Genomic DNA, 142,485 nt, shown 5'->3' with positions numbered 1-142,485 from the left:
ATTATAGGTAAGTTCTGCTTCACATTAGGTTCAAGCTGACCACTCAAACAAGAGCATGCTTGGACTGGTCATCCAGGCAAGGGCAGGCTCTCTATTTGTGGTGAGACACCCCTGAATAGAGTGAGCCAAAGGGAAAAGGGAGGTCCAGATCCCTTAGGGATGCCTCAGAGATCTTGTAGTCCCTTATCAACACCCAACATGGATTCGATTCATTCTTCCATTCCATCTGATTCGCCCTTGGCTTGCATTCTTAAAAAGTGGTCCCATTTTGACCCACAAACTCTCAGAAAGAAGTGTATGATTTTCTTTTGTAATGGTTCAATATAAGCACCCCAATAATTTAAATTGTCCTATTAATGGGACCCTGGATTGGAATCTTATTTTACAACTAGACTCATTTTGCCATAACCCCAGAAAGGATTCAGAGGTCCCTTAGGTCTTTTTTGCTTTATCCCCAAACCCAGAATTACATTAAAAATTGTCACGTATGCTTCCAAGGAACTTCCTCTCTCCCCAATTCTAATGTCTTAGATGATCCTCCCTTTTGTCTGTTACTCTCTTCTCAGCCTGTTACTACTTCATCTACACCCTCTCCATCTGCTCCATCCCCTAGTCAATCCCTCCATATCCAGATACATTATCCCCCTCACATACTCGCACAGGAGTCACATATGCCACTAGTACAGAGTCCTCAGAAAATCCCCAAAATATTTTGCCTCTCTGTGAGGTGGCAAATGGAGATTTGCGGACGATTTGAGCTCATGTGGAACCTTCGCCAAGATGGCCGATTTGAAGCAGTTGCCATCTGAGGCACTCAGGGAGAGGAACGAAAGGAGCAAGTGAATAGAGCACCTTCAACTGAAATATCCAGGTCCTACATTGGGACTGATCAGGGAAACAATTCTACCCACAGAGAATGAAGAAAAGCAGGGTGGGGCGATGACCCACTCAAGAGCAACATGGAGCCAAGGGAACCCCCACTTCCCCAGCCAAGGGAAGTGGTGAGTGATTGTGCAACCCTGGGAAACCGTGATTCTCCCCTCATGAGTCCATGCCACCAGGGCCTTAGGTCCAACACACAGATCTGTGTAGTCTTGGCAGAGCAGCCGCTCAGGCACACACAGAGACCCAGGAGTTTTACATACTCCAGCCCCGGGATCCCCAACAAAGGTATCTGCAGCTCAGGCAAGGCAGTGAAGTGGCTTCATTGTCTCGGGTAAAACCCAGAGTCTCGTGGCAAGAAAATTTAGGACATTGACACACACAAGGAGTTTAGGAGCAGAGGTTTAACAGGCAAAAGAAAGAGAAAGGAGAACATTCCTCATCACTGGGTGGGACCTCCCAGCCAAGGCTTCCTCTCTCACTAAAGAGAGAGGAGCTTCCGAAAGGAAAGACCAGCTGGTGATGGAGTGTGTGGGATTTTATAGGCAGGCTTGAGAGGCAGTGGCTGATTTACGTGGGGCCCACGGATTGGTTTGATCGGGTGTGATGTTTCCATAGCACATGGGGAAGACTGTCCACTCCACCCTAATCTTATGCAAATGGACTCTCCCCTTGGCCAGCGCCATCTTGTCTGCTCCTTACTGTATACATGGCTGGCAAAGAGAAGGGAAGATGGAGCCACCATTTTGAACATGATTGGCACAACCACGGGCATCTATGTCTGCAGCTTGATTTTAGAGGCTGCTTTTTGTTAAGAAGAAAAATGATTTGGGGCTGCCTTTCATTAAAAGGCAAATGTTACCGACGACTTCCGTGCCCTCACTATCTGCCTAAGTAATTTCTTTTTAACTCCTGTATCATTAGGAGGTCCATACATGCCCCTAGGAAGGGCGTTGAATTCAGGGAGTCAAGCAGCACTAGTCTGTAGGACCCACTTCCACGGCACCTCACAAGGTATTTTAGCCAGCCACTGGTAACAGAGTCGAGCCTGCCCGAGTTGGGCTGGAGCTCCCTGCGGGAGGGGTGCACCACCATCTCTGCTGTTTGGTTGATTCAGCCGTTCCAGCCTGTGGGCTTTGGAGAGTCCAGATAGTCCAGATGAGGAAGGGTTTCCCTAGTGCAGCACAGCAGCTTTGTCAGAACATAGCCAGACTGCTTCTTTAAGTGGGACCCTGATCCATTCCTCATCACTGGGTGGAACCTCCCAGCCAAGGCTTCCAGCCACCCCCACCCACACGTATTCTACAGACAGAGCTCTGATTTCTCCATGGGACAGAGTGCCCAGGGGGAGGGGTGGGCTTCCACCTTGGTTGTTTGGACAAGTCAGCCCATGGGCTTTGGAGAGTCCAAACCGACAGGGGCAGAGGCGGTTCTCCAGCATGACAAGGCTGTTTTGGCAGGGTGTGGCCAGACGGCTTCTTTAAGCAAGACTACAATCCATCCCTCCTCACTGGGCAGGACCTCCCAACGGGGGCCTCCGGTCACCCCTGCATGTGTTCTGTGGCTGACAGAGTTCTAATTTCTCCCTGGGATGGAGAGCTCAGGGGGCAGGGCAGGCTGCAACCTTGGCTGTTCCAGTGTCTCAACCAGTCCAGCCTGTGGGCCTTGGAGAGCCCAGACCGATCCCCCACACGGCATAGCTGCTCTATCAAAAAGCAACCAGATTGATTCTTTTTTTTTTTTTTTTTTTTTTGAGATAGAGTCTCACTTTGCCACCAGGCTGGGGTGCAGTGGCGCAATCTCGGCTCACTGCAACCTCTGCCTCCCAGATTCAAGTGATTCTCTTGCCTCAGCCTCCTGAGTAGCTGGGATTACAGGCATGGGCCACCATGCCTGGCTAATTTTTGTATTTTTAGTAGAGACAGGGTTTCACCATGTTGGCCAGGCTGGTCTCAAAATCAAGGGATGGAGGAAACTTTACCAAGCAAATGGAAAACAGAAAAAATCAGGGGTCACAATCCTAGTTTTTGACAAAACAGACTTTAAACCAACTAACATCAAAAAAAGACAAAGAAGGGCATTACATAATGGTAAAGGGTTCAATTCAACAGGAAGAGCTAACTATCCTACATATATATGCACACAATACAGGAGCACTCAGATTCATAAAGCAAATTCTTAGAGACCTTCCAAGATACTTAGACTCCCACACAATAATAGTGGGAGACTTTCACACCCCACAGACAATTTAGACAGATCATCAAGACAATAAATTAACAAAGATATGCAGGACCTGAACTCAGCTCTGGATCAAGTGGACCTGATGGATATCTACAGAACTCTCCAGCCCAAAGCAACAGAATATACATTCTTATTGCCACATGGCACTTGCTCTAAAATTAATCACGCAATTGGAAGTAAAATACTCCTCAACAAATGCAAAAGAACTGAAATCATAACAAACAGTCTCTCAGACCACACTGCAAACAAATTAGAACTCAAGATTAAGAAACTCACTCAAAACCATACAACTATATGGAATTGAACAACCTGCTCCTGAGTGACTTTTGGGGTAAATAATGAAATTAAGGCAGAAATCAATAAGTTCTTTGAAACTAATGAGAACAAAGATACAATGTACTAGAATCTCTGGGATGCAGCTAAAGTAGTGTTAAGGGGGAAAGTTATAGCACTAAACGCCCACGTCAAAAAACTAGAAAGATCTCAAGTTAACAACCTAACATCACAACTAATAGAACTAGAGAACAAAGAGCAAACCACAAAGCTAGTAGAAGACAAAAAATAAGATCAGAGCTGAATTGAAGGAGATAGAGACATGAAAAATCCTTCAAAAAATCAACAAATCTAGGAGCTGGTTTTTTGAAAAATTAATAAAATAGACCACTAGCTAAACTAATAAGAAAAGAGAGAAGATTCAAATAAACACAATCAGAAATGATAAGGGGGCTATCACCAGTGACCCCACAGAAATACAAACAACTGTCAGAGAATATTATAAACACCTCTATGCACATAAACTAGAAAATCTGGCAGAAATGGATACATTTCTGGGCACATACACCCTCTCAAGACTGAACCAGGAAGAAATAGAATCCCTAAATAGACCAATAATAAGTTCTGGAATTTAGGTAGTAACAAATAGCCTACCAAACGAGTTCATGTCTCATTTCCAATTTCTGATTCTCACAAATTCAATCCAGATTGGTTTCATTTAGCCAGCATCCCTCTAAGTTCATTCAAGAATTTTGGGCTTTAACTATTACCTTTGACTTAACCTGGAAAAACATATTCATTGTATTAACTACTTGCTGTTCCCATGAAGAAAAATCATGTGTATGGTCTTTAGCTCGAGCTTGGGCAGAGGAAGCTCATGCTTGTAACCCTAATGATAATAGAGACAGGGCAGAATTTGTCCCTGACACAGAACTCAATTTGGCAATACCAGGCTGCCAATGCTGACCCAAACAGAGGCAGGGGCAGACAAGATTATATGATAAATTGTTTGTTGGAAGGAATGAAAAAGGCTGTAATAAAACCTGTTAATTTCTCTAAATTATAAGAAATCACTCAGGAGCCATGTGAGAACTCCACCCTTTTCCAAGCTAGGCTGGTGGAAGCCATGCATACATATACACATTTAGGCCCCAAAAGCCCTGAGGGCCAATTCATTCTAGCCGTACACTTTATAAGTCAGGCTTCCCCAGACATCAGACAAAAAATCCAAAAATTAGAGGAAGGCCCAAAAACTCCTTTTGCACTTTATTAAATACAGCCCTTAAGGTTTTCAGTAACTGGGAGAAAACATCAAAAACAAAGAAGCCTCAATTGGAGGAGGAAAAATGCCATTGCCAAGATAATCACATGGCAACAGCATTGGCACATTCTTTTTCATTAGCTAATAATCCCAAGGCTCGTCCCTATAATGCTAACAGAATGGGGGCCTGTCATCACTGCAGAAATCCAAGACACTGGAGTACAGATGTCCCAAACCACCAGGTTACAAGTCACCCCAGGGACCCTGTCCTTATTGCAGACAAGAGGGTCATTGGAAGAGCAAGAGTCCCTCTCCCCATCATGAGGTGAGGCACCTCTTCCTTCTGGGCTGTAACAGCCAAAGCCTTACCAACCTATCCAACAAGGGGGTTCTGCAGAACAAGGACAAGGGCAACAACAAGGCCAAGCACCTCTAACTCTATTCCTGGATTATGATCAACTTCTGAAAGTCATCCTCTGAACGTCATCCTCTAGATGACTTTCAGAAGTCATCCATCCAGCCCCTATCTTTTCCATCTCTATGGATGAGCCTCAGGTAAATCTGACTGTGGCTGAACAAGACATAATGCTCCTCATAGATACAGGGGCCAGTTATTCAGCTTCAAAAGTTTATTACTGCCCAAATTGCCAGTTCTCCATTTTCCTCATGGGTATTGATGGAAACCCCCAATGAGGCTATTTCACACTGTCACTCCCTTGTAAAATGGAAGGCTATTCCTTTACCCACCCACTTCTTTTTAGTCCTGCCAAGCCATCCTGTTTCATTATTAGATGGTGACTTACAAAGTTACAAGCAATTTACAGCTAAGACCTCATCTTCTAGCAGCTGTATTAACTCACACTTCACCAAAAGAGCCACTGCAGTCTATAGAACCTCATATTCTAAAACAAGTGCCATTTGAGCTTTGGAATATTTTTATTCCTGGTCATTCAATATCAGCTGCCCCTATTATCATTCAGCTTAAAAATCCCAATAAGTTCCCCAGAACCCCCCAATAGCCCTTGAAACTAGAAGAACAAAAAGGGTTACAGCCCCTAGTAACAAAATTTTCAACCCATGGATTATTGCACCCAAGCAACTCACCTTGCAACACTCCCATTTTAGCTGTAAAGAAACCAGATGTCCTCTCTCCAGTCCGTGCCTCCAAGATGACAAAGAAAAGGAACAACGGCCCCACCAAAAAGAGCCACAGCCATGTGCAGCCTATTTGCTGCATGAACTGTGCCCAATGCATGCCCAAGGACAAGGCTATTAAGAAATTTGTCATTCGAAACATAGTGGAGCCCGCAGCAGTCAGGGACATTTTTGAAGCGAGCGTCTTCAATGCCTATGTGCTTTCCAAGCAGTATATGAAGCTACATTACTGTGTGAGTTGTGCAATTCACAGCAAAGTAATCAGAAATCAATCTCATGAAGGCTTCAAGGACCCAACACTCCCGCCTTAGACCTGTGGGTGCTGCCCCATGACCCCCACCAAAGCCCATGTAAGGAGCTGAGTCCTTAAAGACTGAAGACAGACTATTCTCTGGAGAAAAATAAAATGGAAATTGTACTTTAAAAAAAATGGCTCCTACTGACTAGTACAGGACCTTAGAATTGTTAATGAAGCTGTTATTCCTATTCATCCTATTGTCCCAAACCCTTACACTCTTTTTGGACAAATTCTCTCCATCACAGCTTGGTTTACTGTACTTGATCTTAAGGATGCCTTTTTCTGCATTCCTGTACACCCAGATAGCCAATTTTTGTTTGCTTTTGAATAGCAAGACTCAGATACTCAACTAGCTCAAAGTTAACTTAGACAGTTCTGTCCCAGGGATTCAGAGATAGCCCCCACCATTTTGGATAGGCCCTAGCTAAAAACCTGTCTACCCTGCAGTTTCTCCCAGATAGCAATCTACTGCAGTATGTGGATGGACCTGCTAATCTGTAGTACTAACAAGGCTGTTTTAGACCAAAATACAATATTAGTACTAAATAAACTTGCTGATGGTGGCTACGAAGTATCTCCTTCTAAGGTACAAATATCCACACAAAGGGTTCAATTTTGGGTCTTATTTTAACCTTCAGTACAAAGAGCCCCTAAGCATTTGTAAAAATCTTATCATCTTAAACGTGACAACTCCAGGAACTAAACAACAGCTTTGGTCCTTTTTGGATATGGCCAGGTTTTACAGAATATGGATTCCTTCCTTTGGATTAATAGCAAAACCTTTATATGAATCCCTCAAGGGAACTGAGGAGCAACCTCTTTCCTAGACTAATGTTATGAAGCATGCTCTAAACACTTAAAAACAGGCTTTAATCTCAGCCCCAGTCTTAGCCCTAGCAGATCTGACTAGGCCTTTATTTTTGAATGTACACAAATGAAGGGGAATAGCTTTGGGAGTCTTAGCCCAAGATCTAGGGCCCTTTAAGTGCCCTATAGCGTATTTTTGGAAAACTTTAGACCTAGTATCCCAGAAAGGTCATTCCCTCTCATCCCAGCCTAAGAGCCTTAGCAACAGTGGCCCTCTTAATCCAAGAAGCCTCAAAAATATGTTACCTGCCTCACCTGGGCTCTCACTGCTTTGCAGCACTGCTAATAATTATTTAAGCCCTTTTCAAACTTCGGCCCTATCCCATCTTAATAATTCTCTTCATTATGGTGATTGTACTCTAGGAACAATAGCTCATACCCAAATCAGTGTCTTGAACATAACTTCCGATTCAGAATTCCATTCTAGAAGAAAAAGGGCCCAAGGACTTAAGTGTGGCCAGAATTGTGGGAACTATTGCAACTCTCACCCCTTTACTTACCATGAAATGTCAATATGGGAACTTACCACCTCCCTTGAAATAGCCTTAGCAAAAACTGGCACAAGTCTATCAGCACTAGAAAAGTCTTTACACTCACTAGCAGGAATGGGTTTAATAATAGACAAGCTCTAGATTACCCCCTAGCTGAACAAGGAGGAGTCAGTGCTGTCATCAAGAAAACCTACTACACCTACATTAATGTGTCTGGAGAAGTGGAAACTAAGGTCCAAGAAATCTTCAAACAAGCCAAATGGCCACACACACTTTCCCAAAGTAACCAAGACTGAGCCAAAACCTCTACTGATTGGTTTCCAAAAATCACTTGGCTTCTCCCATTCCTTGGACCTTTATTCCTTGTCATTCTTCTTTTGAAATTTGGTCCCTGACTTTTTAATGCTCTCATTAAGTTTATATCTTTCAGATTACAACAATTTCACCTACAGATGACTATGTAATCCCAATACCAGCCTCCTGATGGTATCTGGTCTTCCCCACCTCTTCATGAATGAGTTTTTCATGACCCTTCATTCCCTTCATGACAGAGAGCAAGAAAGGGAAAAACGCAACCTATACCTTCAATGCCCCTTTCAGTAGGGATTAGCCAGATGGACTCAACGCGCCTTTTCACTATGGCATTTTCCCTTTCTTGAAACCCCAGTAGGCAGCAGGTAGACAGGAGCTTGGGGGAATACAGAGGGTCAAAGTTTCCAAAATATTTGTCAGGGGAAAAATGAGGAAAGCAAAAGTCACCTGGTGAACATTGAGCAGGCCCCGGAGACAAAAAACTCCTTATCTGAGGAATTTAGAAGTATAATGAAAGAAGTGAAGACCATCCGGTGAGCATCAAACAGTCTATTTGGAAGCAAATTCCTTATCTAGGAAATTTAGAGGTAAATTAAACTTCCCTAGTACCTAAAGTTGTCATCTGGTTCCAGGTCTCTTTAAAAAAAAAAAAAATTGTAAGTAAATAGAAATTCTATACATCTCCAGAATGCCATGCCAAAACTCATTATGCAACCCTTGCTGACATTAGGGCACCAAAACGTCGACACATGTAATCATTTATCATGACCTACGTGGCTAATATGGTCCAAATGACCCTTAAGCTCCCAACTTAAGGTCCATATATGCTCCTAAGGAAAATCCATCTTGGTGTCCTCAGTCCTCTCTTGCTGAGGCACCCCACTGCACTCCTCTGCGGCATTCTTTCTTTATAATAAAACCTTCCTTTTTCAAACTAATACTGCTGTTGGTAAATTCTTCTTAACAACCCATAAGTCAACCACTTCCTGATGAAGGGGCTCTGACACCTCACCCAGCACAAATCTGCTGTAAAAAAATGGTTAGAGGGAGTTCTCCAAACAGAAAGGAAACGATAATAGAAGAAACTCTGGAACATAAGGAAGGAAGGAAGAGCCCAGTAAGTAAAAATATGGGTAAATACAATGGGCTTTCCTTCTCTTGAGATTTCTAAATTGTGTTTGACAGTTGAAGCAAAACTTACAACACTGTTGGATATGGCTCTAAATGTATGTAGGGGAAATATTTAAAACAATTATCAACAAAGAGAGATAAAGGAACATAAAGGGAAATGAGCTTCTATACCTCACATGAAGTGGTAAAACAAGGATACAAGTAGACTGTGATATGTTTTATATATATGTGTATATATATGTTATATATGTATAAAATATGTATATGTGTATAAAATAAAATATATATGTATAAAATAAAATACCTACAGCAGCCACTAAAAAAAGATACAGAGATACACTCAAAAGCGTTGTAAATAAATCAAAATGGAATTCTTAGTAGAATGTCCAAGAAACCCACAGTGAGACAGGAAAAAGAAAAAAAAAGAACATAAATTGGTAGAGTGGATTTCAAAACTTCATACAACTCTATGCAGTCTGTAAGAAACTCATTTCAAATATGATGACATAGGAACATTGAATGTAAAATGATGAAAAAAGATAAATCATGCAATCATTAATTAAAGGAAGGGAGTGGCTAAATTAATATCGGATAAAGTAAACTTCAGAGCAAAGAAAATGACAGAGACACAGGGGATGTTAAATAATAATAAAAGCACCAGTCTATCAAGAAGATCTAGCAATCCTAAATGTATGTGCACCAAACAGCAGAGTCACAAAATGTGTGAAGAAACTGACAGAACTGAAAAGAGAAATAGACAAATCCACAATTATTGTTGGAAGCTTCAATAACCCTCTCTCAACCATTGATAGAACCAGACAAAAATTAGCAAGAATATACAAGAACTCAACAATTTTAACCAATAGACTTTAACATTTATAGAGCCCTTCACCCAATAACAGCAGAATACACATTCTTTTCTAGTGCTCATAGAATGTACACCAACATAGACCACATCCTGAGCCACAGAACAAACCTCAACACATTTAAAGAATTAATATAGAGTACCTTCCGCAAGCACAATTGAATCAATGTTGAAATCAGTAGCACAAAGATAACAGGAGGGTGGGCATGGTGGTTCATGTCTGTAATCCCAGCACTTTGGGAGGCCAAGGTGGGTGGATCACTTGAGCTCAGGATTTCAAGACCAGCCTAGGTAACATGGCAAGACCCCATCTCTACAAAAATACAAAAATTAGCCAGGCGTGGTGGTGTACACCTATAGTCCCAGCTACTTGAAAGCTGAGGTGGGAGGATCACTTGAGCCTGGGAGGTCAAGGCTGCAGTTAGCTGTAATTCCACCACTGAACTACAGCCTGGGTAACAGAGTGAGACACTGTCTCATTTTAAAAATAAATAAATGAAAAAGATAACAGGGAAATCTACAAACATTTGGAAATTAATAACATGCTTCTTTAAAAAATCCATGTTGGTAAAAGAAAATTTTAAAAGAAAATTTAAAAAATACATTATAACTGAAAGAAAATGAAGACATAGCATATCAAGATTTGTGGGCGACTGCTAAAGTACGCTGGGAGGAACATTTATAGCACTAAATGCATATATTAGAATAGAGGAGGCCAGGCACGATGGCTCATGCTTATAATCCCAGCACTTTGGGAGGTCGAGATGGGTGGATCATGAGGTCAGGAGTTCAAGACCAGCCTGGCCAAAATGGTTAAACCCCGTCTCTACTAAAAATACAAAAAAATTAGCTGGACATGGTGGCAGGCGCCTGTAATCCCAGCAACTCCGGAGGCTGAGGCAGAGAATTGCTTGAACCTGGGAGGCAGAGGTTGCAGTGAGCGAAGATCGCGTCACTGCACTCCAGCCTGGGTGACAGAGCGAGACTCCATCCCCCTACCAAAAAAAAAAAAGAGAGAGAAAAGTGTCCAACAAATAATCTAAGCACCCCCCTCACAAACCTAGAAAAAGCAGTGCAAAATAAATCCAAAACAAGCAGAACAATGAAATAACAAAGATAAGAGCAGAAATCCATGAAATTGAAAACAGAAAAAAAAAGGAAAAATATCAATAAAACAAAGAGCTGGTTCTTTGAAAACATCAGTAAAATTGGCAAACTTCTATCTAGCAAGACTGGCAAAAAAAGAAAGAGAAAGAAATCACAAATTAATAGTATCAGGAATGAAATAAAGATATCACTACATATTCTACAGATATCAAAAGGATAATAAGAGAATATTACAAAACAACTCTACACAAATAAATTTTACAATATAAGAGACATTGGCCAACTCCTTGAAAAAGAAACTATTAGAACTCACCCATTTTGAAACAGATCTCTTGAATAGTCCCATAACTGTTAAGAAAATTGAATTTTCAATTTTAAAACACCCCAAAAAATAAATCTCCAGGCCCAGGTAGTTTCACTGGAGAAATCCAGCAAACATTTAAAGAATAATTAACATCAATTTTAAGCGATCTCTTCCAGAAAATAGAAAAGGAGGTAACACTTCCCAATTCATTTTATGAAATTAGTATTACCCTGATGATACCCAAACCAGAGGAAGACACTACAAAAAGGAAACTACAGATAAATATTCATCATAAATATAGGTGCAATAATCCTTAACAAAATATTTTCAAGTAGAACCCAGCAATATATAAAAAGAATTGTACACCATGACCAAGTGGGGCTTATTCCAGGGATAAAAACTAGTTCAATATTTGAAAAATCAATGTACTGACCAGCAAAAGAAGAAAAATCACAAGATCATATTAGTTGATGCAGAAAAAAAGCATTTGATAAAATTCAACACACGTTTATGACAAAAATGCTCAGGAAAATAGGAAGAGAGAGGGACTTCTTTAACCTGATAAAGAGTATATATAAAAAACCTACAGCTGACATTATATTTAATGGTTAAAGACTCTGTGTTTACTTCCTAAGATTAGGAACAAGGTAAGGATGTGCACTCTCACCACTGTTATTCAACTTAGTATTGGAAGTTCTAGGCAGTGCAGTAAGACAAGAGAAGAGAAGAGAAGAGAAGAAAAAGCATATATATGGGAAAGAAAGAAAGAAAGAAAACTGTCCCTATTTGCAGATGATATTATTATCTACGTAGAAAATTCCAGGGAATCTACAACATATCTCCAGAAACTAATAAGTGAGTTCAGCAAGGTTGCAGGATACAAACTAACATACAAAATTAATAGTGTTTCTATATACTAGCAATGCATATATGGACACCAAAATTTAAAATACCATACCATTTACAGTTCCTTTAAAAACAAAAACTGAAATAGGTGAAAATCTAACAAAACATGTCCACGGCTTTTATGCTGAAAACTATAAAATGCTGATTAAAGTAATCAAAGAATATTTAAATAAATGGAGAGACATTCTATGTTCATGGACTGGAAGACTCAACATGGTAAAGATGTCCATTCTCCCCGAATTGATACAGAAGTTTAACCTGATTCCTGTAAAAATCTAAACAAAAATGTTTGTAGATATCAATAAGATTATTCTAAAATTTGTATGGAAAGGCAAAGGAACTAGAATATCCAAGACACTCTTAAAAAAACAAAGCTGGAAGTCTTATACCACTTATATAGACATCAAGATGTATTTAAAGCTACAGTAATTAAGAGAATATAGTGTTGGTGCATTGGTAGACAGAAAGTCCAGAGACAGGCCCACACATATACGGATACTTGAATTTTGTTAAAGATGGTACTGCAGAGATAAGGACAATGTTTTAAGTAATGGTACTGGGTCGAATGGATATTTATATGGAAAAAATATATATAAATTTTGACTCCTATCTTACACCAAACACAAAAATCAATTCTGTATTGATTGTAGATCTAAACATGAACAGCAAAACAGTAAATCTTCAGAAAATAATAAAGGAGAATTATCTTCATAACCTTGGGTAGGCAAAGATCTCTTAAAACACAAAACCCACTAACCATTAAGGACAAAACTGATAAACTGGGTTATGTTAAAATTAGGAATTCTCTTTATCAAAAGACTGCATGTAGACACAGACAAGCAAGACACAAAGGAGAGAATATATTTGCAACACAAATAACTAAAGATGTATCTGATCATTAATTTCTGCATCTATAGGATTACATGAGGTAATATATCTAAGAGGCTGGCACAGTGCCTGGCACATAGAAAGTGTTCCATGAAGTTTCTATTGCCTCTGTCATGACTGAGTCATCCAGGCCAAGGACTGTACCTCAAATCACTCTCAGGCTGACAGATCTCTCTACAGTTTTTGACACTCCACAAAGGAGTCAGAAGAGTTTCCTCAGTTCTTCTTTTACAAACCAGTGTTGAAGACATTTCCTGAGGAACCCCTTCATCCCCCCAGCTGCAGTCCCTATGCAGACCCCCATGCTCGATTGTAAATAACATAGTTGAAGCATTACAAGGCACCAGTGGGGAGGATGAGAGTGGGTTTTCATCTCAGCTGAGTCAGCTCACGTGGTGGGAAATGCCACAAGAGTGCTGAAAGCAGGAGGGAGGAGTGGCTTGTCACGGGGAAGAAAGCCTCTCTTCTCCCAAATGCTATATCATCTATCTTCACAGCTGCCAGGATGCCCAGAAGTATGGAAGAGGGGGTTTTCAGTATGATTTCAAAAGAGTCACCTTATTCCTGCAGAGACAGGCCCAGAAAAAGCCAGGGAACATCCTGACCTGCCGAAGGATGGGTGGGCATTTGGAGTAGGCCAAGACCAGAGGACAGCCCTCAGGGGGCCACCAGAGTGGTATGAATCCCCACCCCTTAGCTGGGAGGGGCAGAACTTTTGAAGGACTTGGGTTTGCCTCTAGCTACCCACCTTCCTTTTCTTGCTCCCCAGAGAAAAGACACAGAGTCTGGAAGCCCCAGGGCACCAGTATGAAGCCAGGGGTGCTGAGAGCAAAGGCCCTGGGAAAAGCCCACCTCATCATTCTGAGGGACAGCACCCAGCACTGTCTGCAAGCCTTCCCATAGTTTACAGAGCCTGTCTACACCCCTCCCGGGATCTGATTGAGTTACAGCCCTGTCAGCTAAGAACTATCCTTACCCCCATTTGACAGGTGTCCAAGTTGAGCCTCAGAGAAATAGTGAACTACCTAAGATAGTTCTCAGACAAAGGACTCATCCTACTACCTCCATCAAGTTACCAATAATAATGACGATTATTATCCTTTTTGAGCATCTCTTGTGTGCCAGACATACAACTAAAGGCTTCACTTCCATTAGCTTGTCTTCAGAACAACCACAGAAGTAGGTGAGGATATCCCATTTTATAGACCCAGAGAAGGCAATAATAGTAAGAAATTATACTTGGGGGCAGATACTGTTTGAAACGCTTTAATATATATCAACTCACTTAATATTCTCAAACATCCTGTGAGAATAAGTGCAGTATCATCATCTCCATTTTAGAGATATGGGAACTAAGGCTCAGAGAAGTAGCAGAATAGGGACTCGAAGCAAGGATTCTTCCCACTATTTTGCATCTGTGGCAGTCCCGGTGACTTACCCAAGGTAACGTGTCTATAGGATGTTGAAATCTGATTAAAACACCTGTCCAAATGCAAGCCCAGAATCTTCCCACCCAGCTATCATGCAGAGAGAGGGGCTGGGGTCCCTCTGGGTAATGCGGGCTGTCATCTTCTCTACTTGTAAGACCCACCTCCCTGAGAATGGGTCCCCAGAACCAAGATGCATGGAAGCCGACCCCTGTGTGGTGGGGTCAGGCCAGGTGGGGCTGATGAAGCTGGGACGCAGCCCACCAACGTCCTCTGCCAGCGTTCCGCCTCCATCCGCTTCTCGCTGGCTAAAACCAGCCCCAGACTCTCCTTCTCTCCCTTGGCCCCCATTGAAAGTGTTGGATGGGAGGCAGCAGGGAAGTCAGGAGGGACAGAAGGTCCTTAGCCCTTGTCTACCCTTCCAGGAGGGGGAGACAGGCAGGGGATGTGGTAGAGGGGTGCTGGGCAGAGGTTCTGGAGTTGTGGGAACAGGGTAACCTAGCAACCACTGGGCTCAGTGTCACAAAGCAGGCAGACTTGCCCACAGAACCCACCGCCTTCCCCTCGATTTGTCCTCTTGCTCCTTCCTGCTAGGACAGCAGGGCTTCTCGTACACATGCTGTAGCGGGCACTGCCTTGGTGAGTCCAGGGACCTCTCGGGAGAGGAGATGGACCCTGGACAGCCCAGAAGGGCAGAGGTAGAAAGGGAAGTTTTGTGGCTGGATTGATGGGAGCCCTCAGACCCCTCTGCCTGGCTGGCTGGGGCCCCAGGGACAGAGAGCAGGGGCAGGGCAGGGCAGACTACACTGGGGTCCCACCTGTCCCGCTCTGGACAAGGCAGGCTTGGCCTACTAGAGTCCCTGTCAGCCTCTCTACAGCCGCTGTGGGTTATGACCCCCTGGTGGCTTATTAGATCAATTTAATGGATCATATCTAACATTTAAGAAATAAAAACCAAAAATAGGGTAAAAATATCAGTGTGCATCATATGTAGTACGGATAAATATTGCTTCAGGATATTATTGTTTTAGTTTCACACACACACACAAACCCATGTGTGAATTGGATCATGACATAAAGAATTTCTTACTGTCATCATAGCCAAACACATTTGCAAGTCTCTGTTCTAAAGAGTACTTTTTCCCATAGGCAGGAGGATTTGGGGCTTCCACATATCCTGTTCTCAAGATTGTAGCATCTCAGTACTCTAGAGCCCAGTACCTGACATCAAGGATGTCTGGAGCTTCCTTTTAAGGAAAGAAAAGATCAGCAAACTGTGAGTCAGACTGCCCGGGCTCTGGTTCCTTCTGTGTGACCTCAGCAAATCTCCCCTGCTTCCCTGATCTCAGACAACTCCAACCCATCCCACTACCTGATGAAGGCTGGCATTGGGAGATCTCTGGGGTCCCTTGCAGATTCTGTGACTCTGAGGGTTAATTCTCAGAATGCACTGATGTCCTGTCCCAACCCCATCCCTAGCACTTTGGCTAGATATATATATTCAGGTCCATAGATTTAATCATAATTCTTGGTTTTGACACCTATCATCTTTCATCTATGCCATTTAATTAGTTTATTTAATAATATAATAAACACAAGCAAATACACCACCCAAACCAAGAACAAGAACATCATCACTAACACATCTCCTTATATGCGCTTCTCCTGCACACGTCCCCTCCCCGCCTTCCCTCAGAAATAGCCACTATGTGAATTTCGTGCTTAGCATTTCCTTGTTTGATGCTGTTGTTGCTGTTTTATCGCATGTTCATGATCATTTTGCTTGCTTTTAAACTTTTATTTTTAGAAAGGATCTCAGGCTATGTGGTCCTCTGGAACTTGTGGTCCTCTGGAACACACATAAACTAAACCATTTATGAAAGAAAAATAATATGTTTTTAAACACAACATTTATACTGTTTAGTAGTTATTTTATATTATCCACACATTATATATAGTGGATGACAACAATTGTATTGTTTCAAATGCATATATCTTGTTCTACTGCAGCCGATTTAATAGTAATTAATAAAAAGTAAATTGAGTTAATAAGATTGCATAAATATAACATCCCAAAACCAAGAATTGTTAAGTTTTCTCATACTGATTATAAGATTCATCCATGTTGTTACATGTAGCTGTGGCTCATTTATTTTCATAGCAATAAAGTATCCCATTGTCTGAATGCACCACAGCTTATTTATCCATTCTCCTGCCATCAGACATTTGGGTTGCCACCAGGTTTTTGCTATTTTGAACAGTGTTTGTATGAATATTCTTATAAGTAGCCCCTGTTGTACATCTATAAGAATTTCTCTTATATCTGGGAAAGAAATTGCTGGGTGATACAGCATGCAAATGCTCAATTTTAAAAGATATTACCATTTCTCCCCCTAAAGTGCCTGTTCCCGTTTACACTTCCACCACCAGTTCGTGAGAGTTCCTGTTCTGCATCCTCAACACTAGTATTAAGTGCACTGGCCTTTAGTCTGTTAAAAAGTATACAATGGCTACAGATGTTCAATTGGCTGATTATCCACTGATGAGGTGAGGCTCCAAATGCCCACCCTGCTGACTGAGGAGGGCTTGGGGTAGGGCAGGGTAGAAGACAAAGGTGGCCTTGGGGGATCTCAACAGATTAGGAGTCCAAGAGAGGTGGTTCTTACTGGACTTCTGCTGCCGGTCAGCCAGACCCCCCAATGGGTCCTCAGGCTCAAGTTAGCCCAGGTAATGGGCTTTGCCCCTCCTGGGCAGGGAAAAGACTTGAGCGGGTGCCAGAAGCACTGAGCAAAGGAGTTCCAGGGGTTCTCAGGAGGTGACTTCCTCTGTTACTTGGGGGTAGAAGAGGACAGCTAACTGCAACTTTCAGAGAATGTTTGCTTTATTTCTTTCAGCCCCAGATCCCTTAGAGGCGAATGGAGAATGGAACAGGAAACTCAGGGGCCAAGCCAGTGGAGTCCTCAGAGGGTCCGGGGGCAGCACGCCTTGCTTAGCACATCCAGAGTTCATCTGTACTCCAAAAGGACTCCCTTCAGCCAGGGCCACCGTGAGAAGGGCATGCAGACAGCGATCAGGCAGGTGGTCCCAGCAGGCCTCCAGTGGGGACTGGCCCACCTTTGCTGATCTTGACCTTCCTCCAAGGGCAGATGCATAGCGTCCTCAGGAAGGGGAGGGGTGTGGGGTAGAGGAGAGAGGACCCAAGCTGGCTTGTCTCCAGCAAAGCAAAACAGAGCTTGAAGCTTCCCTCAGCGCCACAGCCCCAGTAGCTGCTGCGTCAGCTCTTCCTCTCCTAGGAGGGACCCCCATGGGAACAGAACTTGCTGGTCTGGTCTGGCCTAAGCTCCAGCTCTGGCCTCTGGACGCTGAGTCTGAGCCAAGACTACTCCTGAGTGCATGGGGGAGGATGACAGCCTATAGCTGGCCTCTGGGCTGTCCACAGTCTGGCTTGGGGAGAGGCCCCTGTTGAGACCATCCCCATCCCCAGGGATGTATATAAGGTGACTTTGCTCCATCCTGGGTATTTTGATGAGTAGGTGGGTCTGCAGCTTCTCTTTCTGGTTTCAGATATGGTCTCTGGGAAAAAACTGGGGTGCTGGGAGAGTCTGAGTTCCCTCAAATGGATGCTAGCTCCCTGATAAGGAAGACTAACCAGGACAGGATTGCACCAGTTGGGAAAGGACTCTGGGGGAGGCCTAGATTTTGGTGCTATGGGGGTGGTGGTGAAACCCAGGAAACCAGATTTCAGAGCTCCTCAGGAAGGGGTTCTGTAACAAGCACTGAGCTCTGAGCCCAGGTGGGCCCACTGCCGAGGAGACTCCATTAGCTTCTCCTGAAACCCCCTCCTTCAGTCCAAAGGCTGAGCTGAAACTGGAGAAGAAGTCAGGGCACAAGCCAAGGAGCCCCAGGGACAGTGGGCCACAGAAAGAACTGGTGATCCCAGGGATTGTGGATTTCGAGCGGATCCGCCGGGCATTGAGGACCCCAAAGCCCCAAACCCCTGGCACCTACTGCTTTGGACGCCTCAGTCACCACTCCTTCTTCTCCCGGCACCACCCACACCCCCAGCACGTGACCCACATCCAAGGTAGGGCCTGGCTGGTTGGGGTGGGAGCAGAGGGAGTATCACTAATTGGTCTTGAGAACTGGGAAGCAAGAATTGATGGCAGCCCGTTTCCAGGCTGGGGCCCAGAGAGGATGGGGTCCAGGATCCCAGGGCTGCCAAAGAACCCAGCCAGGACTGTGCTCAGTGGGCAGGAGAGAAGCCTCCAAGGGTGGGTGACAGGTTCCCTACAGATTCCCCTGACTGCTGGGTTCTCCCATTTTACAAATCAGAGAAAGGGATAAGTTCTGTCCTGGAGCAGTGCTGTGTTCTCTTACGTTCTTTAACTTAGGCCATGTCAGCCACTCAGCCATCCAGCCAGCCATCAAATATTTATTGAGTGTGAACTATTGGCTAGGCACTTTTTTAGGCCTTGGGGATACAACAGTGAACAAGACAGACATGGTGGCCCCCCTCCTGGAGCTGACCTCCAGTGGGGAGGGATGGGAGATGGGGAAGCTGTCAAGTGCCCAGGCTGCAGTGGGAAGATAGCTATTTTTGAAAGGTGGTCACAGAAGACATGGCCATTAACATGACATTTGAGCAAAGAACTACACAGGAACTATGCACACAGCAGGGGAAAGATGTCTCAGGCAGGTAGATCAGTAAATACAAAGTCCAGAAGGCAAGAGCGCTCCCACTCTGTTGGAGCAGCAGCAAGGAAGCAGAAGCTGGTCTGGCTGGAGTAAAGTAGGAGAGGAGAACGGAGAAGGCATCAGGGAGACAGTGGGCCCAGATCAGGTAGGCATTTGGGCCACTATTGTCACCATTAAGCCACTTTCCTGAATCAGCTGGAGCCCTTGGAAGGCTGAGAGCACAGAAGTGAGATGTTTTAACAAGGTCATCCTGGCCTCTGTCTTAAGTGTGGCTTGGACCAGGGGCTAGAAGTGGAAGACTCAGTGGCTCTATCCTGGAGATATGTGAAATGTAAAGTCAGTAGGACTCGGCGATTGATTAAAAGTGGAGTGTGAGAGGAAGAGAAGAGTCAAGGCCGACTTAGATTTTTGGCCTGAGCACCTGGGAAACTGGAGTACATTGACTGAGGCAGGGAAATGTGCAGAAGGGCTAGTGTAGGCTGGGAGGAATCAGAGGTTTGGTTTCTGATGTGGGAGATGGGTGATGCGAGATGCTTTCTAGACCTCCAGGTGGAAGTACGGGGGTGCAGTCGGATCTGGAGTTCAGGGCAGAGACACAGACGTGAGAGCCATTCGAGAGGGGATGTTTCAAGTGGTGGGCCTGGGTAGGATCCCCAAGGAGTCCATGTAGCTACAGGAGAGAAAAACCTGGGGACAGGTCCCTGGGGACCCCAGGATTAAGAGGTTGAAAAGATGAGAAGTCGGCAGAGGAGATGAGGAGAGGTAGTGAGCCAGGACAAGAGTGAGGAGTCCTGGCACCAAAAGGGAAGTGTTTCAGGGAGGAGACAGCAGACCTGCTAGGTCCTTGCCAGGCCGATCTTCAAGCCTCACTGTCCATAGTGATATAATAATCACCCAGGGTTAGCCAGAAGGGTCCTCAAGTACAAACGGCCCCCACTACCTCCAGGCTGCCCTGCACGGAGCCTTGCACAGGCTGACCAAAGCAGAAGTTTTCTGCAGAGGTTGTGGCTCAATCTCTCTCCCTGTCATGTGAGCCCAGGCCTCTCCCATCATGAACTGTGACATAATGCCCTCGCCCCAGCATTCTCATCTTTAAGCTGTCTGCCTACCCGTTTGTACTCACATCGGCAATTTGTTGCCCTGTCATAGGAAATCAGAAGATCCTCAGGACTAGGGGCCCAGGAAGCCTAAGTTCTTGTCTCACCTCTGCCCAAATCACAGTGTGGCCCTGAGCAGGCCTTTCCCCTGTCCATTCTAGGATCCCCCCGTGGGTGAGGCGGTCGCTGGTCTAGGTGGTTACAATGCCCTCCCAGCTCTGATAATCTATCAGCTGGTGGTTACTGGAAGAGGTGGAGCCGGAATCACCCTGCCTCTCAGCCTCTTCCCTGCCTCCTGGAGCTCTTAAGGTCCACCTAAGCCTCCCTTCCCACAGCCTCTAACCCTTTGCAGATCTCACCGGGAAGCCTGTCTGTGTCGTCAGGGATTTTCCAGCCCCCTTGCCTGAGTCAACTGTCTTTTCCGGCTGTCAAATGGGGATACCCACCATCTCTGTCCCCATTGGAGACCCACAGTCTAATCGGAACCCCCAGCTTTCTTCTGGTGGGTACTTGGGCCATGCCTCCCTCTACCCTGGGGCTCATGCCTCTCCCCAAGGCTGCCTCACTTGGGTGGGTGCCCAGAAGGAAAGGGCCATCGCTCTTAGGTCAGTGAGGTCTGTTGGGGGAACCCCACTTTTTCTCCCATTTCCTTGGACAGCCTAATCTCTGCATTACTCCCCACCCAGCAAGTCCTAGCCAGCAGAAATGCACCCCTGCTTGGATTTGAGGTGCTTGAGGAGTAATAACACACAGAGGGCAAGCAGATGTTGAGCCTGCAGTCATGTGACTGGCAGCTGTAGGCCAGAATGCTATAGGGAATATTTAGTAGCTTGTGTGCTCAGGCATTGGCCAACCAGAACAATCAGCCACAGTGCTGGCTTGGCGTTTCAGAGGTCTCTGCTCTGCCAAGCATTATCCTTTCCACCACTGAGGTGCTGGAAGCCAGTTTGGTGGGGACAGGGAAGAGATCCTGGAGAAGGGGCTGGGGCTGCCAGTGCAGGGCAGAGAGACTTGGAAGGCTGGCTGCTGCTCTCTTTGCCACCCTCTCCAGGGAGTAGTTTGATTTCTTAATAACAGGCCCATCTGTATCTCCTCAGCTTCAGTCTTGGCCTCAGGGACCTAAAAGAGGCAAAGCTAGATTAAACCATGTGCAACTTGGCACAGGTAACCAAATATTCTCCAGCATCCCCTAGAAATGCCACAGGCTAGGACATCAACATCAGCCCCTGCTAGAAGGAAAGCAATGCCCCACCCCCGCACCCCACCCACTGCCACAACCACCACCCATGGTGTGAATCCAGATCCTTTTCCCTCCAGGGCACCGCCTCCCCCTTTCCCTTTAAGATCCAGGCAGGGAGGCCAGGAAGGAGAGCAGACTCCTCTACCAAGGCCTGGTGGCACAGGGAGGGGAGGAGGGCCCCTGACTTCAGTTGGCAGGATCTTGTCCCCTCCTCCCAGAAGCCTGGAAGAAGGAGTTGAAGGAGCTAGCTTCCCGGGTGGCCTTCCTCACCAAGGAGGATGAACTGAAGAAGAAAGAGGTGGGTGCGGAACACAGGAGCTAGTCTGGGAAGAGGAGAAACGGATCCTTCCCTGTGTAAGGAGATCCCTCCCGAGTCAGTTCAGCCTACCAGAGGTGGGGTGGGGGGACTGATTCATACAAACATCAGGGGAAAGGTCACAGTGAGGGAGAGAGCACACCTAGGTGGAGAAATCCAAGCAGGGGTTTTAGGACAGGTGGCACTTGGGGGCCTTCGATATCTAAGTGAGATGTTCACAAGGGGACTGAGGAGTTCCCAGCAGAGGCACCTAGCACAGCAGCTCAAAAGCTGGCAAATGCAGGGCATCATCAGAAACCAGGCTATAAGTGGGCAGCAATGGGAAAGGTGAGGGGGGGCAGACTTTGCATGTGGGGAGGAGCAGCTTGTTCTTAATTGCCAAGATTTTTAGTGTCTAATCGCATAAGGAGCAGAGAATCTCGGAAGGTTTTCAAACATGATAGGGGTGACCCCATGGGTGCCATTTGATGATAAAACAGTAAAGTCACCTGAGAGGCAGCTTGAAGGTGACTGGAATTGCTCTTAGGACAGTCTGGTCCTGCCCCTTGTCTTGGGCAACCAGAGTGGACAGGCAGAGGCCCGGCTTCTCATTCCTGCTCACAACTAACTCACTGCAGCACTCAGGACAACTCAGCTAAGCTGTCTGGGTCTCTGTTTTCTTATCTTTAAAATGGGGGGAAGGATACCACCAGTCTTAATTGGAATTGCAAGAGCAGGAGGCCCCAGGCACCAGGCCTCTCTGGGACAGACCTGGGGGCAGCTGAGCTGGGAATTAAGGTAGGCGGTGGGCCCTTGGTGCAGGATGCTGTTTTCAAATCTCTGATGGGTGTGGGGAGGAGCAGCAGGGAGGACCTACCTGGGAGGGAGAACGAGAACCACCCGCGGGCATCCAGCAATCGACCCTGCATTACTGAGTTCCAGGAGGAAGAGCTTTTGCTGATTTAAGCATGATAGCTGAGAGTGGAAGGGCCAGCTGCCAGAGAGAGGGCCGGGGATGCCCAAGGAGGGGTCTAGGGCAGGTGAGGGTGGGGGGTGGCAGAGCTGGATGATACCCTGGGACCCTGGCAACGCTGTGATGCTGGGATTTGGGAGGCGAAGTGCCCTGGGATTGTGACCCGGCCTCCTGCTCCTCTCCTCCCCTCGGCCCTCTTCCTCCCCTCTTGCTGACTGCCTGGAGTCTCTGTCCACTTTTGTCCCAGCAGAAGGAGCAGAAGGAGGAGCCTCTGCGGGAGCAGGGGGCAAAGTACTCAGCAGAGACTGGGAGGCTCATCCCCGCTTCCACCCGGGCTGTCGGCCGCCGCAGATCTCACCAGGCCCAGCAGAGTCAGTCTTCCAGCAGACATGAAGGAGTCCAGGCCTTCCTCCTTCAGGATCAGGAGCTGCTGGTGAGGGCCCAGTTCTGCTCCCAGGCTCCTGGCTCTCCACATTAGGGGTCTTACAAACCGCTTTAGGGCAAGGCCCCTCCCAGGGATACTGGTGCCTAGGACTGTTAAGAACAGAAAACCCCAGCCCTGGGGAGTCAGCAGCAGGGGCTATGACCCCCTGCTGCCTCTAGGTTTCCATGTGAGTCCTTTCCCCTCCCTGGGCCCTAGTTCCGTGATCTCTCCACTGGAAGCATGAATGCATTGTTGTCGAGGGTCCCTTCCAGCTGTAGCATTTGCTGAGTTAGTGAAGGGAGCTGCAATGGTGGGTTGAAGAAGGAGGTCCTGCCCATCACAGCAGGCCGCACCCCACAGCCTGCATGGCTAGGCCCAGCCTGGTGTCCACACTCAGCGAGGGGCCTGGCTTGTTCTTCACTGAGCACAGAGCCCACCTCCTCCATGCTCAAGTTTCCCCATTGAGGCCTCATCCCGGTGGGTGAAGGCATCAGAGGTCCCCGTGAAAATGCACAGATGTCCTCCAAGAAAGGCCAGAGGTAGACCCAGCATTCTGCCACCTTCCTTGTGACCAGCACTGTCAGGCACACACTCCCTCTGAAACCTTGCCACAATGCAGCAAAGTGGATAGAGCAGACAGGGTTCGGCACCTCCATGCCACGGATGGGGAGGCCGAGGCCCTGCCAAGTGATAGTCCATGGGCCAGGTCCCCTGAGACGGAGCAGCATAGCCAGGACTAAGGTGCTTTCTCCACCATAGGGCGGCCTCACCTCACCTGGAATTAGGTTCTCGGGTCCTGTGGGGAGGGGGCACAGGGCAGGTAAGTTGGACACAGAGAATGGAGAAGGGCCCAGGGGCAGGTCAGGGTGGGTCAGCACAGCGGGTGGGCATCTAGGGACGAGGGTGGACCCCTAAGCAGGCAGAGGCCTGGGGAGAGGCCCAGCCCAGATTCCACTCTGCTGAGGATGAGGCCGACCTGCTGGGGACCGACGGGCCCCTCCAGGTCCTAGGATGACTGACCGCCAGGAGCTGAGGGGGCCTCAATTTCCTAGGACTCCAGGGCTTCCACCTTTCACCTCGGGCCCCAACTCCAGCCTGCCATAGCTACAGCCACCAGCAGCAGTCTGGCCTAGGGAGCCCCCATAGCCCATCCCAGACACAGCTGGATCTTTTCCTTATCCTAACTGACTGGAGAACGCAGGGGAAAATGAGCCCGGAAGTAGCAAAGATATCAAAGACTGAGGAGGCAGCAAGGAGCCAAGCATGCCCACAGCTCTGCAGGAGGGAGCCGGTGCTGAGCAGTTTGCAGAACCGGCCTGTGCTGCCCCTCAGGCTGCCCTCTGGGCTTCCCCCACCCCTCTTCCAACATCCCCAGACTCCGGGACTTTTAGGGTATGGCGTACCATGGGGTTCCTGAAATCCCCACACCAAGGCCCTGGGCATGTGGGATTTGGTGTGTCTCTGAGGAGCTGACTGGCCAGCTCGGACCTTGGCTTCCCAGTGAGGGGCCCTAGGGAATAACCAGCCAAGCAGGCTTCAGGGATGTGGGGTCCACAGAGCCTTTCGCTGAGGCTGTGTTCTGCCACCAACTTCCTGCTAGCATCCCCTCTCAGGGCCTCGGATTCTCCACCCGTCCAGCAGGAAGATTAAGAATCTTCCTCCCGGACTGTTGTGAGACAAAGCCCTCTGTTAAGTGCAAAGTCCAATGTGGAGGAAAAGGCACGGACCCTTGTGGGAGCAAGTTTAGCCCAGCAGGCGCCTCTGGGAGCCCACTTTGGGGGAAGGGTCCCCTTGGTGCCCTCCAAACCTACATTTGCCTGTACTCCTTGCCTGTACTCCTGGCTGGAATGTGCTGGCCTCCTGCCCACAGGTCCTGGAGCTCCTGTGTCAGATCCTGGAAACAGACTCGCTAAGCGCGATCCAGTTCTGGCTGCTCTACGCTCCGCCCAAGGGTGAGGACACAGCCCCGCAGCACTGTCTCAGTGGAGGCTGCCAAGGTCCTGCCCTTGATCTCTGGTTCTGCAGGACTCAAATGTCCCTCAGCTCCCACCCTGGAGGGGGCCTTCCACGGAGGCCTCTCCTCCACTTTTGAGCCCCAAACTAACCCTTCCCAGCTGGACAGCATCTCTGCTTCCTCCTCCCCAATTCCTCAGCAGGATTTCCTTACCCCTGCTCCTTGGAGGGGACCCCTCTTTCATGCTGACCCCAGGCCTAGGCACCTGGGAGGAAAAAATCCAAAGACTGAACTTAGCAGACACAGCCCCTCACACGTTGCATTGGGAGACCCACACACACACAGGTGCAAGTAGACGCACATAGGGCTACGCATGTGTATACACATGAACACAGGAATACACACACGGACACACTGGGACAGTGGGTAGGGGGTGCATCTGGGTAGAAGGGTGAGGAGTGATGAGAACCAGGAAGCTAATTGGAGAAGACTTCCTGGACAGGAGAGTGAAGGAGAAGGAGGAGGAGGAAGGCAGGTCCCCAGTAGACTTCCCAGTGTGGGCCCAGGGATATGGTGGGCAGGAGGGCCAGCTGGGGCCAAGAACAAGGCATACACATCCTCGTGTGGCAGGACAGGGATGTGAAAGGGCTAGGGGCTCTGCACACATGGGCCAGGAGAGAAGGGGGAGCTCTCCCGAGGGGACCTGAGGGCAGAAGTTGGGATGCTTAGAGAAAGCTGCCCTGGATGGAGGCCCTGTTTCTGGCCCCACCACAGGGACAGGAAGGGGGCTGGGGGCTGAGGACACTGCCCCCGGGCTGTGCTTTCAGAAAAAGACCTCGCTCTGGGACTCCTGCAGACAGCAGTGGCTCAGCTCCTTCCCCAGCCCCTAGTCTCCATCCCTACCGAAAAGCTCCTAAACCAGCTTCAAGAAGTGCATGAACCTCCTCAAGAGAAGCAAGAGCCACCCTGCAGGTGGGCCCCGCACCCCGCCCTGCCCTTCTGCAGCCTTCTGTCCTCCCAGGTGAGGCCAGTGGGACCTGGAGAAGGGAGCCTGGCACTGGCCAGGGCCTGGGCTGACTAAGTCTGTCCTGGAGGCAGAGGCCCAGCCCCTCCCCCAGGGACCTTCTAGTGCTACCCAAGCCACTTCAAGGCCAACACAGCCAGACCAGCCCCCGAACTGCCAGGGCTGGGGACACCCCAAGGGGGCCACCGGAGTCAATTTTAACCAGATAAGGCTGGATTAGCCACATCTAGCTCTTCAGAAGCTCTTTGGTCTATGGGAAGACATGAGTAGAGAGAAAATGCTAACACAAGGCAGTGGTTTTATACCAGTACTAAGTGCCCTGATGGCTGGAAGAGAAAGATTAATTACGAACTGGGGGAGGCCTCACAAAGCAGGTGAGTGGAGCCTGAGAGTCAGCAAGGCCACACTGAGCAGCGATAAGTTTGCCTGACACCGCTGGGTGTTCCACATTTTTCTAGTCCATCCAACAACCCACTGAGGCAGTATTAGCTCCATTTTACAGATGGGAAAACTGAGGCTCAGGAACAATAGAATGGCCTACCCAAAGTAACCTGACTGGTCAGCAGAAGGGCTGGGATTCAGTCTTGGACCCGACTGACTCCCAAGGCCAGCAGCACTCAGATTCTCCCCGGGAGCTTGTTAAAAATGCAGACCCCTAAAGATTCTAACATAGCAGGCCGGGGTGAAGCAGGGGGGCCTGTATTTTTAACAGTCACCTGAGTGTTTCCAACAGAGTTTGGGAAACACTGATAGGAGCGGTAGGATTTGACTGAGCAAATGAAAGCTTGGGAAAAGGTCATCCCGGGAAGTGGGACCAGCCTGGGTGAAGGCATGGAAGTCAGGAAGGTATACAATTGGGGAATGCCAAGTTTGAGGTGTCTGGAGCATGGGTGGGCTTGGTGAGAAGAAGCAGAGGTAGGGGTGGACCGAGGTTTCTTGAAGTCATGGGTTCTTGCATGGCCTTGGACTTGGTGTTCCCTTCCACTCTGAGAGAGCAGAGGAGGAACAGCCGCCTAGTGAGGAAGACAGGCTTCACTGTGACCTTGAGCAAACCACCTCCCAGCTGCGATCATCAGCTTCAACTATCTCTCAAAAGCCCCCTCCCAGAGTTGTAGGGAGGGAAAATAACATCAGGCTCATAAAAAGGCATGGGGAGATGTAAAGCCCAATACAAGATGGAAGAGCATCTTTCATACTTTTAATTCATTCAAGACGCAGGGTTCTTGTCTTGCCCACTCAAAGGGAAGTCCACAAGGAAACCAGTGGAGCGAGTGAGTGAGGGCTAGGGGGAGGGTTGATGCAGAGCCCATGCCCTGTTTCTCCAGAGACAGGAGGGCCTTGCTTCCCAGTGGAACTAACTGCAGACAGCAGGGCCACAGTTGTCTGGGTCTGGCCTGGGGCAACATAGGAAGGCCACCTGGGTGCTAGTCATGGACAGATGTTTTCTGGCCCTCCAGGAGGGGTGACTCTTGCCTCTCCCTGGAGCAGACAGCTGACTGCACCTGCACCACCTTCCCCACCTCCCCGTCTCCCCTGCCACCCGTGGGGTCAGGTTTCCAGCATGACCTTCCCAGCCCCTTCTTTGTGTTTGGTCACAGTCAATCCCCGAAGAAAACGAAGATATCACCTTTTACAAAAAGCGAAAAACCAGGTAAGATTCCAAGTAGTGGGTCATTCGGGGGGCTCACCAAGGCCCACTCTGGCTGGATTTCTCGGGGGATTCCAGTCAACTTGGAGATGAGTCGCTGCCCAAGGAAGCTGCTCATTTCATCTATTCATTCACTTATTCATATTCATTCATTAACAAATATTTATTGAGCACCCACAATGTGCTGAGCTCTGAGGATCATTGAGGAAGAATTCAGACAAGTTCCTGCTGTCACGGAACTTACATCCCAGCAAGGAGGAATACAGACAACAAATTAAAACACCTGGGGAGGAGTGGAGACAGATACTGTAAGGAGAATAACAGGGCTCTGTGGTCAGTAGTGAGAAGGACTGGCAGGTGGGAAGAGGGCTTCTAGAGCTGAACGGCAGGAAAGATACAGCTCTACCCAAGTCTAGGAAGAGCCAACCAGCAAAGCTCCCACCTCTTGGTGTGCTGGTGGAGAAGCAAGCAGACCATGGTGGCTGGGGCCTTCTGGGTGGGGGACAGTGGTAAGGGAGGCATGAGACAGGTGGGAGGAGCTGGCCTGCGGTAAAGGCGAGGTGTGTGCATGGGTGCAGAAGAGGGTTATGAGCAGAGTGTGCATGCCCCCTCTGGCTACTGTGTGCAGCATGGACTATGGGGGACAAGAATGGGTGAGGGAGACCAAGGAGAGGCTGCTGCAGTCATCCCGGTGCCTTAGACTAGAATGGGGGGCAGGGGTGGCAGCAGGCTGGAGGGGAGAGAAGAGGAAACACATCCTCAATGTATATTATTCTCCCTGATTAGACCGTCAGAGGTCCAGAGTGCCTGGCAGAGAGGCACAGAGTAGGCATCTCATTGATATTTGTTACTTGGATGTTGAAAGAAGAGAGGTTGGATTCCATTCGCTCCATTCCTCTCAGGTTGGATTCCCTCCTCGGTCACCAGCAGAGCTGAGAGCAGGAGCTGGGCTTGACTCAGACCTTCCCCTCAGCACTCACACATCCACCTGCAGCTCCCAGGTGGGGGCCCCACCTTTCCGGTCGTCTCCTGCCTACTGTCTCTCCTCCCACTAGAGTACATTGGAGAAGCTCAAGTCCTCCGGATGCATTCAAGCCAGAACGCAGAGGAGAAGACATCGAAGCCGAGGGCAGAGAGCTGAGGGGCCCTAACACCTGCACCTGCCTTGCTCAAGAGCAGCCCCAAGGGTTCAGGGGTGTTTCTGTCTCCACCACCTTCACAGCAGTACCTGATTCCCTACCATGAAAACTCTACTAAATAAAACCGTCTTCCCTGAGAGAGGACAGTTCTGCTTTCCTAGCAGTGGGAGGCCTGTGCTTGGTTGGGGTCACTGATGCCAAGAGAGAGATGGGCTGCACGGAACCAATCCTACTCCCCACTCCCATGGGAAAGCCCAAGTGCTACCTCCACATGGGGCTTCCCTGGTCCTTTTATGTTCTAGAGAACTGAAGGGCAGATGGCAGTTGGGGCATCTTGAGAAAGGACTCTCCCCCTCCTGGAGCTGAGATACACAGGACTCTGGGTAGGGTAGAGCAGAGGTCAGGGAACGTGCAGGCCTCCTTAGAATGATCACTGTTGCCAATTATTGAGTTTCTATTTTTGTGTGTGCTGGGCACAGAGGCAGCGACTTAGGTAAAAGCTGGTGATGAGCACAGTGTGAATTGTTCTATGTGCTTTATATGCAGTACATATCTACACACATGTAGGTGAAACAACTTGTCCAAAGTCCTACAGTTAACAAGTGGCAGAGCCTGGGTGTCTGGCTCCAGAATCCCTGCTCCTAAAACCTGCATTCTGGCCGGGCGCGGTGGCTCACGCCTGTAATCCCAGGACTTTGGGAGGCTGAGGTGGGCGGATCACCTGAGATCAGGAGTTCAACACAAGCCTGAACAACATGGCGAAACACCATCTCTACTAAAAATACAAAAATTAGCCAGGCATGGTAGTGGATGCTTGCAATCCCAGCTACTCGGGAGGCTGAGGCAAGAGAATCACTTCAACCTGAGGGGTAGAGGTTGCAGTGAGCCAAGATCATGCCAGTGCACTCTAGCTTGGGCAACAGAGCGAGACTCTGTCTCAGAATTCAAAACAAAACAAAACAAAACAAAACTGTATTATACTGCCTTACCTACCCTAGCCAAAAGCTGTGGTTACATTTCTGAAATCATAAGATCTAGAGAAGACTCTCTGGGAAGTCCAATGTCTTCCATGACATTTCTGCAAATTCCCTGGAAAATTGGGATGGGAGGAGGCATTGAGGATTTACAAGGTCATTGTCCCCTGTGGCTCTGAGCTGCTATTTTACTGGCTTAGTTAATGAAGTAAGTGGACTTAGTTCCATGGATTGTGGCTCCATTCTATGCTTGCAACACTACCCTACCTTACATTCATTCAGATAGATTCAGTCCCTCTGGGTTTTCCCAAACACTCCATTCACACAAAACTTTTCTGTACAGCAGGCTTCAATCAAGATTAGTGATGGATAGGGATTTGCTGTGAAGTGAACAGCTTCACGTTCAACATTAAGCCACCTTGTTTTTAAAGGCCCTCGCCCCTCTTCCACTGGGGTTGTCTCCCCAGCGGCAGCGCATGTAAGAATGATGCGGCCATGTTCAGGAGAGTCTCTAGGCCCTGCTCCCCAAGGTGCTCCCTGTCCTCTTGGGCATCCGAGTGATTTCTCATGGGGGTCAGGATGCCATGGCCACTTCCTGTCACTCCTAAATTTTCTTTGTCTCCAGGCCCTGGAAGTTCTCTTCTCCCTTTCCCCTGCTTCTCTCCCTGAAGCATGGAGACAGATTTTCCCTTTCATCTTTTCCCTGAAGGCTCTAGGTCCTTCTTGGGACTCAGTCTCCTTAGCCATGGAGGTAGCCCTTGTTCTTGGCTATCCAGGAATATGAAACCTAGCACTGTCCAACCAGAGCCCCCCATTCCTTCACATAGTGAAGCAGCCTCATTGTCTAGGGTGATACCTAAGGTTTATTGTCTCACAGCCAAGGAAATCAAGGACACAGACACACAAAGAGTGAGGTTAAGAGTGAAAGTTTTAATAGGTGAAAGAAAGAGAAGAGCTCTCTGCTGCAGACAGTCGTCCCAGAGAAATGGGTTGCTGGTTCCACAGTGAAATGCAGGTGGTTTTATAGATGAGGTTGTGGAGGCGGTGTCTGATTTACATAGAGTGGGAAAGATTGGTTGGAGCAGGTGTGCCTTTGCATAGGGCACGAAAAACTGGTTAGGACTAGGTGTGCCATTTGCACAGGGTGAGAATTTCTGGCCACCCTCACCCTAATCTTTTATTATGCAGGCCTCTGCCTGGCCTGCGCCAGGTTGCCCATTCCTTTACTGTACACATGATAACAAAAAAAGGGAAGATGGAGCCTCCATGTTGGACATGCCTGGCTCCCAGGTAGCCCTTTTCTATTGGCACAGCTGCCAGCATTCCCCGTTACAAGCTTCCAGCTTGCTTATCTGTGCTTGCAGCTCGACTTTTCAGGCTGCTCTTTGTTAGAAAAAAAATGATTATTGGGCTGTTTTTTGTTAAAAGGGAAGCTCTGCTGGGGACTATTTTACCCTCACTATCTGCCTAAATAATTTCTACCTCCTGTATCAACAGGACTGGTTAGGGGTAGGATAAGCATGTAACCCAAGCTGGGCCAATCACATTCTGTCCTTGGAAATGTTTTTTCGGGGGAAGGAAGGTTGGAGTATCAGAGAATTCCATCATTGTTCCATGGGGACAAAGCCCTGGATACAGTCACACCTGAGGCTCCTGATTCTTCCCCACCCTTCTCCATGTGTGAGGCAATAAAATTCCTTCCCCATCCAATAGTTGATTTTTATGTGTATTTTTCTACATAAAATTTACCACCTTAACCATTTTAAAATACACAGTTCAGTGGCATTAAGTAGATTCACATCGCTGTGCCACCATCACTCCCATCTGTCCACAGAATTCTTTTCATCTTGCAAAGCTAACACTCTATGCCCATTAAACAATAACTCCCCATTCTCTCCTCTCCCAGTTCCTGGCAACACCATTTTATGCTCTGTCTCTATGGTATTGACTGCTCTAGGTACCTCACTTAAGTAGAATCATACAGTATTTGTCCTTCTGTGACTGGCTGATTTCACTTAGCATAATGTCCTCACTATTCAGCCATCCTGCAGTATATGTTAGAATTTCCCTCCTTTTTTTTTTTTTTTGACAGAGTTTCACTGTTGTTGCCCAGGCTGGAGTGCAATGCGTGATCTTGGCTCACTGCCACCTCTGTCTCCCAGGTTCAAGCGATTCTCCTGCCTCAGCCTCCCGAGTAGCTGGTATTACAGGCATGCGCCACCATGCCGGGCTAATTTTGTATTTTTAGTAGAGATGGGGTTTCACCATGTTAGTCAGGCTGACCTCGAACTCCTAACCTCAGGTGATCTGCCCACCTCAGCCTCCCAAAGTGCTGGGGTTACAGGCGTGAGCCACCATGCCCAGCCAATTTCCTTCCTTTTTTAGCCTAAATGACAGTCCCTTGTATGAATATACCACCTAACGTTTATCCATTCATCCATCGATGGACACTTGGGTTGTTTCCACTTTTTGTCTATTGTGAATAATGCTGCTATGAGAATGAATGTACAAAAGCAGTTGATTTTTGTGTCACATGTGATGAAAAGGATCCACAATAATCTAAGGTCATATAGCTGGTAAGCAGAGGTTTCAGAATTGAAATCCAGATTCACCAAACTACAGGTCCTGGCTCTGAGTGACTGACAAGAGCCCTTGGTTTCTAAACTTGAGCCATTCCCACACCCCATCATGAATTTTGTTATACCTGGTTTTTTCTTTCTCTCTCTTTCTTTCTTTTTTTCTTTCTTTCTTTCTTTCTTTCTTTTTTGAGACATGTTCCACTCTGTGGCCCAGGTTGGAGTGCAGCTCACTGCAGTCTCAAACTCCTGAACTCAAGCAATTCTCCCACTTCAGCCTCCTCAGTAGCTGGGACTGCAGGCGCATGCCACCATGCCTGGCTAATTTTTGCATTTTTGTGTAGAGACAGGGTCTCCCTGTGTTGCCCAGGCTGGTCTTGAACTTCTGGGCTCAAGTGATCTGCCCACCTCCACCTCCCAAAGTGCTAGGATTACAGGTGTGAGCCACTACACCCAGCCTTGTTAGAAGTATCTACCACCTATACGCTTCCTTAATGTTAATTTAAATTTACCTTTCTCTTTTTGCTTAAATAAATGTATGTATTAATCCATTCTCACACTGCTATAAAGAACTACCTGAGACTGGGTAATTTATAAAGAAAAGAGGTTTCATTGACTCATGGTTCCAGAGGCTATACAGAAGGCATGGCTTAGGAAACTTACAATCATGGCAGAAGGGTGAAGGGGAAGCAAGCATGTCTTCACAGCATGGCAGGAAAGCAAGAGAGTGAAGGGGGAGACGCTACACAGTTTCAAACAACTGGATCATGAGAACTCACTGTCATGAGAACAGCAAGGGGGAAATCTGCCTTCATGATCCAATCACTCCCACCAGGTCCCTCCTCCAACACTGAGGAATACAATTCAACATGAGATTTGGGTGGGGACACAAATCCAAACCATATCATTCCACCCCTGGCCCCTCCCAAATCTCATGTCCTTTTCACATTTCAAAACACAGTCATGTCTTCCCAACAGTCCCTCAAAGCCTTAACTTATTCCAGCATTAACTCAAAAGTCCAAAGTCTCACCTGAGACTAAGCAAGTCCCTTCCACCTATGAGCCTGTAAAATCAAAAGCAAGTTAGTTACTTCCAAGATACAATGGAAGTACAGGCAGTGGGTAAATGCTTCCATTCCAAATGGGAGAAATTGGTCAAAACAAAGAGGCTACAGGCCCCCATGCAAGTCTGAAGCCCAGAAGGGCAGTCATTAAATCTTAGAGCTCCAAAATAATCTCCTTTGACTCCATGTCTCACATTTAGGCTACACTGAGACAAGAAGTGGGCTTCTAAGGCATTGGGCAGGTCCACCACTGTGGCTCTGCCAGTTACAGCACTCTTGGCTGCTTTCACAGGCCGGCATTGAGTGCCTGCAGGTTTTCCAGGAGCGTGGTGCAAGCTGTCAGTGGATCTACCATTCTGGGGTCTGGAGGACGGGGCACTCTTCTCACAGCTCCACTAGGCAGTGCCCCAGTAAGGACTCTGTGTGGGGACTCCAACCCCACATTTCCCCTCTGCACCACCCTAGTAGAGGTTATCCATGAGGGGTCTGCCCCTGCAGCAGACTTCTGCCTGGACATCCAGGCATTTCCATACATCCTCTTAAATCTAGGCAGAGACTCCCGAGCCTCAACTCTTGCCCTCCGTGCACCTGCAGGGCCAATACCACAAGAAAGCCACCAAGGCTTCTTATGGCTTGCACCCACTGGAGCAGCAGCCTGAGATGTATTTGGGGACCTTAGTCATGGCTGGAGCTGGAGCGACTGGGACTCAGGGTGCCATGTCCTGAGGTTGATCAAGACAGTGGGGACCTTGGCCTAGCCCATGAAACCATTTTCCCTCCTAGGCCCTCAGGCCTGTGATGGGAGGGGCTGCCATGAAGACCTCTGAAACTCCCTCGACACATCTTCCCCATTGTCTTGGCTATTAACATTTGGCTCCTCTACTTATGCAAATTTCTACGGCTGGCTTGAATTTTTCCCAAGAAAATGGGTCTTTCTGCCACATGGTCAGGCTACAAATGTTTTAAACTGCTATGCTCTGCTTTCCTTTTAAATGTAAATTCCAATTTCAGACCACTTTTTGGTGAACGCATATGAGTACATGCTGTTAGAAGTAGCCAGGACACCTCTGGAACACTGCTGCTTAGAAATTTCCTCCACCAGATACCCTAAATCATCTCTCTCAAATTCAAAGTTCCACAGATTTCTAGAGCAGGGGCACAATACTCCCTGTCTCTTTGCTAAAGCATAGCAAGAGTGACTTTTACTACAGTTCTCAATAAATTTCTCATCTCCAACTGAGACCTCCTCAGCCTGGAATTCACTGTCCATATCACTATCAGCATTTTGGTCACAACATTCAACAAATCTCTAGGAAGTTCCAAACATTCTCACCTCTTCCAGTCTTCTTCTGATCCCTTCAATCTGTTCCAGCCTCTTCCTGTTACTTAGTTCCAAAGTCGCTTCCACATTTTCAGTTATCTTTATAGCAATGCCTCATTTCTCTGGTACCAATTTTCTGTATTAGTCCATTCTCACATTGCTATAAAGAACTACCTGAGACTGGGTAATTCATAAATAAAAGAGGTTTAGTTGGCTCACGGTTCCACAGGCTGTACAGGAAGTTTATGGTACTGGGGGATTTGGTTAAATAAATGGTCATCTAGCCATACCGTGCGGTACTGTGCAGTCATTGAAAATGAAGACGTGGCTGGGCACGGTGGCTCATGCCTATAATCCCAGCACTTTGGGAGGCTGAGGCAGGCAGATCACCTGAGGTTGGGAGTTCAAGACCAGCCTAACCAACATGGAGAAACCCCATCTTTACTAAAAATACAAAATTAGCCAGGAGTGGTGGCACATGCCTGTAATCCCAGCTACTCGGGAGGCTGAGGCAGGAGAATCACTTGAACCTGGGAGGCAGAGGTTGCAGTGAGCCGAGATCGCACCATTGCACTCCAGCCTGGGCAACAAGAACGAAACTCTGTCAAAAAAAAAAAATAAGTAGTTCAACGTAGTTCAGGATGGAAACGTGTTCTTATTGTATTGCCGTAGGTGGGGTAGGAGGGGGAGAAGATCCCAGATAATGTGTATGCGTATAGTATTAATAATATTCACCCAGCGCGTGCGTGTGTGTGTGTACAGACACAAACAATCTTGCACATGCACACATCTGGAATGGATAACCAAATTATTAACAGTGGTTATTGCTAAGTAGAATTATAGATTTTTTTTCCTCAGGTTGTAAAATTTTTCAATAATGAGCATATATTTCTTGCATAATTTTTTAAAGGAGAAGATTTGTGGTGTAGGCCCCAGAGATTTCTAATCTGTGGCAGCTGGGTCCCTGGGACTGCCCCAGCTACATTTCCACCCCTTCTTGCTCTTTCCCTCCTCCCCCCAGACCCCTACCTTCCCCCAAGCCTTCAGTCTCCTGAAGCCAGGTAGGGGGCAGGGGCTCTTTGGAAGAGCCCACAGAGTTCCAGGTCAGATGGCCCAGGCTCTGTGCCTTCCCCTCTTCCCCTGCCTGCTGTGTCATTTCAGGTGGAAGGCCTGGAGTTTCACCAGGAGGGTAAATCAAAAAAGGGCCCAGAGGCCAGTCTATTTCCCAGGAACATGATGAGGCTCCAATTGCCCCTTTTCTCCTCTGGAGGAATGGGAAGGTAAGTCTCCTGCTGTCCCTAAACCCTTGCCATCCCCCCGATCCCTTCTCCACCAGGAGCTTTCAGGCCTTACTAGCCCAAATGAAGTCACAGGCTGGAACCTCAAGGAGGCCATCTGGACACAGAAGACAGCCATGGTGAGGACTTCCCAGGCTCTTTGAACAGGAGGCTAAGGGTGACTCTGTGCAGCACTGTCCCTACTGACCCCAAGGGCAAGGAGATGCTGGAACTTCAGGGGGCTTCCTCCAAAATGACAGGTGTGCTGGCCCCTGGCTATGGGTTGAGGAAGCTTGGCAGACCAGGGCAAAGGCTCTGGAAGCCAGTCGGGGCTGATAGGCTAGACTCTGGGCACCTGGCTGTCACTGCGGCAGGGCTCTGCCAAGCATGGGGCAGGTGTGGATAAAGCCTTGAAGTTAGAGTGGCCTGGAGAATCCCCACCAGGGAAGAGACAGGCAGTCTGGCACCCTGGCACCTGCACCCACCAGACTCCAAACAGGAAACCGTTTAGGGCAGGAAGAGGTGAGACCATTCCCATATGGCCTTTCCCACTGGGCTCCTACAGGAAGTGAGGGATGTTTCTGAGGCTGCGATGGAAAGAGGGCCCTTGGTGCTGTTCCTCTATCTTCACCCGTGAATCCTTTCATTTTCTCAGTTTCCACCAAAACAAGCAAATATCCTGACCCATAAAAAGCCCTTAATTTGGAGAGTGGACATTTCCAGATGTTTGGGGAGATGGCAACACAAATTTAATTGAACCTTAGACATATTAGACAACCTGCATCCTAAAAAGCCCCCAGCCAAAGACAGATGGAGAGGCTGCCCTCTCTGTGTTCCCACCCCCACGGGGGTAGGAGTCTCCAAACCATTTTCTCCTTGGCCTTAAGGGGAGGAGTGAGCTCTGCATAATGACAAGAAGCCCTTTTGCCAGCTTCACCTTTTCTAAGTGCCCAGCAGTGTAGATTCTTTTACTCCATGACACAAATTCTGCCACTGCTTAGAAGGCAAAAGTGGTTGCAGTCATTTTGCTTTCAGTGACAATCTCTTTGTTCCGTGGTTGCTAAGATTCCTTTAGAGAGCCCCTCTTGTTGTTCTTTTTTGTTTTTGAGACAGGGTCATGCTCTGTCACCCAGGCTGGAGTGCCATGGCGCAATCACAGCTCAGTGTGGCCTCAAACTCCTGGGCTCAAGGGATCCTCTCACTTCCACCTCCTAAATAGCTGAGACCACAGGCATGCAACACCATGCCTGGCTAATGTTCTTTTTATTTTTTGTTGAGACGGGATCTTGCTATGTTGCTCAGGCTGGTCTGGAACTCCCACCTCCAAAAGTGCTGGGATTACAGGCATGAGCCACTCTGCCCCACTGGCCTCTAGTTGCATTTAAACAGGTTGAGAATTTCACAATAACCTGAAATAGTGTTGTCCTGGAACTTGGGCCTCAGGGAAACAGGAGATTCAGTAGTCAAGAAACCAGTGGCAACCCTGTGTCCCACCTGGCAGTGATGCAGCAGGGCATGGGTGGAAAGGTGGAGGGACAGGAGACAGCCACAGTGAGCTGCGCCCCCACCCCCAGTTCTCTTGCTACAGCCCAGCCCTCAACCTTCGAGCTCTGGCTTCATTGTCCCCTTCCCATAAATCAGAGAGAGAAAAAGAAACACACACACAACCTTTTGGGGTCCAATGGCGATGTTAATAAATACATAAAATTTTAAAGATCTGGATTTCCAAGGCACAAGAGTTTAACACAGGCCAGGCTGGTTCTCACAGGAATGACTCCACGTGTGCCCCAGCATCCCAGGGAGGGGAGGGCAACAGGGGGAGGGCGGGGAGCCCCCCAGGACCTCCACTCTCCAAAGGGGTTGCAGGCCAGGGGCCCACTACTCATGTTCCTCCAGGCTGGCTCAGAACAGCCCCTTTGCCTTGGGGAAGGAAGAAGTGAGAAGCACCTCTATCACCTGGCAGGAGTTTAGGAGACATCCTCCAAGACCCCGGAGGTGTCCTGGGACCCCCTGCCACTTCCTGAGAGCCAGAGGATCTAAGACTGTTACCTGTCCCTTGGAGGTAGCATGGCCGGCAGCTGAGCACAGCTCAGGCCCTTACAGCACCGTGGGTGAGTGTGTCTTCCCCACTCCAGCACCAGGCCAGGGGCTGGCACCCTGCCCTGGGGCACTTGGCCTGGGTGGCCCTTGTCATCTCCAGGGCCAGGCTATGAGTGGACTCTGGTCCTCAGTCCTGGGGTCCAACCACCCCTGGGAGAACCACACACTCTGGCCCAGCTTGAGCCAGGTAGAAGATGAAGACGTCCGACTCCAGCAGGATCGATCTTTGGAGAAGGGCAATGATTGAAGGGACAGCCTGAGAAATCGTGTTCCCTCTGTGTCCCACAGAGTCCCCTTCCAGGCTGAGAGTGATAATTGAAGTTGCCATCCTGGTGGAGTCAGGGGGTGAGCGCCAGTTTGGAAATCCCTGGATGCTGAGGACTTGGGGTCCAGGGTGTCCTGAGCCCCCTTCTCTGGTGGGCTGGGGTGAGATTGGGGGGCCAGTCTGTAATCTGGAGTCACTAGAAGTAACACTAGTGACATCTGCAAGGCCAGAGTATGGCCATGAGCACCATCTTCTGGCCAGCAAAGACAAACTGGCCTCTGCTGCCTGGCCTCAGCTGGTGGAACTGCATGGAGCTCTTGGCTTCCAGGAGCTGGGCCTGCGATCACCTTGTGTTCCACCCGCTCCAGCCCTGCAGCTGGGAAGCCTCATGCCACATTCCCAGGCCCCCCTCCTCTCGGCCTGGCTGTGAACAGTCCCCCACCTACCCTGGCCCTGCTTTGCCTTTCTGGGGAGAGGGGCCAAATATGCAGGGCCTCCACAGGGGTCCTCACAGTTCCGGGAAGGCAGGCAGCCCTGACAGCTTCCAGCTACAGACCAGCCGGGATTCAGACCTGCCCGGGCCCAGGGTCTGTGAGGAGGGAGCAATAGTTGACCCTGGTCTTGGCAGGGGAGACCAACAGGGGCCCTGAGAGGGTCAGTCCCGCCGGGGGCAGCTTGCTGCGGTATCTCCGATTAGGGCTTTCCCTGATCTTTGTCTTCCTCCTACCCCGCTTTGTGGGGTAAAGAGCATCACAGCCCCAAACGAGAAGAAGGCGAATGATTTAAAATGAAGTCTGTGCTTGCGCCTGCCCTGCTATGTGTGTCCTCTGAGCTGGGAGTCGCGGGGCAGTACACAGAGTGTAAATGTGCCGGTGGGATGGCAGGGCACAGCTCATGTCACCGGGGAGGCAGCAGGGAGGCTGGTGCCGGGATGCCTTAGGTCTTCTCCAGGTTGCCCTTTGTCCTCAGGGACTGGCGTAGGTGTCTGAGTCCAGCCCCAAGGCAGCCCACCGGGGGTGGTAGGGGAGATGCTCCAGGATGCTCCAGGGATCGGTGTCTCAGGGGCAAAGGGATGCTGGGTCCCTGGCGAGCTTGTATCCAGAGCTCCTGGGAGCTGTGTGGCTCGGCCATGCTGATGGTCCTCTGATCCTGTTGGCTTTCCAGGAGGCTCCGCAGCATCTGCAGGGTCCTGGGGTCCTGGTAAGGGGCTTCCAGGAGTGGAGAAGGAGGGCAGTGAGGTTGGGCCAGGGTCTGGGCCAGGGTTGGGGCCCGAGGCCTTCTTGATGCAGGACACACAGCAGAGCCGGTGGTAGCCGGGAATGGAGCAGTAGCGATCGAGCACTTCCATCTGGCAGAAGACAGACCTGTCTCCCGTGCAGGGCTCCGCTGCACACACAGCACAAGGACAAGGATGGAAGCAACGTGGGGATGCCTGTCAGTCAGGTGGCCCCGCCTCCCACTCACCCACTGACTGCCCGCCCTCCACCCCCGCCCCTGCTGGACCCACTATAAAGCTTTTTCCCAGGGTGGGGGCTACAGAGCCACCTGACGGGAGAGTGAGCCCTGACTACATGGAAGAGGAAGTAAAATCCCCTAGAGCAGCAGATCTCAAAGTGATGTCCCCACACGCAGCAGCAGCATCACCTAGAAGCTTGCTGGCAATGCACATCCTCTAGCACCACCCAGCCCTATTGCGTCAGAAACTCAGGCTGGGGCTCAGCGCTGTGCTTTCACAAGCCCTCCAGGGGACTCCACGTGTGGGCGCATCTGAGAACCCTGGCCCTTCGCCATTCGCCCTCAGCCCTGCTGCACACTGGAATCCTTGGGGGTGCCCGTCTCCTTCACCCACACACTGGACAATCTAGGGTGTGACCTACCACCAGGTGCTTCTAACTTGCAGCTGCTCTGGATGGAAGTGGGAACCCTAGCCCCTCCCAATCAACCCAAGGAGTCTGGCCCACTCCAGCCAGGGTCAGGCTAGACCCCAGGCAACTCATGCTTGGGACAGGCAGACTGACCATCCTGCCACAGTCAGCACACATCGGGACATTAAGACTGCTACTGCTTAATTTGGAATCAAGCAGATTTCAGTTCAAATCCAGGCTCTACCACTTAAAAGTGTGAGGCCTTTGGCAAGTCACTTAAACCCTCCAAGCCTCAGTTGCTTCACCTATAAAATGGGGCTGATGTTGACCCTTACCAGTGAATAATAACATTGCAAACAACATCTTTAAAGCACCCGGCGAAGATAAGTGCTCATTACACTAGTTTGCTTTGCACAAAATATCACACCTTTCTGTGATAACTCCATGTAGGCTTCTCCAGGCAGAATGTGAAGGCAGGAGCTTTGCTTTCTACTAATTTTTGCCAGAGAGAGAGAGAGAAAGAGGGATGTGGGAAGAGTGGGCGGGACAGAGGGAAAGAGAGACAGGTGGAGGGGCAGGCTTAGGGGAACAAGAGAAAGATCAGAGAGAAATGGAAAGCCAGTGGCCTCTAGATGGCGCCAGATTTCTGGAACCAGAATCGGAATCGTCCTTTGCTTTGGGAAGGAAGAGGGCAGGAAACCCAGGCACTCCCCCAGTCAGAACCTCAGCCTAGGAGCAGAGGAGTAGAAGATTGGAGGTAGAAGGTCCTTTGAGGACATCTAGTCAGAACCCTATCTTACAGATGAGGTCACTAAGCTCAGAGAGGTTAAGGAATTTGCAGCCAACTGGTCCTCTAACTAGGAGTTAGGGTCTTTGATCTTTCTGCTACTCATCTTGCCAGACCCTGGTCCTAGGGAGGGTGAGGAAGGAAAAGAGAGATGGAACCTGGGAAAGGAGTGAAGAATCTACAGCCTGGCACGTAGCAGTTGCTCAGTAAATATCTATCCGTGGGTGGATGAATGGAAAGATGGGAGGATGAACTGAATCATGGGGCCGAGAGAAATTGCTAGGCCTATTGTTACTGGAAGCTGACAGCCAGACAGGAATGCATGCATTCTCTCATCCAATTATCTCACCAGCCCTATAAAGGCAGCTCATATCTACAAGTGCTTGTCTGAAAATCTTGGAACCAGATATAGTTCAGAATTCAGAACTTTTGGGATCAGAAACATTATATTCTGTGTTTATATTATAGAACATCCCCAATGGAGCCTGAGATATCACCTTGTAACTAAATATGGCTAAATTTCTATATCAAAAGAATAAATGATCTCATTAGTTCAGGTCAGATTTTGCTGCCAGGTAAGTTTGCACCAAACTTAGAAATAAACATTTTGGAATTGCAGGTAACGGCTCACGGACCAGTAGCGCCTCCTCCCCACTTCACAACTGAGGTATCTGAGGCTCAGGGAGGTGAAGGTCACACAGACAGCTACAAGCTGGGTTTGCTCCACTGAGTGGCCCATGCTGCAACACCAGGGCCACTGAAAGGTCTGGGGAGCAGGGTAGGGTCCATAGACTGTACTTACTTGATGATATCTTGTTAATGGGATGTAGGGGTCCAGACTGTGGCACCCACTGCCCCTCTGGCGTCCCAAGTTCCCAGACATCGGCCCTCACCGTGGAGTTCTGGCGATTTCCTGTGAGCAGGAAGAAGCAATTCTAGTATTTGGGACTTTGGCCCAAGGGACTGGACCTGGCCTCCCCATCCCCTCTGGCTCACCTCCACAGGTGGGCAGGCTGCAGACCTGGACAGTGTCTGGCCTATCCCCCTCGCAATGCCCGAGGCTGTTGGCGTTGGTCCTGCACACCACCTGCCGCTGCTGGATGCCCTCTCCACAGGTGGCAGAGCACTGCCATGGGTGGGTCAGTGCCAGGCATAGTGGCCGGGGTCAGGGTAGGTGGAGAGAAGAAAGACGAGTCAGTGAGCTCAGAGCCCAGCCAGTGCCCAGGGACAGAAAGGGTACAAAGGAGAGCACCAAGTCTTCACTTGACCAGAGGGACATGCAAGGACTGCTTCTAAGGAGCCTCAGTGGGACACTGTACCTGTTGCCAAATAGTCCTGATACCAATGGTGAAGAGCCATTGCCCTGAGCCTAGAACTCCATGGGCCTTTCCACAATCTAAACGGTTAATCTCTGGCTCAGGAGGGAACCTCTGGGACCCCATTCCCTACTACCACCTGCATGCACTGTGTCTGGTCTGTGCCTGGGTTCTTTAATATTTTGTGTATCACTCTAGCAAACTCCCCTGTTGCAATCCACTACATGGTGTGACCTGGGCAGGTGGATTGATGTGATGATATCCTATTAACAGGATATAGGGGCCTGGATTGTGGCTTCTGCTACCCCCACCCCTGGTTCAATGTCTTACTCTGTAAACAGAGAGCTGGGCGACAGGGTCTCCATGGACCCTCCTCTGACTAGCTCTGATAGTCAATAATCTTGTGACTCGATTTACCAAACGTGGGCCTGCAGAAGTATGTTCAAAAGTGTCTTCTTCCCTGAGGGAGCAGGGTGCAGGTACAAGGAGCAGGAGGCACCAGAGGACCGAGGACCACCGTTTGCAGGGGGTGGCCACACACATTGTCCCCTGGACCTGACCCACTCTTACTCTGACAAACAGGGAATGTGGACGTCCTCAATGGAGGGGCAGGGACTCCAGGAAAGCAGCACTGCCCAGTGTGACTGGGTCACCTTTTAGATGCTGACCACAGCCTTACCTAGCTGGAAGGAGAGGAACTTGCAGGACCCCACTTCCCACACTGGAGCATGTGACCACTGAGACACAAGGGTCATGGGGCCACGCAGAACTACGAGACAAACACGGCTCATCCTCCCAGGATGAATCATTACAAACAGCAGCTAACAGCTCCTGACTGCTCAGTCAGTCTCATAAGGGGCTGTGAAAGTTGATTATATGAATAGGGTCATACTTGTCACACCCAACTAAATCAGAGTTGAGGGACCAGGGGAAAAAGCACTCAGGGCACCTAGCACCTGCTCCAAGAATTAAATTTTCCACAGGGCCAGCTGCTGAAACAGGCTGATGTAATTCCAAAACCAGTTTTACCTAGCAGCTGCTGAAACAACCTGCTGTGACTCCACGGCTAGTTTTCCATAGCACCATCACTCACCAGTCAGAGCTTGCCAGCTCCCAAAAGCTTGTCTAGTGCCAATGAGTTGGTGTTCAACACAATACATATCATGTCTCTTTCTAATAAAACCCCCAACCTTTCCTTTGTTCTTTGGACATACTGAAGACCACCCGGTCTCTGTGTATGCCTTGAATTGCAATTCTTACTTAATAAAAGTTAAATTTAGAGATTCATCTCTATATTTTGCTTATTGCGACAGGGCTAGTATCTTCCACTATCTGCCATCTCTCTGTTACTTTTATCTGTGAGGTCCTTTGAAGACCAGCAATCTATTTTATATCAAAACAAATGAAGCTATATATTATGGAGACATATAAAATGCATGAGTTGTGTGTGGATTTTTGGTTCTTTACAAATATTCATAATGCAATATTTCAAAATACAGAAAAGTATGGAGTTATTCACAAAACCCTATCCAGATGCCACCACCAGCCTTAATAAATGAGCATCCCAGAATATTTTCAAATTGTGTTGTGTCCCTCTAAACATTAAGGAAATGACATCCATTGGAAGTGCTTTTTTACTTCATACTGAAGTACTTTTTCTCACCTAAATGTATTCTCTATAACAGAAGTTTATCTATTTTGGTAAGTACAGTTCAGGCCTGTTCATTTTTCTTGTTGTATAGTACTGTATTGTATGAACAGACCATGATTTTTGTCCAATCTTCTATAGATAAACATTTGAGATACGTCCTAATGTTTTGCTGTTACAATAAACATCATTGTGATCAAATGAGGTTTTTTAAATTGGGGTAATATCTATATAACATAAAGGTTGCCATCTTAACTAATTTTTTTCTTTTTTGGGGACAAAGTTTCGCTCTTGTCGCCCAGGCTGGAATACAATGGTGTGATCTTGGCTCACTGCAACCTCTGCCTCCCAGGTTCAAGCGATTCTCCTGCCTCAGCCTCCCGAGTAGCTGAGATTACAGGCATACGCCAGCCACCACACCCGGCTAATTTTTGCATTTTTAGTAGAGACGGGGTTTCACCATGTTGGCCAGACTGGTCTTGAACTCCTGACCCCAGGCAATCTGCCTGCCTTGGCTTCCCAAAGTGGTGGGATTACAGGCGTGAGCCACCGCGCCCAGCCCATCTCAACTATTTTTAAGTCTATGGTTCAGTGGCATTAAGCACATTCACATTGTTGTACAATCATTACCACCATCTGTTTCCAGAACATTTTCTTCTTTCCCAACTGAAACTCCTCGCCTATTAAACACTAACCCCTCATTCACTCTCCACCAGCCCCTGGAAATCACCAGCAAAGTGCCCTCATGGAGTGTTTGTCCTTACATGTCTGGATGTCTGGCTTATTTCTTTTCTTTTCTTTTTTTTTTGTGTGAGATAAGCTCTTGCTCTGTCACTCAGGCTGGAGTGCAGTGGCATGGTATGGTCATAGCTCACTGGAGCCTTGACCTCGTGAGCTCAAGCAATCTTCCTACCTTAGCCTCCAGAGCAGCTGGGATTACAAGCACACACCACCATGCCCAGCTAACTTTTTACATTTTTTGTAGAGGCGAGGTCTTGCTATGTTGCCCAGGCTGGTCTCAAATTCCTGGGCTCAAGCGATCCACCCACATCAACCTCCCAAAGATCTGCCCACCTCAGCCTCCCAAAGTGTTGGGGTTCCAGGCATGAGCCACTGCATCCAGCTTGGCTTGTTTTACTTGGCATGATGTTCTCAATGTTCACATCAAATGAGTATTTAAAAGAAAACCCAAGACAATTTCCTCAAGGCAATTTCCCTAAGGTAACCTCCAGGGTCTAAGCCACAGAGCACCCAAATAACTAAGCAGCCTTACTGCTGTCTCCCTTTTGCTACCCTGACCGTCTAACACTCAACCTTCCACAGCACCGTCAGAGTGATCTTTACAACCTGAAATCAGAGCTTGTAATGCCCATGTTAAAAGGCTTCCCTGGTTTCCCATTGCTCTTAGAATACATGCAAACCCCTTGCAAAGCCTGTAGCCATGGACCCCCGCCTGCCTCCCCAGTGTTATCTCGCAGCCCCTATCCCTCCCAGTCAGCTCCAGCCCTACTGTCCTGTTGGTTTCTGGAACATTGTAAAATTGTTCCTGACTTGGTCTCTTCCTGTGGCTTGTCCCTCTGGTCTCAGCTTGAGCAACACCTCCTCAGAGAAGCCCTCTGACCACCCTCCATCCTCCACCACATTGACCCACTACTCCCCACCCAGCTCCGACTGCAGTCTGTCAGTGCTTGGCTGTGGGTTGATGGTCTAATACATTTCCCTCACAGGACTGTGGGCTGCACGAGGGCAAGAATCAGCTCTGTCTGGTTGATGCTAGGTTCCCTCATTCTTAGTACAAGGTCTGGCATATAGCTAGTGCTCAGCAAGTATTTCTGGAATGCAAGAGTGTACTTCAGTCTGCCCATCTGGAACACAGGGACATGAACCCATGCCTCCTGGCACTGTGTGAAGTTTACTGGCAGTAATGAATGAACATAAAGGCCTAGCACAGAGCCACGGCCCAGGGTACGTAGGAGCTATTCTACTTCAAGGAAAACAAAATTTGATGTAGGGGGAGCCATTCAGGCAGAAACTCTCTTGCCTGCAGGAAACACCAAAAAAATCCCTCAGACCCACCTTCTCCCCAAGCCCCTCCCACCTCCTGAGGACAAGTCACCTGGGACCAGGCTCCCAGCCTCCACTGGGCTGGGCAGGGCACTCGGAGACAGGGCCGTCGGGCCTCAGGCCGGTCCCCGGCGCAGGCTTTGGCCGGCATGACCTTGTGGGTTCCATTGGAGAGGGGCAGCAGGCACTGTATCCCCCGTGTCTGCACCCCCAGCTTCCCACAGCTCTGGCTGCAGGCACCCCACTCCTCCGTCACCCACCTGGAAACAGGGTGAAAGGAGAGGAGGTGAGACCAAGGGGACACTTCATCCCAGAGGACACTTTCTATCCCCAGACAGCTGCAGGCAGGAGCCAGAGAGTGGGTTTGGGTTTCAGAATGTTTGAGGCCTAGGACAACTGTCCACCTGGCTCTGCAGCTACTGGGTATGTGACCTCAGGAAGGGCACTCTTCTCTCCTGCTGTGTCTCGTCTGAAAAACAGGTATGACGTGTATTTAAATCCTAGCGCCCTGCATGTCCTTGAGCAAGCTATTAGCCTTCTAAGCCTCAGTTACCCCATCTTCACATCACGATTACTTCAAAGCCGCATACATATTTGAGGGCCCACTGGCGCGAGCACTGTCCTGGGTGCTGAGAAGCATCAGGGCACAAAACAGATCAAACCACACTTTCAAGGCAGATCCCCCAATTTCCCATGGGGCTCCTGGGACAAGAACACTGTTACTGTCACCATCATCATCCACAGAGCTTCCACATAGAGTAGCTATGCTGGTGGCCTGCAAGTGTCTTTTAGCCACTGAGCAACTTCCAACAGCATCTTAAGCGCATGCCCACTGGGTGCATTAGAGGAAACAAAACTGCTCTGGTGAGGATGGAAGGAGGGAGAGCCTCGACTCCTACTCCTCCCTGGGTTCCCAAGGCATCTTTTAGTCACTTCCAGGCAGGTTTCCTAAGTCAACCTCTTCCTTAAAACCCCAAAGGGGTAGGGGCTGGGGGACACCGGCCAGGAACTCAGGCAGAGCTAACCCTGCATGTTCTGTGATTACAGGCATTTGTGGGAAAATCAGTCTGAATAACAATACAAAGGAACAAGTGAAAGAGAAGCACAGGGGGCTGGTTATGAAGCTGTCTTGGGCAGAGGAGGGGCTGGTTAACATGGCCTGGCCTGGGCACAGACAGGGAGGCCACAGCAGCCTCTAGCGCTGGCCACCGGTTCCCACCCTTGCCCCGATTACATGCCCAGCCCTGAGGTTCCCCCAGCCCAGGGGAGCAGAAGCTGACAAGACCCAGGCAGCACCCTACGCCTACCAGGGAGGACTCCTGGGGAAGCAGGAGGATGGGCGATGCCCTCTGTGGCTGCTACCAGCCAGCCACCCTTGGCCTCAGTCTGCTTGGGGTGTACTAGGGAAGCCTGGTGGAGGCTGAGGAGGTCTTGAGGCCGGCTCTGCAACAGGTTCAGAGGCCTGGCCATGAGCCCTCCACCAGGCACAGCTCTCTCCTCTCCCCAAAGGCCCTCCCCTAAATAATCCCAAGGTCATCCTTGTGCTCAGAAGAGCATGTAGCCTCAAGCCAGGGAATCCCAATTAGGGGCTGGACCATGGCTGGGGGCTGGCAGGCTGAGCCATGTCTCTGGACTCCTGACAATCAGGCAGAGAAGAGGTAGAGGTCAGCATCCTGGCCTGGGCCTGGAGCCCAGAAGCACTGAAAGTTGTGTTGCCTATATGGTCGTGTCTCCATAACCCAGTGCTGAGGGGAGCAGGCTCAGCAGCCCCACTGCCTGGGGCCCGGGCTAGGCATAGAACCAGACTCCCCGTCCCTCCCTGGGAGCACTCACACAGGCTGAGAGCACGGGTGCTGGTTGCAGCGCCGGCGGATGGGCTTGGGCCTCTTCTTGTGGTCACACAGGTGTCGCTGCACCATGTGGTGGTCTCGTCTGCGCCGGCAGCCGTATTTGGTGAACTGGATCCCTATGGGGTGGGCAGGCTGCCGTGGGCCTAGTCCAGCCAGGCCCCCCATTGCCCTGGTGGGGCCTCAGGGGCAGTACCTGTGGAGAGCCTTGTGGGCCAATCCCACCTCCCTCTGCCTATGCCCCCGCCTGCCCACGTCACTTTCTGAGGGACACTTTCCTGATCAGCTCCATCTCGCTGGTGAGAAGGTGGCTCTGGACAGCTGTCTGTCCCCACAGTGGGTGAGCTCTTTTAGGGTAGAAGCTCTGCCCGGATATGGCTCTAGCACCCCCAGCCTCATCCCAAAGGCCCTGCCCAAAACGGGCTTCCACACACTGGAGATCTTCAAGGAGAAACTGAGTCATAAGCAAGGACACATCAAATGGAGACAACAGCAGTCCCCCACCCCTGCCTCTCAAGGGATCCTGGGCTGCCCCAACAAAGCACTGGCGGGTCAGGGAACCGGTACCTCCTCCACAGGCCTTGCTGCAGGGGGCCCAGCTCTTGAGCGCCCACTCATAGGTGTCCATCTCCTCCAGGAGCACATTGTTGCTCCCGATAAGGGGCAGCAGGTCCTCATGGATGACGTACTTGTAGGCCAGGCTGCTGCGGGGGCCACCCTCAGTTGGGGGGAGAGCCTGAGGGGAGATGGGGAGCTGGCACAGGACCAGAGAAAGAAGCAAGGGCGGCATGCACTGGGAGGGGAGGGGCCGAAGAGAAGGCCTTAGGGTCGGAGCAGAACCTGTGAAAGCTAGGATGAGGTTGTGCCCAGCATGGCTGGGGTATGGTAGGGGGTTGGATTCAGACCAGCTGCCATGGGACAAACTCAGGCTGGACACCTGCTGTGTGCCAGGCCCAAGGGCAGCCACTGCACCTAGGAATGCTCTTCCCTTTCATAGACCTAAGTTCTGATGGGAGGGCAGGGCTGTCTGTCTGTCTGTCTGTTCTGCTCACTGCAGCATCCACACTGCCTGGCTCTAGAAGGCAGTTAATAAGAATGGTTTGGATACTGACCCTCATCAAATATATGACTTGCAAGTATTTTCCCCCATTCTGCAGGTGGTCTTTTCCTTTCCTTGATAATGTCTTTTGATGCACTTAAGTTTTCAATCTTGATGAAGTCCAATTTATCTATTTTTTCTTTTGCTGTGTATGCTTTTAGTGCCTGTCGTATCTAAGAATCTAAGGTCATAAAGATTTGCCCCTCTGTTCTTTTCTAAGAGTTGTATGGTTTAAGCTCTTATATCTAGGTCTTTGATCTATTTTGAGTTAATATTTGTGTATGGTGTGAGGAAGGGGTAGAACTTCATTCTTTTGCATGTAGATATCCAGGTGTCCCGGCACCATATTTTGAAGAGACTATTCTTTCCCCATTGAATGGCCTTGGTACACTTGTTGAAAATCACCTGGCCATAGATGTATGGGTTGTCAACAAATATAAGGTGAGTCAAAAGTATATGCTGGATTGAATTGATATGCTGACACCAATAGGCCACAGAGCCTGTCCTCCAGGAGCCCCCCAGCTGGTGAGGGTGACACCAGGAACAAAGCCCATCCAAGGTAACCCTGCCACCAGCCAGTGCTGAGGGCACCATGGACAGAACTCCTCATGGTCTCGTCTGCTGGGTTAATCCCTATTCCACAAGCCCTGGCCCATGCTCTAGGAAGGGGGGTATGGGCAGAGATGTGCCCCAGTCAGGCTCTTGTCCCCTTTTCAGGAGGCTGGAGCTCCTGGATCAGCTGCCTTAAAGGCCCGAGGAAGCTGCTCCTGGACTCCCTTGCCAGCCATGCTATGATGCACACAGATGTGGGATTATGCCAGGATGACCCAGCCCTGCCCAACCTCCCTCCAGGCTCCATTTCCAAGACTGCCTTAAAGAGAGCAGGCTCCCTGCATGTAACATCTTGGGTCTGACAGTGAGGAGACAACTGTCTTTATCTCTCCTCACTTGCCATCCTGCAGGCTTTTAAGCACAAATGAGGAGCTAACCCCAGGATGGAAGGTGCCTTGCCCTTGCCCAGGCTCCTAAAGACACCAGAATGGTGTCACGCTGGCTTGGCAGCAGATGTAGCGAGCTAAGGGGACAAGTGGGGTGGGCAGGGGTTGCCACTGCACAGAGTGGGGCTCACCAGGATGGCAATGGCTTCAGGCAGGGGCCCGCTGGTCTTGAGACTTTCCTTGGCATCCTCCACCGCATCCTCCCACTCCAGGCCCATGGCGGTGAAGGTCCGGCTTGTGGCTTCCTTGCCCTTGGGGTTGAGGATGAAGCTGCCGGTGACCTGGTTCTTCACCACTGACCGGTGGGGGGAGAGGGTCACACAGATTTCTGCTCCTCTCCACAGGGGGCGGGCCATGAATATGAAATTCAAGGCCTTCCCAGTGAGCCTTCTGGGCTCCTGTCCACCGGCCTTTCCTTCCCACCCAAGCCCTCCCGAGTCAGACAGGTCAACACGCTCCCTGTCAAACCCGCGTGCACACACACACACACACACACACACACTCTTGCTGCCTCTGGATCCTAGTGCACACCATTCCTCCCACCTTTACTGCCTTCCTTTCTTCCTGCCTAACTAACCTCTACCCATGGTTGAGGCTCAGCATAATCTCCTCTCCTCCAGGGAGTCTTCTTTGGTTGCCCAGTCCTCAGGGATTCTGCCCTCCCTAGAATTTCTATAGCAGAGCATAGAGGCTGAGAGTACAGACTCTGGAGTCAGATTGATGGTGAGGAAACTACTCAGCCCCACTGTGCTGCCTCAGTTTCACCATCTGTAGAATGGGAATGATAATTGTACCCAGTTCGCAGGGCTGCTGCTGCCCCAGGAGGATGATAGAAATCCCCGCGCCCCACGACTGAGGCTCTCAGGACAACAAGAAGAGTTCATAAACATAGCCAGCTTGGCAAGTAGTGATGCGCAGTGGGCACTATCGCTAGACCACCAGAAAAGTACTGGACTTTTGGCACTGCTGTGATTGCAGATGCCACACCTCTCCCAGCGGCCTGTTGGCTTATCTCCATCTTGGTGTCCTCAGCCCAGCACAGGGCCTGGAACAGAGGCAGAGATTTTAAAAATCCATAAATTTCTACCCCTTAATGTCCCAGTCAGTGAGTAACTCACAACTTATTACCAAAAGACCCCGGGAGGCAGGTGGGTGGGAGACATGTAGATGCCAACACCTGGCCAAGGCCCCTGAGTGGTACCTTTGGCCACCCTGGACTTCCTAGGGCCCAGCAGCCTGAGACCCAAGCACCTTAGCCAAGTAGGGAGGGCAAAGGCTCCAGAGCCTTGGGGTGTCCAGGTGGAAGGGCCCACAGAGCTCCCACCTGGGACAGATTTAAATGGTCATAACTGTCATATAAGAGCTAAGGATCCGAGAACACTAACTATATGCCAGTCACTCTGCCAACTGCTTCAGTTCAATCCTTAAATACATCCTAAGGGCTGGGCTATTGTTAATACAGATGGGGAATTGGAGGCTCCTAGACACACAGTGGGCAACAGTTGGAGCTGGGCCAGAGCCCAGGCACCCAGAGAGACAGGAGCAACGTAGGGGCAGGGTGAGGGTGGGGAAGAGGGGTGGAAAAAGAAGAGCCTCGCCCCTTCCTGGGAGGCTGCTGGAGAGATGCCCCTCGCCTCCTGCCCACCCAGGCCTCTCCCTCAGGTTCCCTGATCGCTCTCAGTCCCCAGCAGCTCCAGACTGTCTAAGCTAAGGCTGGGCAGCTCCTCAGGCCAGGTGCAGCCTCCAGTTCTCCCATTGCCTTTGACTGTGCCTGCACCTCACTGTAGCAGAGCTCTGATTATGCACCCCTCATTCCAGACAGTTGGGGGTGGACCACCATAAACTCTCCACTGTCCAGACCCAGTCCCGAATCCAGGCTCCACCACTGACCTGTTCTGTATCTAACCTCTCTCTGAGCCTCAGTTTCCTTTAACTGCAAAGCGGGAAAACAATATTCATAGATGGCCATGAGGCTTACTAAACATACGCATGAAAAGTGGCAGCTCATGGCCCAGCGCATGGGAGATATTAACAGCATGAGTTCTCCTTCTCTTCCCTACACTTCCTTTCAAAGACCCCATGTCCCCAATTCCAGGAGAGTCTAATGACAATGGACAGAGCCTCTCCCTTCATCGCCAGGGCTGCCACCTGTCCTGGGCCTCTACATATCCTGTTGGGTACACACACCCCTACACAGGCATGCACGTGCATGCACACACTCACACACACATATTCACACGTTTTCACTGAAGGCCACTGTGCACCTCACACCTGTATAATCGCACAACCTGTGCCAACTTCAGAGTTCAGCTCCTGGGCCGCCCCTGCTTCGCTCTCCCCACCAGGCTCCCCAGAAAACTCTAACCTTTCAGGGAACTCACCCGACAAACAGGCAAGCAAGCCCGCACTCGGCCTGCCCCGGGTGCTAGCAGCCTCTGCCATGACCTCCACAGAAGACTAGTTCTTCCCTGGGGATCGAAGAACTAGATTTCTGGAGACAGCAGAGGGTGGAAGGGGCTGCTAATGTTCTGAAATCATCCCCAGGGGATGCAGTGTCTGTGAGCTCCACCTCTTCTTGGAATAGATGTCCCTTCTCTCCTTGCCCCTTCCCTCCCCCGGCCCCTAATTCCAGCACATTCCCCACAGCCAGGCAGGCACAGCAGGCAGGACTTGCCTGAACCAATGTCCTCTAACCTGGGCTCGCTGTGGTAGAGTGGCATGGCTGGCAAGGGAACAGGGCTGAGAGGCAGGAGACCTGGGCCCAGACTGGCTCTGCCCATACTCCTCATGGATGAATCAGGGCATACAGAGGCCCCCAATCCACTTTGGGTTTCAGTTTCCCCTTGTGCCTATGGCCTGATGGGACAATGCCCTTTCAGATGCCTTCAAGAATAGAAGTTTAGGAGCCCACTGGAGCTGTGTTAAGGGGAGGTGCCAATTTCTCCAGGAAATGCAAGTTATCCAGGAAACTTTGAAGGTATTTACAAATTGCTATTTTGATGATAATCTAAAAATATGAATGGCAGCATTTGTGTGTGATGTGAGCCTGCCAAGAGATATGTGTTTTGTTTTTCCATTTATGATGAAATTGGTACCAAGCAGTGTGACTTGGCAGACGTAATAGGTAAGAGGGGCCTCTGTGACATTTCAAGGGGACATTGTGGCCTGCACGTCCTCTGCAAAGGGGTCTGAACACAGACACCACTGCCCAGTGTGGGAGAAGCAGCCTTCTGCCCACTTGCCACTGGGACCCTGCTCTGAACCAGGCTCACAGGGTTTGAACCGAGATATAATTCACATGCCATACAACTCACTCGAATAAGGTGTGCAATTCAGTGAAAAAAAAATTTTTTTGAGACGCTCCTGCCTCAGTCCCCCAACTAGCTTAGGACTACAGGCATGCACCACCACGCCTAGCTGATTTTTTATTTTTATTTTTGTAGCAATGGGATTTCACCATGTTCCCCAGGCTGATCTCAAACTTCTGAGCTCAAGCGATCCACCCACCTTGGCCTCCCAAAGTGTTGGGATTACAGGCGTAAGCCGCTGCGCCTGCCCTGATTTTTAAGTAGATTCAGCCATTGCCACTGTCTAATTCCAGAACATTTTCATCGCCCCAAAAAGAAACCTGATACCCATTAGCCGTCATGCCTCTTTCCTTCCCCAGCCCCTGGCAGCCACTAATCTATTCTCTCTCTGTCTGTGGATTTGCCTCTCTGGACATGTCCATTTTTTGACAGCCAATTTAGTTTCAGCAAAAACGAAACAAAACATCACTCATATTATATTAATGGCCTTAATTTAAATTTATTAACTTATTGTGGTATTCTCATTTTTAATCGAGCCTGGCTTCATAGTTAGATAACTGTTACAAGCATAAGGGTGTCACCTCATTGAGTGGCTTGGTGTTTAAGTATGATTATAATGAGAATAATGTCAGGGCCTGTGTGGTAGACTGCAGAATGCCTCTACATTCCTCCTATTCCTCTATGCATGCTGCTTTGCACAGTAACTTCACCACTTCTACCATCAAGAGCTAGTCTATGTTTCTACCCCTTAAATCTGGGCTTGTCCATGTGATTTGGACTAATGGGACTCTAGAAAACATGACACAAGCCATTCCTGAGGACTATGTGACAGATATAATGTGAATAACACTGGGTTAGCCTGTTGAGGACACAGCCCTGCCACCTCCATGACCCCAGCTGACAGCCAGTACCAACCACCAGACATGTGAGCGAGGCCATCCTAGACCAACCAGCTCCCAGAGACCTACCAGCTGAGGGCATCTGCATGACTTGGTCCAAGAAGACAAGTAGAAGAACCACCCCACAGAGCCCAGCCCAAACTGATGACCCATAGGACCGTGAGCTAAGAATTATTCTTGTTTGAAGCCACTAAGTTTTGGAGTGGTGTGTTAGGCAGCAAAAGCTGACTGATACACTCTGTGAACATGGCTTTCCTTTAACAGCCATCTATGTGCACAAGAAATTATTAACAGTAGTTGCCCTTAGGGAAGAAAACTGCCCCCAGGGTACAGGGGTAGAAAGGGGACTCTTTACTAGGTCCCCTTTTAGACCTTCTGAAATGTAAACCATGGAATGGGTTACCCATGCAGCATAAATTTAAAATAAAACGAAAAGGGGGTCTCTGCCTATTACTCCAGTTAGTACAATTCCACTTGTACTAGAATCTTGTCCTCTGGTCTCCCAGCTCCCCCAAGTCAGAGGGCAGGGCCTGGGGCCCTGCTGTCCCCTCCCAGCACCCCAGCACTCACCAATGCGGTAGGGGGACTTCTCCAGTGCCTCAATCTGGATGTGCCTGGCACCTGCTGGGATCTGCACCAGCTTGAGAGCTCCTGCCACACACAGGGATCCAGAAGTCGTGAGCATCCTAAGCTGGTGGTCCCACTGCCCAGCGTCCCCCACTCCCTCACTGGGCACCCAGGAACATCTCATTTGATCACAGAACCTCTCTGAATCTCTGTATCCTCATTTGTAAACTGAGGATGAGACCTTCTCCATGAGGGTGCTGGGAGGATCGAATGAGACATGTCCTGTAAACTCTAAGGGCCTCCGTGTGTGTGAGAGCTGCTATTACTTCCCTCTTTCCTGACCCTCTTCCTCTCCGTCTCACTTCTGCCCTTCCCCCCGTCCCTTTTTGCTCCTCTGACTCTCTCTCTCTGCTTCTTCTCACACCTTAAGCTACTTGCTACTGATGGGATTTAAATGATAAAGGCCATGAAGACTCCACATGACTGTCCTGAGCCCCCATGGCCCTCCCGACCCAAGGCCTGGACTTTCTCAGAGCCACCAACCTTGTCCCCAACAATCAAAGGTGAGACAAAGTGTAACATCTCCCAAGGGAAAATAGGGCCCATTTATACTAAAGTGTGAAGGACTGATATCTGGTTCTTTTCCACAGCAAGTCTGGTCAGATTGGAGGTAGAGAGGAAAGTCAAGGAACTCAAAGATACCAGGAATTCAAAGCAGAAAGTGCCGCAGGTTTAAAAAAAAATGAGGAAGGAGAGAGGAAAAGAAAATTATCAGTCCAGTCTTGGCTACACCTTTAGACCTGTCTGATGCCTCCCTCCCACCAATAGCCCCAAGGTCCAAGGGATGGCCGAGCTCCCATCACAAAACTTTACCTAGCGGGAAAATGTCTCTTGGAGCTCCTGGGCCCCAAACTCAGGGAGGAGCTTGCCTGAAAGATGAGGTGACTGGCTGCAGCACCTGGCTCACCAGCCTGGGCAGCCCAGGAAGGCCTGGAGATGGGCCCCAGGGCCCCTTCTCCCCACCCCAGACTGTGGCACAGTTCAAGGAGGGAGGGCCCCCTGAGGGACGGCAAGAACTCCAGTCAGCCCTCATCATCCCCCCAGCCCCAGCCCGGCTCACCTGCCTGCTTGGAGGCCTTGCCCAGCGTCCCCTTCACAGTCCTGCAGTGGGAGTTGTCACCCCCGCAGACTCCACACTTGTCATCCGCCTTCATGGACCCCACCTCCTTGTCACAGCCGACAGGCTGAGGCCAGAGGTGAGGTCAGTGGGAGGAGGCTCCCCTGCCCCCACCGCCACCCCGGGGCTCCCATTCCCATCCCCAGGCCCTGGTCAGGAGAGGACCTCTGGCCTGGGAGGTGTCCCTGGACAGGATTCTGGCACGAATTCACCGTGGGACCTGGGTGAGGTCTTACACCCGGCGTGATGAGGATTCTTGCCATCTCCTCTCCCCTCCAATGGGGCTGAGCAATAATTAGCCCCTTCCAGCACCCCAGGGCTATGCTGAGGACCAACAGGGTGTTGCGAGTGGGCCGGTGAGGCAATGCTCATCTTCCCAGGCAGGAGGGGCTGCAGTGCAGCCCTCCAGTCTCCCTGTGCCGGTAGTCGGGGTGGCTGGAGGTGCACCCACCACACACTCGCCACGCGCACAGACGCTGTATGGGTCCCGGTAGCTGCAGCGTGTCCCATCGTGAACCACCTGGTTCATGAACACCACGTCCCCCGTGTCCGCCGACTGGCAGATCAGCTCACACTTCTGGGCGTCTGTAGGGAGAGGGACTATGCTGAGTCCCCAGCTGGGCTCAGAGAAAGTGGCCCAGGACAGATCAGTATGTGGTCCAGCCAGAAAGCTCTGGGGCCAGCTCTGGACAGTTGGGGGAGCACTGGGTGTGGCACGGGGACTGAAAATCCCTGCTGTGTCACTTATTAGCCATGTGACCTTGGGTAAATGCTCTGACCTCTCCCAGCCTTTGTTCCCTATTTTTATTATCCCTAATCAGTAAAATGCCACATCGGCTTATTGAGAAAAATCAAGTGATAAAGTAATAATAAGCCAACGCTTAGTGAATGCTTACTATGTACTAGATATTTCTAAAACCTTCACATGCCCTTAAAATACAGCTTTAATGGCTTTTCATGAATTAACTCATTTAACCCTCTCAACACCTCAATGAGGTAGGTGCTAGCATTACAGAGGAGGAAATTGAGGACCAGAGAGGTTAAGGAACTTGCTCAAGTCCACACAACCACACGATAAGTGGTTCAGCCTGGATTCTAACCTTAGCAGTCTGGCTTGAGTCCTGCTCTGACCCCTACAAAACTTCACTGTGCACATGTATGACATGCGTCTTAACATGTTTGTAAACATTAGAAGTCTGCGTGAAAAAAAGGCAGAAAAGCGGTCTGTATCTGGGTTTGCAAAATGGAGCAACAGTCAGGGAGAAAGAGAGTCCTTTCTGGTCCTAACAATTAAATGTTTCCTTCTTTATGTGGGCTATAGATATCCTAAAAAGGAGGTTCCAGAGCATATATAAACACTTACTGTGCTTCTTAGAAAAAAGGAGGTTGGGGGCTTAGCTAACTTCCTGGAATTCGTCTAACAGTCCTGGGAAAAACCCAAAGTCCAGCTGCCCCACGGGCCTCCCAGCCCCTCCTCTCCCCAACGCTGTGGCTGCTGGTTTGGTTTCTGAATGGATCTGGAAGGCTTTCAAACCAAGATTCCCTCAGCCAATTACTAAGGAAACTCTTGGGCTCTGCTCTGGTCCCTGGGCTCCAGCACAGCTGGTAACTCCTTGTCTCCAGCATGAAGGACTCAAGTCTGGAGCCACAACCTCCAAGACCACCTTGGATTTCATCCACAGGAACCAGATTCCTGTAGGGACCTGGGTCTGGGGGAGCTCCAACCCAGGACAGGCAGGATCCTGACCCAGGCAGGCAGCTCTCTAGGCAGCAATGGAAGCCACAACCTCCAAGACCACCTTGGATTTCATCCACAGGAACCAGATTCCTGTAGGGACCTGGGTCTGGTGGAGCTCCAACCCAGGACAGGCAGGATCCTGACCCAGGCAGGCAGCTCTCTGGGCAGCAACGGAAGCTCTCCGGGCAGCAACAGTGCGAAGGGAGTGGTGAGCTCCCCAGAGTAGGAGGAATCCAAGCAGAGAGAAGACACCCCCTGCAAGGATGCTCTGGAAGAATCTGGCAATGACAGGCCTCTGAGGTCCCTTCCAACCTGAAGAGTCTGTCATTCTAGACCAGAGCTGAAGAGCTGACAGTTCTGGGGTGGAGCCCAGGCTCCAGGGAGGAAAGCCCGTCCTGATGGGAGCTGTCTGGGCCAAGAGTTGTGTGATGGAGAATGAGCATCTGTCCATGGAGGACCCATGGAGAGGCTGGCAGGGGAAAGCTAGAATCAGAGGATCATTGAGGGCTCTTCCAGCAGAGGCTCTGACTTGCCACGAATCCCAACCCTTCACTGGATGCTCTGCTGCTATGGAGCCATCACTGGAAACACTCAAAAACAGATGGGAACTGGCACCACTATGGTCCCCAAATTCAGACTCTTTACAGGAGTCTAGAAGTCCTGTGTATGTCCCAGGGCAGCCTAGAGAGTCGTTATGAAGATCCCACCAGATCCTATCTGCCTGCCTTCCAAAATCATCTCATCGACTCTGCTGAAACCACAACCCAATCAGTAAAACCTAAAAACACAGCGTGTAATAGGACTGAGCTCCTCAGGACACTGGTCATGCAACAGGAAGGGCGCCTGCACCTATATAATTCTTCTCCCTGCAGGTAGGGACAGAAGACGAAAGGCAGGCAACCCTAACAGCCTACACTGCTGCTGGCCTTGGCAACACCTGTGTGTGAAGTGTCCCTTCCTCAAGACACTTTCCTTGCATCTGCCAGAAAACTGTCATCATAAGTACACAAATCAGGGATGGCCTTGATGGGGATGATGACCCCAGAAGTATACCAAGAACAGGCCTACGAAAGGGTATATGGTGAGCCTGCTGACTTCAGTGTCCCTTTTGGCACCCCCACTGTCCCTCCACCTTCACTGGTGTATGTAGGGGTGGGAGGCCCTGCCTGGGCACACACAGCCCCCGCAGATGCCTAAGGACATGGAGTGGGAGGGGGGTGGGGCCCACTCACCATCGTCAGGCTCGTAGGGCACCCAGCTGTGCTTGGCATTCTGGTGCACATAGTAGGAGTTGCGCTTGGCACACTGCTGGGCCCGGAAGTCCTCATAGGTCCCAGGGCACTCCTCGCTGTTGCAGACCTGGTACTCGAACATGGGCCCTAAGCACGGGCGGCCTCCATAGGCTGGGCTGGGACAGACACAGAGAAATGGATGACCTTGCTGGCTGGGAAGGCTGGGGAGGGCCAGGTTTCCCACACAGCCACCAGGAGCAGCTCAGCCATTCATAATAGCATGACAAGGGCCTCCACTGACATAAACCAGAGAATGGCTCCCAGGGTGGGGGCTGTGGAGCTCAGCTGAAGAGCTATCCAGATCCTTCTTCCTCCCTGACTGCTTTACCCTTCAGACATACACCACCTATTCCACGGTGAGTGTGACAGACAGATGTACAGACTGACACAGGGACTGACTAACCCTCTCCAGCTGGACTGGAAGAGAAATCCATCTTATTCATCTTTGTGGGTGCCTTCAACTGTTTTGCAGGCCCTGGCATAGAGCAGGCCCCCATAAACGACTCAGCCACTCCCATTTGCATCAACTTCCACTTAATATCATCATAAACTAAGGAGTGGTAAAAAGAAACTTGGATTTGGAATCAGAAGAGCTGGCTTCCAAGTCCTGACCGTGCAACCTTGGCCAGGCCACTTAGCCTTGCTGTGGCTTAATTTCCCCTTGAAAACAGGGACTATAATCCCTCTTATTTTACTCACCTCCTGGTGTGTCTGTGAAGAATAGTAAGAAAAGGTATTTTATAGTCATCTATGCTCTCTTCTTCATTAAGTCAAGAGGATTGGGTAAGACTTGATACAAAGTGTCCAAGTGCTGGGGTTAACAGTACCCTACTCATAGACATGTGGGAGAATTGCACAGATTTTTGTACCTAAGTGCTTAGCATCCTACCTAGCACAAAGTGCTTGACATACTATAATAATGATTATTATAACAGCGGCTGTCTTTCATTAAGTATTTAATTTGTGTGAGCATGGTGCTGAGAGCACACATATTATTTCATTTAAGCCTCATAAAATAAAAAGAGTTGTTATTACACAGGAGCTCAATAAATGGTAGCTTTGATACCAATTATACCAAGGGATAATTGTCGGTCATGCCTGCAAGGTGATTTACTCAGAACAGGGACCCCTGGGCTTTTCTATAACCACAGACTTTGTATTCCCGACAGATGAAAGTTACAAGGCAGTCCATTTTGGTTCATGTGTGTAGAAGGTCAATATAGCTGTCCATATCAACTATACGGCTATATTCTCTAAAACAAAGGAACAGCTGCTTCAATAGGCAGTGAGTTTCCCATCCCTAGCGATAAATAACAGTATGAATGACCACTCCTGAGGACACCAGAGCCACTGTGACCCTACAACTTTGCAATTCCGCAGTCTTCATCATACCCCTCAGTGCTGTGAGGGGGTCAGGCCAGGCCCTGTTGTTGTGGGGGTTCAGAACTCCTGCATTCCTAGAGCCAACCAAGCCATGCAGCTGGCCTTGGCCAGTCCCCATCTCCCGTGGTGCCGTTCTAAACAGGCTGCTTCTGCTTGGAGATGGAGATGGAGAACTAGGGCTCAGATATCCCAAAACCATGGAGTTGGGGAGAAGATCCCTATAGAGGGGATGAGAAGGGAGAATGGACATCTCCCACAGAATGCTAAAACTCGGGGGTGGGGAAGAGGGGAAGGAGCTTTGATGTTAGAAAGAGTTAAGAAAAATTAAAGGGAGATTTTCTCCATGTGGTAGAAAACAAAGTTAGGAAATTGATTCCTCCAACAAAGAGCTTAGATCAGTGTTTCTCAAAGTTTAGCCAGAGGGTCGGGGTCATCAGAGGACTTACACGCATGAAGAAGTAGGGCCACCCAGACTCTGGGGAATCTTCTGCGCATGAGCTTGAGAACCACTGGTTCAGACAAACGCACAGAAGGCAGACCTGAGAGTTCTTAGTGGATGCAGGTAGGAGTGATCTGCCTCCACCAACAAGTTTGTGTCCTCATGCGTTAGCATACACAACCACCCACAGGGGCCCTTCTCTCCTGCACTGTCTCCCCAGTGCCTTCCCCTCCAAGCCCCTCCACCCTGGGGAGGGACTCCCTGCCCTCCCCACCCTAGCCAAGCACACTCACGAGGGGTTGTTGCAGCTCCGGCTGCGGGATCGCACCCCGCCCCCACATGACCGCGAACATGACCCAAACTTGGTCCAGGAGCTCCAGCCTCCATCCTGGCCGTATGTCTGCTCCGGCGACTTCCAGATGCAGTGACCTTTGAAGCACCACTGGGGCAGAGCAGAGGGCATGAGGTCACCCTGGGCTGCTGCTGCGGAGCCCACCCGGGGAGCCAGAAAAAGGGATAGCAAGAGCATGAGCCTGGGTTTAGGCAGAATCCCACCCCTAGCATGAGCTGAGCAGCCTTAAACAAAAGGCTTGCCTTTCTGGGCCTGTTCCTCAACTGGACAATGTGGGTAACTGCACCTGCTCGTGGCTTCTGATGAGATCACATCCAGTATACAAGGCCCTCCAGAAATGGCAGATCTTATGATGAACAGTGATAATAAATGTGCAATTATCTGCACACCCGGGAGTAATAAAAGGCTGATAGGGGAGAGAAGACACAATCTTCCCACACTAGCGAGAGTTGATCTTGGCTCTGTATCTCAAAATCACCTTCCAGGGATCATGAGATGTGCTTCTGGGAGGCAGACCAGCCATGCAGGGAGGTCTGTGCATGCAGTGGAAGGAGTGTATGCATGAAGGATTCCTGGGTTTGAATCCCAGCTCAGCAATACTAGCTACGTGTGGCTACTTTAGCTTGCTGAGCCTCAGTTTACCCACCTGTTAGGTGGGACTGCTCTAATATCTATACAGGCCTTAGCACAGGGCCAGGCAATAAGGGAGGGCTCAACTAGAGGCAACTCCCTTCCCTTTTCCTATAGGGTAGCATGAAAAAAATGCACAAAGCTCTCTGGGCAAAGTTCATCTCCCAAGAGATGAACTCAGTGGTTCTCAACCTTGGAATCACCTGGGGGAGATTTTACAACTTCAGATGCCTGATCTTCACCCCAGACCAACTGAGTCAGAATCACTAGGGGTAGGAACTTTTGGAGGCACTATAATGAGGTGTAATTTACGTACTATAGAATTCACTCATTTCAAGTATGCAATGCGATGACTTTTCATAAATTCGCAAAGTTGTCCAATCGTCACCACAATCCAATTTGAGAATATTTTTATCACCTCAAAAATATTCTCCGTGCTCATCTGCAGTCACTTCTTGTTCTATAGGAGGGGTTTTAAAACTACCAGGATGATTCCAATATGCAGCCCAGATAGAGAACCACTGATGAACTGTCTCGTGAAACTGTGGCTGGGGAGGGTCTGGAACTTTGAAAACACCTGGGAAAACTTAAGAAGTGGAAAGACCTGGAACAGCTATAACCCATCAAGGACCTGCCAGGCCAGGGGAAGCTCCATCCACCTGTGATAGGACAAGCCCCAGAGCTGCTCAGCAGGACAGGTGTGAATAGGAGGAGCCTGGCTAGGGCAGGAGGCAGGGGGCAGGCTGGTGGGGTGGCCCTGGGGCTGGGCTCCTGCTGATGCTGAGGAACCACCTCTCCTAGCACCTGGCTTCTTCCCTGCTCCCTCACGTGCCTTGACATGAGTCAGTTACCTCAGAACAACCCTGAGGTTGGTCAGGTGTCGGCGAGTCAGAAAAGTTCAATGAACGGCCCAAGGTCACCACAGTGATCAAGGGCAGGGCCGGCAGCAGAGCAGAGCTGGGTTTCAGACCCAGCCACGGGGTCCCCCGGGCAAATGAAGCCCTGGCACCCACACATGCATGAGGGAGCAAACACAGGACATTCATGAAGGAGGTTGGTGTGGGGAGAACATGTGTGTCTCATGCTCAGAGACAGCATAGGGGTGGGGGAGTAGGCAGGACACACAGAGATTTCTCTGCATCCCTTCTCTGCTAATCACTCCCTGAGGGACCCCATAAAGTTCCTTAATTAACCTGCCTGGGCCTCATTCTTCTCATTTGTAAAATGGAAGTAAGCCTTTCTGTCAGATTGGCTAGGAGATCATGCTACCCTCAGCCAATTACAGAGACAAAGGGCTGTGGGCTGGGAGAGAAGACAGGGTGAGTTTATGGGAAGACTCCACGTGTATTTACCCACACACTGGACTCACCACTGTCTTTTAGCACCACCCCCAACTCATATAAGCACTTGGAGGGAGGGGCCAGGGTTCACTCTGGGATCCACCCCCATGCCAGTGATGGATGCCCTGCACCCCAGGAAGGCCACTCCTGCTGCACACCCCACAGGTACCTTGCCGGGTGCACACTCAGTCCCATCCAGCGGGGGCCCCTTCTTGGTCTTGCAGAAGTACGGGTTGTCAGGGTGGCTGCACCACAGCTGCTTGCAGGGCTCAAAGGTCCTGAACTGCATGGCAAGGGAATGGGGTCACCAGACTGGACTGGCTCTTTGTCCAAGAACAAAGGGCAGTGATGGAGAGAAAAGAGGGTGTGATGAGTGCAGGCACCCAGGGCACTGCAGGGAAGGCAGCCAGAGCCCCTCACCTGCTTCAAGTTTACTCAACCCCAAGTACCGGCAGCCTCCAGGGACCCCTCCTTTCTCCATGGCACTGAGAAAGAGCCTAGCCATGGCCCATGCTCTTGTCGTTCTCTCTCCAAGGCCTCCCTCCCCCGCTTTACAGAGGCCATTTGTCACTGAGCTGGGACTAGGGTGTGAGGCTCTGGGGAGGTCTGGGTTCACAGTGCCCCTGCCCTGAGCCCTGTGCACATGGGGAGAATTAAGGGGACTGCTGCTTTCCAGCCCAGACCCCCCCAACCCCAGTACTCCAACGAGGCTGGGACGCCACCTCCCTGTAACTTGGACACCCAGCCATGCCAGAGGTTGATGACCTTATGTTTCAGATTGTCCAGAGAAGCCATAGCTTCCTTAATATTCCCTCTTATCCCCTGCCAGCCAGACAAGCATCCTACAAGTACAGCATTTGGACCCTGAAATCCCATGTCCTGGTCCTCTGCCCACAACTCAGGCACTTTGTCAGACCACATGTCCCAGACAGTGGGGAAGGTGTCCACACATGGTTGGGGGCACTCCCCATTCCATGGAGGTGAAGAGAGCTGCATTCCCTGATGGGTAGTATGAAGCACTCAGGTCCCCAAGGCCTGCCTCCTTCAGAAAGCCCCCTACCCCTGAGATGGCCCATTCTCTGACAGCTCAGCCTGGGCCCTGGGTGGCAGCTGTTGAGTTCTCTCCTAGGGGACTCTAGCTGATCTCAGGCTCAGCAGTCTTCCCCTGTGCCATCCTGCAGGGTAGGGACAAGGTTATGCTCCCTTGTATCTATGTCCTCAGGCACAGGCAGCAGGGACATGGAACTGACGCTCTGGAGAGAGGTGATGTGCAGGTGCAGAAGGTGGGGAGTTAGACTGAAAGAACTGGCACATCCCCGGAGGGTGTGGGACCTGCTGCTCCACCAGGCCAGAGCCCAACACCTTATCTGGAACCTGGGCTCCCTTGCAATATCCAGACAGTATCCCATCAGGTGCCCACCCTCTCTGCTCTGCTGTTCCCATCTTTCCCAGGGCTAATGCATTCCCAAGCCACTGTGTTCACCTGCCCCCACAGGTGTTCACTCTGCATCCCTGCATGGTGGCTGGCACTGTGTCTGTGGGCCCATCACCAGGCCCACTGGCCAGCTGGGCAGAAGGCACCTCATGAATGGTCAGCATGGGCCACAGAAGGACACTGCCCTGGCCCCCAACCACCTGGCAGAGGCCAGATGGCTACTTACTGCCAAGCAGGTCTGGTAGCCACTGCCAAAGTCAAAGCGGCACTGCTCATCCATTGAGTAGTTGATCCCAGGCAGCTCTGGGGGCTGGGGCCAGGCAGGATCAAAGGGGTCATCGAGGAGGCAGTCGTAGGAGCTGCCAGTAGAGACAAGGAAGGTGAGCCAGGCTGACAGCAGGAAGTCCCAGGCTTTCCCTTCCCAGGGGCTGGGGTTTTCATGAGCAAGGCCTGCAAGAATTTGCACCCGCTATTCTGTTCCCAGCGCTGTCTCTTCCAGGGAGAACGGGCTGCCTTGGGCAGCCCCTCACTCAGGACCTCACTCCCACCAGTGACTATATCTGGAAGGGCTCCATTTGCAGCCAAAGGCGAGGGTACCCAGACTGGGATTAGATACTCAGCTTGCAGCTGGATTAGGTGGTCATTTTGCCCACCTTAGAGGGACACGATATGGCCAAGACTAATGGTTGATTCATAGACAGTTTGAGGACTCACTCTGTACTGAAAGAAGGAGAAAAGCCTACCATGCAAGATGGACCCTGGGCGAGCTGCCCTGGCCAGCTCCTGTACGGGGCTAGTGACTATATCTCTGCCTCCACCTGCCCCCATCCAAATCCACTTGGCCTCCCATTCTCAGGCCTCAAGGTCCTGAGTCTAACACTTGCTCTGTACCTGAACATCCTTGAAGACCCAGGAGCTGACCAGCCAGGCCGGAATTGGGGGTGTGCTGCTGGGGCCAAGGATGGGAGTGGGGAGAGGAGGAGCTCCCTCCTCAGCATGCCCATTTCCTTGGGGCCTGGGGGAAAGCCACAGTGGCACTGTTCATCCATTGAGAAGTCGATCCCGGGCAGCTCTGGGGGCTGGGGCCAGGTGGGCTCAAAGGGGTCATTAGGAGCCACTGGGTTTAGAGCCCCAAGCCTCAGCCCAGTGGCTCATAACCTTCAGCAGGCATAAGTATCACCTGCAATGCTTGATAAATCCAGCTTTCTAGACCCAACCCCAGCAGAATCTAACTTACCATCTTCCGTGAGCCAGGGGGTCTGCATTTTTAATAAGAATTCTATGTAAATGGTCACCTGAACACGTTCTGAAACACTAGACTAATCCACCTGCTATGCTAATGGGGTATGTTTTAGGCCAGGTTTGGCGGGGAGGCGAGATGAGTCACAGAAGAGTCAAGCCAGGGGCGACGTGGGGAAGCCAGCCAGCTGTGTGATGTCTGCTCAGAGTGGCAGGTCGCATGCTCCCCTATCCCAGCTCTGAGGGCAGGAATGACCTACGGGAGGTAGCGGCTGAGCTCCAGCTTGCTGCAGCGGGACCAATGGAAGCGGTGGAAGGCAGCCTGCACCAGGGGCGCCATGACGCTGCCCAGGCTGGTCTCATCTGCACAGCCATTCCCCTGCCCGTCATGCTCCATGCCGAGCCTGGAATGGGGAAGACAGAGGAGTCCTGATACATCCCAGGAGCCTGCCCCGGGAAGGCAGGCAGGCAGGCAGGCCAGCAGCAGGAGACCCTGACCTGACCCGGAGCTCGGACCGCTCTTCCTGGCCTCAGTTTTCCAACCACGTAGTGGGGAGGACCAATCTTCTCTCCAAGGCTGCTCCCACTGGGACGGGGCTCATCCTGCCCTCCAAGCCTTCGCTCCTGCTGTTCACCACTCCCAGACACCCACCCCTTCTGTGAGCTCCACCCATGTTCTTACAGCTTCCAAGGCCAGATCAAGCCCCACTTGGCCACTGGTCCTAGCTGTCTCACCTGTGGGCTCACCTCCACAGCAGGAGCCATCTATCCCACCATTAAAAACTCATAGCCATTTGCTGGCTTCCCACGGAGGGCCTTTGAGTGCAAAGACCAGGTTTCATTCAACTCAACTCAACCTTATTGCTTGAGCCCCTGTCAGCGCCTGCCTCTTGAGCCTCTCCAAGACTCTGCAAGGCTGGGCACAGAGCTTTGCACATGGTAGGCACCTACCATAATAAGAGTTTACATTTAAAAGTTTGCTTTTCACAATTAGTCATTAATGCCAAATCCCAAGAATTCTAAGTTCTTAAACATTCCCAGATGGCTGCATCTGGCTTTGATTGCTAGGCAGATACACAGGCCTATAAGCTTGACCTTGTGTCTCCACAGGGAGGGGCCTCAGAGGTTCCCCTGGTGTCAGCCTCATGTTGCAGGTGTGGAGAGGAGGTCCCACCTGCCTGGAGGAGCAGAGCTGGGATAAAATCTAACAGGGCTGATGGTGTCCCTTGGTTCTGCCCCTGTGACATGGCATGACCTACTGAACAGTAGTTCATTTGTGTCCACCCAGCATGTAGCCTCTTGAGGGCTTCTCTGTCCTGGTCTCCACTGTAGCCTCATTCCTAGAATGGGGCCTGGTGCATGGTAGGTGCTCAAGAAATATTGAATGAATGAACACACTCTAAACAAAACCCAAAGCCCTAAGATCAGGCAAGCCAGCCTCTGCCTGGCCCACCGCCTAAGCTCTAAGTGCACCTGTTTACAGTGGGCTCAGGCCAGCACTCCAATGAGTGCTGAGTATCAGGGTGGGCTGGATCAAGTCTTAGAAAGGCCTCAAGTGTGGACGTGATGGAGGGAAGCCAGAGATCAAGACCACCCAGAGAGAGCAGGCCTCTGCGTGTGATGGGGACACTGCCACTGACCCACCCACAGGCAGGGCCACATCTGGTCCCCTATGGCCCTGGGATTTGGAGGCTGGGCCCAAGGCAGGCCCAAATTACTACTCATGCCCCTTGGCTCCTCCTAACTCAGGTTAGGGCCTCCCTCTACTGGTAACTGCAGGAGGCCATGCCGCAGTGGCAGGCCAGCTCCTCTGACACCTCCCAGGACACTGGGACCAGGCCAAGCTGGGCAAATCCTCCCACAGCCACAGAATTCCCTGGAGCTCACGGCACAGCTGCCAGTCCCACCCACCCTGCTGCTGCCACTTACACGTGGCCGGTCTCATGAGCTATCACGAAGGCTGAGGAGAAGCCATCCTCATGGTTGAGGGCACAGCTCCTCAGGGGGTGACACATGCCAGTGACGGGTGCATACCCTGCCGAAGAGAGAAAGAAAAGGTGGAGAGCGAGGTGGAGGGCAGGTGAGGCAGGACACACTGAGGTCTGTGCCCAGCCCAGCCCTCTGGTCAGTGCTTGGAGTGGGGACGTTCCTGGAGGAAGACAGATGCTCACAAAGTCCCACCTGCAGCCAGACAAACCTGGGCCAAGCCACCCTCACATCCTAGGGCTTGATGGCTTCCCTCTTGGCCTGCAGTTTCCCAGGGTTTATCAGCGCCCCTCTAAACCAGAGAACACCCGGGCCTGCAAACACACTACTTCCACAATGCCTCCCTCCAGTCCCACAGTCAATCAGCAAACAAGCTCCGAACACTTTCTATGCAGGAGTTGGGGGCAGCATTATGTTAGGTACCAGGGGGAAAACAGGAGACTCAGATCCGAGCCTACCCCGACCCTGCAACACCCCACTACCCACCCACCGCCACAGCTAAAGAACTGTGGTTTGGCAGGGAGATCACGTGATGAGGCATGGGCCAGAAAGGCTAGAATTCAAGAAGCAAGCCAGGGTGCAGCGGGGGAGCTGGAGGAAGGGGAAAGGGAATGGTTTGGAAGGAGTTGAGGGGGACCAGGAATGGCTGATGGAGGGCAGTGAAGGACAGCTGAGACAACTCTTCAGAGGTGGGGAGGACACAGGCCAATGTGCAGGCAGGCCACACAGGAATCATGGCAGTGCAGGGGGGCCGGCACCAGCTAAGCACTACCATGCATGAGGCCTGTGTCCTAGGGGCCTCCAAGGTGGGGATAATGACAAAGGGCATGTCCCTGCCTAGGCCTGCAGTCCCCCCAGACAGAGCTATTCCTTCATGTTAGAGGAGCTGAAATGTTCTTTTATTTGACATGGTTTGGGGAGTATAGCAAGAGGCTGAGTGGGAAGGAGGTTTCTGGGGCCTCTGTTGTCCTGGAAGGCTGAGATTTGCTCTACATGTGATATACATGTGTGTGCATGTCTGTGTCTATGTGAGTGCCTGTGCATGCATGTACATGTGTCTTTGTGTCTCTACATGTATGCAGTGTCTCTGTGTGTCTGTGTATACGTGTGTGTTTGTATATCTGTACATGTACACACTGGCTTATGTCTATTTGCATGTGTGCATGTGTCTGTGTGCACATGGGCCTGTACATGTGTGTGGATGTCTGTACGTGTGTGTGTGTGTGTGTGGTGTGTAAAACCACATTTGGGGCTTCAGTCATTCAGACAAGAAATCTTTTGGGTAGGCAGGGCTGACCAACTGATTTCCAGCATTAAAGCAGAAAAAAATAGAAAGCCTTCAACATGGAACCTGGAGATCCAGTTTGAGTCTCACATCTGCCTCCTGTCTGCAAACCACATGGGCAAGTCTCTTAACCACCCCATGGCTCAGTTTCCCCATATGGGTATCAAAGCTGCATGTTTTCAGAGTATTTACAATTGTCAATACTCTGTCACAAACATGTCATGCACCCCCGGGGCCTTTAGCAGCCCCGGAATGGGGGAAGGCAAATATTATGATGTTCCCCATTCCACAATTGGGAGGACCCAGGGAGATGAAGAGATATCTTGGACCACTGGGTTGGCAAGGTGTGGAGCTGGAGGCAGAGCACAGACTTCCTGTTCTGCAGCCCACACAAGCCCCATCTTAGGTGTCCCACAGTCTGCAATGAGGACAGAAGGACACAGTGTGGAGAGAAGCATCTTGAAGCCCATGGAGGGTCTTCCAGCAGCCAGGCTCTGGGACATTAAGCACAGGACCCAGGGCCTGACCACTCACAGCTGCCTGCAGCCTCCACCAAAATATCGGGGACAAGAGTAGGGACCCCTCTACTTCCCACGGTCCCAATAAACCATTGCAAAGCTCATCCTCGGCTGTCCAGGTCCCATCCCTTCAAACCTCCATGTGGTGGGCCCCAGAAGAGAGCCCATCTGCCTCCAGGCCCAGCCTCTGTCTGCCGTGCATGCTGCACACACCTGGCCATGGCAAATACAGTACCTTGCATACCTGAGGGCCCAAAGTCCTGCCGGGTGAGGAACACAACGTGGTCATGGTGCTCAGCGTGGCTGGGGTCCTGGCGCTGCTGGGAGTGTGCCCAGCGACACACCTGCTCCAGGCTGCGTGAGGGGTTCCCGCGCTCGATCAGGCTCAGGGACTGCAGGGGCCGGGAGAGCACCAACAGCCACGTGGAGGGTCAGAGCCCTAGAAACAGCAGGCCTCTCTCCTCCCACTTACAGATGGGAACGCTAAGGCCCAGAGGACTGCAGGACCCACCCCAAGATCACCAGCTGTCCCCACTCAACTGCTGCTGGCACACAGCCCTGCCTGCTTTCAGGGATGATCACATGCCAAGCACCATGCTGAGATGCGTTTCTGCCGGGAACTTCACACACACAATTTCCAATCCCTTCAACTAACCTGCAAGGCAGGTGCTGTTCTGAGCATTTCCTCTACGCTTTGCATTCATTGTTTTATTTAATCTTCACAATAGCCCTTACGGGAAAGTTTGGTGGCTACCCCCATTTAATAATAGGTGACTGGTAGTCTAAGATTGCAGAGCGCAGGGCACCAGGGCTCAACCATAACATGACTTGTCTCAGTGGCCACCCCACTGTAAGCCCCAGTTTCCCCAAGGAGAGGGATCTCCCAGCGATAAAGGTGTGGAATCGTCAGTTTCTCAGATTGTAGGAACCCATAAATTGCTGCTTACCACCTCCAAAGGCTCCACCACTGAAGCCACAATTCTAATAGCCTCAAGTTCTGATTCTGGAAACAGATTCCTGGATGCTTATCCCTGCAGCCCACACCATTGCTGGTCCAACACTCTGGCCCCACAACCCTTCTCCCCGCAAACCCTGCCTGCTGACAAGGTGGTTTACCTGTCGGTAGCCAACCATGATCAAGCGGACGAGGGCAATATTTATATGAACCCCCAGGGACTCATCGTGGTAAATCTCATCTACCTGCAAGAAGAAAATACAGTTTAAGGGAAGGAAACATTCATTACAGGCCTACTGCATGCCAGGTACTGGGGTAGGTACCTAACATATGGTATCCCCGCCGTGACCTTACCAGGCAAGATACTTATCCTACTTTACAGATAAAGAAACTGAGGCTGAGGGGGCAAAATGACCTGCCCGAGGACACACTGCTAGCAAGCTGCAGAACTGGGATTCACATCTTAGACCATGTAATCCCAACCATGAGCTCTTTCCACAAAGCCACATTGTAGAGGGCCTGGTCTCAAACTCGGCAACTCTGACCAAGACTCATCTTTCCACGTCTGGAGAGCCTCTTCCAGACAGGTCACCTGGCTCAGGGAACCACAGGCCACTCGCCCTAACATCCCTGTGTACCGTTCCAGTTGCCACTGGCATAATGTCTGCCCTACAGTACCCCGGCCCTGGGGAGGCAGCAGTGGGCACTCCTCCAGGAGACATACTCCAGGACCTTGGAGCAGCAGCAGCATCTGGGAGCTTGTGAGAAATGCAGAGTCTTGGGCCCCACCCCAGGCCTCCTGAATAAGGATCTGCAATTGAACAAGATCCCCAGCTGACTGGCAGGCATGGGCAAGTTTGAAGAGCACTGCTCTAGATAATTCCTTTTTCTCACAGGCCCAGGACTGTGGGCCAGTGTCCTGCAGAGCTCATCAAAGAATCCAGCCCTTTGCACTCCTCTGCCAGGAAGCTCCTGAACAGTGTTCATGAGGCGGACACTTCAGCCTCTGCTTGTCCACCCTCAAGGACAGGGAGTTCACCCTCTCCTGGGGACACCCATTTCCTGAGTGGTCCCATTGGATACTCCAGCTTTTTTGTTTTAAATAACCTTGTTTATGAATACAAAACACTTCACTAGAAATAAAAATTGAAAACTACAAAAAAAGAAGAAAACGAAATCACCGACACTACTATTAGTCAGACTTATAATAACTACAGTTAACCTGCGTCATGCCACGTGTGTACATGCATGCATCTTATTTTACAGAATTGGAATCATACTGAATATACTGTTTCTATGTTGCTTGTTTCATAGAACACCATTCAATACATTTAAAAGCCTAATCTTGACCGGGCATAGGCACGGTGGCTTATGCCTGTAATCCTAGTGCTTTGGGAGGCCAAGGTAGGAGGATCACTTGAGGCCAAGATTTTTTTTTTTTTTTTTTTGAGGTGGAGTCTCGCTCTATTGCCCAGGCTGGAGTGCAGTGGTGCGATCTCGGCTCACTGCAAACTCCACCTCCTGGGTTCACGTCATTCTTCTGCCTCAGCCTCCTGAGTAGCTGGGACTACAGGCACCCGCCACCACGCCCTTCTAATTATTTTGTATTTTTAGTAGAGACGGGGTTTCACCGTGTTAGCCAGGATGGTCTCGATCTCCTGACCTCATGATCCACCCGCCTCAGCCTCCCAAAGTGCTGGGATTACAGGCGTGAGCCACCGCGCCCGGCCGAGGCCAAGATTTTGAAACCAGCCTGGGCAACATAGTGAGACCCTGTCTCTACAAAAAAATGCCACTGCGGCCATCAGGGATGTGATGCCAGCAGTGTGGTCAGGGATGTGATGCCACCAGCATGGTCAGGGATGTGATGCCACCGGCACGGTCAGGGATGTGATGCCACCAGCATGGTCAGGGATGTGATGCCACCAGCATGGTCAGGGATGTGATGCCAGCAGTGTGGTCAGGGATGTGATGCCACCAGCGCGGTCAGGGATGTGATGCCACCAGCGCGGTCAGGGATGTGATGCCAGCAGTGCGGTTAGGGAGGTGATGCCAGCAGAAGTGGAACCCAGCCTCTGCCTCCTGCCCACACGGCTTCCTAGGAGCTGGGCCGGAGCTCCATGCATAGTCTTGCTCTCACTACTTCCATCTCCCCATGCCCTTCAGCCATCAATTCTTTTCCACTCAAAAGCAAAGTGATCAACCTACAACCCACAAAGCAACCATTGTCCACCACACAGAGAAGAGTAATAGCACTTCCAACCACACAGGCGTGACAGTCCCATGGCAAGGGGTGAGCCAGGAGGGGAACAGGAGATGTACGCTTTGCTGGCATACCCCTTCTGGGCCAGCCAAGGAGGCAGCCAGGCTGTAAGCACAAAACTGTGGGCAGCAGAAGCCGCGTGCATCACCGAGCCCCAGTCCCAAGCCACTTTCCGCAGTGCCCAGAACTGGCAGCTGCCCCAGTTCATGAATGGGCAGACTTCAGAGCAGCCGGTGTCAGGCTTCAGCCACGGGCCTTCCTGGCACCCATATCTGGATCCAATTGAGTAGCAAGACCAAAGACCAGCACCCACTGAGGGGAAGCAGCTCCCTGCCAACACCCCACCACAAGGAACAATGCCAATGCCCACCACAAGAAATGACCATAGTCCAACGAGCAGCAGGGCTTCCTTCCCAAACTCTTCCCCTCCCCAGTGGGAGTAAAGTGCTCTAATGCGTAGAGACAATGTCCTCCTCAATCCACACACCCTAGACTTATCCTAGGAGGGACTTCAGGGTGGAGTAGGGGCACCCAATCAGTCACACACACACATAGGCTCCCTGGTGGAATTCTAAACTAAGGAGTCTTTGCTGATCGCTGAGATGATCATGGATCTGCAGTAGGGTGACCCTTAAGTAACCCTTACTTCCCAGCCCCTCCAACACTGGATCATGGCCTTCCTTCTGTACTGGGGTGGGTAAGTGTTGCAGACCTCCCTGAGTGCACTATAAGCAGACTAAGGACAGGATCACAGGCAATGCACGCTCTGCACAGCCACATCTGTGCCCCACGCATACTCATGTAAACCCATCGGTTATCCCGGGGGCAGGAGAAGAAAGGAGTCACTGGGACATTCAGCGGGGGCATCTGCTGGGCCTCTGGGCATCTGCTGGGCCTCTGGGCATCTGGAAATGCCCAGGGCTGCTGCCTTCCTCCACGTGTCTTTCTTGTAAGGCAGACCATGTGAATTGCTGCCAGAATCCTGCCATATTTCTCATTTCTGTACCTCACTCAACAGGCCAAACCCACTCATCAAAGCCTCCAATGACCCTTGCTCCAACAGCTGCCATCTCCAGCTCAGGACATTGAGAGGTCCTTACAGTGGGACTTGGCAGGGGGCTGCTGCCTGTCTGAGCAGGAGATAGAATCACAGCTCATCTGTCCAACATTGGCAGGAGGTGGGGTGAGGCCCCCTGATGCCACTTCCCACTCCCTGGTAACTGGCCTAGATGCAAATACTATGTAAACAGAAAGGGACAGCCCATCTGGAGATACCACTAAGAAGCAACCCGAGACCAAGGGCTTCAGGTGCCTGGTGTTCTGAGTTCTGCAGCTCAGGCCCCCATCCCCACCACCCAGCTCCAGGATCTGGAGAAAAGGGAAACAGTGTCTGGGCAGGAGGGCTCAGGGAAGTCTCAGTGGAGGAGCTGGAATGATCCCTGGACCAAGAAGGTTGTGAGCCCTTAAAAGGAGAGGGGCAGAGGCTTGCAGCAGGGGAGAGGAAGGCATGAGCCACGTGGGGCCACCAAGAGAACCCCAAGGTCACTGGCAACCAAGGTAGCTAAAGTCAACTGCTTTGGTCTGAATGTTGGTGTTGCCCCAAAATTCATATGTTGAAATCCAACTCCCAAGGGAATGGTATTAGGAGATAAGGCATTAGAGGGTAATTAAGTCATAAAGGCAGAGCCCTCCTGAATGGGATTAGTGTCCTTATAAAAGGAGCCCCTGAAAGACCCCCTCACTCCTTCTACCATGTGAGGACACAGTGAGAAGTCACCATGTATGAACCAGAAAGTGGGCGGGCTCTCACCAGTCACCAAATCTGCTGGTGCCCTGATCTTGGACTTCCCAGCCTCCAGAACTGTGAGAAATAAATTTCTGTTGTTTCTATGCTACTCACAGGATATTTTGTTACAGCAGCCCAAACAGGCTAAGCCATCCCCCTCCATCTGACAGGGAATTTCTTCCCAGCCAGTGCTCACATGCACCGAATAGTGGGGAGTTTTTCATCATTGGAAAGTTCCCTGGGGCATGAGACCTGTTCAGCCTTCCCTTCCACGTCCTCTGCTGGCCTTAAGTCTCCTGCTGGCAGTTTCACTGAGCATGTCTGCTCCCTTTCTGGGGACGGACAGTGACCGCAGTCTCTTATGGACTTCCCTGTAAGCACACCTCCGTCAAAGAGAATACAGATCACTCACCAAACGGAAAACACTGTATTAGCACCATCTAAGCACCGAGATAAAGAAACCATCAACCTAGAATCCTGAACTCACAAAACCATCTTTTAAGGACCATGATGAAATGAAGACATTATCAGATAAACAAAAACTGTTACACAGACCCCACTAAAGGAATGGCAGGGAAGATGGAAAATGATCCCAAAAAGGAAGCCTAAAGCACAAGGAGAAATGAAGAGTTTTGAGGCTGTGATAGAAAAGGAGCTTGGCAATGAGAAACAGTTGGGTCTTTTCTTATACTGAATAAGGATGATAAAAATAAACTGCTTTTATTTTATTCCCTTTCTACCCCATTAAAAAAAAGGTGGAGTTAGCCCTTCCATTCCAAGTCCCCTGTTGCAGTCCTCTGGCGCCCTGGTACGCTCATCTGCACACACCCCTGCCATCCCCAGCCCTTGAGTAGGGACCTCAGCGTCTTTGATTTGGCTCAAGCTGCCTGAGACTTTGCACAGGCCAAGAAGGTGGCTGGACAGGGCTGCCATGTCTGGTAGAACTGCAGAGGCCGTGTGACACATGGCACCATGGCCAGGACCTCAGCTGCTCTGGAACATGCACAGGTAGCTCGCTGACAGACTCCAGCCTGGCTGTGCACCCAGGACCTGGCCCTGTCTGCCTTGGCCCTCCATGGCTGCCTCCCAAACGCCAGAGGTGAGGCCAGGGAGCTAGCTCAGGGGAGATCACGGATCGCTTCCCATGGTTGGGCACGAGGCAGGATGGCTACGAGGCACACCCACAGGGCAGAACAGAGCAGTGTGTCCAGCTTCCCTGCTTCTCACCTCTGAGCCAAGTTCAAAGTCACCTCTGCGCCATGTTCAAAGTACCTCTGCCAGGACCCCTACATTAGGATTCAGCACCACATATTGACCTGAGATAACCACTGGGTATGTACCAGAAAAACAAGCAAAAGTCAGGACACTCTCTGACCAAGGGAAGAAAAGGCAGCACAAGAGAAGATGGTAGAGGGTACTGGGATTAGAGGGAGGCACTGCTACTCCCCAAGCACCTACTGTGTGCCAGGCACTGTGCCAAGGGCTTGGCATACAGCCTCACAACAACCCTATGGGGAGAGGAATTATTTCCGTCTCATAGGCAAGACATCCAAGGTTCAGAGAGGGTAAGTAACTTGCCCAAGGCCACGCAGCTAGAAGTGAGAAGGCCAGGAGTTGAACTCAGATTTCTATGACTCTCAGGCCCACTTCCTTAGCCACTACACTCAGCTGCTGTCCAGAACCAGTTTCTGTGGCAGGGTGGCTGGGGTGGGCTTTCTCTGGCCCAGGAGAGAGAATGAGGAGCGTTTACAACTCAAGAAGGTTGTAAAAGGTCCACTCACTGCTTGGTAGCCAGGCTCGGGCAGGTCTTAAACAGGGAGAGGTGGAGGCCAGTGCTGAAAAAGCAAGACCCTGGGGGTATTAAGCCCATCCGCGCTCAAACAGAAGCGGAACACTCATTGCCACTAATGGCTGGCACAGCCCACAAGCGCCTCCCCGCATTGCTTCACTGAATCCTCGCCGCGAATGGCCTGGAATTCCTATTATTCTAAAAATAAACTTTATTTTAAAATAACTTTAGGTTCAGCTAAAAGTTGCAAGGATATTACAGAAACTCCCCATACCCAGTTTATTCCAAATGTTAACATCTTCCATTACTATGGTATGGTTGTCACAGTTAACGAACCAATACTGACATGCTGTTATTAACTAAAGTCTACATTTTATTCAGATTTCTCTAATTTCCCGCAAATGTCCTGGTCCCATCCAGGGTGCCACATTCCATTTAAACTTCCTGTCTCCTTAGCCCCTCTGCTCTGTTTCTTCTCTGTGACAGGTTCTCCCTCCCGCCTTCTGGTTTTTGATGACCAGCACTGAGTCATCAAAAGTCTTGAGCAGCACTGAGCAGGTATTTTGTGTCCTTCAATTAGGGTACGTCTGATGGTTTTCTCATGGTTAGATGGGGGCTATTGGGGAGGAAGCCCACAGGGGTAAGGTGCTTCCTCATCAGGCCATGTCAAGGGTGCATGATACCAGCCTGACTCATCACTGTTGCTGTTGGCCTTCATCACCCAGCTGAGGGAGTGTTTGTCAGGTTTCTTCACTGAAAGTTACCCTCTGCTCCCTGATTTCCATACTGAATTCTTGAGAAGAAAGTCACTATGTGTGGCCACATCTAGGGAGTGGGGAGTTAAAATCCACCTCCTTGAAGACGGAGTCTCTACATGAATAAACTGGAATTACTCTGCATGGGAGATTTGTCCCTTCTTCGTTTATTTATTCTATCATTTATGTTATCAGTATGGACTTTTATCTATTTTACACCTTGGGCTATAATTCTCTGTGATTTGTTTTGTTGCTCAAATTGTCACAGCTTTGGTGGTTGAGAGCTCTTTGAGTTGGGTCCTGTGTCCTGTAAACACACCCCCATGGTTTGGGGATTTGGGGTATGTTTTTTAACACTTCATTACTTTCTGGCTCTAGAAGATGCTCTGGGGTCATCTTGCATATTCCCTGCCCTAGTCCCAGAGTCAGCCATTTCTCCAAGGACCTCCAAGGAGAATGGTATGCTATCCCTGTTTTCAGGGATACAGGCAGGCCCAAAGGTATACGGAAGCTTGCCTGAGGACAGCAGTCATTGTCAGAGGACAAGCCCAGGCCTTGGAAAACCTGACCTGCTCATGCACCTTCCCTGATCACTTACTGCCTCTGAACCTGGACAGATGTGGGCAACATTGCTTGAAGACAGAGGAATGGCCACAATGACCCCTCCTGTCCTTTCTCAGTCCTAGGGAGATGACAGCAACATGGAGTCTCAGGCCCTGGACCAGCCCCTTGGTGTGCAACCCTGGCCCTTCTCACAAGGCACAAGATGACTCTGCAGACCATGTGCTCTAGCCCCCAGCACCCCCAAGACACATGCTGCATCCTATTGAGTCCAACAGGCTCCTCTTTTTCATGTTTACAATCACTGTTAGCCAGGGGGCAGCCCAGGGGTGACTGTCACTGCCAGTGCAAGCAAGAGCCTCTGTCATTCCTGGTGGCTTCACAACCACAGCCTTCGTCATTTCAGGTAACAAACTATCAGAGGCAGGAATGTGAATCCTGGGTGTTGTCTGAAAACCTCCCATTGACACCTTCCAGTAAAATCAATCTGGCTCCAGCATCAAATCCACAGGATGCTGTCCGTAGCTTGTATGAAAATCCAAGGATGCTAGTGGAGCTCTCAGGTGGCACCATCCCTGCTCTCGATGGCAGGCAGGGCAATGCTGCATGGAAAGGTCACACACTGAGGACTATGCTGACTGTGCTGAAATGTGACATGCAAGGGCACTGCTCTGAATGTGAAGAAGTTAGGGGAACTCTTCACCTGTTCATGTTGCCTTATCTGTGTGTGTACAAGAGTAACATATGATAGGCCAGGCGCAGTGGCTCACGCCTGTAATCCCAGCACTTTGGAAGGCCAAGGCGGGTGGATCACGAGGTCAGGAGATTGAGACCATCCTGGCTAACACGGTGAAACCCCGTCTCTACTAACAATACAGAAAAAATTAGCCAGGCGTGGTGGCGGGTACCTGTAGTCCTAGCTACTCGGGAGGCTGAGGCAGGAGAATGGCGTGAACCTGGGAGGCAGAGCTTGCAGTGAGCTGAGATCGCACCACTGCACTCCATCCTGGGCAATAGAGCAAGATTCCATCTCAAAACAAAAAGAAAAGAGAAAAAAAAAAGAGTAACATATGATAAAGACCTAAGTCCAACTGAGGTTAAAAGCTGTCTTCTAGCTGGGTGTGGTGGCTCACGCCTGTAATCCCAGCACTTTGGGAGGCCGAGGCAGGAGGATCACAAGGTCAGGAGTTGGAGACCAGCCTTACCAACATGGTGAAACCCCGTCTCTACTAAAAATAGAAAAATTAGCCAGGCATGGTGACATGCACCTCTAATACCAGCTCCTCAGGAGGCTGAGGCAGGAGAATCACTTGAACCCGGGAGGTGGAGGTTGTGGTGAGCTGAGATCACACCACTGCACTCCAGCCTGGGTGACAGAGCAAGAGTCCCTCTCAAAAAAAAAAAAAAAGAAAAGAAAAAAGAAAAAAGAGAAAAAGCTCTCTTCTAATAAGTCTACAGTAAAAACGCTAAGTGATGAACAGAGTTTCATTGGTAACACTTTTTCGTTCTTAAGGACATAAAATAATGGGGTATCTGACCATCAGTGTGGTCTTAGATTTGATGAAATATGGTACATATGTGAACTGGTCTGTGTGCACACATCTAATTTGGTATGGTACACATGGGTGCGTGTATCTACACAAACACACCTGTGTTACACATGCGGATGACTAAACATGCACAGGTATATGCTTGTGTGTGGGTACCCGTATTATATGTGTGCACGCATGTGCATGTATGTGGGTACCTGTGTTGTATGTGTGTACACATGTGCATGTATGTGGATGTTTAACAGCAATATACTACTACCTGTGGTCTGAGCTCTCTGCCTTCCCCAGCCCTCTGGGGCTGACCCTCGCAGTAGCCAGAGCTGGGTCTGGTTTACCCTGGGTTGGGACACTAAGACCTCACCAAGATGCCATGCTCAGGTGTGCACACACAGACAAGTTCACATGTGTGCCATATTTCATCAAATCTAAGGCTCCATGATGGTCAGATACCCCATGATTTTATGCCACATACCACATTGGTAGGCCCTGCCTCCGAGGTCACTAGTGAGGTGTTTAAGGTCTTGGAGGATGAGGCTGCTCTCAGGGGAGTGGAAGGAAAGTGCTGAGTCTCCCGACTTCTTTCTCAGCTGCTGCAGGCTCAGCTGCTCCATCTTCCCTCTCTGCCAAGCTCATGATCATGGCCTATATTTTAAAGGGCTGGTGTGGGTTCCAAGTGAGCACTTTTAGCTGCCTTTTAATCAGCACACCTCTTAAAGGGTGACTATCTCTGGAGCTCCTGGAGCCTACAGGCTGGTCTGGGTGGTGCTCCAGGGATCCAGCTGCTCAGCCCACCTCATGCCCAGGCTGCATGTGCAGAGTGGCACCAGGGTGCACAGGGATGGACCCACCCAGCCCAAAAGAGTCCCTCTCACAAGCCCACAATGCTCAGCATTTATCCCCCACAACCTATTTGTGAAACGCAGCAGCCTCGATGTCCCAGGCTGGCAGCTTGTGTGTAAACAGAGGCAGTGTGGAGGCCTGTGAAGGTCGAGCTCTGCCACGTCTCACCACTGCATGGTCTTACCTCTTGGAGCTCGACTCTGCTCATCTGTGGGTGTGGAGGAAACATAGCTTGCAGAGGCAGGAGAGTGGAGGGGAAAAACAGACGTCAAGGCTTTGAAACCAGGCCTGGCCCATAGCATGTGCTTGATCAATGGCATCTGTTAGTTTAAAACTTATTTCAGCCAGGCACAATGGCTCATGCCTATAATACCAGCACTTTGGGAGGCTGAGGCAGGAGGATTGTTTGAGCTCAGGAATTCAAGACCAGTCTGAGCAACATAGTGAGACCTTGTCTATTTTTTTTTAAAAAAAATAAAAATTAGCTGGGCACAGTCAGCCATGCCTGTAGTCCCAGCTACTTGGGAGGCTGAGGCAGGAGGATCACTTGAGCCCAGGAGGTCGAGGCTACAGTGAGCCATGATCGCACCACTGCACTCCAGCCTGGGTGACAAAGAAAGACCCTACCTCTAAAAAGTGTGTGTGTGTGTGTGTGTGTGTGTGTGTGTGTGTGTGTGTGTGTGTGTATTTGTGGAGTGAGATGCTGTCCACGAAAGCAAAAGTGTTGTGTGAACCATAAAACTCTCTTCGCAGGAGGGTGCTCACTACCACATATTTCTCACACCAAGATTCCCAGCACTCTCCTTCTGTGATGCACATCATTCTCTGCCCAGTGGGTTTGCTTTGAAAATTCCTGTGTGTGGCAATCGGAACTAATACCATAGGTCAGGGGGTCTCAATGGACAATTTGATGTGGATGATCTCAGTTGGGGGAGCTGTTCTGTGCATTTTAAGATGTTTAGTGGAGTCCCTGGCCTCTACCAACTAGATGCCGGTAGCATCCCATCCCCTCTAGCTGTGATAACCAAAAATATCTCCAGACATTACCAAATGTCCCTGGTTAAGAACTACTGCTTGGGTGGGTGCCATGGCTCATACCTGTAATCCCAGCACTCTGGGGGGCCAAGGCAGGAGGATTGCTTGAGGCCAGGAGTTCAAGACCAGTTTGGGGTAATATAGTAAGACCCTGTCTCTACTAAAAATTAAAAAAAAAAAGAAGAAGAAGAAAATTAGGCAAGCATGGTGGTACTCACCTGTGGTGCTTAGGAGACTGAGTCAGGAGGATCCCTTGAGCCCAGGAGGTTGAGGCTGCAGTGAGCCATGATTGCACCACTGCGCTCCTGCCTGGGTGACAAAGCAAGACCCTGTCTTTAAAAGAAAAAAAAAAAAAAAGAGGCTGGGCACCTTGGCTCACACCTGTAATCCCAGCACTTTGGGAGGCTGAGGCGGGCAGGTCGCTTGAGGTCAGGTGTTCGAGACCAGCCTGGCCAACATAGCGAATCCCCATCACTACTAAAAATACAAAAATTACCTGGGTGTGGTGGCACGCCTGTAATCCCAGCTACTCAGGAGACTGAGGCAGGAGAATCACTTGAACCTGCGAGACAGAGGTTGCAGTGAGCCGAGATCGCACCACTGCACTCCAGCCTGGGCAACAGTGAAACTCCGTCTCAAAAAAATAAAATAACTTTTAAATAAAATAAATATAATAAACTTTAAAAAGAACTACTGCTTTACAGTGAATGAGTTTTTTTTACTTTTCACAAAAGCAGTTTTGGGGAAGAGACATAAAAGAAGAGAAAAAGACCAAAAAGAGAGGGAAGAAGAGGATTGTCTGCTTCGTGTCAAGGAGGATGAGCTCCTTAGAGTTTCATCTACCCAAAAGGAGAATGTCTGGCAAAGCCACACTTTCCGTCAGCAGGAAAGCAGTTTTTGTGGTGTTCCAAACCAGGCTTTATGATGGATGTGTAATGCATGTCAAGGGCAACAAACAAAATGCCACCCTTCCAGGCTGAGGCCACCAAGGCCCTGATCTGACAGCCAACTGCACCAAAACCTCCCAGGTCTAAAACAGGCACCAAGCTCTTCTATACAGGCCATCTGAGCAGGCCCCAGGCTCAGAAAGGGGCTCTGAGGCAGGTCAGAGCTGGTAGGACCCTACAATTGGCAGAGGTGCTAGCCAGTGTTGTCCCAGCAACCACCCCAACATCTATGTATTGTCAGCCAGGTGGGGCAGGGTGGGGAGTGGAGGTGGACCAGGCACCTATCATCCAGACAGGCTGGCTGCCAAGAGGGTTTCTAGAGAAAACAGACTGGAAGCTTCTGGCTGCAACCTGGCTGGGAGGAAAGGATGAAAGGGCCTCTCTGTCTCTCTTCTCACCCTCCCTGTGCTCCAGCTCCAGGCCCTAGGAGGTTCCCCAATCTCCCCATGTCCAAAGAGGTCCTCGCCCCAGAGAACTGGTCCATCACCCCTGGGCCAGGAGAGGACCCTGGGAACCTGCAGATCCACCTTGGATGCCACCACGGGGAGCTGTTCTCATGCCTCTTCTTTACGCCACAGTCCATGCTGCTGCCTTGCCAGCCATCCCGCCACACCTAGGTGCCAGGGAGGTCTCTGCAGGCTTCTGTCACCTGTTGCCACACACTTGGGTCTCCTTCCTCAACCCTACCCCCACAACCTTGCTGTGCTGTCTGCCGCCCTGGCCCGCATGCCCTCCCCTCTCCAAATTGCCCTCTCCCCCAAGGCAGGCTCAGCAATGAGCCCCTGTAGACAGCCCTCCTCTTTCTACAACCCCACAGGGACAGCACCCCCTCTAAGCTCCTTGGTACTGGTACCATTCTCAATGGTTCCCTGATTATTCCATAGGACTAAGGCTTGTTTTTGCAGCCAGACCAAAACTTCTACGATGGGAGTCTGTCTGTGATACAAGGCACACAACACGTACCCACTAAATGCTGAAAACAACTACCCCTTTATGCTTCAAAGTGCTCAAATGGTTCTCTAGTCCTGAGATTTGAAGAAGTCTTAAGGAAGATGACCCAGTATAGATGTGCAAACAGGCATAGAGAAAGACAGCGCCCAGCAGCGTGTGCGACAAGGCTGAGCGGGGAGCCCGGTCGCATCATCTGAAGCTGCAGGAATATCCATAGCACCTCCCCAGGTCAATGCAAAAGACATATAGGAGGCAGGGCCACCCGGACTGTTCCTCCAGCCGCCCCTGACAGCAGTGCCCAGGGCCTCGTCAGATAACTTTGGGTGCTTCACTAATGGCTTCTGCCCCCTTCTCCCTGGGTTGAGAGCACAATGGGACCATCCATCCCAGGAACCAGATCTCCTCCCTCTGGTCCCGCCAGCCCAGACCTGGCCCCAGAAATCAGGATCAGAAATGGTCACAGCAGACAGGTGTTCCAAGGGGAATGCAAAGGCAAGCTGTTATTACTGGCCCCATGGAAATCCCCTAAGGCAATTCGAGTGTCAAGCATCCCAGCCGAATAAAAGCTTCCACACAATGGACAGGATGAGCTGCTGGTCCCCAGGGAGGAAGACTGTCGGTCCCCATCTGCTCTCCTTCCCTTGCTGGGAAGTTTGACTGTCCGTCCTCTGCACCTGTTCGGGGGAAGCCAGAACCCCACACCGCCCATGTACCCGCGATGGCAGCAGCAGGTCTGCAAGGTCATGGCTCCTTTAAGCCGCAGTCCATCTCAATGCTGTGAGCCTCTCTCCCCAAGAGGAACTGGGCTTCCCTCAGGGGAAGCTCTGCCTCAGCTGTGCCCCTCACCCATCGCAGGCCCTTTCTGTTCCCACATTCACAGGGCAACCCAGCAGTGAGCAGAAGACCCAGCCTCTAGCGGCCTTCCAGAACCTCTGGGAAGATCATTACTCTCCTCTCTCCTCACCCACTTTCTGGCAGATTGTGGGGAGAAGGAAGGTAGGACCAAGACTATCCAAACAGCAGTCACCAAGGCAGGCCCTCGGGGCCCAGTCTTCAGTGGAAACTGACAATGTTCCCCGGCCACAGCTTTGAGTCATGCATGAGTCAGAGGTCAAGGGTCAAAAGTCAGAATGTGTTACTTTGGCCAAGAAGGTTAGAATGGGTTACTGAGCCTGCCTTCCTCCAACAGTAAAGTCCTAGGGACGTCAGGGGAACACCAGAGAAGGATAGGTGGGCAGCTGGCCTCCACATCATGAACATCAAGGGCTCAGAGAGAACTTCCCACCCACTCCTGCCACCATCCACGTGGTCTCTTATAACTCCAGATTGGAGGGCTTCCTACCCCCTTCTGAATGCATCACGTTTCAGGCCAGGCCAGCCCTGGAATGCCAAGTTTCAAAAGTACACTTTGCCCAGTGGAAAGAAACATCTCACTTATAGCCCATCAAAAGACCTCTTCTTGTTTCCAAGGGAAGCTCCCAAATTCTGCTTGGGGAACTAGCTCCCATCTACTCTCCCCACTACCTTCCAAACTTCGCTGCCTTCAGCTCTCCACCTCAGCAGTGGGTTTCATTGTTTTTCCCATAGCCCCAAAGAGTATCCCCTCCACCCTCACCCCCGTCATTTGAGCTGACCCTCTTAGAACCCTTATCAGGGGCTCAGACCAGGCCACTCAGTGGGTCTGGAAGGGGCCTTGCTGAGGGCACACAGTGCCCAGAAGCCACGCATGTGGAGCCCCTCACCAAGCAGAGACTGTAGGAGCTGGCACAGGTCATGGCCCCTCCAGGACATACATGCATACAAGCACTCCCTCTCCTGGGGTCCTGTTCCCAGCCTGTGTGAGGGCCCATTTGGAACCCCAGCATTAGGATACAGATCAGTGTAAGCTGAAGACATCTGAAAGCCAACAGATGCAGAAAGAAGCCTTCTCAGCTTTCCTTAAAAGCAGCAGCATCTGGGAAGAGGTTGTCGGAAATCCCCTTAAGGGAATTTCACGGTCATAAAGACAGAAATACCACTTGACCCTGCTTAAGTAAGCATTATCACAAACTTCATCTCCCGTTTGTTCTCCTAAAAACCCACTTGTCTTTCCTAAAGAAACCTTTCTCCCTTCCCCTTTCTCTCCCTATTAAGCTAAGAATATAAGCCCCCAGGTTTTGTTTCTTTTTCTTTTTTGTTTTTTTTTGAGACTGCAGTCTCCCTCTGTGGCCCAGGCTGGAGTGCAATGGCCCGATCTCGGCTCACTGCAACCTCCGCCTCCCAGGTTCAAGCAATTCTCCTGCCTCAGCCTCCTGAGCAGCTGGAACTACAGGCACACCACCACACCCAGCTAATTTTTGTATTTTTAGTAAAGACGGGGTTTCGCCATATTGGTCAGGCTGGTCTCAAACTCCTGACCTTAGGTGATACACCCGCCTCAGCCTCCCAAAGTACTGGATTACATGCGTGAGCCACTGCACCTGGCCAAACCCCCAGTTTTCACCACCCCTTTGAGGTACTCATCATGGAGCACCCCTATATACAAGGAACTGGCAAATCAACTCTTTTCTCCTGCCAGTCTGTCTCTTTCAGTTTAACTCACAAGCCCTCCAGTACTGAACATAAGAGTGTAGAGAAAAGTTTTTCTACCATAACAGCTGGGTCACCAGCCACGGACAGCACCAGCTGGCACCAGGCCTGGGGAAGAGGGTGAGCTCTGGAGTGGACACAGCGGTGCTCAGATCCCAGCCCCACGGCCTACCAGAGGGCAGACTAGCAAGTTACAGCCTGTCTCTGCACGCCAGTTTCTATGTAAGGACATTGAGGCTACTCAGACCTCTCATAGGGTTATGGGGAGACTTAAATAAATGAGGTAGAGTCTGCAAAGAGTCTGGCTCCCAGTGGTTGCTCAAAAACAATACTAATAATTTCTACAATGATATTCTTTTTTTTTTAATTCTAGAGACAGGGTCTTATTCTGTTGGCCAGGGTGGAGTGCAGCGGCACAATCATAGCTCACTGCAGCCTTGAACTCCTGGGCTCCAGCGATCCTCCCACCTCAACCTCCTGAGTAGCTGGGACTACAGGTGTGCACCACCTTGCTTGGCTAATTTTTTAAATTTTTTTGTAGAAATGGGGACTTGCTATGCCCAGGCTTGTCTTGAACTCCTGGCCTCAAGCAATCCTCCTGTCTTGGACTTCCAAAGTGCTAGGATTATAGGTGTGAGTCACGGCACCCAGCTTGCAATTATATCTTGTGCAGTGGTCTGCAGACACACAGCAGTATAAGCTCAGAGGGCAGGGACTGTGTTTTCTCTTCCTTTTGTGTCCCCCACTGTGGAAGCCATTCTTCCTGTCCGCATGCTTTGCTGCTTGCCTTCTGGGCACAGGTCCTGCTCCAACTCACCCCCATACACAGCGGCAAGCTGTGACCCAGCAGACCCAAACCAACCTTCTAGTCACAGCAATTAATACAGGGATAGCCGCATGTCTCACCCTAGCCAGTCTTCCCTAGGAGGGCAAGAAAGAGACCTTTGGCATTTGGGTCCTAAGTGTGAGCACCTGGGGTGTTCCTGTTTCCCATCATGGGAGAAAGCCCATCTGCTGCTGGGTTCCATTGACAAGCACAGGCCAGCAGAGTAGGAGACGGTGCCCTAATGGGCCTGAAGCCCTCATCCTGTGGTCCCTGGGGCTCCTGCCCCACTGACTCTGTGGGCATGTCAGCAGCTCCCTGCCAATACACCCCTCTTTGGTTTCAGCTAGTGTGAGCTGGATCTGTCACCTGCAACCACAAGAACCCTGACCCCCACCCCACCCCACCCCACCCAATACCTCACCCCACAGAGGGCCCACAGAGGTAGCACAGCACCCAGCTCTGAACAAATGAATGGATGTCAGCCAAGGCTGGCAGTGAAGCCAGCTGGGGAGCAGGGCTCCAGCAAGCCTGATCCACCCTCCAGCACCTGCCGACACCTCAGTCCAGCCAAGAGTTAAGAAGCCAAGCAAGAGAATTCATGGAGGTCCCTCAGGGTACCTCTGAAAGAGTTTCTCTGAAAGATGAGAGAAAGAATGGAGCAGATCACCCAAGACAGCTTTGTGGTCCCCCTCAGAAAACTCGCCCCCGCCACTGCCCTGGGCACTCTCACTCTCCTAACCCCAGCCAGAATCCTGGAAGTGAGGAGCAGGTGGCAGAACAGAGCTGCAGAAGAGACAGAATCCCACCACACTGCTGTGTAGGGCTGTAACCCAGTCCAATCCAGGGCTGTAGCCTGGGAGATGCTGCCACTCCGCTAGTTCCAGGAATGAAGGCAGAGATTTTTAAGGAGGACAAGTCATCAGACTCCTCACACCTGGTCAGGCCTCAAACCAGAGAATAAAAACTTGTGCTTCAATGGAAGGCAGGCACTGCCACCGCATGCCTTTCCCCCTTATCGGAATCGGATGCAGAGAAAGCGCCCTTACAGCAGAGAGCACCATGGGTCACTAAGAGCAACGCAAAATTCCTGTCTGCACGCAGGCGGGTTCCATCTTCTCTGGCAGAGGCTAAACAGCCTTCCCTCCCACCCTACACAACATCAATTTTGTCTCCTTTTGCACATTCATTATAAAATTCCTAATCTATAATGTTTCTGTCCTTGGGTTCTCTTTTGAACGAGTTATAACATCTGCCTGGTTCCCTCATTAATGTGTAGAGTCAAATCTTTAACACAAGTTCATTTTTATTTCTCTATGAGAGTCATGAGTTTACCTTTTCCTGAAAATTATCTTTTAACAAAGTGAAGGATTCTGGGGCTGCAATAGGGCTTGGCTTACAGTCCTGGGGTCTTCAGCCCCAGTTTTGGGCCGTGGGACCCAGGCTCCTACCACTCTTGGGCATCCTGAGGTCTCCCCTACCCCTTTCCCCTTTCCTGCCCTTCCTCTTGTCCCCCACCTGCTGGCTCCAGGGGCCAAACCTGGCTCTCAGCGTGGCCTCCTACTAATGGGATCGGTCCCCAGCTACGGCCTCAGGCTGGGCCTGTGATTTGCGGAGTCTGGGTGGGTGGTTGAGTGTTCCAGCATGGTGGGTGTGTTCAGATTCACAGGCGTCCTCTCCCTCCCCTCCCTCTTTCTTTCTCAAACAACTCCATGTGATAGCCTTTGCCCTTTGTGTCCAAAACCACATGCTAAGCTCCTGGGACGGAAGAAGTGTCCATACACAGGGGCGGCCAGGGACAGACTTTCTAGCCCCCCACCCGCTCCCTGGGCTCCTGTCATTGGAGCTGATCTCTGCTCCTGCTCTTTTATTGATATTGACACTGCAGACAGAACTCTGCTGCTCTCTCCTGCTGCCATCTCAATGGGTGCCGGCCACCCGCTTCTCTCGTAGATACCATTCACCTCCACGTTTACCAATCACCTCTCAGGTCTCAGACCCTGTGCTGTGTGTGCTGTTGGGGTTCCTAAAAAGAAAAAGCCCCTCCCCTCAGGGAACTCACTTTCCCAAACTCAGGTGAGGAACAACTTATACACGCAAAAACAAACAATGTAACAATACTAATGACAGAAAACATTACTTGAGTACCCACTATGTGCCAGGCATGTGCTAGATACCCTGGATACTAAATCTTCACAAACCCAAGAGCAGACACTATCATGAAAAAGCAGAGGCTCTAAGGGGCTAAACTGTAGCAGACACAAACTGGGGTGACTGGCCAGCTCAGAACAATTTCTCCAGCGGCCATGGCTGTGTCTAACTGCTCTCCAGCCTTGGAGCACTGATGCTCTCCCTCTCTAACGTGTAGTGATCATCCCAAAGAGTGGCACGTGACCCAGGTTAGGCCAATCAGAGTCCTGCTTCGGGAGATTTTGCCTGGGAACCAGAGGGGAAACTCCTTTTGTCTCCAGCCATGGATGGGGATAGGAGTCAGCGTTGTGTTGTCAGTGGCCAGAATGTCTGGTAGAGAAGTCGGTCAGAGAGAATCAGGATGTCACAGACAGAGAAGCGAACCTGAAAACTTCCTCTAGTTCCAATTACTCTTATAACTGGCTCCAACCTATCCCTCCCCCAGTTTGACCCATGAACCAAGAAATTACCGCTTTTGTCTTCATCTAGATTGAGTTGGGTTTTCATCATTTGCATCCTATGGATCCCTGAGCAACACAGGTCCCCTGCCCAAGGTCCCAGAGACATTAAGGGGCTGTCCCCCTAGTGACCACCTCGTCAAAGGTGCAGCCAGATTATGGACCCAGGCAGCGCCCTACCAATGTTTCCAAGGGGACTGACATGACGTGGGGTTGACATTTCTCCCCATCAACTGTCCCGTTCCCAGAAGTGCATGACCAGTCACTTCACGAAGGTCACATTATTATCACCAACCACCACCCACTGACAGCGCACGCTCTGCATGGCCATGCTGTGCACCATGTGCTCATTTCATCCTCCCCAAAACCTCTGATAGTAAGTACTGTTAATGCTGCTTTCAAAGTGCAGAAGAGACACACCAGAGGGTTCGTAACTTGCCCCCAAAGTCACAAAGACAGGAAGGGGCCGAGTCAGACTGTGTGCTCTTGGCCGATTCACTAATATTCCTCTTAGTGCCGTAGCACAATCAATTGCACATCCCTTACAGCCTCCCAGCACTGCCCATGTTAGACTGAGGATAAGGTGATTCTATCCCGGCCCTGGCATACTGCAGTCATCTTTCGGTCTGTATGATCATGCAGCTAGCCAGCCTCTTTATCCTCTCCAGACAGGCCTAGGGGCAGAGGGCCCTAACATCAAGGCCAGTGAGGGCCCATGCAGGGGCTGGAAGCTTTGGCCTTCAAAAGAGGCCTCACTCAAATTCTTCAGGACCCACCACGTACATATCTTCTTTCTCAGCTCTGGTGTTCCAGATGAATGTTTATGATGAGCCATTAACCTGGTCACCTTGCAGAGGCTCAGAGGTGAAGGGCACCTGCCCTGTTGCCTCCTGTTGACGTAGCATTTTCCCTTGTGCACCACTGCCCACCTCCCCCAGGCCTGGACTGCACAGTGTCCCATGCTGAGCTAGGGTATATCCCAATGGGTCACCTGCCTCCGGTACTACACTTCATAGGGGAGGGCTGAGGGTCCGGCCCCCATCCCCAGCATCTGGCCCCTGCCTGCACTATTTCTACCTTGGGTCTCACCTCACCCAGACAGGTCCCCATCCTTTCCCAGAACCACACAGCCACAGGCACCCTGATAAAGGCCCTATGCTCTCACCCTCCTTTCCCTCCTGCTCTTCCTTGTCTCTGCCCCTTTAGCCCAGGGATGCTCACTCGGGGCTACCTGTGGCCTATAGTGTGTTTTGTTTGGCATCCACAGTGGGTTTCTCTTTTAACATTTAAAAACTGGAAATGTAGGCTGGGTGCGGTGGCTCACGCCTGTAATCCCAGCACTTTGGGAGGCCAAGGCGGGCGGATCACGAGGTCAGGAGATCCAGACCATCCTGGCTAACACAGTGAAACCCCGTCTCTACTAAAAATACAAAAAATTAGCCGGGCATGGTGGCAGGTGCCTGTAGTCCCAGCTACTTGGGAGGCTGAGGCAGGAGAATGGCGTGAACCCAGGAGACGGAGCTTGCAGTGAGCCGAGATTGTGCCATTGCACTCCAACCTGGGCGACAGAGCGAGACTCCGTCTCAAAAAAAAAAAAAAAAAAAAAAAAAAAAACTGGAAATGTTCACTTAAATATCTGGATTAAAATTTTCCATAATGAAATTTTTTTAACACTTAAAAAAGAACTACATTTCTGACTTTTCTTGAAAAACTAGCTTTTCTGTGACGAGAGTCCTATATCTCTGCAGGACAGCCACAGGCAGCAGCTAAGGGCACGGGCTCTCTGCTTCAATGCAGTCTTAGAATTTGCCCACATCCCTGATTTTCCTTGCCTGTCTGTGCACACCCAAGGCCCATGTCAGGGTCTCAGGACCCACTTCACATATTGACAGCTCCTTGGCCAGTCTCCCCAGCCTGGGGTTGGGCATTTTTTCCAGATGATGAGTCCCAGAAGAGTCCCTTCAACTCCAACACAAGCAAGGCTCCAGGCCACGCCTGACCCTGACTCTGAATGTGTCCAAGCCCAGAACCCTCTGTCCACAGGCTCCAGTGCAGGAGGCCTGGTGGGTCACCTCAGCCCAGGTATGTACAGCTGGGATCAGGCCACAGCCTGGGACGCAAGTCAGGCCAATTCAGGCTCATTACACCATCGAACCTGGCTGCCAAGGGTGTGCCTTCCGGGCTAAGGAGCAAGCAATGACTTCCCCAAATCCACCTGAAAAATACCAGGCCCCAGAAACTTCCATTTGGATCAGCACTGGGGCCCAGTGGGGTGGGGTGGGGCCCACCCCACCCCACCCCACTCCCCCCAAGTCCTAGGACACATGGACACTCACGATATTCATGAGGGTGAGGACGTAGTTCTGCACATGCTCCTTGCCATGGAAGCGAACCACCGAGTCGTCCACCACCAGCAGCACCTCGATGCTGTAGCTGCCTGGCTTGGCATGACGCCGCTTCCGCTCTGTGTCACCCAGCTGGTCCCCCACCAGGCCCAGCAGGTTGGGAAGGTCTCCCAGGCCAAAGGCTGGAACCAAGACAGGAAGAGAGTGAGGTCCAACCCACAGGAGGGGCTGTCACTGTGACATTGCCCACCACCCACCTCTGTCCCCATCACTGGTGCCCCTTTCCCTGCCTCTGTAAGTAAAGTAGTATGAGGGATTGCTCCATACTAGGTCAACTCATGGGCAAGAGCCATTTTCCTGCCACGAGGGCACTGCTAAATCTTTGAAGCAATGAGTAGCAAAGGGGTGAGAACTGGCCCAGAGCAGAACGCCTGGGTTCCGGGAGCCACTCATCCTCTCTCTCTGGGCGTCCCAGGCCCAATCCCTCGCTTCTCTGGCCTCCATTTTCTCTCTTATAACATGAAGATGAACCACCCTTTATCTCTAACCCACAAGGTTGCTGTAAAAATCAAAGTTGGCAATATCTCCATAAAGGAGAAAAGTCATGGGGCTGCTGTGGCCTCCATAGGGCATCTGAGGAACTCCGGGATACTCCTGTGAGCACTGAGCCTCTCAAATCCCACCCAAGAACTGTCAGTGACCCCAAATTTCACCATCGCTGCTCTGCCCTTTTGGCTAAAAGCAAAATAGCATTTATTAACTTGTATTATATAATCCAAGAGTTACTAAACTTTTTCTGTAAAGGACCAGATAAATATTTTAGGCTCTGGGGGTCATTCATTCTCGGTCACAACCATTCGATTCTGCCACCGAAGCACAAAATCAGCCGCAGATGAGACTGTGAGTGAGTGTGTCTGTGTTCCAATCCAACTTCCTTTACAAGACAGCTGCCAGGCTATATCTGGCCCTGGGCCTTACCTTTACTGACCTCTAATCTAATCTAATGCAACCCAATCTAGTCTAATCTTTACAACAACTCTATCAGATTGTTGTCCCTATTACACAGGTGAACACATTGAAGTTCAAAGATGTTAAGTAGCTTCTCATGTGGGTCTGTCTGAATCAAAAGCCCATGCTTTGAAACATTACCATCTATGCCGCCACGTAGAAGGGTAACACCTTGAGAGCTGTCAGTCATCTATGCTATAGCCTGAATGAAGATAGAGTACACTCTGCTGGGGCGGTGGAGTGAGGGTGCATGGAGACTCACGGGGAAAGCTAAGAAGGCAGGACAGGAGGCTGGGGTCTGTCAAGAAGGCTCCAGAGCCTTAACTCTTAATGACTTTCCCCCCATCTCACTCTGAAGCTTTGATACTCATACCATTAATTTCTAAGAACCTTCATTTATCCCCAGATATTTGAGAACTCCTCAGACAGGAGGCTGGGACTGAGGATGTGAAGAGGCCACCACAATATCCCCAGCATGTATTAGGGGTGTGGCAGCAGGAGGGGCCCCATACTAGTCAATGGATGGACGGTGGGTAGGTGATAAAGGCCGGGCCTCTGCCCTTAAGCCCACTGCCTAGTAGAGGGGACAAATAAGAAATTGGATTGTAACAATACAGGAATATCAAAGACTACAGCAGGACTCATCAGAGAAGGCGCCCCACTGGAGATCCAGACCTGTTGGGGAAGGCTTCCAGAGGAAGGGACACTGAAGCTGGGGCTGAACAGAGAGCAGGAGATAACCCGCTTCAGCACAGGGGGCAGAGGGCCCTGCCCCTGCACAATCCATTGTGATTGTTTATTTTACACATGGGAGCGAGTGCGTGCAGACCCCGTCCACACGTGGGTGATGCACATGGATGCATCCATGGGAACCTCTGCAGAGATCCGAGCTGCCTCTACGCTGCTACCCACACGGGTGCTCAGGTAATGGGGATCTGAGGACAGGTAACAGGGAACACACAGGGCTTGGTGCCACCATTTGTTTTTATCTCCTCTTTGCTGAGTGGTGCTATAGTGCAAAGGAACAAAGCCCTAGACTTAAGAGCTGGAAAAACGTGTAGCCACTGGCCTGGCAGGGAAAGCCCTCTGGGTGGACGCACAGCCTGGTGAGCAGGGCTCAGGTGGGTTTCTCCCTCACTTACCCTTGAGGCTGGCACCGCTCTAAGCTCACACTGCAGGCAGCTTCTGGTGGCCCTGGTGTCTGAGCCAATGGCAAGCGCAGCAGCCCATAGCCAAACTCCTGGGAGAGAGGAGGGCAGCCCCCAGCAGGGCAGGGGAAGGCGCAAGGCTCTCTCCATGGAGCAGGGAGAAAAATAACAGTCACTCCCAACGCATGGGCTGTGCTCAGAAGTGTAAGCCCTGCGAGTGGAATGCCACACTTGACCCCTCAGAGCCCTCCCTGCCAGGCCTGTCACAGGAAGGCTGGAGAGGTTACCCCACTCGCCCTAGGTCACACAGCAGCTTCATGACAACAGCCCGGAATGTAAACTCAGGCCTCCCCCAGCCATGACCACACTCTATCAGGGCACAGCCATAATTCTCTCTCTGCAGACTTTCTGGGGAATTGGGGAGGATCAGCCAGCATCAGCCTTGGATGCTGTGGGGGGGCTCCAGCCACACCCTCTTCTGTGGGTCCCTCATCCTTCAGGATGACAGGAGCAGACAACCCTCAGGGCAGAGCAGGGCCCATCAGCCACTGGGAAGCTGCCGTGAGCCATCCAAGAAGCCCCAAGCCAATGTAAAATGGTGCAGCTGCTTTGAAAATACAGTTGAAAGTTAAACCTAGAGGTGCCATGTGACCCAGTAATTTCACTGCTAAGTATGTACTCAAGAGAATTGAAAACGTATGTTCACATAAAATCTTGCACACGAATGTTCACAGCAGCATTTCATAGTAGCCAAAAGATAGAAACAACTCCAGTGTCCACCAGATGAATGAATAAATGTGGCATGTCCATACACTGGACTAGTGCTCCATCATAAAGAGAAGCATCAAGACAGGCGATCCCATGGATGAGCCTTGAAAACATGCTGAGTGAAAGAAGCCAGGCACCAAAGGCACATACCACATGATTTCATTCCATGAAACGTTCTGAATAGGCAAATCCTATTTAGAAAGATAGAAAGTAGATTAGTGGTTGCCAGGGGGCGTTGGACGGCAGGGAAACAGGAGTGACTACAACTAACGGATGGGAATCTTCTGGAATTAGATGGAGGTGATGGTTGCACAGCATTGTGAATATAGTTTTAAAAACCCACCGAATCGTATGCCTCAAAATGGTTAAAATGGTGAATTTTATCTCAATTGCTTGTAAAGCAGCCGCCCTGAGCCCCAGCCCGGCTGGCGGCCCTGGCATGGGCAGCCCCACGGAGAGCCAGAGCTCAGGCTGCAGGAGCACATACCCCATTCGTGTCCTCAGGAGGGAACTGGAGGTGGGAACGGGGCTCCAGAGAGTAGGACCATGGATTAAATAGGAGAGGGAAGCGTTAGGAGCAGGAGAGCATCCAGGATGCAGCCTCAGGGGCCAAGGCAGGGCCGCGGGGTGAGGGCCAGCTTGAGCCTGGTGGCCCAGCACCGGGAATTCCTGCCCCTGGACTCTGAATGGTTCAATTTCTCACCAAAGCCTTGGGAAAGGATCACCTAACTCTTCTCTGGGGCTCATTCATGGATGTGTGTATATATGAGTGTATGTGTATATGAGCATGTGTGTGTATGAGTGTGTTTGAGAGTGTGCGAGTGTGTGAAGGGGTGTGTGAGTATGTAGGGGGTGTCAGTGTGTGGATGTGGGGTTGTGAGAGTGTATGAGTGTATAGAGGGGTCTGTATGTGTGTATGCAAGTGTGTGAGTGCGGGTGGGTATAAGTATGTGTTTGTCAGTGTTTGAGTGTGGGTGTATGGGTGTGTGCTTGTAAGCGTGTGTTTGCGTCAGTGTGTGAGCATGAGGGTATAGATGGTGTGTGTCTATGTGTGAGTGTGGGTGTATGGATGTGTGTAAGCATGTGTTTGCATCAGTATGTGAGCATGACTGTATGGGTGGTGTGTGTCTATGTGTGAGTGTGGGTGTAGGGGGCGTGTGTTTGTGAGCGTGTGTTTGTGTCAGTGTGTAAGCATGAATTCATGGGTGGTGTGTGTCTATGTGTGATCGTGGGTGTATGGGTGTGTGTTTGTGAGCGTGTGTTTGCATCAGTGTGTGAGCATGAGGGTATAGATGGTGTGTGTCTATGTGTGATCGTGGGTATATGGGTGTGTGTTTGTGAGCGTGTGTTTGCATCAGTGTGTGAGCATGAGTGTATGGGTGGTATGTGTCCACGTGTGAGTGTGGGTGCATGGGTGTGTGCCAGTAAGGGTGAGTGCGGGTATATGGGTCTGTGTTTGTGAGTGTGGGTGTCAGTGTGTGGGAGAGTGCATGGGTAGGTGTGAGTGTGTGGGCCCACACATGCCCTTTTCAGGAAGCAGCAGCTGAGGCCTTACTGAGTGCCGAGAGGAATTGTCCCCTCCACTCCAGGTTCACTGGTGCACCTCAGACTCCCTGACAGTGGAGCAGGGGGCTGGAATCCCCTCCACAGCCTCAGCCCAGTGAGCAAACCCATGTAGTGGAGCCTCTGACACCTCCCTGCCCTCCTTCTGCCAGGGACAGGCCTGCTGCTGTGAATCACACAGAGATGGAGACTTGGCATCTGTCCTCCAGGCCCCCCAGCCTGAGTGGGAGAAGGGAACAGACCCAGGAGACTCCCAGGTCTGAGGAACCAAGCAGAGGGACACCTGTGGAGGATGGGGACAGCTGGAGATGTGAAGGTCCCCAGCCTGAGGGAGATTCCCCAAAAGCCTTTAGCCGGCTGCTAGGCAGGCTCTGAGCACCTGGCCAGGCCTCCGAGGCACCTCTCTGTGTGCTGAAAACTAGACCCAAAGAGCTGAGCTGAAGCCTCTGGCTTTAATCAAGCTGTGAAATGGAGACAGGCACGCCTAGAAATGCTTCTCCCTACACTGGGCTCAGCCCCACGACTGGCCCTCAACTAAAAGTACAAGTCACAGGTTTCCAAGAAAGTCTTCTCCTGCCCCTGGTCTTTCTAAGGAAGGCCCGTAGATGGACCAGGGCCTGGCCTCACTGGAGTTCCAGCCCCGGAGCCTGGTGTGGGGCAAGAGTCGCAGCCACATTTCTTTGGGTCTGAACTCCAGCTCCGTGTGCTCAGTGGTCTCAGCTTCCCAGCTGCCCACCATGGTGGCTGGTGATGCAGCTGGTTCCAGGCTCACAGCTCTGGAGCTGGACTTCCCCAACGTCTCTTCCTAAAAGAGGGGACCTTATGGTCTTTGGATTCAGAATCGTCCTTTAAAAAACGGAGCCCAGGGGAGACTCAGCCCTCTTCTCAACCCTGGTGGAGAGAAGGGTGCCCTGAAATCCACGCCAGTGCTCAGAGGCCCCGCCAGCCCTGCCCTCCCCACTTAGGCCTGCAGAACCCTCTGGCTCTGGTGCCACAGCTTCTCTTATGAGTGATACTTGGAGAGCAACTGGAGCTTCAACGGATGCACTGTCTGCGAGGACAACTGGCTTCCAGGCATTTCTCACACCAGGCCCAGTCCCATAGGGAGCTGGCACAAGGATGCGGTCCAGTCATAACCAGATTTCACCCATGGCCTCCTCATCGCCTCTTGGCCAAAGGAGCTTTGTGACACTGTGAAGTTGACCAGCGGGCCTAGGACCAGCACTTGTCACATCCAGTTTCATTCGCCCAACCATAAGTCTTGAGTGCCTCTGGTGTGTAGGCTCCTGCACTGGTCGCCTGGGTGCAGGGACACCCCTTCCCTCAGGGGGTTCCCACCCTAACATGTCAGCAGTTACCCTTAATAATACTGTAAGGAGAGCTGCCATTTATCCCGCACCTACTACATGCCAAGCCCTATACTGGGATTTTCACAGATACCGTCACCATTACATATAACATTTACAGGTAGACATGGATCATCTCCGCTTTACTGATGAGGAAAATGAGGGCTCAGAAATCTTAGGTAACTTGCCTAGGGTCACACAGTAGACAGACTTGAAGGTAGGGTTGTAAAATGGTCTACGGGACACACAGCTGACCATGACGCCCAGACACCAGGCAGCCTCCCTGCAGGTGCCCTAATAACTCCCTTCCTGTGGCTCCCAAGGGTTGAGTCGATTTTAGTGGGGAAGAACTCACTGCAGGCATTCTACCTTCCGCCTTGCCTCAGAAATAGCCTTGAGAAGCAATGGTGAGCTCCTCAGAGACCTCTGGAGTCCCAGGGACCACAGTTCAGGACACAAGTGACTCCTCTGGCCCCTAGCTCCAGCCAATTACAGCAGCTCCTAGAACGCAATGGGGTTTCTCTGCCAGTACAGCAGGTCTATGTGGCCCAGTCCCATTTTACAGATAAGAAGACTGAGGCCAGACATGGACAGCTTAAGGACAGAAGTTACCAGGAAACTCTCCAGAGGTAGGGAGAGAAGCAGCACACAGGCCCCTACCTACAGCCTACCTTCATTGTGCAGGTCCCCGTGAGGTTCTGCCCACTCCTGCTGGACGGCCTCCCGGCGGTACACCACATGTGTCCTCCCACTGGCCTCCTTCTCCTGCTGGCCCCGCTCCAGAGGCTCAATGAAGAAGTCGGTGCTGTCTGTGCGGATGAGGCCCGCCTGAACCAGGGACGGCAAGCAGCGGGAAAGAGAGAAATAAGAGGCATGAACACACAGTACAGCCGACAGGCGAGCATCTGTGAATGCACATATGTGACCCTACATGCTTGCAGGCTCTTCCTCCAGGACCTTGAGGAGCCCTGGGATTCCAGGATGTTCTGTGAGGCCCTGGCAGGGGAGTGGGAGGAGGTGGTAGGAAAGCTGAGCAAAGGGGCCCGCCCTCCTTTCAGCAAAGTAGATCCACTTTTACAGTGTTGTCTATCCATGGGGCTCTACATAAAATTTCATTACATCAGAGCTTCCATTGCTTATAAAAAGCAGAGGCACAAAAGCCACTGCCATAAGGCACATGCACATACACCAAGGCACTGCACTCCAGCCCGAAGCACATCACAGGGGTTTGCTTTACCTAGAGGCAGACAGGAAGATCCTAGGGGCAAAGACTCATTATCCCTAAGGTGGGTGCTTGTCCCCCACTCCAATATGAAGCGCTGTTATTTCAGGTTGAAAGCACGTGGGTGTGCACATGGCAGGATGGGGGTTGGAGGCCGGGGAGGAGGGCAGCTAATGCTCATTCACGATAAATGAGCCAGGAATGCATGTTTTTAATCTAATGATTCCCTACATCAAATATTCCCTTTAAAAAAATCAGGTGTTGGCCTTGGAAATAAAAACAAAAAAATATGTTGGCAAAGTCCAGCAAATGTGTTATTATCCCCCACTGAAGGCGGTCATCACAGGGGCCAATGAAACATACAACTAGATGTGGGTTCGTGTATGTGTGTCTGCATATGCACACATGCACATACACACACACGCACACACACACCATGTCATCCTACAAAGTACTAAGAGCAGCCCACCTACCGTGGTGGATGGAAAATAGTAGGCATTATTTAGCAAATAAATATTTGTTGAATTCCTTCGCTCGTTCGACAAATATCTATTGAGTGCCTACTACATACCAAGGACTGGGAGCGCAGCTGTGAACACGAAGCAGTGAATGAAGGAAGCGTTTTTATAAATTCACTAGACCTTCTCCATTTGAATTGGAACTCCAGTGACAACACAACTCCATTCCACCCATTTTCCCACCTCCTTCTGTTCTGAGGCTGCATCTTAGGAGCCCCCTCCAAGTCCAACTGAACACCCATCACTAAGCCTCCAGCAGCAGCCAACCTTTTCTTTGCCCCTTCTAGCTGTTTCTGTGGATCAAACAGAAAACATCATTTTGGAGCCAAACCAAGATGGTTGCCTTCTGTGCTTCATAAACAGGCCCAATCAGGAGGCCAAGAAATGTTCCAGGGAAAAATGGCATTATTGGAACAAATTTGAGGCTTCCCTGTAACCATTTTATCAGGTAACACTCAACTGTCTGCAAAAGTTCTGGTGTGCTTGTTAAAATGTCAACGTCAAACCTTATACTGAGCATACATGCATCCATGCAGAGCACTTTGACTTTATACCTACTGTGTGCCTCCTATGGGCAGGGACAAATGGAAAAAATAGGCCCAAGAGCTGAGGGCTGCCAATGTCCTGCCCGGTGCTATGATGAAGTGTGGACACGTGTCCCAAAGGAGGTGCCATCTGTGGGTCCTGAAGGATGACTATCCATCAGGTTCCTGGTTGCAAGGATTAGAAATTCAACTCAAACCCCCTGGCCTGAAGGGGAAGGTACTAGCCCCAGGACACACCTAGGCAGGGGCTAAGACTGGAAGTGAGAGGCCCAACACTCTTGCCACCACTCCCCTCAGCTCCTCCTATACCAGCTTCATCCTCCCTCCTCCCAGACAGGCTATATGTCCCCTGTCCTTGCAGACACATCTCCTCTCTGCCACCAGAGACAAGGAGATTCTCCCTTCACAGTCCCATCCAGGCAGAGTCACAAGGTCACCCAGGGACTGTCAGCCCAGGTTTCCACAGCAGGCAGAAGGGAGAAATTGTTAGGGTGCAAAAGAAACCAACCCGGGAAGGAAAGAGCATACCAGGTAGAGGGGAAGGACCCCCAGGTGAGGGTGGAAATGCAGAAGGACAGTGTGGGGAGGGGACCAGGACATTCAGGCTCAGGGACAGAGGTTGAGCCCAAACCTGGACAAAAAGTGGTGGCCAAATCCAAGGGCCTCTGCCACTGTACGCCTGCAGAACTCCCCACGGGAGGCCTGTCTTCCAGCTGGTGGCTCCAGGCCCAGGACACACCTCCAAGGCCTACTGCAGCTTTGTTGCCATGAGGGCATGTGATGAACTCTCAGCCAAGCCCTGCATGATTTATCCCATCCCCCTTTCTGCACCCGTGTCTGATACCCAGAGGGACTGTTCCTGCCCCTGGAACAAGCAAGCAAGAGACAGCATGAGTCAGAGGCCACTGCTCCACCCAGGCTACAGGCACACAAACCTGGCTGGTCCAGGGCAGTGGCCTGCGCCGTCTCAGTCCATCACACCTCTCAAGCTGCCTAGCAGAGGGCGAACTCTCCAGACCAGGAAGTGGAAGGCTCTGTTCAGCCCCTCCCACACACCAGGCACCTGGTCAAGGCCCTCCCCCATTCTGGGGCTTGGTTAAATGGCTCCACAAAGAGGATCCTTCAAACCTAGCATTCCCTGCCCCACAGCCTAGTGACTCCACGTGGCCTCCAGGGCTCAGTGTCTCATATGAGGGATACAGTTTCCAGAATGAAGCCACTGCCTTCCAGCCCGCCCCCTCCTTCTGGCCCACAATCATGGGCTACAGACCTTTCAAGATCATCGTGCTCGTCCCAGTCTGAGGCATTATACTTTGACAACCTCCCCAGTTAGGAGACCTCTAGCTTTTACTTGGATGCCTCCAGTGACAGAGAGCTCCCTCCCTCAAGATGTAACAGATTCTGTGTAGGGACACTCCTAACATTGTATTCAGCATGAACACACTTCCCTACTTTCCATCCTTTATAAATAGTCTTCTTATCACTGTTATTAACAACAGTACCTGCCGCTCATATTGTTATATATTATCTTATTTCATCTTTATAGCCCTACAAGGTAGGCAGTAATGTTAGACCCATTGCACAGATGAGGAAATAGAGGTTCAGAAGGGTTAAGTAACTGGCCCAAAGTCACCCAGCAAGTAAGTGCCAGCATTCTTAACTACAATACTGTATTACCTGGGTTCAGCCCCCAGGCCTGCTTCTGCTGTCAGGAGCCACTTGGAGCAAGAAAACATGGCTTTCCTAGTACCACCTGCAAATCCCTGGGCCTCTGGTCTGACCTTGCTGAGCAAGGACACTCATTCTCCAACTCTCCACCTCTGGGCAAAACCCTCCCATGGAGGCCAGCACACCTCTCACCAAGGATATGAGAAGGGAGGGCAGGGCACAGCCCAGAAAAGAAATGGTCCCTCCCACTCCCCAGGTGACCTCCCCCAAGGATTCTTACCCCTACGGAGACCATCCTCATCACACCCTCACTGTTCTCAGCAGAATGGGAACCCGCAGGACCCTGGGTCCGGTCCAGCCTCCACACCCTTAGGCCTCTCCCCAGGAAAGGGTTAAAAGATCTGTCTTTCCCCATCCCAGTAAACTGTTTAGGACAAAGAAGCCAGACCCAAGCCCTGTCCTACGTAATCCGAGAAATAAGTTTCTAAATTTCTATGCGACTGTGGATCCCATCAGCCCCCAAGGGATCAGGGCGGAACCTCCCCAGAGATGGTCCTTGTCCCATTGCGTGCATCCTACCCAGGCCTCAACAGGCAGCTCTCATCCAGGTCTGGGCTCCGCCTGGGCCGCAGAGACTCTCCTCCTAGACAGAGAAGACAGGAAGGCAGGCTTGGCCACCAGACCGGGAGGCAAGATGGGCCCAGTTCCTTCCCCCTCAGACCTTGGTTTCCCTGTCTGCACAATGAGAGGTTTGGCCCAAGTTCCCTTGAATCTCTGCCGTGGCCAGGAAACCAGGCACCACACAGCATAGACTGGCTGGCAGTGAGCACTTTCTGGCTCTCTGCCTCCTCATTAAAGTACTCCCGTCTCTCAATTTATTGAATGTTTATATTTCTGAAAAGTGGTGGCTAATTTTAAAATGCTAAAATCAAATCAAATTTCTGTATAAAAAAATCAAGAAAAAAGGAGAAATAAATTCTGGTAGGATGGAAAATACATATCAGCTATATTGAATTTCCACCTATATCTTATTCTTTTAAAAACAGTAAACAAATAGGAAATATGTACTAGATAGGTTCTTCACACAGTAAAACTAAAACAAAGAATCATTGATTACATCCAATTGAGCCACATACCCATAGGCCCTTGTCCAATTTCCCCAAATGGAAATTCTCCAGTGCACAAATCTGGCCACTCTCAGCTGGGCTAAACTCCCTTTAATGTGGCTGCTTCTGAGGTGCCTTCCCTGGGAGGTGTGTGGCTGAATGATGGTGAGGGTGGAAGATGGGAAGGACTGTGGATTCTCCAACATGACATCGTTTTAGTTGCAAAGGTAACACATTCGGCTGCCTCTTCATCCAGAGGTCTCCAGGCCATGTTGACAGGTTTTCCAGTATGGGTTCCCCTCAGGGAAAGCCCCCAAGTTCAGGTGTAAGCCCAGGACACCCAAAGAAGACATGGTCACGTGGCAACTAGGGAGGTGAGTGCTGGCTTAGAAATCACCTTGGGTCCCGCTGTGAACCACAACTGAGCAAGTGCAGTGGGTCACCCACAGCTGTCTACTATCAGGATGAGGTCCTAAATATTATAGCAGGTAATTGAGGCCAAATTGTTTTGAAATGAGTACGTATGTGTGCATGCGTACATAAAAGTACATCTATTCTCAAATTGCATGTATGTGCATGTAAACTGGGAGGCAAGGGTACCCGGAGCCAACAAAGAGTTCTCCAAGAGGGGCACAGAAGAGATCCCCAAGGACTGGGAGACATGTCAGACATGGGCAAGTACAGAGACAATGAGCAAGGACCTGGCCTGGGGTCCAGACAGTTGCAAGTGGCTTGGCTCTCAGGAGACAGCTGCAGGCCCTGGGAAAGGGGGATCCTAAGTCCCCTCGCCTGCTGCCGCTTGGACCAGCCTACCTTTGCCAAATGCCCAGAAGGGCTATTTCAAGATAGTAGCTTCAGTGAAGCCAGCTGAGGAGTGGGCCAGACTGCCTCTCCTTTCTCCTTCCAAGGCTGGCCTATCTGGGGCTTCCCCAGAGGAGAAAGTAGCAGAGCAGGCCACCTCTCAGCCAATCACCCCATCACCTCCCAAGGAGAGTGCATTCTTGGGTCTGAACTTGTTCTGGAATTTCTATCACAAGGGCTTTACTTCCACAGACACCCCTTGGTCAGCTGTGCTGTCTCAGGTTCTAGGCTTCCATCAAACCCAGCTTGAAACTGTTCCACTGTAGGAAACAAAAGAAAACCCAGCAACTGGATGCTGGGGTGATACACACAAGGATCAGAAATGGCTTCCACCAGATTCCTCAATGGGTGGCTGCTTCCCCTCAACAGGGCCACCTGCATCTGCATGCACTGTTCCCAGCCACTGCCAGCCACGCTCCTTGGCTAGACCACATGGGCTGCTACAACCCAGAAACCTCGACTGCAGGTGGCTCCTTCTCTTCCCCCACTGCCCTGCTCACCTAACCCTAGCACTTGGCTCCAGTTATTATTAAACTTCATCGGGACCTCCAAGGTGTGATCCTTACATCGTCGCTTCCCTTCTCACCACCTTGGACATCTAGGTCTAGTTGCACAATAATTATCTTGCAAACACCCATACTCTCTCACCCACTTTCCCTCTATCCTGCTGTCCCAGGGAAGCTTCTCCACCCTGGTTCAGCCCAACCATCCACTTACTCCACGCGTGCACACAGGTGCCTACTGTTCTCACTTGAAATCAGCAGCTCACCTCACATGAGCATGAAGCTGAGGTTCTGTTGCACTTCCCTGTTAAGACTAACAGCTTAACGGTCTGTGTCCCAGCTCTCCCAAATGGCTCAGACCCCCAACACTGCCCCCCTGCCCAGTCTCATACTCCAAGGCTCCCACCACCCTGCTGCGCACTGTCCTCCCACAGCTGGGCCCCTTCTCCTCTTCTGTGGCTGGATGTGGTCCCCCCACTCTGTGCTCAGGATCACCTCTCTGTTACCTCCTCAAGGACTCAGCTCCTGCAGCTAGCACCCCCTTTCCAGCTTCATCACACTCTCCTTTCTACAAGACCATTCCTATCTGCATCCAAGCACACTCGAGTGTCCCGCATCTTTGAAACTCTCTACCTCCCATCCCTGCCCAGCTACTGCCCGTGTCACTGCTTCCCTCCACAGCAGAAAGCGTTGTCTACACTCACCGCCTCCATACCCCCTGGCTTCTCCTCTACCCACCCCAAGTGGCCTTCTAGAGCCACCACTTCCTGGAAACTGCTTACCTGTGACCACCACATGGCCATAGCCAGCAATCACTTCTTTGTCCTGGTCTCACACAGCTCCTCCCATCATCAGCTCTCCCTGGCACGTCCCCAGGACCATGGCTTTAGGTACTGCATGACTGCAAATGACTTCCAGTTTATATCCTCAGCCCTGGCTCCTCCTGAAATTCCTTTGTGATTATCCAACAGCCTCCTTGATAGAGACTGGATCTCCACTGGTCATCTCAAACTTTGGAACAGAACTCTGGGTTTGACTTCCAGACCCACTCCTCCCCTTGTCTTCCCCATCTCAGTAAATGACACTGCCTTTTTCCCAGTTGCTCTACCCCAAAATCAAGGAGGAGGGGCAGGCTCAGTGATCTAGGTCTTTTCAAGTCCCCCAACCCTGGTGGTTCCATCAGTCAGTTCAGCTGAAAGCAACACCCTACATAACCTGCAGGGGCCAGAACCTCTAATGGGCCATCCAGGGCTGTTGTCTCTGATTCACGGCAGGTAAGAGAGGCAGCCCCACCCCTCACACCCCCACACCCTGGAACCATGGCTCCTGCAGGGACTCTTCAAAGTGACCCAGATCTCTTCCTCCCTTAACATGTCCTTAAGTCTTTATGAATCACATACAGCTTGCTAAGCTTGATGGGGGTAAGGTAGGGGTGCAAAAAGACATGAGAGACCGGCCTCTCCTCTCCTGATAAGGGACTTGTATCTGGAATATATAAAGAACTCTTACAACACAATCATTAAAAGACAACCCAGTTTTAAAGTGGGAAAGGGATCTGAACAGACGTTTCTCCAAGAAAGATCTACAAATAGCAGTAAGCACATGAAAAGATGTTCAATATCATCAGTCATCAGGGAAATGCAAATCCAAACCACAAAGAAATAGGATGGCTTGAATCAGAAAGTCAGATAACCAGTGTTGGCAAGGATGTGGAGAAACTGGAACCCTCATACATTGGTGGGAATGTAAAACAGCGCAGCCACTTTGAAAACGGTCTGGCAATACTCCTCCAATGATTAACAGTATTACCACATGATCCAGCAATTCCCCTTCCAAAGTGTAAGCACCCAAGAGAAAGAAAACATATGTCCACGCAAAGAAAAGTTGTTCATAGCATTATTCCTAGTACTCAAAAGATGGAAACAAGCCAAATGCCCATCAATGGATAAATGGACAAACAAACTATATATATATATAGCCATACAATGAAATATTATTTTGCCGTAGAAAGGAATGAAGTACTGGTATATGCTACAAGATGGATGAATCTTGAAAATATGCCAAGTGAAAGAAGCCAGATGCAAAAGGTCACATATTACATGATTCTGTTTGTATGAAGTGTCTTCAAACAAATAGAATAGGCAAATCCACAGAGATAGAAAGTAGATTCATCACTACCAAGGGCTGGGGTAATGTTAGATCGGGGGTGAATAGCTAAAGGCCACATAGTCTCTTTTTTAGGTGATGAAAATGGTCTACAGTTGACAGCAGTGGTGATTGCAGATCTCTGTGAATATAATTTTTAAAACCACTGAATTGCATATTTTAAATGGGCGAATTGCATGGTATGTGAATTATATCTCAATAAAGCTATTAATTAAAAAGATAACATGCATGCATGGAGACGAGAAACATGCACAGAGATAATACACAAGCACGGAGAGGACACACAAAGGGATGACTCACACAGACGACAAATGCTCCAGCAAACACTCATGCAGAGACGACACGCATGTGGCACACAGACTGCCTGCTACCACGGAAGCAGGAGTCAGCGAGGCTGGGATGAAAGCCTGCCGACGCTGAGATTTCATCTAATTCAAACCTGATGTGGAAGCCCCAAGCCACAGGAGCTCTGCTGGAGGCTGGGGCTGCCAAGTCTTCGGCCCAAGCCAAAGAAAGTCTGAAAGCTGACTCAGACCGAGCTGCAGCCTTGGGGACAGGCAGGAAGAAGGAGCTCTTGGAGGATGGGGCTGAAAGCTGCCAGACTTGTCCACAACTGGCACGCTCTGCCACGTACATCTGCACGGCACCCCATACCAGCAGCATCAGCGCTGCCACAACAAGCCAAAGGTTCAAAGAAACACCAGGAAGCAGAGAGCCTCTGCCAGCTGGAGAGAGTTATCTGGGATGACCACTCGGCCACAGTTCCCAAGGTCATGACCTCTGCAGGCCCCACACCCTGGAAGATGCTAGGTGAAAGGCTACTGAGGTCTTGCTGAGCCCAGTGCATTTACAGCAAAAGTCTTTCTCAGTGGAGAAGCAATGTGGTGGGTAAATGCAGAGACCCTAGAGCCAGAGAGTTCCTGAGTTCAAATGCTGGCTCTACCACTCTCAGATCATGTAATCTTGGGACACTTACTTAACATCCTTGTGCTTCAGGATTATAACCACAACCATCTTGTAGGGCTGCTCTGAGAAAGCAATATACATAAGGCACCTAGGATGGTCCCGAGCATGCCACAAGGGCCATATTAGTGTTTGCATCTGCGGCCGTGATTCTCATGATCACCATTGTCACTTTGAAGTATGCATGGAAGCCCCAGTGGCTCAGGAGGGGAGCCTGCAGGATCAGTGCTGGGGGTGACATTCTGGAACCACAGGAGGGTTTGCATGTAGCTCCTGGCTCTGCTATGGCCTGTCTTTGACATGCTGATAGAGTTTGGATGTTTATCCCCTCCAAATCTCATGTTGAAATGTGATGTCCAGTGTTAGAGGCGGGGCCTGGTGGGAGGTGATTGGATCATGGGGGCAGATCCCTCATGAATGGTTTAGCACCATCTCCTTGGTGGTAAGTGAGTTCTCACTCAGTTCACACACGAAATCTAGTTGCTTAAAGTGTGTGGCACCTCCCCCATCTCTTTTGCTCCCGATGTCACCATGTGGCATGCCAGCTCCTCTTCCTTCCCACCATGATTGCAAACTTCCTGAGGCTCTCACCAGAAGCAGGTGCTGGAGCCATGCTTGTACAGCCTGCAGAATCATGAGCCAACTAAAATTCTTCTTTATAAATTGCCCAGCCCCAGATATTTCCTTATAGCAACATAAAAATGGACTACCACACATGCCCAGATGTCCTGCCTGTAAGTGGAAAGAAGTCCTCAAGAAAAAAAAAAGAATACCAGTGGTTGAATGTCCTAAGGGGAAAAGTCCTTACCCCCCAAAAAGGGACTGATAGAGGATGATTTTAAAGGTGAAAAAGACCTGCAGACAAATGGTTGGGCAGAAACATACGCAGCTGTTAGGGACTTGTCTTTAGGCAATAAGACTGTAGGCAATTTCTTTCTCTTTAAACTTTTAGGTATTTTCTAACTTTTCTATGATGTCCTTATCTCAAAAGGCACACCTATTCTGCACAGAGTGTGTGCCTACCACAATGAACACAGAATCAACTCCCATTCCCTAAACAAAGTTTACAAAAAGGGAAGCAAACATAATGTCTCTCTCCTTTTCTGTCATTCAACTTCCCTGCAAAGTAGTGTAGAGGCTTCGCTGGGGAGGGAAACACCTGGGGTTCCATCCCAGCAGGGTCCTTCCCAGCTGTGCGGCACCAGCCCTCTCTCAGCCTCAGATTCCATATCTGAAACCAAAGAGTGGATGGGAAGATGAAATAAGGCATGGGAAATGGCCCTCCTGGAGCCGGGTTCACAGCAGGTGGTGGTCTTTTCCTTTACTTCCCTCCTCCGCCTGGCTCTTCTGGTCTGAAAGACCTGACCCCAGCTACTGACCTGACACACAGTAGGTTTTCCAGGAGGCAACAGCAGCCATTCTTACCCCTAGATAGTCATTAAAATCACCTGGAGGAATTTACAAAACTACGGCGACCTCCCAGACCAATGAAATCAAAACCTGATGGGTGGGGCTCAGGAGTCAGTGCATTCTGGAAGCTGCTGGGTGATTCAGACATGCATCCAGGGCTCAGAACCACTCATCCAAACCCTGGAGGCTTTCAAACAGTGGAATGGCAAGAAAAGGGACATTTAGAATGGCACGAAAAGGGACACTTAAGTGGTCATCCATGTTTCATAAAGAGAGCAATAGCAGCACAGGTGTGTTCATCATAACACCAGAAAAGGGCAAGTAAGAGAGGAAACGAGCATACAATAAGTATGTTCCCTGAGCGGGGACAGAGGGAGTCCAGCTGGCTGGGTTACCGCATGCCTCTTATTTCACGACCAAGGGCCATCTAGACCACAAGTGATCCAGCGTGGGGGAAGCCTGGGAGGTAGAGGGAGCAGCTGTGATCTGCTGAGTGGCCAAGGACCAGTCAATGCCCTCACAGCCATCCCAGCTGGGGGTCCACTGTGCAGAGAGTGAGGACAATTATTCAGAGTCCCTCTGTGCTAATGTTGATGATGAAGGTGATGACTGGCTGTCCTCCAGCACCTTGGAGAACAGAGCTGCTCAGATCATCAAAAGCTTGAAGTTTTGTTTTTTTCTTTGTTTTTTTTGTTTTGTTTTGTTTTTTTTAACAGGGTCTCACTCTGTCCCCAGGCTGGAGTGCAGTGGCACGATCTCTGCTCACTGCAACCTCTGCCTCCCAGGTTCAAGCGATTCTCCCGCCTCCGTTTCCCGAGTAGCTGGGACTACAGGTGTGCATCCACACCCAGCTAATTTTTGTATTTTTAGTAGACACGGGGATTCACCATGTTGGCCAGGCTGGTCTTGAACCCCTGACCTCAAGGGAGGCCCTGCCTTGGCCTCCCAAAGTGCTAGGATTACAGGTGTGAGCCACCGTGCCCAGCCAAAAGCTTGAAGTTCTTAAAGGAGGGGTGGTCACTTTTTATTTCTACTCCCCTTCCCCGCCAACAGGCAGATGTCCTGGCCCAGAGGCAGGACCTGTAGGTGCTCAGAGACTGCCTTCTGCTGCAAACCCCTCACTCTGGAGCCCAGCCAGACTCAGGGCAGATCTTGCCAGGCCAGCAGCCACCCTCAGATTCCATTCCCGAGTGCCCAGGAGCCAAGCAGCTCTGAGGATTCCCCCTCTGTCACCATCATAGCCCACCAAGCTCGGCGAAGGAGCTCTGCCTGGCCCCTGCTTGGCCCTGAGTCCTGGCAGCAGCCATGGCTCCAGGATGAAGAGACAGGAAGCAGCCCTCAAGTGCCAGCAGGCGGTGTGGCTGCCAGGCCCTGAGCGGAGGAGTGGCACCCTGCGTGGAGGCCCTGCAGTTTGAACGCTGCCACTCAGACGCACACCAGCTGACAGTGAGCAGCACTGGGCAAGGTGCTGCACCCTTGGCAGTGGAGAGCAGGCCCAAGAGAGGGCCCCACAGGTCACTGTCCCAGCCAGGCCTCCCCTCCGAATGAGCCCTACAGCAGCCTGGCCCAGCGGGTCGCTGACTAGTTTTAAACTATGCCTCCCACGTGAGATCACGCACATAAATGTTTATCACTGCATCTGATGCATAGCCAGGTCTGTAGTGAGCTGCCTATGAGGGATTTGGCAGTGGCCAAGAGACAAGTTCCCTCCAGAATGCAGGTAAGCATGGGAGAATGCCAGGCTAGCTCTAGCCCCACAAGTGGTTCCTGATGACACAATGACCCTCCAGGTATCACTGGCCAGTGTCCTCTGCAAAGGGTGGAAGGAGCAGATGAAACACAATTGGCCAGAAGACCCCAGACAGGTGGCATGATCCTGTCCTTAACCCTGCCCAGGGACCAGCACCACTAGCACAGGTTCCAGATTTGGCCACACTCTTACAGTTCACCTGCCAGGCACTAGCAGCACAAATGCCCACACTGCAGCCACCAGACCCCCTCTCCAGACCCCCTCCCTTCACATGTTCACCTATGTCTCTGTAACTTGCTTCTCCTAAACGCTTGCCTGCAATAGCACATATTCACTCATTTATTCATCAGATGATGACTGAGAAGCCCCTGATCTAGGTGCTGGAGACACAGCCAAAAATTACTCTTTGCATGGAGCTAACATTCTACAGCAGGGTGGTGACAGGCGATAAATAACTAGAAATATGTGACATACCAAATGGAAGGAGCCATGGAGAAGAGAGGACTGGAGCTGGAAATTGTGAATAAGGTTGCCAGGGAGGACGTTGCTCTGAAGGTGACATTTGAGTGAAAGCCTGAGGGGTCTGAGGGGCAGGCCCTGGCAGTCCCTGGGGAGGAATGTTCCCTTCAGGGAGGGCAGTGAGGAGGAGCGATGGCGGCCCAGGGCCTGGCTGGCTTCTCTGGGAGGAATGCTGCGAACCATGGAGGACTCGGATTGTAACAGGACTGCCCAGGCTGCTGTTGGCGAATACACTGCAGGGGCAAGGGAGCGCAGGGAGGCGAATGCCATCATCTGGGAGATACAGGAGGTGGCTCACACCACCCCAGTGCTGGTTATTCTTATTATGCTGTGTTGGTTTCCCTTTTAGAATTACCAGCAACAAAAATCCCCACAATGGAGCCACACAGGACCCGTTCTGTACCAGAGCCACAGTTCCCATGGGCCTCCGCGCCTTCGCCCCTGCTGCGCACCCCACTAGGAATGCCCCTTCCACCCAGCTCGAAGGCCACCCCATCACTGCTCCCTCCTTTGTGCTCTGTGGTGGTGGCTCTTGGCAGGTGCTCTATCCCTGTCCAGGTATCTCTGTCCCTCTTCTAGACGTGAGCTTCAGGGGGATGAACTGGTTGGTGCTGTGCAACTGACTTTGGAATGAAACCATGCTAAACAAGCATCCTTTGGGTCAGGCCTTAAAACAAACTCCCTTGGGTATACCACCCTTGTGAGAGATCCGCTTCCCCAAAACTGCGGCCGTGGATTAGGGGACGGCATATTTTACCTAGCATCTCCCTACGTGGGGACTATGAATTTTGAAGTGACAAAGCCTCAAAGGCACGATGCACCCAGGCCAGCAGTCGGCCAGGCTGTGGAACACAGGCCTCTTCAGGCTGGAGGAGCTAACTCATAGAGTGTGGGCCCCTGCCAGCCTCAAGGGGTGGATGTGAACCTCTGCCTGGGGGGCAGGAGTGGCTTGGAGGGGAAAGTGACAGGCTGTTTCTGGACAGACCAAAGGTGTAAATATGTGGCTGGCTTAAAAGCAAAGGCTGACAGAGGCCTTCAGCCACCCGTTGGGAACAGAGTTTGCATTCAGACCAACCTGGTCCTAACAAACGATCTCACCTCCAGACATTTCTCTAAAAAGGGGCCTGTTCTACTGCCCCATCAGCCGTGTTACTGAAAGCAGAAGAAAATTAGACTGCAGGGTTTTTAAATGTTCCATGACAAGTAATGTGTACATAACAGCAGCCCTCTCCCTCTCCAATATTTTGAAAATGGATAAAACAGCAGCACTGGTGACTTGAGTCTGAGAAACACCAGAAGGTTCCGTTTGAGCATCAAATCCCACTAACTGGGCCATTGACATCTGTTTTTCTTAGTTGGCCTCCCAGTTTCAGGGAAGACAATGACATGCAGAAGTTGAGCAGCCCTCCCCCTCACAGTGGGAACCTCATAAACACCTCTACTCAGTACCCCCAGGCCCCTTCACCTCCCACCACCATTAGACCAATCACTTTTAGCATTAATCATTCTGAAGCTGTTGCCACGGCTACCGTATCACGGGACAGCACACAGTTTACGACCTTGAGTCTCGGTTCACATACGCTTGGTCTTTCCACTGACAGGAGAGGCTGCCTGGAACTGCGAGAGGAACATTGCCTGGGAGTCAGGAACCTTGGTCCTTGCGTGCCCTGACACCTGACACTCACCTGCTATTCCATGACCCTGGATCTCCTCCCCGACTTGAGCCTCGGCTTCCTCTGCTGGAAAATGAAGAGGGAGCTAGAGGGCCCCAAAGCCTTTTCCAGCCACAGCTGTCTCCAACTCAGGCCAAAGTCAGGGTGAATGGTGGAAAGTACGCTGAGCTGGGATCCATGCAGGTTTTCATAACACAAGGGTATCTGCAGGTGCCTGAGCTTATGTTGACAGGGAGCTCCTTGGTGCTGCTAAGGATGAAGCAGCATGTAAATATTATCACTGTTGTTGTTTTTAGGGCTTTGAAAGCAGGGCAAGACCCACATGCTGAAAATGGAATGCTGGGCCTGGTGGATGGTTTGGGAACTTCCCACTGCAGTGCCTGGGAATGTGGAATCTCCTGGGCCCTCACTGACAGCCCACCCTGGGCCTGTACCACCCTGGGGCTGCAAGGCAGATGGAGAGACAAGCACAGCCCCCATCACTCTCACCAGCCTGCTAAGCAGCCCTCAGGCTGCTCTCCCTCCAGCCAGTGCCTGAAGACACAGAGGAAGAAAAATAAAACCAGCCCTTGCTGGAATGGGAGGCCGGCTCTGCTCCGGAGGAGCCGCAGTGAGGTGATGTCTGGCTTTTATTCCATATCATAAATAAGTTATTAATCCAAGGCAGACAGTGAGGCATGGTCATGAGGAGACAAGGGAGGTAAAACTGCAAGATCAGACTGGCTGGAGGACTGGAAAACCACCCAGGACCCAGGACCCAGGACCCAGGCCCAGGGCCTCTGCTCAGACAGACAGCGGCCCAGACAGGAGGGAGCCTCTGGAAAGCAGGGGGAAGAGCCCCGGCATGGGTGCCCAGAGATCTGGAGACAAACCTGCTGTGGATCCTGCCTCAGTTTCCTTATTTATTCTAAGACATCAGCAGGAAGAAGAAGAAATGCTAACTTTTATTTCTCCAGGCACTGTGGCAGCACTTTAAGTGCATAATTTCTAACCCACAAAACTACAAGGTAGGGACACCCACTTTACAGATACATAAACTGAGGCTCAGAGACGTCAAATCACTTGCCTAGGGGCAATGTGGAAGCATATTTGCAAAGATGGCTGCAACTTGTCCTCTTGTTTCTGTGCACCATCTCTTTACAATGAGACTTTACCACTCCTTCCCTCAGATGGAAGAGTCCATTTCCCTACTCTTGGAAAATTTTGTCCAGCTTTATGGCTTGCGTTGACCAGCAGAATGTGCAGAAGTGATCTTATGCCATGATATGGTTTGGATCTGTGTCCCCACCAAATCTCATTTCAAATTGTAATCCCTAATGTTAGAGGTGGGGCCTGCTAGGAGGTGATTGAATCACAGAGTCAGTTTCCCATGAATGGTTTAGCACTATCTTCTTGGCACTGTTACCGTGACAGTGAATGAGATCTGGTTGTTTAAAAGTGTGTAGCACCCCCCTCCCCCGCTCTCTATCTTGCTCCTGCTCCCGCCATGCGAGATACCTCGCTCCCCTTTGCCTTCTGCCATGATTGGAAGCTTCCTCAGGCCTCCCCAGTAGCAGAAGCCGCTATGCTTCCTGTACAACCTGCAGAACTGTGAGCTGATTAAACCTTTTTTCTTTCTAAATTACCCAGCCTCAGTTATTTTTTTATAGCAGTGCAAGAATGAACTAATACATGCAACTCCCAAGGCTAGGCCTCAAGGGGTATTCTAGCTTCCACCTTCCCCCTGTTGGAATGCTACCCTGAGACGGCCTACTGGAGGATAACTGGCCATAGAGAGAACTGAGGCCGCGCGGCCTACAGCCAGCACCATGCTGGTCATGTAAAAGAAGCCAGTTTGGGCCTTCCAGCCCAGCCCACCCTTCAGCGGAGCACAGCCACGTGAGCAGGCCGGAGCAGGCAGGGGAGGAACCAGCCAGCCCACCCACAGAGTTGTGAGGAAGGACACAATGTTGTTTTCAGTTCCAAGTTTTAGACTGATTTGTTACACAAGAATGATAACTGATAGTCACTCAGTTTCCCACCCTGCCTATTTCCCCAGGAGAGCCTGTGCTACCCACCTCCTGGAATTTGGCTGGGATCAAGACACTCCCATGCAGGCCACAGCCCCTCTGGGTCCTCCAGGCCCTCACATTGCCCCAATCACGAAGCAGTGACTTCCTCTTTCCACACTGAAGACCCACAGTCACCCTGGCAGGCGGGTCAGGAGAAGCCCCCTTTCTCTCCAAAGACTCCCTTTCTTGTTTCGTGTGCTGCAAACACGAATTGCCGAGAGGGACCCAGTATTTCCCAGGAAACCGGGTTATCTAAGTGGCAAACATGAGAAACCAGCTCCCACTCTCAGAGAGGGTGTGCACCCTGAAGACAGAAACTTGCTCACGAAGGGAGTGCTGAGGGCGGGGAGGTAAACGGGTTTCCCCTACACGCCCACTCGGCCCACGGAGAGTGACTACGTGAGCACATGCAGGGGGGTCTGAGGCCCAGGGACAGCGTGCCACAGCGGGCCTGCAGGGCCTGCCAGGGCACAGGAGGGCAAATGGCAGTGTGCGTGCCTCAGCAGTCACCACCTCTGGCCTAGGAGCAGATGGCCAGATAGCCACGGAGAGGACGACAGATGCCGTCCCCTCATCTAACTACAGGAGTTTATGCCTCCTCACCCAGACGGTTGTCCGGCAGGCCCAGTGCTGGGTCATGAGGACACACAGGTGACCACACTCTGCCCTGCACCTCTGGGAACTACAGGTGGGAATGTTCAGGGCCAGCAGCAAACTGGAGGAGAAGCAAGGTGCACCCTGAGAAAACTAACGGGCCTGAGGGGGTCCAAGGCCAACACGGGCTCTGTGTGCCCCACTGAAAACCCAGAGACCCCTCTGGGAGTGGCAGCCAGAAAAATGGGGTGCTCTTGACTTCTTTCCTGCCACCATCCCCTCAGACCTGGTAGACTCAACCAACCAGTAATCCACACCATGTAATAGCAACAGCTGAGTGTACTGGGGACTGCACTAAACCCTTTACACACATGACAACTGTATGAAGTGATTACTATTATGATCCCCACTTTCCAGATGAGAAAACCGAACCACACAGAGGTGAGCTAACTGCTCAGGGTCACGGCATGTAACAGGCAGAGCTGGGATTTCAGCCCAGGTGGGCTGGTTCCAGGGTCACACTCACCCCCCAGCACATGCTGCTGAGCTCACAAGCAACCCAAGGCCTCCAGCTAACAGCCTTGCTGGGTTTGGTTCATACAATGGCTTAAGAATTACCTAAAAATCCATATTTCCCATTTCTCCTACAATACTCAAACCTCTTATAATACCAGAGTGGCACTGGAGTGGGCAAGTCCTCTCCCTTTTGCCATAATCCCACCCCCTATGACTACCCGGTCCTCTTCTCTTTCTTCTGTTACCTGCTTACTCCTGGTGCATCTGAAATTTCCACCTCCTGCCCCTCCAACCCAGGGGCCCAGACTTATGCTCAATGCTCCAGGAAATGCACACATTTAAGACAGTCTCTGATTTCTAGGAACTGGTAGTTGAAATGGGACATACATCAAGTGAGGGGACAGGGAAGGTGTGAACAGCACAGCAAAGGCAGGGGGCTGAAAAGTGAGGCGAGAGCAGGCCAGCCTGGAGAGGGCAGGGGCGGGGACAGCCATCTGTGAGCTGGAGCCCATAAGGCTAGGGAGGCAGGTCAGCAAGGCAGCAAGGCCTGCACCAATGTGGGGCCACACACAGGGCTCTGGTGCCCCCTGCCCCTCCCAGGGTCTCTAGGCACACATGTGTGAGGAGGGCAGGAGGCCTGCAGGTCAAGATGTAAGGGGACAAGCCAGCTGGGTGTCTGGGAGGGGGTAGGTCACAGTGAGACTCCAAGCCTCCACACTCCACACCTCCAAAGCAGGGGGGAATGTGGAGCCGATCCGCAGCTTCCTAGGGCGCCTCCAGGATGCCTACTCACTCATCCAGCCAGTCAAGAGCAGCCCCCGGGGCAAGGACAGGTGTTTGGCACAGGAGACCAAAAAGCCACAGACAAGTCTGCTGTGCACCAGCATCGAGCTGGAAGGATGAGTGTCTTTCTCAAATACTAATGTGACTCCTGTTTACAAACCTCTATGGCTCCCCATGATGCCAGGGGTAAGGCCAAGCTCCATGGTGAGGTTGACATTTTCCAATTACATTTTCACCATTCTCCCTCTCCCACGGAGAGCTGAAATGACCTGCCATTTCCTGAATCTTGCAGAGACACGGGATTTCCTTCCCTACAGAATGACTACAATTCTCACTCCGTGGCTTTGAAAACCCCTACTGATCCTTTAAAACCCAGCCCAAATGTCCCCTACCCTGGAAGCCTTCCCTGAGCACCCCTCCTTCTCAGTACTCACCTCCAAGCCACCCCTGGCATGCATTATGCTTCCCTGTATTCCCACAAATCACTGAAGCTTAGTATGGTCTGTGTTGCTTTTTACTGTCTACTGTGCAGTTCAGCCTCCCCTTTAAACCGTGGGCTTCTGGAGTACAGGGGCAGAGGGCTGAGTTTCATCCCTGCATCCCCAGGACTTGGCCAAGGGCCAGTCAGATAATGCCAATGATCTATATATCATTGCAATAAAGGGACTCTGATGATATTTGTAATATTTATCATTATTAATAATTACTGTTAAAAAGTAATCACGATTGGCCGGGTGCGGTGCCTGTAATCCCAGCACTTTGGGAGGCAGAGGCAGGTGGATCAGCTGAGGCTGAGGTCAGGATTTTGAGACCAGTGTGGCCAACATGGTGAAACTCTGACTCTACTAAAAACAAAAATTAGCTGGGCATGGTGGTGCACGCCTGTAGTCCCAGATGCTCAGGAGGCTGAGACAGGAGAATCACTTGAACCCAGGAGGCGGAGGTTGCAGACTTTTATCCATTTTTAAGGCCCTGCCATAAACCATGTCCTGCACTTTGCCTTATCTCATTTAATCCTCTGAACAACCCCATAGACAACTGTTCCTCTGCCCTTCCTACAGATGAGGAATCTAAGCATAGGGAGATGAAGACACTCGCTCAAGGTCCCACAGCTGATCTGTGCTGGAGTGAGCACATCCTGCTCTTTCCCCCAAACTAGACTATTTCCTTGGAATTACGAACACCACCTTTCATGGGGCCCTTCCATAGGCCAAGTGTTTTTAGTAACAGGTTTTTTTTTTTTTTTTTTTTTTTGAGACAGTTTCGCTCTTGTTGCCTAGGCTGGAGTGCAGTGGTGCAATCTTGGCTCACTGCAACCTCCACCTCCCGGGTTCAAGCGATTCTCCTGCCTCAACCTCCTGAGTAGCTGGGATTACAGGCATCCCCACCACGCCCGGCTAATTTTGTATTTTTAGTGGAGGCGGGGTTTATCCATGTTGGCCAGGCTGGTCTTGAACTCCCGACCTCAGGTGATCCACCTGCCTCAGCCTCCCAAAGTGCTGGGATTACAGGCATGAGCCACCGCGCCCAGCCAGTAACAGGTTTATTGAGATATAACATACCATATAATTCACCCACTTAAAGTGCATATTGTAATTGTTTTTAGTATATTCTCAGAATTGTGTAACCACTGCCACAATTTTAAAATATTTTCAGCCTCCCATAAAGAAGCCCCTTACCCTGAAGTTCTCAACTCCCCCCGCCCCACCCCACACTGTAGTCCCATTTTAAAGACAACAGGGAGGTGCCGAAGGAGCTTCTGTGACTTGTTCAGTGGTGAGCAGCTGGGCTGGGATGCTGCCTCCCCTGCCCCTCCCAAAGCCGTCTGCCAGGGTCTACTCAGTATAACCCATCAAAAATGCAAGATCTGCAGAGAGTGGAAAACAGAACCAGATGGTGACAAATCTTACACGTGTGGCTGCTTCCGCGCCAGGCCCTGACTCACAGAGGCACTGAAGGCAAAGGGGGAAACACGGTGCAGCCAAGCTCCCATCACCCCGTCGCAGGGCATCAGGCCCCAGGGCCTGGGGAGGCAGAGATGGCCGTAGGAGAAGCAACCCTTCAGGAGGCTGGTGGCCTGGATTCTAGATGGGCACAGTGAGCATGCAGCCCCACTGAGAAGCAGGAACCCCACTCTACCGACCCCAACCTTGCACGCCACAACTTCTCCAGGATCCACAAAGAACTGATCCCCACTCCATGTTCCTCCCAGGTGCAGAGTGTTAGTGGCTCTGAAGAGTGGCCCATCAGGTCACTGGACACATTCCCAGTCTGGGACTCTCAGGTCTAACAGCATCCCAGGCTAGCTGCCCACAACCCCAGAGGAAGCACTTTGCAGGCAGGACCAGGCCCCGCCCCCACATCCCTTATTTCCTGCCCCTGGACATCCTCAAGACTGGCTGGGTCAGTCATTCTTTCTGCTGGTCAGGAGCCTGGCACTATCTTTCATGTTTATAATGTCTGAACAGTCTTGAGCAATTGCTACCTCCTCCAGGGAACCTTCCTAGATGCCCTAACCAAACTAAACAGGTCCTTCTCCTGCTGCCTCTCACTAGATTCTCAAGTTTGCTTTTATGTCTGGGTCCCCATTAGCCTACGAACCCCTCCTGGGCAAGGGCCCTGCTTTTTCATTCCTGGATCTTTCTCTTTCCCCTCCCACAGTTAGGACACCCAGAAGGCCCTCCATAACAGTGGGTGGGAAGTAAGATAAAGTATCCCATACCCCAGTGTTAGGCATGAATTAACCACAATGTAGGAGGGAGCCATCAACTACAGGTTTACAGGGGCCTGGCTCCAAACTCCAACAAGGTCAGCCCCATGCCACAAAGCACCAATGCCAGAGCTGGAAGGGGTCTGAGCTTACACATTCCAGCTTCCTTAATGCACCCAGGAGGCAACTGAGGCCCAGAGAAGGGGCCAGCTTGCTCAGAGTCACGCAGCCATTATCTCTCAACTCCCAGCCCAGCCTCTTCAAGAGAGCAACCTGCCCCATCCCTGCCCCACACCCCTTCTTCCATCCTGCCCTTCCTTCAAGGTCAGACCAAGCCCCCCTGCCCCGCGTGTCTTCTAGGGTCCACTCCCCAGCCCCACCTGACATGGTGCTCCTTCCTCTGTGCAACCATCACTAGCCTGCTCAAGCTCTTCTCCTGCCCAGAAGGCCCTCCCCACCCCCTGACCCCAGCAAACTTCTACTCATCCTTCAAGGCCCAGTTCAAATGTCACCTTCTCTGACATCAAAGAAAACAATCACTCCCATTTACTGAGCACCCATCCCCACTGTGTTCTAGAAAACCTAGTGAATGCTGAAACTACTGGTGGGTTTCCCCCTGCATGGCACCCAAGTTCCTTGAGGACAGGGACCTGACTCTCTGCAAAGCAGGAGTAATAACAATATCTGCATACACACTTCAGAAGATTGAAGGAAGCAAAAGAGCTTTGTAAACTATAAAGTCCTGTACTAATGGAAGCTATCTGTATTATCTTCGTATCTCCGCCTATGACTCAGTTTCCTCATCTGCAAATGGATGGAGTTAATAAAAGCACATACACGTATGCATGCTGTGTCTGGGCCACAGGAAGGACCCGTTACTGTTGCTGTCATTATCTGTGTCACTTTCATTTTCTTTATGATCTCCTGTGGACCTTGTCCATGGTCAGCACTCAGTACAAATTTTTTGAAATGAATGACTTTGGCATTTGAGATGTTAGAGAATGTGGGATTAAAATCCAGAGACCATGTAAAGATGTAGAGTTCAATCTTATCAGAAATGCTACACCGTGGCTTTTGAGTCCAAAGGTGAGCTCAGCTGGGTCACTGGGACACAGCCCCTTGCTGTCACGGGACACAGGGCCATTTCCTGGAGTGGGCAGAAAGTCAAGGAATCCCAGCCTGGGGTGACCTCTGTGCCGGCGGCCCCAGTGGAAGGCAGTCAGGGAGTACCACTCCCAGGGCCTGGAGGGGAGGCGTCCAGATACTGGACTTCAGGACTGGCCTCTGGAAACAGCCAGGGTACATGTTGTGGTCCAGCCTGAAGCTCAGCCCAGTGAAGTCCATTTCTGCCCCTCACCAAGGGGAGGGGGACCCAGGCAAGTCACTTCCTAGAGCCTCAGTTCTATACCAGCTACCCAGCAAGCCTCCAGAAGCCTGTACCTGGACAGCCTCTGAGATCCGACCCGGCTTCAGCAAATGCCACACAGAATCGATTCCCATCTTCCAGGGCACATCAAGTATAGTCCCTCTTTGGACAAATGACAAGAGTAAAGCTCAGAAATGGGGAGGGGGTGACTTGCCCAAGGTCACACAGCTAATGAGAACATTTACTCAGAGGCCACTAAAAATCAGCAACACCCTCTGAGGAATCCCCAGCCCCAGGCCCACTGAACAGCCCCACCTCCACCATCCGCCAGCCCCCAAAACCAGAGCATGAAGACTTGTCACCATATATGCTATACCATGTAGCCATGTGATCGTGCTTCAGGAGTGCTAGCTCAGGGTCCTTCATGGCCCTCCCTGGTCCCTGTGGCACCTAGTGGTCAGTCACTACTTGTCAATGGGCTGCTGAGCTGGTTCAATGACAAGGGAGGTTTTCAGGATGCAAAGGGGGTGGGGAGTCACTTATTATTAGTGACGGTCATCCTCAGTTTAGGTTCTCACCATATATTGAGCATCTCCTCTGTGTCTCGCTCCAGGAGGGCAGTCAGAGAAGCTGGAGCCCTAGCCCTGTCACTGAGGAGCTTACAGCCTACCTGTGTGATGACTTTAGAAGGAATTCACCATCTAATTCAGTTCAGCTGCTGGCTTGCACCAGCACTTTCTCTCTATCTGCATGGATACTGTATCCCTGGATGATTCCTAACATCACTTGGGATTTTCAACCAAAACTTGTGGCCATGGCATAGCTCTAGCCAGCGGGGTGACCAAGGGCCCCTGTGGCACAGAGCCGCAGAGCCAGAGTGGGCTGGGGGCAGAGGCTCAGCCCAGACACCTGACAAGGCCTTAGGCTCCCCCAGCTGCCCTGACAATCTGCTTTCTCGAAGTCCGCTCTCAGGAACTCTTGAATCAGTTCACCTGCAGAGTTTGGTAATGATCAGATCCTGGTCCCTCCCCTGAGAGGCAGATTCTGCGCACCTGACAAGGTGCTCAGGTGATTCTAGTGCATGCTCAACTATGAGAACCAACTACCATGTAGATAAGCCCTCTCCATGAGGGCCCTACCAGCTTCAATGGGATGAAAATTTATTCTGGGGAAGGCAAAAATATTACACCTTTGAATATATAAAACACAGATAGATATTCAGTGTATAAACAGATATTCAGTATATCTGTGGTATTAAAATTGCATGAGGAAAGCCAGGCACAGTGACAAGCACCTATAGCCCCAGCTCCTGGGATGCGGAGGCAGGAGGATGGCTGGAGGCCAGGAGTTCGAGGCTGCAGTGCCCTGTGTTTGTGCCTGTGAATAGCCACTGCACTCCAGCCTGGGCAACATAGTGAAAATCCACCTCTAAAAAAAAAAAAAAAAACCTCATCGTGGGGTGGACTGATGATTGGGAGGAAATGTCTAAAACATTTAGGGGTACATCATGATAAAAGGTGGAAAGCACTGGCCTAGACAGAGGCAGCCACAAAATCAGCAGATAAGACATCTCCTACACATGAGACGATGGTGACAAATGCTCCCCACCCTGCCAGTGAGGAAGGAACCCACAACCCCTCCCCATCTCGAATTTTCTCGCTCTCAAAGCTGAAGGGCAGAGGAGCAAGCGGGCCCCTTCTTAGGACCCATCAGCTCACATCTGATGTCTCTGGGGCAGGGAAGAGCCGCCCAACAGGACCTTGAGGCTGCTGTGCGAGCTCACAAGGGCCTGCACACTGAGGAGGAGCAGCGAGGGGAATGAGAGCCAACTCCAGGTGGGGGCGAGAAAGACAGCCCACCCCATGGCTTTCTGGTTTGCAATGTGGAGCCAACTAGCAGAGGCGCTCCCAGACTCTGGGAAGCATTGCGGAAGCAGTGGGGGTCCTAGGAAAGGGACACACAGAGCAGCCAGGAAAGAGCAGGCTGGCTCTGGGAGGAGAGACAGGCAGGAGAAGAGGAAGGACACGACATCGCAATGTTACAAGACATAATAGCAGCCGCTAACTGTGCCCACGCCACGAGCCAGGCAGGGACAGCCCCCAGTGCACTGCCCAGTTAGGCAGGCCATATCATTAACACTCGCGGGTCAGCTCCAGGAGAGCAGAAGCCACGTCTGTCTCAGGCACCACTGTACCCCCAGCACCTAGAACAGTAAATATGTGCAAAATAAATAAGGGAAAGAACCACAGAGAGGTTAACTCATCCAAATCCTCACAGCTAGGCAGTGGCTCAGCCACACTTCCAACCCCAGTGTCTCTCTGCACTCAGAAACACCAGCCAAACAGCTTGTGATCCAGCTGGGTCCATGGAAGGCGAGGGGTGAACACCATCCCAACTTGGCCACTTGACACCTGGCAGCGCATGAACCTAGTGGCCCGCGGGGGCAGGCGGCACTCCCTCTGGAAGGCAGCACCACCCCTGCCTTGGCCCAGACTGCAAAACATGCCCATAGCAATCTCAAAACCACGTGAGCAGGGCATGGGAGGGGGAGGATGCAGCTTAATGAAAGTCTCATCCCTTACCAATCCGTCACAGTTGCTGATGGCAACAGCTGCCCCAGGCATTCCAGTGACACCTCCAGTGTACACACACTCCTGCCGTAAGGGCTGCCGGAACAGCTCCCGAAAATCCTCCTGCCACTCCACTGAGGATCCTGGCACTACCAACCTCCGATTGGGCCGCAGGCGCAAGTGCAGTTCCTTCCCGAAAACAGTGACATTGAAGTAGAGGGAGTGGCGCCCCACCCTGCCAGGCCACAGGGTCCCTCCTGGGTGCAGAGGGCTGCGAGCCACCCGGAGGTGACTGGAGTGTCGTGGTAGTATGGGTGGCGTGTCCACTACCATGCTCCCTGCAGAGGCTGCTGCTGGGCCAGACACCACGTGGGAGAGGAAGCGTCCCCGAAAGTCTGTGCTGCAGGGCACTGTCACACCATAGTCACTGAGCTTTCCAGAGAGGTGCAGCTCTGTTGGAGGTAAACAAAGAGTCACTTCAATGCAGTCGGTTCAGAGGTAAGGGGAAGTCAGAAATCCCACGCGGGCAGGGAGGGATAGGAACTCTCAGTGTCACCCTTAGGTGGGCCCCTTAGCCCGAGTTTACCCATTTTCCATCCATTGCTTCCTGAGCTCCAGGATTCCTACACTTGGATGAAGGGTGTTCGGGTACCTTGTGGCACTCCCTGTAGCCCCCAGGTCCTTTTTAAACTTAGCAGAAGAAAGCAAATGATACCAGACAGAGCCCGGTCACTAGCAACAAGACTTCCGACCTTGGGCTCTGCCCAGAAAAGGACTAAAATTCCCCAAAAGCCAACAGGGCAAATAAAGGGAAGGGCAGATCTGCCCAAACTCCCCAGTGTGCTGAAGTCACCAGCCCAGGCTGGGGTAGTGCCCTCCTCCCCAAGCTTCCAAGAACGCAGCTGGCAAAACAAACACACCTAGAAACCCAGGGGACCATGGGCACGTGTCAAGGAGAAGGTGGGGCTGCAGAGGGGAGCGGTTCTCTATTTTTCCAAGGTTAGAAAGAAAACTTTTTACAGGAGGACAGTGGCCGCTGAGATCTCTGTATGGCCGAGCCCCAAGCTGGATAAATATAGATCTTCAAAAATAAAAGGATATACAGGGGGTGACCTGCCCACTTGGGCTGAATTAACTGTGAGGTCATGGCCCCATGCTCCAGGCCACATGCCAGCAGGCCCATCCTCACGCAGCTCTCCTTGAGCCCAGCCAGGCTGGGCAGGAATGACAGCTCCCTGGCTTCCAGGCCTGGTGATTCATGAATGTGAGTTTGGGAGGAATTTTCATTTCCACACAGCTCTACCTCTCGTCTCCCCAGTTCACGTCACTGATGAAACATAGAAAGTGGTGTTTCCTGAAAATCCCCCATGCCCACAGCTCTAGTTTCATCCCCATTATAGCAGAGGACCCGTAAGACTGCTGCAAGAGGGGACCCACTCTGGCACATGAACAAGGCTCACAAACAAGGAGGGACCCTGCCTGGAAATGACCGGTGACTCCTCCCCATGTTCAGAGCCACCAGGAGGGTACCCCATGCTGCAGGGCGGGAGTGGAGTGTATCTGGTCTGTATGCAAGAGGCCTGTGTCCACAGCGTTTGACAGTGCTACGTTGGGGGCAGTGGAAGGATGTGTGTTTCTGTGCAGGAGCGTGAGTGCCCCGCATGCTCTGCTGTAGGAGGCAATCACCTGTTAGCCTTATGCTGGGTATGTAACAGCCACACACACACACACACCCCTTGCACCCATGCTCACACAAGTTGGAGACAGAAAAGACATTGAAAGAGAAAGACACACAGGACAGAGAAACAGATTGGGGAAGAGGGGAAAGAAACACAGAGAGACAAAGAGACAGATGCGCTGCTCCCGAGAAGAGACTCCATGCTCCCAAATTCTCTCCTGGGGTCTCCGTCTACTTCTAGTACCAGAAAGGGAGAGAAATCACGGGACAGTGCCGTGGCACAGTGGAAGAAAAGACAGCAAATCAGCCCAGAGTGTGCATACTGCCTCCCACCCGCGGGAACCCTGCCCGGGTGGCTGGGGCAACCTTGGGCCACCCTGACCGCGTGCACCCCGGACCCCACGGGCCCCCGCGCGCCCAACCCGCACGCACCTGGGGTCCGGCTGCCCGCGGCGGCGCAGAGCGCACAGTGCAAAGGCAGCAGGCAGGACAGCAGCGCGCGGAGTGGAGCCATGTGGCCGCGCTGGGACGCGGGCTGGGCAAGCGTCCGAGCCCCAAGTCCCAGGCTGAGGGCGGCGAGGCTAGGGTGCGCCCCGGGCTGTCGGAGCACCGGCTGGCTGCCGCCGCTGCCGCCTCAGCCGCCTCCCCGCCTAGCTGCTTCCCTCCCGCCTGCTCCGGGTCCCCTGCGCGGCGCCGCCGCCTGGACCTCTGGCTCCGGGCGCGCGAGGCTGCCGGCTGGAGAGCGGGGCCACTGACGCGCCAGCGCCCCCGGTGCCAACTGCCGGCTGGTCGGTCAGCCCGCCCGCGCAGTGACGCTCCGGGACTCCGCGGGAGCCGGGCGACGGGGCGGCGGGACGGGCCGGGGGTGGGCACACTGGGAGGGGCGGGGCCGGGCGCGGGTCGGAGCTGGGGCGCCGGGCGCCCGGGGGCGGGGCGCGCGGCTGGGGAGTGCAGCTGCCTGCGGCCGGGGATCGGAAGTGCCACGCGGAGACAGAGCAGGGGTTCCTGGCGCACGGACCGATTGTCCCCTCAGACGCCTGGGATCCCCGGAGTGGTGGCCCAAAGCCGCTTTCTATGGCTGCTCCGCCCCCTTTCTTGGCCGCAGGGCCTGCTCTCTGTTTCTGTTCCAGAGCCAGGAGCCCAAGGGGTGTCCGGCTGCATTTGGGAGTGTGGTGGACAGTGAACCTCCCGGTAGAGGGAGAATCCCTCTTTCTTTCACTGTGGTCTTGATGCCCTCACTAACCATCGACCCCTTGGATCTACCCATTTTCCAGACTCCAGCCCAGGGTGCACGACTGACCTGTGTCCTAGCCAAGAGCAGGGCTGAGCCGGTGAGGAGGGAGCCCTGGCTTCAGAGTCAGACAGCCCTGATTGAAATCCTAGCTCTGAGCCTCAGTTGTCTTATCTGTGAAATGGGTGTTAACTACAGCACATAATAGATGCTCAATAAGTGATAACTGCCCTCCACTTCCATCCCTGACACCAGTAGCAACTGTGGCATCCCAAGGTGGAAAGAACCAAGAGTCTGAGAGATGAGCACTTGATGCTAGTCTTGCAATGGTGTTGAGACCAGGTCAGGAGTCAGTACAAACAACCCAACAGAAGATCCATGCTCTTGCTTTACTCTGTAAATATGTAACTAATAACTTGCAAATAAACTATATTTCAAGCAATCCAGGGGTGGGAGTTGTGGAAAGGAGATTTTTTTGTAATAACCATGGAATAAAGAATCTCGGAAATGATGCCAAGGTTTTGGAGGACCAGTGCATTTAAGAAGCAGGTTCAGAAAGCTAAAGTATATTATATTCCAAGCATTCCAAGCTACATCAGAGCATCCAGTTATTTGGAAATGCCACAACCAAATTGATCTATATTAAATTCAGGAAGAATAGAGTTCCTCTTTCTCCTCTTTCTGGTCTTTTAAGATGTGTGTTGGCTGCGTGCAGTGGCTCACGCCTATAGTCCCAACACTTTGGGAGGCTGAGGCGGAAGGGTTGCTTTAGCCTGAGAGGCTGAAGCTGCAGTGAGCTGAGCTTCGGCTCACACCACTGTACCCAGCCTGGGTGACAGAGCAATACCCTGTCTCAAAAAAAAAAAAAAAAAAGATGTGCAAAGTCAAGGTCCAGACAGGATTCTGTGTGTGAGGGCTGACAGAGCAAGAAAGTTAGAGGGTATGTGTGTGTGTGTGTGTGTATGTGTGCATGTGTGTGTGTGAGAGAGAGAAAGAGAGAGAGAGAGAGAAGGCTGGGAGATGACCAGGCTGGAGCTTCACAGCTCTGGCCCTCTGCAAACCCAAGCCCACCAAATGATCTCTGGATAAAATGGCTTCGCTTCTCAGGGTCTCAGTTTTCCAAGCTGCAGAGTGGGAACCCTGTGGGACAGAAGGAAAAAGTCATGGCGTAAGGATTGCCCCTTTTCTGCTGTGGGGCCATCTCAGAAAGACTCCCCTAGAAAACTCAGGGGCCCCAGCTCCATTCCACCCCCTTGTTCCTGCCTCAAGGAAAGCAAGTCAAGAGGAGCAGGTCACAGCTGGGGCCCCAGCAGCCTGCTTCACTGGAGTGGGCTGCGGCCTTCCCTGGAGCCAGCCTTGGCAAGCAGAGAGCAAAACCTCTCCCTGTTTCTTTACCCCCACCCCCTTCCCTGGGGCTACAATGGTTGCTTTTATTGGCAAGTATTGTGTGTCCAAGCTCTCTTCCACTGAGGAAGGCTTTGTTAGGAAAAGGGGACATGGGGGCCTAGCTCAGAGTCTGGGCCAGAAGGTGGGGAGAGGGCAAGGTGGCCCCAGATTTGGAGGTGAATGGGGCCAAAGAAAGAAATCCCCAGGTGTAAGCTGGGGACCCTCCTATGAAGTCAAGGTCTGGGTTTCCCAGTGTCTTCCTTGAGTCTTCGCACAGGAGAGAATGTCTTAGGTGTTTCTCCCAACACCTAACACAACAGTTTCAGTCTAAGGCCCTGGGGGAGAGGGATGCAGAAAGTCTGTGTTGGCTGCATGAAGCCAGCAACCAATTGAGAAACCTGATATGGGCAAGAGAAAGTCTGAAAACCAGGTAAGGAAAGGGTAGAGAAATGTGCTCTAAATGAACATGCAAGGTCGCCAGGGGGGACCCCAGGGACTCTGGGGACTCTGGGAAGGAGAAGCTTAGAGGGAGATTTCACTGCCGTGGATCCAAGCTGAGGCTTCCACAGGGGAGACAGAGAGGAAGCAGTGTTCCTGGTTGGGAATGGCACGAGCATGGGCAGGAGGGGGCAGCCTGCCATGAGCCTCCCAGGCAGGAGGAGAAAAGGCTGGACTAGCTAGAGCCCATGGAAGGCTCCTGTGACAGGTAGGCCAGAAAGACAAAGTGGAGGTGTCTATCCCCAAAAGGTGACTGTGGCAAGAGTTTGAAACAGATGTAATGAGTGGGCTGGGGCTTGGGCAACGGCCCAGGATTTGACCCTGAGGAGCAAGGTGGTCCCAGCCTCCACCCACGTTCCTTTGAGCATAAACAAAAATGCAGAGATTTGGAGATAGAGGGGTTGAGAGGCAATCTCCAGTCCTGTGCCCCACTCCATTTTATAGTTAGGTAAACTGAGGTCTGGAGAGGAAAGCAGACTTGCCTCTGGTCACACAGCTAGTTTAGAGGAGGGCCAGTTCCCCTGGCTTCAGAAAAGCACAACCTCTGCTGAGTGCCAGCTCTCTTCCCCTCTTGCTCCATCTTCCAAGATAAAGATGAGGAGGTTCAAGGTTGAGACAAAATATCCCCACCCCAGCAGGAGTCCCAGATGCCCCCACAAGGAAGTAAGAGTGTCAGCTTGTGATAGGTCTCTGCAGCAAGAGGCCAACAGCTCCATGAGAGTGACCCAGAGGCAGGGGGTCCAGCAGGCAGCTATCATTTGTTGAGAACCAGCTGCTGTGCTAAGTGTTTACCTGTTTTATCCACACCTGGAGGAGATGAGTACTCTAAAACACAGGAAGAGGGTCCTTGTCTTCTAACCCATGGTGTGACAAGTGACCAGTAGGGCTCTGAAATGCTCTGGAGAAGAGGAGTTCCACCCTAGCTCACTGAAAGCCATCACCATCCACCCTGGATAGCCAGTTAGGAAGTCAGACAGCTGGACCACCCTAGCCACCTCTCTCACCCACCACATCAATCCCCTCCAAGTCCTGTGGAGTTGACTCCAAAGGATATTCCAAATACAGTAACTTCTTTCCATTTCAAATGCAACCCCATCTCCCAGCAGGCCACCAGCAGCCCTCTGTGGACATTGCTGTAGGTTTGTCCTAACAGATAACCCCACTCTTCTCCGGGCCCCGGAATCTCTCCTCCAACTACACCCAGAGATGTTTGAGACATCACCTGGCCCTCTCTGCTATCAAACCTCCAAAGGCTCTGTTCCTCTTGGAACAAAGATCAGACTCCCTGTGCCCACCTTCCTGCCTCTGTTACGGACAAAGCTGGTCCTCTCAAAAAAATGAGGTATTATTCTCCGTTTGGTGTCACAAAGTCAGTACGCAAAACTGAGAGTGAGCATCAAGCAGTGCAGGCTTTATTTAATGGCCATGGAATTGAGAAGTGGGAGCTTGGCTCACGAATCAACTGTCAACAGGTTCCATGATGCCCCACAAGCTGCAAAACCAGCAAGTTTTTATTAGTGATTTTCAAAAAGGGAGGGAGTGTATGAATAGGGTGTGGGTCACAGAGATCACGTGCTCCACAAGGTAATAGAATATCACAAGGCAAATGGAGGCAGGGCAAGATCACAGGACCACAGGACCGGGGCAAAATTAAAATTGCTAATGAAGTTTCGGGCACGTGTTGTCATTGATAACATCTTATCAAGAGACAGGTTTTGAGAGCAGACAACTGGTATGACCAAAATTTATTAGGCGGGAATTTCCTCTTCCTAATAAGCCTGGGAGCGCTACGGGAGACTGAGGCTTATTTCATCCCTACAGCTTCGACCATAAAAGACGGCTGCCCCCCGAAGCGGCCATTTTAAAGGCCTACCCCCAGGGACGCATTCTCTTTCTCAGGGATGTTCCTTGCTGAGAAAAAGAATTCAGCGATATTTCTCCCATTTGCTTTTGAAAGAAGAGAAATATGGCTCTGTTCCATCTGGCTCACCAGTGCTCAGAGTTTAAGGTTATCTCTCTTGTTCCCTGAACATTGCTGCTATCCTGTTCTTTTTTCAAGGTGCCCAGATTTTCTATTGTTTAAACACACATGCTCTACCAACAATTCGTGCAGTTAACGCAATCATCACAGGGTCCTGAGGCGACATACATCCTCCTCAGTTTACAAAGATGATGGGATTAAGAGATTAAAGTAAAGACAGGCATAGGAAATCACAAGGGTATTGATTAGGGAAGTGATAAGTGTCCATGAAATCTTCACAATTTATGTTCAGAGGTTGCAGTAAAGACAGGCGTAAGAAATTATAAAAGTATTAATTTCGGGAACTAATAAATGTCCATGAAATCTTCTCAATCGATGTTCTTCTGCCATGGCTTCAGCCGGTCCCTCCATTCCGGGTTTCTGACTTCCCACAACACTGCTCAGCTTGTGAGTGCTGGGAAGTCACAGATACAGGGCATCTTTAATAAAGATGTTGAGCATTGAAAACAAGGGGAGGAATATTCATGCCTTTTCTGGGAATGGGCGGAGAACTTCTGGGAACCAGAGTTGCCACCTTCCTTTTTGTCCTTTCGTGGTTTCTTCCAGCCATTGGCATGGTGATTATCAACTGTGGTCATGCTGGTAAGAGTGTCATTTAGCCTGGAAATTAGATTATAATGAAGTTAGAGGTTCTTCAGAGGTCAAGGGAACTGTCATCTTGGATCTCACCAGTCTTAGCTGCTTAGTCACGAGGGGGAACTTCTGACCTCAGATGTCCTGTTTTCTAAAGATAAGCAGAGTTAAGGTGGGGTGAAAAGTCACTGAGGTCACGTACACTGGGTAACACCTCCACCACCCTCCAGCCTAGCTCCTTGCAGGCACCTTTGCACAACAGGCTGTTCTCTCTGCCCATAATGCCCAACCCTGTCTCTTCTCCCAGTCAATGCCTGCTACCCTCAGACATCATCCTTTTAGTTCTCTCTTCCCCAAGCCTGTCCTGGCCTCCCAACCAGGTCAAATCCACCTGCTGTTGTACCATCTCTGGGCCCCTGCACAGCAGTTTTTGCTGTTGAGTTTCTCCTGATTCTCTGTGATTCACAGATGAACACCTGCTTCCCCCAGACTGAGTTTCACAGGGAACAGGGACCACATTTGGGGTTCTCTCCTCATTGTATCCCCAGTGGCTACCCTGTGTTGGGCACATGGGAGGCCCTTAATAAATATTAGTTAAATTAGTAATCAAATGAACGGAAGTTGGAGAAAGAACAGTTCACGGAAAATTTGGCAAGTCAAGCATTTCCCAGAATAATCATTCCAGGGGAAAACGTGAGACACACGTGTGTAAGTTCTGAGTGGCCATCAACAAACATCACCAGGCTCCACAGTCAGGCACGGATGCAGTAGATGAGTTGCCTTTCTGAGTTGCCAAGCCTTGAAAAGATATTAAAAATAACAAATATAATCATCATAGCTAATATTTGTTGGCCAGCCCCTTTATACATTTACCTCCACTCCTGCAACAACTTTGTAAGGTCAGCATCCTCATCCCCACTTGCAGAAGAGGAGTCTAAGACTCTGCCAGGTTGGGCAGCTCCGCCAGTGCTCACAGCACTCATAGCTGGTAAATATCAGAGCCATATTCAAACCCAAGTCAGATTCCAGCTCCCAGGCTTCCAGGCACACGGTGTTGCTGCCAAGAGATTCTCCCACCTCCACCTTCTTGGAGATCACTTAGTTCATTTTGTTTTCCTTGGTTTTTATTATTATTATTATTATTTTGAGATGGAGTTTCACTCTTGTTGCCCAGGCTGGAGTGCAATGACTCGATCTTGGCTCACTGCAACCTCTGTCTCCTGGGTTCAAGTGATTCCCCTGCCTCAGCCTCCCAAGTAGCTGGGATTACAGGCATGGGCCACCATGCCCGGCTAATTTTTGTATTTTTAGTAGAGATGGGGTTTCACCATGTTGGTCAGGCTGGTCTTGAACTCCTGACCTCAGGTGATCTGCCCGCCTCGGCCTCCCAAAGTGCTGGGATTACAGGCGTGAGCCACCGTGCCCAGCCTCCTTATTTTATAAAACTGTTTGTTAGTGGAAACGACAACACATACAGAAAAACACCACCTGCCTATTGTACAGAGGGGCAAACTGAGACCCAGAGAGCAGAGGTGACCTTGCAACACCACACAGAAAGATCATTCAGGGGCAGGATAACACCTCAAGTCTCCTGGTTCCTGGTTCACAGTGATCTTAGGGTATTGGTGATATTGGTTCCCCCTGAGGTCATTCCTACCTCAGCCCAAAGGGAAGGAAGAGGAAGAAGAGTCTGAGTCTCTTCCTGCTGCTACCTGAGAGCCACCGTCATGCACAGCAGCTCTAAGCCAGTGGTTCTCAAATCAGCGTCCCCCTGTGCAGCAGAATCAGCATCACTTGAAAGTTTTTAGACATGCACATTCTCAGGCCTCACCCCAGGCCTACTCAACCAGAAACTCTGGGGAAGGGGCCCAGCAATCTGTTTTAACCTGTCCTCCAGGGGACTCTGATGCATGCTCAAATTTAAGAATCACTGTTCTAAACAAAGCCTTGAAAATTGGGGCCAGGCTGGGAGCAATGGCTCACACCTCTAATCCCCAGCCCTTTGGGAAGCTGAGGCCAGTGGATCACTTGAGCCCAGGAGTTCAAGACTTTCCTGAGCAACATGGCAAAACCCTGTCTCTACAAAAAATACAAAATTAGCCAGGCATGGTGGTGCACCTGTAGTCCCAGCTACTTGGGGAGGCTGAGGTGGGAGAATCACCTGAGCCCAAGGAGGTCGAGCCTGCAGTGAGCCATGATCACTTGACTAGATGACAGAGTGAGACTGAGTCTCAAGAAAAAACAAAGAAAAAGAAAAAGAAAACTGGGGCCAAATGAAGACTGAGAGCAAACTCACTAATTGAAGATCTGTGACTTGCTCCTAATTCAAGGCCACCACTCTCATCTCCTATCCCCTGTCTCCAAAGCCTGGGCTGGTGCTGCATCTGAACTGCAGGAGTCTGGCAGAGCTCCAGAAGCCTCCAGATGTGCGGGAGAGGGGCTGGGCCTCGTGGCCTTCTCCACATGACCTTTCTCCTTTGTTTCCCCAGCATTCCCTCTGCACATTTTTTGGCAAGTGTCTAATGACTGTAGCTAGGAGACAAGGATGGGTTAAGTTAACCACAGTGATTTGTCATGCATTACAGAACAGCTGATGCCCCCGAGACTGGCTGAACCATGAGATCAGTTAGAAACAATGCTGTTTGTGCCCTGTGTGTAGACATTGTGTGGCTGTGGTTACTGCGTGTTGGGGAGTGCGGGGAGAGGAGGTCTCCCTGTCTTTGTAAGGAAGGATGCCAAAAAGCCCAGCTGTCCTTTGGGAGTTTTGTTTCTGCCATTCCCTCTTCTAAAACCATAGGTCTCCTATAGCATCCTCCTAAGCAAAGTCCAGTGCAGCCCCTGGCATTGGCTGCCTGGGGTTCCAGAGAGTAAGGCAGGAAGCAGTGATCTCCCCCATTTCCCCGTGCCCCTATGGTATAATGGAAGGACTCAGAGAGATTCGTCCAGGGCACGCTTCTTACCAGCTTTTCTTCCAATCCTAACATCCTCTTGGATACCACTTACCAGCTTTTATTCCAATCCTAACATCCTCTTAGATACCATGGGTGACATTCTGCAGCAAAGAGGGGCCAGACCTCTATACTGTTCCTTTCTTTAGATCAGTAAGGGGACTTTGGCTTACATGTCACCAAACACATGGCTTAATTTATTATCTCATATAAAAAGGAATCCTGAAGCAGGCCAGTGCTGGACCTGGTTAATTTGGCAGCCTCACAGGATCTTCCAGCATCTCAGTCCCTTCCTCTTCCACTCTGTCATGCTTGGGGATTAGTCTCATCCTCAGGCTTGTTCCTTCTTAGCTGTAAAATGACTGCATTAGCTGCAGGCATCACATATTCACCAGATGCAATGGGGACCAGAGGCAGTGGAAGAGGGAGTTCTTTCTTTTTTTTGAAACAGAGTCTCCCTTTGTCACCCAGTGACAGTGCAGTGGCGCAATCTTGGCTGACAGCAACCTCCACCTCCCGGGTTCAAGTGATTCTCCTGCCTCAGCCACCTGAGTAGCTGGGATTACAGGCATGCACCACCACGCCCAGCTAATTTTTTTTTTTTTTTTTTTTTTTAGTAGAGACGGGGTTTCACCATGTCAGTCAGGCTGGTCTTGAACTCCTGACCTCAGGTGATCTGCCTGTCTCGGCCTCCCAAAGTGCTGGGATTATAGGTGTGAGCCACCACAACTGGCGGGGAGTTCTTTCTTGTCTCTCCTTTTTAAAGACTTTATTATACAGATTTTCTTTTTCTTTTTCTTTTTCTTTATTTCTTTTCTTTTTTTTCATTTTTTTTTTTTTTTGAGAGAGTCTTGCTCTGTTGCCCAGGCTGGAGTGCAATAGTGTTGTCTCAGCTTGCTGCAACCTCCACCTCCTGGGTTCAAGCCATTCTCCTGCCCTCAGCCTCCTAAGTAGCTGGGATTACAGGCGCTCACCACCATGCCCAGCTAGTTGTTTTGTATTTTTTGCAGAGATGGGGTTTCACCATGTTGGCCAGGCTGATCTCGAACTCCTGACCTCAGGTGATCCACCCACCTCGGCCTCCCAAAGTTCTGGGATTAAAGGAGTAAGCCACCGCGGCTGGCTGAGACTTTATTATACAGATTTTTAAACATAAACAAAGGAAGACAAAAGAGTATAGAGGCCCCTTCCCCCAATTCCATCACCCAGCTTCAATCATTATGCCCATATGGCCAGCTCCGTGTCATCCTTACCCCTTCCCTCCACACCCGAGGTCATTTTAGAGCAAACCCCCTACATTATCTCCCATTTAGTATCAGCAGCTAGTAGATAAAGACTCTCTCTTCTTTAAAAACAAAATCAAAACAACATCAACAACAACGAAAACCATGTCTTTGTCACACCTAGCAAAATTAACAATAATTCCTTAAAATCATCTTGCATCTGATCATTGTTCAAATTTCCCCAACTGTCACAAACATTTTTGTCTTGTTTGGTTTTTAAGACTTGGTTTGGGCCAGATGCAGTGGCTCATGCCTGTAATCCCAATACTTTGGGAGGCTGAGGCGGGTGGATTGCTTGAGATCAGGAGTTCAAGTCCAGCCTGGCCAACATGGTGAAACCCTGTCTCTACTAAAAATACAAAATTAGCCGGGCGTGCTGGTGGGTGCCTATAATCCAAGTTACTCAGGAGGCTGAGGCAGGAGAATCACTTGAACCCAGTAAGCAGAGGTTACAGTGAGAGGAGATCCTGCCACTGCAGTCCAGTCTGGATGACACAGCAAGACTCTGTCTCAAAAAAAGACTTGATTTGTTCAAGTGGGTATCCAAGCAAAGTCCATACATCTCATCTGGCCAGTATACCTCAGAAGTCTCTTTTCATCTATACCATAAGTGGGCAAACTACAACTGGGGCCCAGTGAGCCCGCCGTGTGTTTTTGTAAATCAGCTTCATGGGAACGCAGCCGCCTCTGCTTGTTTATGTGTTCCATGGTTCATTCCCGCTAGAGGCGGAGTTGAGCAGTTACTACCGAGACAGTATGGCCCACAAAGCCTAAAATATTTACTGCTTGGAATTTGGCAGAAAAAATCTGCTAACCCCTCATCCAAACAGTTTCTCTCTCTCCCTCTCTTCCCCTCCCCAACATCTTTTTTTTTTTTAAGTCAAGAAAACCAAGACATTTGTCCTACAGAATTCCCCACATTCCTGTGTCCCTTTTGAAGAATAAGGTGAGGCTTCAGGGACCCCCCAGTGGCAGAGTCACCCTCAAGTGTTACTGTCCAGACCCCCCACCAGCCCATGCCTTGGCCAGTTCCTGATGAGGGCTGAGCCCCCTCTTTGGAAACATATGGCTGCTCATACGAAGATAAGCAAAGTCGGGTTTCTATCAGAAAGAGGGGAAGGAAGTGAATGGTTACTAGTTGGGAAACAGGATGGTTCCAATCTTTCAAAATGGGCCAACTTAGCCAATGCTAGGGGTGGCCAAGCCTTCCTCAGCAGGCTTTACCCATTCAGGGTCCCCTCATCCTCCAGGATACGCCCTGTGCCACCTTCCAGCTCATGTTTAACATGTAACAAGTAGAGGTGATGTACCCACCAACTTGTTAAAAGCTCTATGATGGACACACGGGGTGCAGAGGTGAGCCTAGCAGGCCAATCCCTGTGCCGGAGCTCACTAAACAGTGAAAGTCACAGAGGAGGGGTCAGGCAATCCCTGGGGGAGGGAGGACTGACATGCTGGGCCCGGGGCAGGCACGGTGCTGGAGGGCGGTAGCCACAGCCATGTTGGAGCTGTCATAAAGTGCTTCCTGGAGGAAGTGCCATTTCAGCCAAAGCCTGAAGGATAATCAGGAGTTGGCAAGGGGAAGAGGAGGACAGAACGTCCCAGGAGGAGACAGCCACTTGCCTGGTGGAAGGAACAAAACAGGAGCCAGAGCGTGAGGGGCTGGTGGGGAGATGTGGGCAGGGATCCAATCTCACAAGCCTCCAAAGACCCTGTGCGGGAGTCTGGCCTATCCGGAGGGCTCTCAGTAGCCACTGGAGTATTCTATGAGGAGGAGCAGCTTTGGGACTTAAAAAGCTACAGATGTAAAACCTGCATTCAAATTTCTCACTCACATCGAGGTGTTACAGTCAACCATAGTCGTGTACTGGGGTAGAGACAACAGGGTAAACTGTTAAGATGCAGTGGGAGGGTGTTTATCATACTATGCTCTGCCTTCTTTAAATATTTCTCATATATATTAAATGCATGTCTTTATATTTTATATTTATATTTTAAATATGTAATTTCTATTTTAATATTTAATTTATATAGTTTATACTATAAAGCATTATATTATACAATGTATTATTTATGGTGTATTTAATATATCATATCATAGACTATTCTATATACAGCAGTCCCACCTTATCCATGGTTTTGCTTTCTGCGGTTTCAGTTACCCATGGTCAACCACAGTCCAATAATATTACATAGAAAATTTCAGAAATAAGCAATTCATGTTTTCAGTTGCATGCTGTTCAGCGTAGTGTGACAAAATCTCGCACTGTCCTAATCCATCCTGCCTGGGATATGAATGATCCCTTTGTCCAGCGTGCCCATGCTGTCTTCACTACCCACCCATTAGTCAGTCAGTAGCCATCTGAGTTATCAGATCAGCCAGGCAATCTTGCCTGTGTTCAAGTAACTCTTACTTTACATAGCAGTGGCCCCAAGACGCAAGAGTAGTGATACTGACAATGCAGCTGTGCCTAAGAGAAGCTGTATCACGCTTCTTTTAACTGAAAAGGTGAAAGTTTTCAACTTAATTAGGAAAGAAAAAAAATTGTACAATGAGATTACGAAGATCTTCTGTGAAATTGTGAAGAAGGAAAAAGAAGTTCATGCTAGTTTTGCTGTCACACCTGAAACTGCAAAAGTGACAGCCACAGTACATAATAAATGCTTAGTTAAGATTGAAAAGGCAGCTGGGCGTGGTGGCTCACACCTGTAACCCCAGCACTTTGGGAGGCCAAGGTGGGCAGATCATGAGGTCAGGAGTTCGAGATCAGCCTGGCCAACATGGTGAAACCCCGTGTCTACTAAAAATATAAAAAATTAGTGGGGCATGGTGGCACACACATATACTCCCAGCTACTAGGGAGGTTGAGGCAGGAGAATCACTTGAACCCGGGAGGCGTAGGTTGCAGTGAGCCAAGATCATGCCACTGCACCCCAGCCTGGGAGATAGAGCGAGACTCTGTCTCAAACAAAAAAACAAAAAAAAAACCCGAGGGCAGTAAAGGCATACAGGCATGCCTTGGGGATGTTGCAGGTTTGGTTCTGGACCACCACAATAAAGCAAATATTGCAATAAAGTGAGTCACACAATTTTTTTGGCTGCCCAGTGCACATAAAAGGTATATTTATGCTATTACGTGTACAATAGCATTATATCTAAAAAACAATGTACATGCCTTAATTTAAAAATACTTTATTGCTAAAAAATGCTAACAATCATCTGAGCCTTCGGCAAGTCATAATCTTTTTGCTGTGGAGGGTCTTGCCTCCATGTTGATGGCTGCTGACTGATCAGGGTGGTGGTTGCTGAAGGCTGGGGTGGCTGTGGCAATTTCTTGAAATAAAACAACCATGAAATTGGCCATATTGATTAACTCTTCCTTTCACAAAAGACATCTCTGTAGCACACAATGCTGTTTGATAGCATTTTACCCATAGTAGAACTTATTTCAGGATTGGAATCAATCCTCTTAAACCCTGCCACTGCTTTATCAACTAAGTTTATGGAATATTCTAAATCCTTTGTTGTAATTTCAACAATATTCACAGCATCTTCACCAGGAGTAGGTATCATCTTAAGAAACCACTTTCTTTGCTCATCCATAAAGAAGCAACCCCTCAACCATTCAAGTTTGATCATGAGATGGCAGCAATTCGGTCCCATCTTCAGGCTCTGCTTCCAATTCTAGTTCTCTTGCTTATTTCTACCACATCTGCAGTTACTTCCTCCACTGAAATGTTGAATCCCTCAGAGTCATTCATGAGGGTTGCAATCAACTTCTTACAAACTCCAGACTTCCAGACTTGAGCAAGATTATGACTTGCTGAAGGCTCAGATGATCATTAGCATTTTTTAGCAGTAAAGCATTTTTAAATTAAGGTCCATACATTGTTTTTCAGACATAATGCTATTGTACATGTAATAGCATAAATATAACTTTTATATGCACTGGGCAGCCAAAAAAAAATCCTGTTAATGTTGACATTTTTATCTCCTTCCATGAGTCATGAATGTTCTTAATGGCATCTCTAATGGTGAATCCTTCCCAGAAGGTTTTCAACTTACTTTGTCCAGGTCAGTCAGACGGATCACTATCTATGGCAGCTATCACTTTATGAAATGTATTTCTTAAGTAATAAGACTTGAAAGTCAAAATTACTTGATCCGTGGGTGCAGAACAGATGATGTGTTAATAGGTATGAAAACAACATTCATCTCCTTGTACATCTCCATCACAACTCTTGGTAACCAGGTGCATTGTTAGTGAACAGTAGTATTTTCAAATGAATCTTTTTTTCTCAGCAGTAGGTCTCAACAGTGGGCTTAAAACATTCAGTAAACTATGCTCTAAACAGATATGCTGTCATTCAAGCTTTGTTGTTCCACTTCTAGAGCACAGACAGAGTGGATTTATCACAATTCTTAAGGGCCCTAGGATTTTCAGAATGGCCATGGAGCATTGGCTTAAACTTAAAGTCACCAGCTACATTAGCCCCTAACAAGAGAGCCAGCCTGTCCTTTCAAGCTTTGAGGCCAGGCATTGACTTCTCCTCTCTAGCTATGGAAGTCCTAGATGGCATCTTTTTCCCATATAAGGCTGCTTTGTCTCCAGTGAAAATCTGTTGTTCAGTGTAGCCACCTTCATTGATGGTCTTAGCTAGATCTTCTGGATAACTTGCTGCAGCTTCTACATCAGCACTTGCTGCTTGTACTTTTACATCAAAGAGATAGCTTATTTCCTTAAACCTCAGAAACTGACCTCTGCTAGCTTCCAACTTTTTTTTCTTTTTCTTTTTCTTGTGTGTGTGTGTGTGTCAGGGTCTCACTCTGTCACTCAGGTTGGAGTGGAGTGGTGTAATCATGGCTCACTGCAACCTCCACCTCCCGGTCTCAAGAGATTCTCCCACCTCAGCCTCCCAAGTAACAGAGACCACAGGCATGCACCACCACACCCAGCTAATTTTTTTTTTTTTTTTTTTGTAGCAACAGGTTTTCTCCATGTTGCCCAGGCTGATCTCAAAACTCCTGGACTTAAGTGATCCACCTGCCTCGGCCTCCCAAAGTTCTAGGATTACAGGTGTGAGCCACCATACCCAGCCCCAACTTCTTTTCTGTAGCTTCCTCACCTCTCTCTGCCTTTATAGAACTGGAGAGAGTTAGGGTCATGCTCTGGATTAGGCTTTGCCTTAAGGGAATGTTATGGTTAGTTTGATCTTCTATTCAGACTACTCAAATTTTCTCCATATCAGCAATAAAGCTGCTTCACTTTCTTATCATTCCTGTGTTCACTGAAGTAGCACTTTTAATTTCCTTCAAGAACTTTTCCTTTGCATTTGTAACTGTTTGGTACAAGAGGCCTCATTTTCAGCCTTTTTCTGCTTTCCATATGCCTTCCTCACTAAGCTTCATCATGTCCAGCTTCTTATTTCAAGCAAGATATGCCACCCTTCCTTTCACTTGAACGCTTAAGGCAGCATTGTAGGGTTATTACTTGGCCTAATTCCAATATTGTTGTGTCTTGGAGAATAGGGAGGCCAAAAGAGAGGGAGAGATGAAGGAATGGCCAGTTGGTGGAGCAGTCAGAACACACACAACATTTATTGATTAAATTTGCTGTCTTAGGGGCACGGTTTGTGGCACCCCAAAATAATTACAATAGTAACATCAAAGATCAATAATTACAGATTACCATAACAGATATAATAATAATGAAAAAGTCTGAAATATTGCCAGAATTACCAAAATGTGACACAGAGACATGAAGTGAGCACATGCTGTTGGAAAAATGGCACCAATAGACTTGCTCAAAGCAGGACTGCCACAAACCTTTACTTTGTTTTTTAAAAATGGAGTATCTGCCAAGCATAATAAAGCAAAGCACAATAAAATAGATATGATTGTATACTATTGGCATTTCTGCCTTTTTCTTAGTCCCATAAACTGAAAGCCCGGAATGACCGAGAAGGCCTTATTCGCTGCACCCACTGAAAGGGCAGCCAGGTCGGAGGTGAAGTGACATTTGCTTATTTTCAGGATGACTTGCTCCCTTTCAAACTGGGAGACACAGAAGTACTCATGCTCTGCCTGAGAAATTATTGCCTTCCAAGCCCAGCTGCTCAGAGCCTTCAGAAGCCCAGCTTCAAGTCATCCTAAGTTGGAAGTTGTCATCCATGTGTTCCTTTAGAACAGGCAGTTGCCTTTACTTCCCGCCCCCACCCCCCAACTGCATCTGGCCATGGAGGAGGGCACAGACCCTTACTGAGCACCCACTATATATCTGGACCCATGGAAAGCACAGCCAGCCCCTCTAATTCTGCTCTCCATTTGCAAACTTTGAACTAAATTCAGATGACTTAAATGTATACCTGCTTGTGATTCATCAAGTGGTAAAGATGGTATTGTGTATGATGTGTAGCATTTCCCCAGCAGAAGAAAATACCAGCTGTGGCTGGGAGGTAGGAGGCCAGGTTCCCATCAAAACTCTGTGGTTAACTGGCTGAGTAGCTCTAGGCAGTGCCTTCTGCTCTCTGCATCCCAGCCTCATCTGAACTATGAGTGGGTGGATGAGATCACTTCTGCGAATCCTCTGAGCCCTGCTGGTCTATGACTCAGCCCCCAGGCCTTTGCACAGGCTGTTTCCTCAGCCTAGGATGCCTTTTCCCCATGCATCTACCTGGCAAGCTGAGTCTTCCTTTGAATCCTTTTTCAGTAGCCACTTCCTCTGTGAAGCACTCCCAGACATAGAACCATCCTGCTGTCCCACCAGAACATCATTCAGTACTCTCTCTTCTGTTCCACATCTGTACCTTGGACATAAGTCAACTGTGCTGAAAGGCACAGTAGGCTTCCTGTGCTGAAATTATTCACAGGCTTAATAACTGCAAAATAAAACCTTCAATTCAGCTTTACCTACTGTCTAGCATAGAGCCTGGGACAAAGTAGAGGCCCTATAAAGCCTTCATGAATCAACGAACACGTGCATGAACTAACTCTTTATGATTTCTTAACCCTATTCCAGTGTTAGGAGATTGCCATTATGGTCAAGAGAAAGACACACGCTTCTTGCTGAACATTTCTTATATGTTTCTCAAGGGCAGGGGCCATTCCTCACTCATCTTTTGTCTCACCAGGGATAGGCACTGAGTAGGTGCTCAGTAAATATGTGTCACATTGAACAATATTGACATATGACCCCAGCCCCAGCCCTCCATACTGGGAGAGCAGTCTCTCCAGGGGGCTAAATAATTTCTCTAAGAATTTGAACTCATCATCACAAAGGGTGTGTAAATTAGGGATTAGATTTGGAAAGAAAATATCTACATTGGCACTAGTGCAGGGAGCTGCAGGCCAAGCTATGGGTGACATGGTGGCATTTGCAAAGAAAACCCCACCAGCTCCAATAGTGTGCTCAGGAGTGTTACGGTGGGTAGCTAGTGAGACATGAACAGGGCAGAAGAGGGCCCCTACACCCCACCAGGAAAATCAGGCAATCATTAGGTGATGGTTAGGCAGTTGTCACACTGCCTCTCTAAAATAGTAATAGGTCTCAACCAGCACCAGGAAAAGGCATTCTGCCTGTAGATAGAAAACACCTAAAACTGGTGATCATCAGTTTCCTATAAGATCTCAGGAGCTGGGCGAGTGGGCTCAAGCATGTGCATTAAGACACGAAATGGCGGAGTTGACCTTCCAGGAGCATTCCACCAGTAAAAGGGAAGAACTCCTCGGGTGAGCATGTGTACAACTCCAGTAAACACACTGCACATGCTACCCCCCAAAGGGCTAGCAGGCCACCGTGCACGCGGGCAGCTCACCCCAAGGGAAGAATCAAGCGAGAAGGCCGGGCATGGTGGCTCATGCCTGTAATCCTAGTACTTTGGGAGGCCGCAGTGGGCAAATCACCTGAGGTCGGGAGTTCAAGACCAGCCTGACCAACATGGGGAAACTCTATCTCTACTAAAAATACAAAATTAGCCAGGCATGGAGCACGCCTGTAATCTCAGCTACTCAGGAGGCT

The 142,485-nt window shown here is 50.5% G+C and overlaps 2 protein-coding genes across 14 annotated transcripts; one reads left to right on the top strand and one right to left on the bottom strand.

The window, feature by feature from the left end:
* Positions 1-14,908: 14,908 nt before the first annotated feature.
* Positions 14,909-29,059, top strand: TBATA (thymus, brain and testes associated). Of its 11 annotated transcripts, none has more exons than XM_014346458.3 (13): positions 14,909-15,047; positions 15,558-15,684; positions 16,808-16,955; positions 17,303-17,482; positions 18,257-18,492; positions 20,553-20,702; positions 21,662-21,738; positions 22,438-22,533; positions 22,959-23,141; positions 25,003-25,084; positions 25,914-26,058; positions 27,709-27,761; positions 28,814-29,056. In XM_014346458.3, exons 3-13 carry the CDS (start codon positions 16,915-16,917, stop codon positions 28,897-28,899), a joined length of 1,329 nt encoding a protein of 442 aa, XP_014201944.2. In that variant the 5' UTR covers positions 14,909-15,047; positions 15,558-15,684; positions 16,808-16,914; the 3' UTR covers positions 28,900-29,056. The 11 variants fall into 11 exon arrangements, with proteins under 11 accessions (XP_014201944.2, XP_024786294.2, XP_003816000.2 ...); XM_024930526.3 differs by having other exon boundaries at positions 21,659-21,738; XM_024930527.4 differs by having other exon boundaries at positions 14,928-15,047; positions 22,956-23,141.
* Positions 29,060-37,778: 8,719 nt separating this feature from the next.
* ADAMTS14 (ADAM metallopeptidase with thrombospondin type 1 motif 14) lies at positions 37,779-125,332 on the bottom strand. 3 transcript variants are annotated; one of them, XM_008968960.4, is made up of 22 exons: positions 124,940-125,326; positions 122,842-123,281; positions 98,007-98,163; positions 91,494-91,684; positions 70,803-70,886; positions 69,922-70,078; positions 67,827-67,932; positions 66,158-66,301; positions 64,885-65,017; positions 63,393-63,506; positions 61,195-61,343; positions 59,020-59,195; positions 56,501-56,634; positions 55,993-56,116; positions 54,876-54,956; positions 50,230-50,393; positions 48,569-48,737; positions 47,988-48,120; positions 46,207-46,414; positions 42,123-42,252; positions 41,929-42,039; positions 37,779-39,860 (listed from the first exon to the last, which is right to left on the bottom strand). In XM_008968960.4, exons 1-22 carry the CDS (start codon positions 125,019-125,021, stop codon positions 39,367-39,369), a joined length of 3,681 nt encoding a protein of 1,226 aa, XP_008967208.1. In that variant the 5' UTR covers positions 125,022-125,326; the 3' UTR covers positions 37,779-39,366. The 3 variants fall into 3 exon arrangements, 2 of the variants coding, with proteins under 2 accessions (XP_008967208.1, XP_003815998.1); XM_003815950.5 differs by having other exon boundaries at positions 69,931-70,078; XR_010113192.1 differs by lacking the exon at positions 46,207-46,414 and having other exon boundaries at positions 39,822-39,860; positions 124,940-125,332.
* Positions 125,333-142,485: the final 17,153 nt, after the last annotated feature.

The sequence above is a fragment of the Pan paniscus genome, chromosome 8, assembly GCF_029289425.2.
Source record: "Pan paniscus chromosome 8, NHGRI_mPanPan1-v2.0_pri, whole genome shotgun sequence".
NCBI lineage: Eukaryota > Metazoa > Chordata > Mammalia > Primates > Hominidae > Pan > Pan paniscus.
This window is presented reverse-complemented; position numbering and strand designations above follow the sequence as displayed.

What these genes read in the sequence shown, in the direction of transcription:
- TBATA (XM_024930526.3), top strand. Translation starts at nt 16,915, where the DNA reads ATGGCTACAGATGTTCAATTGGCTGATTATCCACTGATGAG. An exon ending in TTCAGGATCAGGAGCTGCTG is followed by an intron (nt 23,142 to 25,002) that starts GTGAGGGCCCAG and finishes TCCTGCCCACAG; the next exon opens with GTCCTGGAGCTCCTGTGTCA. An exon ending in GCTCTACGCTCCGCCCAAGG is followed by an intron (nt 25,085 to 25,913) that starts GTGAGGACACAG and finishes CTGTGCTTTCAG; the next exon opens with AAAAAGACCTCGCTCTGGGA.
- ADAMTS14 (XM_008968960.4), bottom strand. Translation starts at nt 125,021, where the DNA reads ATGGCTCCACTCCGCGCGCTGCTGTCCTGCCTGCTGCCTTTGCACTGT. An exon ending in TGGGCCCTCAGGTATGCAAG is followed by an intron (nt 67,933 to 69,921) that starts GTACTGTATTTG and finishes TCTCTTCGGCAG; the next exon opens with GGTATGCACCCGTCACTGGC. An exon ending in CATTAACAAGATATCATCAA is followed by an intron (nt 39,861 to 41,928) that starts GTAAGTACAGTC and finishes CTGTGTGTGCAG; the next exon opens with CGGAGCCCTGCACGGGAGAC.